We start from the raw sequence: 144,179 nt of genomic DNA, 5'->3' as shown, positions 1-144,179 counted from the left end.
AACTCCAAGTAATGACAAGGTTCAGAGTGGGAGTTGAAGGGGAGAGGTGAATCAGTAAGTTGGTTTTACTGTCCATGTGGGAAGTGAAATATCTCCAAGGGTGGAGATAGGAGTAGGAGTAAGAACAGTAGGAGCCACGTGCCAAAATCAGGAAGAAAATATACCCATAGCCACATTGTCCATGCCTCCTCCCATCTCTGGGAATGCAGCCCAGTTAGCCTATCCCTCTAGGAAACCCTCATCATTCCTCACCCCCACAGAACTAGGCTTTATCATAGAGACAGGGTTTTATGGACAGTGAAGGAGGACTTACAATGGCCTCTTCTTTCCTGCAGGGAGAAAGAGGAGCCTTTGTTGTATAGAGAAGAAGGATTAAGTAAGACAAAGCTCCAAAGTTAGACAGCCTTTTGCTGTGACTGAACAGCGACCTGGCTTGATTACTGAAGGTCTGTGCTGGAAGCAAGGCTCTCCCACTGAGAATGAAATTATGCCTAGACCACAACTTCCTTAAGAGTTTCGTGGTATCTGGGCATGAAGACAAGGGCATAGGCAAGAGCTTCTGGCATAGGAAATGAGCAAAGGCAAGTTGACCCATTGTAAAAAGCTCAGTAATGGGTAGAGAGAGTGTTCAGAGCTTTTTCAGGCTTTCAGATGATGTTTGAATTCTATAAAGGCCCTTGCTTAACAGAAATGAGGCAGAAGTCAGTGTATGACCCTAGTCCCTCCCCTGTCTCTTGTCTTCACTGCTAGACTCCCTTTTTTCAGCCAGGTCTAGGTCCTGATGCTCTTCTCTGAAAGGCTTGGGGGAATCAGCCTGAGGCCTTTTCAGCATGGAGTGTCATAGTCTTGCATCTGGTGACTCAGACTGTGCTGTGGTTCCTATATTTCTGGGGTTTTCTTCCTGGTGACATGAAGCAGCTGAAATCTGGGGTTGGGGCAGCCTTTCTGTGGGAGAGGGTGCTTTCACCACATGCTGTGTCCACAGCAGGCTTGAATGTGGAGTCCCCCACTTGCCTCAGGCTTCTCTCAGTGTGTTTTCATATCTTCCACATTCAGGTAGCCTCGGAAAAGAACAAACCATGTATCTGTAAGCCACCAAAGTGAGGACAAGTCTTTTCTGAAATGTCATTCCTATCCTCCTATCACCACCCATACCCCAGCTCCATACTGTGTGCAGATTGTATCTGCCTGTATAAAGGAGAATTAAGATGAGCTATGTATTATGTGGTAAGATGACAGGCTTAAGAGATGAGAGTAGAACATCCATTTCTGCCCTGAACTATCCAAGTTATCTGCACTCTCCTCTGTGGCCTCCCTCAACTTTTGTGGCCTATGAGGTGGTGTTTTAATCTATGCAAGACTGATGGAACTCTGTGGATCCTCCAAGCTATGCTAGGTACAGAAGAGGTAAAAGAGTCCTGGGTCACTGCTTTAGGTGATCAGATCCAGGAAAAGTTATTTAAGAGGACAAAACAGTTCAGCAAAACCAGAGGCATGTAAGACACTAGGGAGTTCTAGGGAAACTGAAAAAGGAGGAACATGCATCATTGCAACCAGGGGCTTGCAAAGGAGGCCTAATGCCTGTGGAAGACCCCTTAGATCCCTCTGTACTGCAACTTACTGCAGGCTTCAGCAGTAAAAGAGCAGGCTTCCACTCTGTTCATACCCCAGACTAGATTGATTCTGTTGCTCCCCTGTTCACAAAATTCTGTTGTGACTTGTACAATTGGCAAAATATGAATAAGGGCTTTAGATACCAATGTTGTGTCAATGTTAGTGGTCTTATTTTGATACACTGTTTTCTGTAAGAGAATGTCTTAGTAACTTTCAAAATATTTAAAACTCTATGTGTGTGTTTGTGTGGAGGGGAGAGGGAGGGATAGAGTGAAATAATGAAGAAAGATATTCCTTAGAATAGGGAAATCATCCTGGGTGGGCCTTTATAGTCAAGTGAGACTTTATAGGGGCTTCTAGTTTTCTTGGCAAGAGATGTTTGAAGAGTGAGATAGATTTTATGCATGGAATTTTTCCATTCCTGAATTTGGAGATGAAGGGATCTAGGTAGAATATGGGTAGAAGGCAAAGAATATGGGTAGCCTCTGTGGGTTAAGAGATGCCTCCAGTTGATAAGCAACAAAGAAACCAGGACCTCAGATCAAGTGAGACTTTATAGGGGCTTCTAGTTTTCTTGGCAAGAGATGTTTGAAGAGTGAGATAAGTTTTATGCACGGAATTTTTCCATTCCTGAATTTGGAGATGGAGGGAGCTAGATAGAAGGCAGAGAATAATGGGTAGCCTCTGTGACATAAGAGATGCCTCCAGTTGATAACCAACAAAGAAACCAGGACCTCAGATCTATAGCTGCAGGGACAGAAGTTACAACAATATTAGTTAGATTGGAAATAGATTCTTCTCCAAAGGCCCCAGAGAAGAATGCAGCCCTACCAACCCATTGATTTCAGTCTTGCCTGGAAAGAGAACCCAACCAAGCCATGCCTGACCTACACTAACTAGAAGGTAATAAATGGATGTTGTTTTAGCCACTCAGTTTGTGGTCATTTGTTATGCATTAATAGAAAGCCAATACTTAACCTTTGTGGGATGGCAAGCCCGGATGTTTGTCTACCCCTATTGAAACAGAGTAAATCAGATTATTCCCCCTGAAATTGCCAAAGGGCAGGCATGCAACCTACTCTTAGTCAATCACATGCTCTCTCCTTGGACTTTGAAACTTAAATGATTGACACAAGAGTAAAAAACAGGGTTTGTGATTTTGCCCCCAGGGCAGCATCCTGGTCAGACTGTTCCGGTCTGTGTTTTGTTCCTATTCAGTTCTCAAGTTACTTTCTTTGGTCTTTCTCCAATTCTAAGAGCTTCTGACATCTTTCTAATAAATTTGTTTTATTTACATTGGCAAGAAAAAGAGAGTCCTAGATTCCAATTCCACCTTTTTTTCAATGATGTGACATTAAGCAAGCATCTTCTCTCTGAATGCTAGTATTCATCCATAAATGTAAATGAGGAAATAAAATATTTTGTAAAAACTGAATTTCTATGCACTCTCCTATATGTCCCAGCCATCTCTGCTGCTGTGCTGGGGTCATATGACTATTTTTGGCCACTGTCTCTGTATTTTCAGGACAAGACACCTTATGAGTCCCTATATCTTCAAAATAATGTGTTCAGCAGAATCCTGGGAAGTTCCCTGAATGGTTAGTTGAATGTCCTAGTGGAGGTGAGGCAGTAGGATGAGAACAGGGAAGGACTTTGATGGCCTTTGAATTTGGGGCTTGGCTTCAACTTTATCTGTCTCTGCCATAGCACCAAGCTGCAAAAGACTCATATGCATAGGTAATTAAATAACTTTGGTTTTGTGTAGAGAGGGTCAAGTGAAGGATATGGACAGATTAAACTGGAGGACCAAAAGGGACCAGATGAACAAGTGTAGGTTGGGATCAGATTGAAGAAAAACCTCAAAGATGAGCCTAAAGAGCTTAGACTCTCTTCCTGCCACCCTAGCCATGCATATGATGCCAATTTTTTCACCCACTAGTTTTAGTATCCATTGATGATTCTTCCCCATTCAATGACTACCATGTGTGTTGTACAGAGATAACTTTTCTATTTCCATCATTTTTATGATATATGATCTAATTTATATAAACACATAAGCTTATAATTAGAAATCATTCTTTTCAAAATAAAAATAAAAATTTAGTTTCATCTAAAAAGATATTTTATCACTACTTTATAATTTGAGGATCAACTCATTCTTTTTATAAAAATGTTTTTTAAAATTTGATCAACATGTCTTAATTGCACAAACTAACGGGGTTTAGTTTGATATTTCCACACATGGATACAGCATGCATCTTTACGGTGTTATTACTTCCACTCCATGAGCATGGCCTGCTTCCTCATTTATTTAGGCCTCATATTTCTTCATCAGCATTTTTAGCATGCAACTATTGTATGTATTTTGTTAGTTTAGACCTTTTCTTTGAAATAACTGTAAATGGTATTATTTTTAATTCCCATTTCCACATACTTGTTAGTAAATAGACAAGTGATTGATTTTTGTGTATTGAATTTATATTTCATGAACTTGCTAAAGTTAATAAGTTATGGTGGTGCAGGCCTGTAATTCCAGTGGCTCAGGAGGCTGAAGTACGAGGATCACAAGTTCAAAGCCAGCCTCAGCAACTTAGTGAGGCCATAGGCAATGTTGTGAGACCCTGTCTCTAAATAAAACTAAATGGGCTCAGTGGTTAAGTGCCCCTGGGTTCAATCCCTGGTACCAAAATAAATAAATAAATAAATAAAAATGTAAGGATGAGCTTACTAAAGTCACTTATTAGTTCTATGTGACTTTCTTTTTTGCAGAATCCTATGATTTTTTTCCTCTGGACAATCAGATTATCTGCAAATAAGGTCAGTTTTGTTTCTTCATTTCCAATCTGAACTTTTTTTGGTATCTTTTTTTTTGGGGGGGGGAGGGTTCTTATTGCACTAGCTAGAATTTCCAGTACTGTGTTAAATGAGAATAATGAGAACAGATAACTTTGCATATTGTTAATAATGTGGAAATACTTCTGAATTTCCACATTTTAAGTATGACCTTAACTATAGGTGTTTTATGGATGCTCTTTATGAAGTTGAGGAAGTGTTGCTCTATTCCTAGTTTTCTGAGAGATTTACTATTAATTGTTGTTAAATTTTGTCACGCTTTATTTAACATCAGTAGATATAATTGTATGATTTTTCTTCTTTTAGCCTTTTTGTGTTTTTATTATAGCAAAATGCACATGACATAAATTTTAGCATCTTCACTATTTTTAACAGTTCAATGGTGCTAATATATCCACTTTATTGTGCAACCTGTCTACAGAACCTGTCCATTTTGCAAAACTGAAATTCTATATCCAATAAACAAATCTCCATTTTCCCCTTCTCTAGTCCATGGAAGCAATTTATTTTCTGTATCTATGAACTTTGACATTCTAGATACCTTGTATAAGTTGTATTTTACACTATTTATCTTCAAGGAACTGGATTTTTTCACTTAGCACAATGTCCTCCAGGTTCATCCATGTTATTGAATAATGTGATTTTCATCTTTTTAAAAGTTGAATAGTAGTTATTATTTTAAAAGCAGAATATCAATCCACCTTTTTTTTTAAAGAGAGAGCGAGAGAGAGAGAGAGAAGAGAGAAAGAGAGAATTTTTTAATATTTATTTTTCAGTTTTCGGTGGACACAACATCTTTATTTTATGTGGTGCTGAGGATCGAACCCAGCGCCCCACGCATGCCAGGTGAGCACGTTACCGCTTGAGCCACATCCCCAGCCCCAATCCGTCGTATTTTTAAGGCTGCACAATACTCTATTTTATGAATGTGCCATATTTTTATCCATTGATCTGTCACTCATATTTGAGTTTCTTCAACCTCTTAACTATTGCATATAGTGCTACAATGAACATGGATATGCAAATATCTTTTTGAGACCCCGATTTGAATTCTTTTGGATATATAACCAGGAGTGAGAATTCTGAATCACATGGTAATTTTATTTTTAATTTTTTGAGGAGCAGCCATACTGTTTTCCACAGTAGTTGTACCATTTTACAATCACACCAGCAGTGTACAAGAGTTCCAATTTTTCCTCATCTTCAACAGCACTTGTTATTTCCTTTTGTTATTGTTATTGTTTTGCATCGTAATGTAATTGAGGTAATATTACATTCTGGTTTTTATTTGCATTCCCAGATTGATTAATGATGTTGAGCATCTTTCAAAATGCTTGTTGGACATTTGTATAATATTTTTGTAGAAATGTCCTTTCCAGTCCTTTGCTCACTTTTTAAATTGGTATAATTGATTCTTTTTGTGTGTTGTCTGGTTTTCATGAGAGTGTGTGTGTGTGTATGTGTGTGTGCGTGCACAGGTTTCATATTTTCAGTCAGTTCTGTGAAGGATATCCTAAACACTATATAAGTCACAAAAGAACATTTTTTTTTCTTCCACTATTAAAATAATGACATTCACAAACAATTTTTTTACCTTTATTTGATTTATTTATTTATATGTGGTGCTGAGGATTGAACCCATGGCCTCGCATGTGCTAGGTGACCACTCTATTGCTGAGCCACAACCCCAGCCCCTTCACAAACATTTTTAAGAAGCTTGTCTGCATCATCAGGGTGGTGATCTTGAATTTTAAGCAAAAGTATCACATTCTTGACACAGATTGCTTATAGGTACATTTGGAAATTGCTTTCTAGTCATGATAAACATTGTATACAGGTTTTAAAAATATCCCCACTTTAGCTTTAAAAAATTAGTTGGGTCAAACATTTTTTTTCTAGGAGCAATGATATTGAGAACCCAAACTAAAAACCTAGTAAATGGAGAAATACCTGGTCTCAATAAATGTCCCAGAATTTGTCTTTAAATGAGAAAAAATTTATATGGAGCTTTTTAAATAATTTTGCAAATAGCTTCTTTTAACAAGCTACCTTGGGAGCTCAATTCAAAATAGAAGTTGATGTACTAAAACAGATGTTTCAGCGCAACTCCAAAAATCTTTATAAGTACAGTGATTTGGAAGGACAATCCTGGATCAGAAGTGTTATTCCTTGTGTATCTACTTTACGTGTGCATGCCTCAGCTTAGTTGTCATAATTGTTTCGGTAATTTCCTCCTGAGTAGCGGTCATAGACACCCTGGCTCCTGCCACAGTATTCTCGGGACCATCTGTATCCATATTCATAACCTCCAGGTCATCTGTCATACCTGCCATCCCCATACCCCTGGTCCCCACCACCTCTAGAATAGCTGCGACCATGATCTCTGGTGCCACGGGAAGATGTGCCTAGATGGTCCACATGGATCTGGCGACCATCCAGGGACTCTCCATTCATGGCTTTAATAGCATCTGAGGCATGTTCTGGGTTGGTGATGGTGATGAAGCCAAAAGCCTGGGATCACTGGGCCTCCCGGTCCTTGACAACAACCACCTCAGAAACAGGCCCAAAGGTCTTCAGGACCTGCTCATCATCAGTATTGAGGGTGAGCCCTCGCATGAAGAGCTTCCCTTCTTAAGAAGACATGGCAGTGAATCTGAGTCCTGAAAATTAAAAAGTAAGAAAAGACAAGCTCTGAAGAGCAGGGAGAATAGGGCAAGTTATGGGATTTATTTATTTTGTTTATAAACCCCTTATTAGATATGTGACTTGCAAATAGCTTCTTGCATTCTATGAATTTTCTTTTTTAAATTTTTTTTTACAGAGAATTTTTTTTAATATGTATTTTTTAGTTTTCGGTGGACACAACATCTTTGTTTGTATGTGGTGCTGAGGATCGAACCTGGGCCACACGCATGCCAGGTAAGCACACTACCGCTTGAGCCACATCCCCAGCCCTATGAGTTTTCTTTTCACTCTGTTTATTTTGTCCTTTGTTGCACGAAAGTGTTTACATTTGATGTAGTGCCATTTGTCTATCCTTGATTTTGTTACCTGTACTTTTAGTGTCATAACCAAAAATTCATTGCCGAACTCAATGCCGTGAAACTTTTCTACTTTATTTTCTTCTAGGAGTTTTATATTTGGGGTGCTACCCTTAAGTACATTTGAATTGATTTTCGTTCATGGTATATTATAAGGGTTCAATTTCACTTATTTGCATATGGATATCCAGTTTTCCCAACACCATTTATTGAAGAAACTATCTTTTTTCCAGTGAACAATCTTAGCATATTTGTTAAAGTTCATTTAGCCATGTATGTGAAGATTTGTCTCAGACTCTCTATTCTATTTCATTAGTTTCCATGTCTATCTTTATGCCACTACCACACCATTTTTTAAAAAAGTTATTGTAGTTTTTGAACCTTTATTTATTAATTTTTATGTGGTGCTGAGGATCAAACCCAATGCCTCACATATGCTAGTCAAGAGCTTTACCTCTGAACTATAACCATCGCCCCTACCACACTGTTTTGATTACTATAGCTTTGTAATAAATTTTGAAATCAGACAAGGTGAGTTTCCATCTTTGTTCTTCTTTTCCAAATTGTTTTGGCTATTCAGGATCCCTTGAAATTCTACATGTAATTTATATATATTTTTTCTATTTCTGGAAAAATGCTGTTGGGATTATATTGAACCTATAAATCACTTTGAGTAATATTAACATCCTATCAATAATTAGTATTGACTTTATTCCATGAACACAAAAATCTTTCCATTTGTTTGTCTTTTTTTAGCCATTTTTTTTTTTTTTTTAGTTTTCTTTCATCTCCTTGGTTAGGTCTGTTCCTAAGTATTTTACTTCTTTTTGATCATATTGTAAATGGAATTGTTTTCTTAATTTCTTTTTTGAATTGTCTATTGCTATTGTATAAAAATGCAGCTGATTTTTGTCAGTTGATTACATATCCTGCAACTTTGCTGAATTTATAGCAATCTGGCTAGAGCAGGCATTCTTGTCTTATCCCTGATCTTAAAGGGAAATAGTTGGCTCATAAAATTAGCTTGGAAGTGTTCCTATTCTTATGTTATCTGTAAGAGATTATATAACAGCAATATTAATTGTTTAAATATTTGCTTATATTTGCATGTGAAACCACATGGGCCTGTACTTTCTTTTTAGGGAGTCTTTAAGTTATAAATCATTTTCTTTAATCACTATAATACATATTTTTCTTGTTTTATCTCTTTTTTTTGGTATCTCATTCTTCCAAGATTTTGTCCAGGTCTAAATTATAGATTTTATGAGCACTTGGGTTATTTGTTGGATTTTCTGTAATCCTCTATACACTTGTAGTGTAAAAAGTGTAAAAAGGTGATGTTTCTTATTTCTTTTTTTTTTGGCTCATCCCATTCCTCCTCCCCACACAACTCTTATTTCATTCTTGATATCTAATTATTTATCTTTTTATTTTGTTAACTTTACTAACGCTTCATCATTTATTGATAATTTCTTTTTTTTTTAATTTTTTTTTTAGTTGTTAATGGATCTTTATTTTATTTATTTATATGTGGTCTGAGACTGGAACCCAGGGCCTCACACATGCTAGGCAAGTGCTCTACCACTGAGCCACAACCCAGCCCGATTTATTGATAATTTCAAAACACTAGCTTTTGATGCACTGATTTTCTAGATCATTTCCTTTGTGCGTGTGTGTGTGTGTTGCTGAGGATTGAGCCCAGGGCCTTGTGCATGTGAGGCAAGCACTCTACCAACTGAGCCCCCATTTCCTATTTTTAATATTATTGTTTTCTATTCTTATCTCTATTATTTTCTTCCTTCTCCTTGCTTTATGTTTATTTTCTTCTTTTTCTAGTTGTTTGAGATAAAAAAAAATAGGTCACTGATTTGAATTGTCCCTTTTTAAAAAAGTTTTAATTATTTTTAGAGGGGTACTGGGGATTGAACTCAGGGGCACTCGACCACTGAGCCACATCTCCAGCCCTATTTTGTATTTTATTTAGAGACAGGGTCTCACTGAGTTGCTTAGCACCTCACCATTGCTGAGGTTGGCTTTGAATTTGCGATCCTGCTGCCTCAGCCTCCTGAGCCACTGGGATTACAGGCATGCACCACTATGCCTGGCTAAAACTTTTATTTTATTATTTACTTTTATGTGATGCTGAGTTTCGAACCCAGTGCCTCACACCTGGTAAGCAAGTGCTCTACCATTGAGCTACAAACCTACCCCAATCTTTCATGTTTTTAATGTAAGCATTTAGAGTTAGAAACTTCCTGTTCTTCACTATTTTATTGTATTGCACATACATTGATTCTTTTGATTTCATTTTCATTCAGTTCTATGCATATGTGTGTGTGTGTGTGTTTTGTAGATGGACACAATACCTTTGTTTTATTTATTTATTTTTATATGATACTGAGGTTTGAACGCAGGGCCTCACACATGCGAAATGAGCACTCTACCACTGAGCCACAACCCCAGCCCTCTATGTATATTTTTAAATTTCCTTTGAGACTTCTTTGATCTACTGATTATGCAGAAGTATGTTGTTCAATTTCTAAGAACATACAGATTTTGTTACTGATTATTAGTTCTATTTTTATGGTTAGAGAACATACTCTGTATAATGTTTTAGTGTTATTGAGATTTATCTTTAAGGCATGATTTATTCTGTTGAATTTTCCATGTGTTCTTGTAAAAAACGTGTTTTCTGCTGTGTTTAGTGTAGTGTTCCCTCCCCCCACAGTTTATATATCAGTTATCTCATATTGGTATATTGTTCACTTATTTTACATCCTTGTAGATATTTTGCCTTGTAGTTGTATCTATTTTTTAATTGCTTTTATGTTTTGAATACATGACAGTGGAATGCATCACAATTCTTATGATACATATAGAACACAATTTTTCATATCTCTGTTGTAGTTGTATCTATTGCTGAGAGTGTACTTTTGAAGTCCCCTGGTACAATTTTGGATTTTTCTATTTCTCCTTTCTGCTCTATCAGTTTTTTGAGGCTTCATTTGTTTGATGCATATGTGTTTAGGACCATAATTTCTTCCTGGTAATGGATGCTTTATCATTACTTAGTGTTCCACCACATCTCTAGTATTTTCCTTTGCTTTTTTTTCTATTTTATCTGATAGTAACATCAACATGCCTGCTTTCTTTTTATTTATTTCTGCATTATATGTCACATTTCATACTTTCACTCAAAATATTCTTTGAATTTCCAGTGAATTTCCTTTTTTCCTTGTAAGTCATTTTATTTTATTTTTTACTTTTAAATAAATTGTATTTAATGTATACACCACGATATTATGGGATATATATAGATAGTAAAATGGCTACTATAATAAACAAATTAACATACTCATAATCTCAAATAGGTTCCCATTTTCCTGGGTCTTTGTAACAAGAATAGTTAAAATCTGTTCATTTAGCAAAGATTTCAAATGCAACATCTCTCATTGTATATTAAGTCTGTAGACATGTTCATTCCCCATATCTGGAACTTTGCATCCTGTGGCCTACACACATCTCCCCATTTTCCCATCCCTGCTCCTGCCTCTTTAATTATTTTTTTAAAAAATCCCCCCCCCTCTCTCTCTCTCTCTCTCTCTCTCTATATATATATATATATATATATATATATATATTTGATTTTGATAAAATTCCATATATCAGTAAGATAATGCATTATTTTTCTTCCTGTGCCTGGCTTATTTCACCTAGCAGAGGACCTTCCAGTTTTATCCACAGTGTATCAATGGCAGGATCTCTTTATTCAAGACTGAATAATACTCATACTTTATCCATTCATGTGTTGACAGTCACTAAGGTTGTTTTCACTTTTTTGCTATTATTAATAATGCTGCAAGGAACATAGGAGTACAAATATATTTCCAGGGTGGTAATTTCATTTCCTTTGGGTATACAACCAGAAGATGTTTTCCTGGGTCATAAAGTCATTCTATTTTTAATTTCTTTAGGAACCTGCATACTCTTTTCCATAAAGGCTGCACCAATCTAAATTCCTGCCAATAGTGTGCAAAGTTTACTTTTTCCACACTTTTTCCAACATTTGCTATCACTTGTCTTTTTGATAATAATCATTCTTACAGGTATGAGGTGATAGCTCATTGTGGGTTTGATGTGCGTATCCCTGGTAATTAGGGATGCTGAGCATTTCTTCATATGCCCGTTGCCCATTTCTGTGTCTTCCTTGGAGAAATGTCTATTCAGGTGCTTTGGCCAGTCTTTAATCAGTTTACTTGTTTTTCTGCTATTGCTTATATGGGCTCTTTATACATTTTGGATATGAATCCCTTTTCAGATATCTGGTTTACACATATTTTCAACAAATCCATATGTTACCTCTTCATTTTGTTTATTATACCAAAGATGAGCCAGTGCTGATTATGAAATCTGGACTTCAAATTATTGCCCTTTTTTTGTCACTGGAGATTTGGGGCTCTGTCATAACTGCCCAGTATGACTCAACTAATGGTAAAATGTAGAGTTAGAGAAATAAAGAGACCCTGCTTCATTTTTGTGCCTGCCTGGGCTTCTTCCCAGCTATACCCTGAGGGATCTTCATTGAGAGGCACTGGGAGCTGACCCAGTGAACAATAAACCAGTTCTGTGGGTCTGTGTCTCCTCAGGGAAAAGACATGGGAATGAACAGAATGACTACTGTATAGGGTAGGAGTGGGGCATTCTTGTGTCCTCTGGATAAATACTAGCCCTACACTGCTACATTCTCCCTCATAATGACACATATTCTGATGTCTCTCATTCTGTTGCAGATAGTGTACACACCCATCCAAATGTCATAACTCACCCTGAAATGCCATATGTATCCATTCAAATAGACCTACATTCAGTTGTTGAGCTGCCCCCATAGAGACAGCACTGAATATCTGCAGGCATGTTTAGTGCACTCTATTTATGAATAGGTAAGTTTCTGTAATTCTTAAAATTTCAACCATCTAAAAAGTCATCTTTTCCCTATTCTTCTTTCTGCTTTGTCTCCATTTGTTCCTTGAAATGTCTTTCTATTTGGTCTTTCTGGCATCTGCTCTCATTTTTTAGTTCATATAAGAATGTTACTGGTGGGGCTGGGGTTGTGACTCAGTGGTAGAGCGCTCGCCTAGCATGTGCCAGTCCCTGGGTTCGATCCTCAGCACAACATAAAAATAAATAAATAAATAAAGGTATTGTATCCAACTACAACTAAAAAATAAAGATTTTTTTTAAAGAATGTCACCAATGCCCTTCTGCCTTCCTAGGGCTTATGATGATGCAAAAACAAGTTTACCAGCAACCTGAATAAGAAGACTGATTGTAGTGATGGTGGGAGAAATTAATTGATAGGAAGTCTCCTGAATTACAGTAGTTTTTCAATTCTTTGTCCTCTCTGTGTTTCTTGAAGCATCCTTATGCTGTTAAACCAGTTCCTGGTTCTTAATCTATTATTTCAGTAAGCAAGTTGTTCTCATTTAGACAGCATTTTATCTCTTAGTAGTTTGACCTTGACATTTACACTGTCCAGACAGCAAACACCTAGCAGGCAAAACTGTTGGTTTCTGCTATTTCTCAATTGTCTTAGTTACAGTTAGAATTGGACACTTTAGTTCATCATTTATAACTATTCCCACATCTCTATTTATTGACTTTCTTCACATGCAATATCATTTTATGTACCTCACATTTTACAATTTTGTTTAAATAGAAAACACACTCTTAGTCCTTTTGAGAAATAACTCTCAGCTCTCAGTAAGTTATGTATTTGAGATTCTGTCCTGTAATTTTGCTACTATTGTTGCTTGCACAAAAGATTACATTCTTAAAGGCTCACATTCACTGTTAATATAAGCATAGTCAAATAGAATGAATAAATTATCTATCAGTGGCTAGTTTTCAAGAGGACATATTTGGGATGATTTGTCTACCTCTGGAAAATAAAGCCTCTGTTCCCTTTAGTAAAGTTGCATTCTTCTGCCATCACGAAATAAATCCACTACTCAGATCAAACCTATATCATATGGAACCATCACTCCAAATAAGCCTTAAAGTAAGTATTCTCTAATATGTGGTCAGAAAAGGAGAGTAGAAGAACCTCATGATAAAGATAAGATTGGTGCAATAAAGTGGTTTCAGGACAGGAGGCACTTTCCATTTTAGCTAATTTAAACACTCAAAGTCTTGCCTAAAATACTCCTTACCAGCCTTGTTAATAATCCTGGCTCACAGTGAATTATAACACAAGATATTACCTGAGAAACATATAAAAGCCATTTTGTACCTTTGCATTAAGATTACCTTGTCTGATTGTTAATAGCTGTTAATACTTATTTGTGGCAAGGGACTAATTTTATCATGACTCCTGAATTTATGTTCCCTATTTAGTCATTTCATTTTAATTTTTTAAATTGCAGCTGTACACAATACCTTTATTTTATTTATTTATTTTTATGGAGTGCTGAGGATTGAACCCAGTGCCTCATATGTGCTAGGTAAGCACTCTACCACTGAGCCACAACCCCAGCCCTAGTAAATTCATTTTTATCTAATGAATTAAAAATATCAGCAAGAATATCTTCCTAAGAGAGAGGATTAAATAACATCCCAGGGTCCTAGAAAACGGCATGGATACTTCATCATGAAATATTTGAAATATTCCCAACAGAAACATTTAAGCAATGACAAATGCAGTAGTTGATACTATGCACTAAGTGAGAAAAGAGGCGCCTACCACTTTTGTCCACTCCATAAAGTTCTGTCAGTATCAGTTTTGTAAAAGCATGCTCCTGCTAAAACTCTTTCAACATCTCCTGCAGGATAAACATAAAACTATGTCATGTGAGTTTTAAAGACTTGCTATGTTTTGATCAAACTATCTTAACAGCTCTATGTCTCTTCCTTCTAAGAGCCATCACTCCCCCTTAAAACACCCACATCAACACAGAACTCTCTGTCCTTTTCTAAGTCACAAATGTATTCTCCCCTAAAGTCTCGGACTGTGCCTATTCTTGGTGACTTTGCTCTATGTTGCAGCCAATTTGGTGATTGCTTGTCCTAAATTGTCAGTGTTTTTTGATTGTTCACCCTGGAACCTGGGTGGGGGGATGGTGCGGGAACCACAGTGCTATCCTTGGGTCAGGCAGAAAAGATCACCCTCTACGTAGCGCTGCTCCAGGCAGGGTTGGCAGCAGAACAATGGAACTTTCACTTATTTTTCCTGTGTGGGCCCTCTCTTTGGAAACATTATGTCTCTGGCTTCTAAATATTTCCAAATTGGGGAAATTGGACTCATCTCAACACCCCAAACATGGAAAACTTTATTAGGAACTTCCCATTGAAAGCCTCCCAGTCTGATTCTTTCTGTCTTAATATGAATTTCTCCTGGTCCCTGTTTTCGATGTTGTGTTTGTAATCTTCTATATTTCTTTAAGGCTTTTCAGTTCTATGTGGAAGGTGTTGGGGCAGAAAATTTAAGACAAGGTGCTAGGCAGGTAACATTACTTCCCTGCAGAACAGTTTGTATGATAGATGAGGGGCAAGTCCATTACCCCATTCCTTTCCCTCCCCTGCTCAGCTGCCCTGCTGGATAGTCTGAACCACTTTTTAATCTCCTAATTGGATGATAGGAGAGATGCCAAGGCCGCCTCAGAGATATGAGGTGCCCTTGTTTTGGGTGGCTTATTGTTCTGCCTCTGAAAACCACTAACACTGATTTTTAGTCCCAGCACTAGGGCAGAAAAACAGGAAAGAGGAAGAAGGAAGTTTAGATTTAACAATGAACTAGAACAAGAATTTTACATTACTTCCCAGAAAATGTTGTGCCTTAATTTTCTTCAATATATGTAAATTGAGAAATAGAAAAATAGGAAAAATAACTGATCGCACCAAAATTCTATATCATATGTTTGGTATATATATATGCACTTGAGAAATAAGTGTGAATTACAAGCTTTTTATGATGAATGAAGGCTGAGGAATCTAGTCATCAGCAGATCAGTACTATAAATAATGCTAATAAAGTACTTCAGACTGAAGCAAAATGAAATCCAAAGAAATTTTGATCTGCAATGAGGAATAAAGAGCACCAGAAATGCTAAGTATAATATATTATCTTTTATTTTTATTGAATTATAAAAGAGAACAGATTATTTAAAGCAAAAAGAAACATTATTTAGGTGTCTGTAACAAATACTATGAAAAAATATACAACTGCAACCACACAATTGAGAGAAATGAATGGATTTTGAGTATTGTAATTGTATTATTTTTATGTGGAACGACGTATGTTAACTCTACTACATTGTGATAAATTAATGATGCATGTGGTAACCCTTAAGCAACCACTAAAAATAACACAAAAATTATAGCTTTATAATACATTAAAGTGGAATACTAAAAATGTTTAACCCAAATAAGTTAGTAATATGAAACAGGGAAATAATAAATGTGAAAAAAGTGAATACAAATGATATACTTAATCTCAATCACATACATAATTGTATTCAATAGAAATAGACAACCATTTGAGGCAGACATTATTAGACAGCTTAAGAAAGCAATACCAAACTATTTGCTGACGAAAAGAGAAGCACTTAAATATAAAAACCCAAATAGCTTGAAAATAGAATAATCGGAAAGCAAAATGTAAATCTAAGAATAATGTTGGGGCTATATACATATCAACCTAACTGGCTTCAAGAAAAATAATATTGCAAGAGATAAAATGAGTAGCCATGAATAAAGTCTTCCTTGCTATGTTAAAAAACAGATAAATTGAGAAATTTCATAGTTAGCAGGTTAATAAATAATGACATTAAATATGTATGCACCTAAAATCAGTTCTCTGAAATTCAGGAATTTCAAATGCAGACAGTACTAAAGAGAGAAAGAGATACATTCACAATCACAATTGATGATGACCACCTCTCAGTAATTAATAGAAGAATGAAACAAAAAATCAGTAAGGAGTTAGAATATTTAGATAATGCTATCATCCAAATTAATATATCTGACATTTCATATAGCACTACATTTAACAACTGCAGAATTCATACTATTTTTAAGGGTACATGACATTCTCACAAAGGTTGATTTTATTATGGTCTGTGAATTGTGTCCAAAAATATAAAAAATTTGAAATCTTACACAATATATTCTCTACCCCCCAATTAAAAATCTTTAAATATGAAATATCTAGATATACCTACAACCTCAATAGTTAAAAATGAAATAATATGCTCCTAAACAAAATATTAATCAAAGATGAAATCACAAGGGAAATGGAATATATTTTAACTGAATCTTATGTAATCACAACATATCAAAATATATGGGATACGGTGAGGTCAGTGCATGAAGAAAAACTTAGTCTTAAATGCTTATATTGAAAAAGCATAAAGTCTTATCAGTTATTTAAATGTCCACCTTCAAAAGCTAGCAAAACCAGAACAAATTAAGTCCAAGTAGAAGGAATGAAATAATGACAAGAACAAAAACAATTAGACTAGAAAACAGATCAAGAATATAAAAAATTAAAAGTAAAAAGTTTGTTCTTTAAAAAGATTAATAAAATTTATAATTTTCTAGCAAGATTGACCAAGAAATAGAGAAAATCTCAAAATATCTAAAACAGGTATAAGAAAATATATGTCCCTATAGATTTTATAGATATTAAAAGTTAAACTGGGGCTGAGGCTGCAGCTCAGTGGCAGAGCGCTTACCTAGCATGAGTGAGGCAAAGGGTTCAATCTTCAGCACCACATTAAAAAAATAAATAAAATAAAGGCATTCTGTCCATCTACAACTACAAAGTTTCTTTAAAAAAAAGTTAAATCTATGTATGTTTTCTGGTCACAATGAAATTAAATTAGAAAGCAATATTATTATAATAATCAGTATTTCCTCTAAGAGTGGGAGATGCATTTCTTTCCTCCCTTTTGTGTCTTATTGGCCTTTGTACTAGTTGATCTGATTACTTATTACTTCAGTAGCAGAAAAGAGCATTGGGGAAAAGCATTGTGTGAATTGCCTGGCAGAAAGGGGTTAGGGACTGTCATAGAACTGGTAAACTGAGAGATGACATTGAGGACTATTATCTTTCTAGTACTGCAATGATATTTGCGTGCATAGCTAAAACATACACATAATAGTGGGAAAAGTTACCAACTGGAGGTTCCTGATCAAATCTTGCAAGGGACTTTCAACACTTAGGAAAGCTACAGTATGGCAAACCCCTCATCAATGAGATGTGGTTACAGCCTATTGTCATTAAGCTCTTGACTATGAGTTAAGAAATGAGTTAATTCAATAATAGAGTAGGACTGAAAAACTAAGTCAATTGAGTAAAATTTGCTTGTCCTTTTCTCTCCCTTTTTCTATATCCCATGACATATGCAGGAGAAAGCAAGTGGCTAAAAGGGACAACAAAGGGGAGAGAATGTGCAATCTCTGACTTCTTCACCTCCTCCTCCAAGTTATGAGATTGAAGTCACAGTCTGTTCTAGAATGACCTGAGTTAGGCAAGGAGATCTGAGATTCAGTGTGTTCAAAAATAAAATTGTAAAATGGTGAGACTGACTCATAAATATCAATATGAGATCATTCTAGTAACAATTTTACCAGCAAGTTATGGAATTTGGCCAAACCACACAAATGTGAAAGGAATATTTTCAACTTCACTAGATGGAGAGCGCCTACTGGAAAAAAAATAGAATCATTTCATGTTTGTATTCCAATGAGTTGAGAATCCTTAATATAACCACTTGTAGTGGAAATGTGACTATCTCAGCTATTATTATACTTCCTGTTACTTTCTGCTTGTTCCTCAATTTGCCCATTTATTTTGTCTGTGTTCTTAGTTGCCCATTTCACCTTCTCAATTTTTATTGTACTTCATAATCTCTTCTCTTCCTGATTTTTTTCACTCTTCCTTCTCTTGAGCTTTTATTCCATTTTCCCCTCATTCCCTTTCCTCTTGTCTTCTGCTTTATCCATACCCTTTCTTGGGGTATATTGAACCTCTTCTTAGAATTCACCACATAATTTATCAACAAGATTATGTCACCTTTGAGAGTAAATGAGGATACCAAATTGATAATTTGGCTAATCAGTAAACAGAAACTAGTACTGTCTAAGGCAAACTGGGATTTGTGGTCATACTTGCTGTAACAAAGCCATATTTTACACAGACAGGTCAGATAGGCAGGGAAGATCAGTAAGAGAAAATGACTAAACTAATTTCTGTAGGATGCGTAGGAGTTAGCTAGGTGAGGAACAGGGAGAGGTGAGTTACTGACCAAGCAAATGGGAATACAGACATTCTGAAGTGAGAATGAAGGATGTTTTAATTAACTGGAGAAGGGGAAGAGTTGGCATGGACTGAGGCTATAGATGCAGATAGTGAGAAGCCAGATTAGGGAAGGAATAGAATAAAAGTGTTTCCAGAATATCTGCATGTAGTGAAGGGGAGATAGAATGAGGTTCTCTGTGAGGAATGAGACCGAAGTGCTAGATGACCTGCAACAAAGTTATACTTTCATAGTAAGCATAGGAATTTTATTCAGAATTGCAAGTCACAGGTCAATAAAAATATCACCATTTCTGGAGGTGCTTATATTCACAAAATTGCATCACCAGAGAAATGTATGGGTTCTTACTGAAGAACACTGATATTCTCACTGAATGGAATGACAGCGAGGGACAGAGAAGAGGAAAACAGAAGGAAGTTAGAGCCCTGCTCAAGCCACAGCTTTGCCAGAGTGAAGACTCTAATTGTAATGGGAAGGGAATGGGACACTCAAGCAGCAAAGTGACAGGAGTTGATTTGCATCTTAAGAGGATTACTTTAGTTACCCTGTGGAGAACTGATTGTAGTAGAAAAAAAGATTTGAAGCACAGAGGCCATTTAAGAGACTCCATAAACCAAGATAGAGACAATAGTGGCCTAAACCAGGATTGCAGAAAGGGAAAGATAATGGTATAAAATTGAGGTAGCCAATTTAGGATTTGATGGTGGTTCAAATAGGGAAAGGGAATTAAGGAAAAGGAGTGGTGATGAGCAACATGAGACTCTGAGTGCATTTGGGTGGTATTTGCTGAGTTGGAGAAGTCATGTGAAGCAAAATATGATGTTTGTGAGAAAGATATACTATAAAATGTCAGTTTCAGACATGTTGATTTTCAGAGTACCGAGATATCCAATTGCAGAATGGAGGTAGGCAATTGGATTTGGTCTAAAACTTACAGGTTAAATCAGGACTGGAGATATAGAATTGAGAGCAGGAAACGTATAAAATGGTGTTTCAGATCTCCTTTCCTGAGTCTGATCACGTCTCACTGCAGACACTTTACAGAGGAAGTGCTGAGGAAAAACAGGCAGCTGACAGGGGAGGTTGCTATGCAACAGATGAGGAAAGTCATCCAGCTAGGCAGAATTGATGTTGGCCCTTGGGGACCAAATGCTGCAGTCCTTCCTAGCATTAGCTTCCTTTCGTATGCAGGCTCCTGGCAGGAGCTGATGCCAGAACAAATGGGAAGTGTACAAATATCTGCCTTGGATTCTGGCAAAGTATCAGTTCGGTTTGAGTCATCTCACATGTGTCTACGTTTTCTGGCTTTTTGAGCGGCTCCAGCCATCCTGGAAGCAGAGTAGCCTGTGTGTCCTTGAGCAGGACCCCATTTTCTGTGCTTCCCACTCTGCATACTGAGAAAGCAGGCTCAGAAGTCAAGTGACCCAAAGGGGTTCAGCTGCCAGGGACAGAGAAGCCAGGCACTCCATCTCTGGAATTCTGAAGCCCAGCCCAGCTTCTTTCTGCAAGACCACAGCTGTCTCAGGCCTCAGGCCTGGAAGGAAGCAGGAGGCCATTGACTCTGAAGCAGGGCTTGCCATGGCACAGACACACAAGTGCCTGACTTGTGTGTTCCGGGAAAACGTTGGGGGGCAGGGTGATGCTGTCACTCCTAGGAAAGAGTCTTGAGAGTGGGAGCAGAGAGAGGGCCCAGTGTAGGATCCAGTTCTACCACATAGAGCAGGCATGGTTCTGGGTCTTGAATGCAGAGCCTGAGTTTAGGCCTCCTGGAATGCAGCCCTTGCTTGTTTGGGGGCAGATGTAGGGGTGGGGGTGATCTGTTTCTCAAATGGAGGAGGGAAGCTTGCCTTGGTCCCCAGGCCAACACAAGCAGAACAGAGGCTTTGTATTCAGGAAGACCCATACCCAGATTTTGCATTTCTATTTACTGGCTCTGTGACCTTATGTGGCCCATGCACCCTGTGCCTCAGCTTCCCTGGTCTGTAAAATGGGGAGGCTCCCATCCACCTTCCAGGGCTGCACCAATCCTGCCGTGAGGTACAGCTGTGCCCTTCCCTCTTGCCTCTTTGAACTTGCAATCCTCCTGCCTCAGCCTCTTGGGTCGCTGGGATTACAGGCATGTGCCACATTGCCTGGCCAAAATAAAATAAAATAATGTTTTCATGATATTAGGAGAGGGTGAGGGAAAAAAATCAACATTTAAGGAATGAAATGAGACACCTTAGAGTCAAGCCAAGAGAGCAACTGTGGATGTAGAAAGGAAAAAGACAGTCACTCAACCAACACAGCAAAATGCGTCTATGGCTAGGTCCATACATAAAGCACTTCATAGGGTAAGGTGCGCGTATGGAAAGCCAGTTGGTGGTCACAGAAGTGTCACCCTCAAATCTTTGTTTTTTTTTTTTTGAGAGAGAGAGAGAGAGAATTTTTAATATTTTATTTTTTAGTTATCGGCGGACACAACATCTTTGTTTGTATGTTGTGCTGAGGATCGAACCCTGGCTGCACGCATGCCAGGCGAGCGCCCTACCGCTTGAGCCACATCCCCAGCCCCAAATCTTTGTTCTTCCTTTTCTTGACCCCAGGGATGAGGAGATGCACAGGAGGTGTTTGGTGTAGCACTTCGTCCAGACAGAAGCTCTCATAGAGGTCTCTTTAAGATATACAGCTGACTTTTAAACTAATCACCTTGTGGCAAGTCCTGTGATTACCATGTTTCAGGTTGTGGACATTGTGCAACTGTCCAGCCTCAGGAGGCTGATCCATGTCAATTGGACTCACATAATACTAACATATAAAACAGAAGCTAATTATTTTACATATGCTCATTTTGAGTGACTGGTGCTGATTTGTGTGCACCTTGTTTTCTTTTTTATGTTTAATATTTTCAAAAAAATTTAGATGTCGGCAGACCTTTATTTTACTCATTTATTTATATGTGGTGCTGAGAATCAAACCCAGTGCCCCACACATGCTAGGTAAGCACTCTACCACTGAACCACATCTCCAGCCCCATATTAAATATTGTTTAGCTGATAATTTTATTTCTTAATTTATCATATATATGACCCAGATTTTCAGAAATCCATGCATGTACATAGCAAAAAGTACTTCTTTGATAATCTTCCACACTTAAAAAAATGTTACCTTGAATACTTACCTAAGAAGCAACAGGCATTAACTAAATTAATGCATAGATATTTTTATGTTAAGGTCACTATTTGACTTCTTTCCCAGATTGAAATCAAGTGAAAGTTGTTACCATCTCTTTACTATTTGTTGGCCAATCTTCAGATGCACCTTTTTTTCTAATAAAGGAAAATAGCTACAGGCAGCTTGAAGGCCTCAGTATCAGGGTGAGGGGTGTGGATTGCTCATCACTGTGGCTGGAATTCTTGTGTTCTGATTCTCCATATACACAGTCTCACAGGGAATTTCTGGTTACGAATGCCAGTGTTACTCTCAGCAGCCAGACCACTGAGATCTCATAGGCAGACTGCCTCAAAAGGACACATTGTTTAGCTGGTTGGATGCCCCCTTACAGATTCCATGCTGGCCATTTCCTTTTGTTTTGGGAGGATATAGCAGGGATTGAACTCAGGGCACTCAACCACTGAGCCATATCCCCAGCCCTATTTTTTTTCTTTGTATTTTATTTAAAGACAGGGTCTTATTGAGTTGCTTAGGGCCTCACTTTTTCTGAGTCTGGCTTTGAAATCACGATCCTCCTGCCTCAGCCTCCCAAGCTGCTGAGATTTCAGGTGTGTACCACCATGCTCGGCCAACCATACCCTTTTGCCTGCACAGTCCTTTTTTAAACGGGATATAAAGTCACCTATTTGGTATTCATTTCAGTAGAGCCCGTCTTTCTCCACATGACAGTCTGGCCAGTTGGTGGACTGTCTTTTTCCTTTCCACATCCACAGTTGCTCTCTTGGCTTGACTCTAAGGTGTCTCATTTCATTCCTTAAATGTTGATTTTTTTCCCTCACCCTCTCCTAATATCATGAAAAGATTATTTTATTTTGGCCAGGCAATGTGGCACATGCCTGTAATCCCAGCGACCCAAGAGGCTGAGGCAGGAGGATTGCAAATTCAAAGCCAGCCTCGGCAACTTAGTGAGACCCTATCTCAAAATAATAATAAAATGTGCTGAGGATGTGGCTCAGTTGTTAAGTGCACCTTGGTTCAATCCCTAGTAGCAAAAAAATTTTTTTGTTTTGTTTTATGTCACAGCAGAAAAGTATTAAAGTATTCCAATTATGGATCCTCATTTTACAATTACATTATAAAAGAATCCCACATTTTGGATGTACAGATGTTTTCCAATTTTCACTATTGCATATGAAAAATCAATGTTTCTGTTCCTAAATATGAAAGTAAATCTCTGATTTTTCTTGCAGCTAATTCCTTAAAGTAGAATTATTGATATGCAATTATATGAACATTACTAAAAATCTGCATATATATTTCACTTCAGAATGGCTGTACTGATTTATAGTACTACAGTTTTGTGTGAATGCTAGATTTATATCATCATCAACACTAACAACTATACTCTTTAAAATATGCCAATTCTATATTTGAAAAATTGATTTAATATTATTATACTTTAAAAATACCTTTACTCTCTTCTAATTATAGAAACAATTTATGCTTAGCCTAGAAAATTGGAAAACACATAAGGAAATGAAAAACAAAATAAAAGTCTATAACCTCACACCAATTTAACCACAGTTTAATATTTCATTTGCATTTATTTATTTATTTCTCCTTGACTCCTTTCTTTTTATATCCACCATCCAACCAATCTGCCAAGAAAATATTTTGGTTCTATCTTCAAAATATATTTCCAGGGCTGGGGTTGTGGCTCAGTGGTAGAGCACTTGCCTAATTACATGTGAGGCAGTAGGTTTGATCCTTAGCACCACATAAAAATAAATAAATAAAATAAAGACATTGTGTCCATCTACAACTAAAAAAATATTTAAAAAATATATTTCCAATTTGACCACTTCTTACCAATTCTACAGTTATCACTCTTATTCTAGCTACTATCGTTGTTTATGTGGACCATGAATAAAATCCGCTCGCCCTGGGCTGCCCGCTTGTTTCTTGGCCAAGACAGTCTTCTCCTCACAGTGTTCATAGAAGATCCTGATAAAATCTCATGTCACTCTTCTGCTCACAACCCTTCCATATCTCTTATCAAACTCAGAGAAAAATACAGTCTTCAGAGTGGTCTATAAAGTCCAACAGGACTTTGGCATCACATCTCTGACCTCATTGCTTCACCCTCTTGTTCACTCCACTACAGCCACATTGGCTACCTTCCAGATCCTTAAATATACCAGGCTTGCTTCCACTTTAGGTGTTTGCTCAGCTGTTTCCATTGCCAGGAATACTTTTCTATAATATAGCTGCATGACTAATTCCCTCACAGTGAAGTATTTGCTCAAATAAGCACCCCATACTATTCTGATCCTCTTTGCTCTGCTCTATTTATCTTTCCCTTGTAACTCTTATTTTGTAATACACTATATATTTTAGTTCCTTTCCATGTTGGTTGTTTACAGAATGTTTCCCCTAGTAGAAAATGAGATGCAAAAAAGCAGAGATAATTGGGATTTTTTTTTTTTTTTGGTACTGGGGCTTGAACCCAGGGGAGTTTAACCACTATGCTATAACCCCAGCCATCTTTTTAATATATTATTTAAAGACAGGGTCTCAATGAGCTGCTTAGGGCCTTGCTAAGTTCTTGAGACTGGCTTTGAACTTGCAATCCTCATGCCCCAGCCTTCTAAGCAACAGGGATTACAGGCATATGATATGTCACCCAGTTGTTTTTGTGTTTTGTTTTAGGTTTCCAAAGAACATTGAACAAGGACTGGGCACTCAGAAGACACTCCATAAATATTTGTTCTATCATCTATCTATCTATCTATCTATCTATCTATAATCTATCACTCATTCTACATCTCTATCATCTGTTTGTATTAATAAATGCTTAAGAAAAGTAAAAAGTTCCTAGTGAGCCTGCCTGAGCATAATATAAGGGGAACTCTTATTTTGTTGTTCTTTAAAGGAACAGAGTGGTGAGGGTAAAAAGGATTACACTACAGGGCTGGGGCTGGGGCTCAGTGGTAGAGCGCTTGCCTAGCATGTGTGAGGCACTGGGTTCAATCCTCAGCACCACATAAAAATAAAAAAAGGTATTGTGTCCACCTACAACTAAAAAATAAATGTCTTTAAAAAAGGTGTTACACTAGAAGTCATGGAGATGGTAGAAAGCTGTCTATGTGTTTAATGCAACTCCTTCCATTAAACTCCAAGGTCTTTAGTAATTTCACACATTCTCAAGAACTCTTGGGAATGAGTAGCTATTTTAGAGACTGAGGTTGGCATATGGGAAAAGGAGGAGTTGTGAGTTCAAGAGACATGGACCAAAAGAGAAGTTGATTCAAAGTGACATCAACAAGATTGCAGATTAGGCACTTGTTCCTTCATAGAGCAATATATTTAACAATGTATTAACTTGAATAATTCTGTGAGAACCGTAGGGACAAATCAAAAAGATCCAGCACCCAGGCCAATGAAAAACTGAGGAGGGATTCCAGCAAAGGTCTTCAGAAAATTCCAGGATTTTGCATACCTATCTGTGCCCCTCCCCATACCTGGCACAGTGTGATATATCCAGGAGGAAACATGTCACAACAGAGCTCCTCTCTTAGGATGGAACAAAAGAGTGGACCATATGTCCAACATTCCTGTTTGTCTGGGGCATGACCAAGGGATAGATTTCTGTCTTGCATTACTTAGAGTACTGACAACTGGTGATAAAATTAGGAACCTCTGAAAACAGAGGCGAGAACTGAAGCATGTTAGAGCTTCAGTTCTGTAGGCAGACACCAAGGGGAGCAAGCAATAATGAGCTGAAATGAGGGACTGACATGTTGCTTAGGGAATCTGAAATACTTAAAAGCACTCGCAACAAGCCCAGAGAAGAATCCTCCCAATGGTTTCAGAAGTCCTAGAACCTCTTTTTTTTTAAAATCTTTATCATTTATTATTTTTATTTGGACAACATATAATCATTTATACAAAATGCCTACTATCCTAGAATACCCTTTTATAATTTTATTTGATTTAAAAAAGAAGACAGCAAAATAACTCAGGTCACTAATACTGTATAAAAATGAAATTGATTAAACAGTTTCAAAGACCAGCAACTTACAGTATTAAAGACCATCCATTGTGAAAGAACATCTCTGTCTACCCAGAGTGATAATTTGCTAAATCTATCTGCAAACTGACAAAACTAATTGGTTTCTATAATTATAACAACCAAAATTCTACCTGGGCTTATTGTTGAAGGACTTGGTCTGCATGAAGGCAATATGTAACAACTAGAGGAGGGAGAAGTAGTTGTTTATTCAAACAGCCAATTAAAAAAAAATTGTAAGGAATACAAAGAAATATTGGAATATGTTTTAATAAAAGGAACAAAATAAAGTTACAAAAACTGACCATAAAGAAATGGGGACAAAAAAATTAAAATAACTGTCTTAAAAATAAAGCTAAAAGAAAATGCAACTACGAAAGCTAAACAAAATCAGGAAAGTTATGCATGAACAAAGTGAAAATATCAACAAAATAGTAGGAACTATAAAAAAGAGCCATATGGAAATTACAGAGGTGAAAAATACAAAAACAGCTTAAAAATTCACTGAGGATTTAACAAAAGACTAAATCCAGCAGACGAAAAAAAAAAAAAAACCTCAGGAATTGAATATGGGTCATTTAAACCTATTGAGAAAGAGGAGCAAAAAAATTGAATGATGAAAAATGAACAGAGCCCAGGAGATTTTGGAATACTATTAAGCAGACCGATATATACATTATGGGAGCTAATGAAGGAGGGGGGGGAACGTGGAAAAGAGCTTATTTGAAGAAATAGTGGTCCTAAACTTCTTAAGTCTGAGAAAATAAGTGGACATGAAAATTCAGGAAGCTCAACAAATTTGAGAACAATTTCCCCCCTCAGTTTTTGTGTTCAAAATGCAGAGAAGAGACCATGAGTTACTAGGTTCTCTTGAAGTTCTAGAAATTTATCAAAAAATGTAGAAAATACATATCAATATCATCTAAATGTCTGAAGTTCTAACTTCAGATGAAGTAATGATGATGAAATATGGTTTACTTTTTCCAATTTAATAATGAGAATATTAAGATGATGAAATATGGTTTACTTTTTCCAATTTAATAATGAGAATATCTGAGGATGTGGGAGATTCTCTTGAGCCCAGAAATTCAAGGTCAGCCTGGAAAACCTAGTCATAAAATTTATGGATGATTTTTAAAGAATTCTTGACTTATTTATTATTGCTTTACATATCCAGAAAAAGTAATTACAGACACTTTTGATAAATGGATTGAAATTTTGACTAGTTCAAGTAGAACTTTTTAAACATCATATACATACATGTATATACATACATATATAGTTGAGATTTCTCCACTTTATTTATATATTTGGTGCTGCACAATATTAGTTGTATTTAATGTACATTTAGTACTGTGTGTATATGTGTAGGAAGTTAATACTGTGTGATATCATTTTACATGTAGGTTCATATATCCATTACCACAGTGAGGATACAGAAGAGTTCCATCAACATGTGTCTCCAATACATTGTCTTTTTATAACCATGCCCATTTTCTATCTCTCCACCTTAACCCCTAGCAATTGCATATATATATATATATATATATATATATATATATATATACATACACAGCCATGGCAAGGAGAGGTGAATGTAAGTGCAACAGTCTCAGAGTTCCTCAAAGAAAAATGGAGCAATTATTATGGCCTCAGCATGTGCTATTAACAGTGGTCTTAGTGCACACTCTGGTTGTCCAAGTTACTTTGGAGAAAAGGAGGTTGAAAGCAGGGAAAAGCACTGGAGAGTAAGGAAGGTACTGCATGCAGCTAAAAGGCAAGGCCTCTATCTGGGGAAGCAGAAAACAATTTCCTGGAGCCCTTGTCATCCCCACACCATGCACCCAGGATGAGACAATCACCAAGCTCCAGTTCCTACACCAGAACAAGAAAGAGGATATTCCATTACTGGAGATCAAACATTCCATTTCTGGCATGGATTTCTATGACTCCTGTACTTTCAATGCATATTTTTTAAAAACAATACTGCATAGAACAATCATAAGTCCTGGTAGATTGAAGACTGTGATTTTGACTGAGTGACCTATTCACCAATGCATTAATCAAATATTTCTGGACCTCATATTATATAGGTGCAAGGTGACTTCACACACATCTCATGGAGCTCATGGCCCAGTGTTCCAGGATGTTTGCTGCTTGGTTGTGGCACAGATTTGAATCATGTACCACCAGGACTGTGTCCAAGCACTGGGCTGGTTAAACACTATATTTGTAGATAATTATAGATTCTGATGCTGTTTAAAGTAATAATCCAGAGAGATTCTGTATACTATTTACCCATATTTTCCATTAATAATCAATTTGCAAATCTATGGTACAATATCACAACCAGGGTATCGACATTGATGCAATCCACAGACCTTGTTCAGATTTCTCCACTTTATTTGTATATGTGGTACTGTACAATATTAGTTGTATTTAATGTACACATAGTACTGTGTGTGCATATGTATGAATTTAGTACTGTGTGATATCATTTTACATGTAGGTTCATTTTATCTATTACCACAGTGAGGATATAGAAGAGTTCCATCAACATATGTCTCCAATACATGTCTTTTTATAACCATGCCCATTTTCTACCTCCCCACCTTAACCCCTAGCAATTGCTTATCTTTTGTACATTTCTACAGTTTTGTCATCTCAGGAAATTTATATACTTGCAATAACAGATTATGAAATCTTTGGAATGGGTTTTTAAAAATATTTATTTATAGATTTTAATTAATTATATATGAAAGTAGAATGCATTTTGATTCATTGTACACAATTTCAGCACAACTTTTCATTTCTCTGGTTGTATACAATGTAGTGTCTCACCATATGTGCAATCATACATGTACCTAGGGTAATGATTCCACCATCTTTCCTGCCCTATGTCCCCTCTATTACCCTCCCTCTCCTTTGACCAACCAAAGTTCCTCCATTTTTCCCATGCCCCCCCCATTATGGATCAGCATCCACTTATCAGAGAGAACATTTGGTCTTTAGGCTTTTGGGATTGGCTTACTTCACTTAGCATTATCTTCTCCAACTCTATCCATTTACCTGCAAATGCCAAAATTTTATTCTCTTTTAATGCTGAGTAATGTTGCATTGTGTATATATACCACAGTTTCTTTATCCATTCATCTATTGAAGGGCATCTAAGTTGGTTCCACAATTTAGCTATTGTGAATTGAGCTGCTATAAACATCGATGTGGCTGTATCACTATAATATGCTGATTTTAAGTCCTTTGGGTATAAACCAAGGAATGGGATAACTGGGTCAAATGGTGGTTCCATTCCAAGTTTTCTAAGAAATTTCCATACTGCTTTCCAGATTGGTTATACCATTTTTCATTCCCACCAGCAATGTTTGAGTGTGCCTTTTTCCCCACATCCTTGGCAACACTTATTGTTGCTTGTAATCTTGATGACTGTCATTCTGACTGGCATGAGATGAAATCTTAAGAGTAGTTTTGATTTGCATTTCTCTAATTATTAGAGATATTGAACATTTTTTTCATATATACTTTTCTTAGAAGTGTCTGTTCAGCTCCTTAGCCCATTTATTGATTGGGTTGTTGGTTTTTTAAAAATTTTTGGTGTTAAGTTTTTTGAGTTCTTTTATATCCTGGAGATTAGTGCTCTATCTGACATGTGTGTGGCAAAAATTTGCTCCCCAAAAGTAGGCTCTCTCTTCACCTCATTGATCGTTTCTTTTACTGAGAAGAAGCTTTTTAGTTTGAATCCATCCCATTTATTAATTCTTGATATCATTTCTTGTGCTTTAGGAATCTTGTTAAGGAAGTAGGGGCCTAATCCAACATGATGAAGATTTGGGCCTACTTTTTCCTCTATTAGGTGCAGGATCTGTGGTCTAATTTTTGGAATGGGCTTTTTCACTCACCAAAATGGTCTAGAGATTTATTTAAGTTATGTGTGTCAGTAGTTCATTTCATTATATTGCTGAACAGAATTATATTATAAGGATATACCACCATTTGTTTAACAATTTACCCAGCTTTAATTCCATGATTTGGCACTATAATTACTGCCTTGTAAATTTCTTTGCTTATCTCCTCCTTTATCAAATCACTTAATAAGACTGAAACCCTTCTTGAATTCAAATATTCTCAAGCTCCCTACTTGTACCTGAGCAGATGAATACTGCTTTTAATGAAATTGTGCAGTAATGCTAATGGTTCTTATTTAAAATTTATGACCATAGAGCTCCAATGGGAACTCAACACTTCTTCACAGTCCCACTTCAACTTCTAAGTAATTTCACATTGCCATTCCTGGAAAGGACAATTTAAAACCTTATCCTCTTTCCTCAAATTTCTAAACCCTCTCCTCTCACATTTAGAGGAAATAACTTCACAAAAACTTGAGAAAATAGATACAACTAAACCATTTATATAAAAATTATATAAACATTAAAAGAGTGCAAAGGTGATAAAAAGAAATATCTCATTTTCTTAATGCCAAATCTACCACCTCACCTGCATGAGTGCTTATGGATCTCACCTTTTTTGTTTTTTTAAAAAAATTATTAATTATTGACGGACCTTTATTCATTTATTTGTTTATATGTGGTGCTGAGAATCGAACCCAGTGGCTCATACATGCTAGGCAAGCGTGCTACCACTGAGCCACAAAACCCCAGCCCACCTTTCTGGATTTTAAAAATATTTTTAGTCGTAGATGGACACAACTTATTTATTTATTTATTTATTTTTATGTGGTGCTGAAGATCAAATCCAGTGCCTCACATGTGCTAGGCAAATGCTCCACCATTGAGCTACAATCCAACCCCACATTTCTGTTTTGAAGAAGAGTCACTCCTGTTGCCTATGGCCAACCCCTATCCCTGTGCTTTGTATTTCATCACATATTCCAGGTAGTATTACATTGTATTCATATTTTGTTTGTCCAGATGATACTTGGATAATTTCCAGTTTGGAGCCATGATGAGTAAAGCTTCTGTGAACACTTACATACAGGTGTTTGTATAGACTTACATTTTCATTTATGTTGGGTAAATACCTGAGAACTTCATTATAGTGGCACCCCCTCCTCCACAGAAAATCTTAATTAAGCTTCTCCATAAATCTTCAACATAATTGATCTTAGGACTATCAGCACAAGAATCTCTACAAAAGTGTTAAATGTAGTTAGATTTCTTATTTCCTGTTGCTCTGTCTTACTTGGCCTGTAAGAGATCAGCACTCCAGATGCTGGACATCCCGTTACTAGTTTTTCACAAATATTTATGGACTATCCAATATAAATGACAATATATATAATAGTTTGTAGAAGTGTGCTTGCAAATGCAGAGTATAATAAGAAAAACAGATTCTTTTATCTAGGCCTCTGGCTTTTGGCTGGAGCTTCACAGAGATATTTACATTTCTAAGAGAAGAAGTTACCAATTGGGCTCCATGGTAACAGCTGTCAGGAGGAGGAAAGAGAGGGGAGAAGAAGCTCTCCTCTTCTCAACCCTTCTTTAATGGGTTAACTTGCCTAGAACTGTGAAAGAAAAAGCTGCTTTTATGTGAACTTCTGCAGACTGTGAACTTCTGAGCCCCTCCCCTTACACACTGGGTATGAAGTTCTGAAACTACTTGAACTTGGGGTTCAGGGGGATTGATTGATTACAGCAAAAGCTTTGTCCTCTGAATCTGGCTATAGCCAAATAAACCTGCTTCCTGTTCCTATTTGGTGTCTTGCTTCGTCTGTCCCCTGCAACAGTATAGTTTTATGATAAATGCTTCACAATTTAAGGTACTACCATACTGTTTTCTAAAGTGATTGCAACATTTTGCTTTCCTACCAGTAATGCATGAATGTATGAATCTTCAACACTTCATCTTCAGTCTTTATAATTAGAATCATTTGAATGGGTACGTAGGAGTTTGCTATTATGGTTTCCATTTGCCTTTCTCTGATGACTAAAGATGCTGGATGTCTAATCACACACTTATTGACCATGATTTCATTTCTTTTGTTCAAATGTCATGCCTATTTATTGAAAAGAATTTTTTAAAATATTTGAATAGCTTTAGATCCACAAAAAAGTTGTCAAGACAGTACAGAGTTGTCATGTTCTTGTGGTTTCCACCACTTTTAATATCTCCAATTTTTATCCTGTATTTGTCACATTAGTAAGTGTTGAAATATTAACAAACTAAAATCAATATTTTGTTTGTATTTTACTAGTTTCTCTCTAATGACATTTTCTATCCTAGGATCCCATCTTGCACCCCATACTACATTCAGATTTTGTATATGCTCAGGGTACTCTGGACTATGGTAGTTTCTCAGACCTTCCATGAATTTGATGGCCATGACAATATTGAAGAGGATTCAATCTGGGTTTTTCTGATATTTTCTTCATGGTTAGTCTCTCCTCTTTAGTTACTTCTCACCCCTGCCAATCTTTTCACAAGAGCACTGTTAAGATGGTAGTAATGTGGAGGTAGGGAAGAGGGAGGTATTCTGAAGTGCTCTGATTAGGTCTCAGTGGGATTGTGCCCCCACAGACTGTGACCTTCACAAATTCTTCTCAGCTTTTTTCCTTTTATTTTTTATCGATGCATTAAAATTATATATAATAGTGGGATTCATTGAAAAATATTTGTGCATTCACATAACAATAATTTGGTCAATTTCATTCCTCAGTACCTCAGATTCTTAGCTTTTTTATCCCTTAAGTGAGACAGAAAAAATTAGTGGGAACTGGATATGGGTATTTCTTTTCCTCATAAAGATCAGTTATTTCCCTTAAGGGCAGATGAACAATAAAAAGCTCTGGGGATATTTCAACATGATTACTTTCCCCCTGGGCATATTTCAAAATGGTAACTTTTCTTGTATCACTGCTTGGAGCACTAGAGGATCTCTAATCTTCTCATGTGAAACTGGAAAGAATGCTGAGGTGGAACTCATCAAAGTGTGGAAATCCCTCTGCTCCTGGGCCCTGGAGAGTTTTTAACACACACATAAAAAAATAGTCCACACTTAACTTCCAGAAACTTGTCTTATAGTTGAAGTTTTCTTATTTATTCCTGGGTCCAGTGGCTTCTGTTCTTCAGATTTGTTGTTGGTGGTGTGTCTTATGACCTCTGTTAGCTGATGGGTCTAAAAAGAATTGTAAGTTTTATTAGGAGGGTAGTAAAGATGCCTTCCAAGTTCTTCACATAACAGAGTGAAGAAGGTTGACTTATTTTCCACCTTATTGAAGTGCACTTGAAGACAATTGACTTCTAAAATTTTATAATTGGATTAAGATCCACTACTTTGTAATATTTTTTGTTTACTTCATTTGTTTTCTGTTTGATTGCCTTCTTGTTCTACATTTTCTGGTTTTAATCAGGCATTTTATGTGATTCCATTTAGTTTTCTCACTTACCATATTATTTATACTTCTTTTGTTAAGATTTTAGTGGTTGCTCTAGGGCTTACAATATATGTTTTTAAATAATTGAAGTCTTCCTTCCAATAAAACTGAAGTACTTTGTAGTGCTAGGCCTTATAACAGAGTGCTATAAATTTATTCTCTTTGGGTCACTTGTGACATTGCTGTTATTTATTTCACTTTTCCATATGCTATAAGCCTTCCACATGTTTTTTACTATTATTGTTTTAAACATATAGTTATGTTTTAGAACAACAAAGATGAGAGATTAAATAATTTGTTTTACTTTTACTGCTTTTTAGACAGTTTTTCTTTTTAGATATAATTTTCTAAATATATTGTATTATTTCTGACTGAGGGACTTTATATAAAAATTTTCTTGCAGGGCCAGGCATAGTGGTGCACCCATGTAATCCCACCAGTTTTAGAGGCTGAGGCAGGAGGATTGAAATTTCAAGGTCAGCCTCAGGAATTTAGCAAGGCCCTAAGCAATTTAGTAAGAGCTTATCTCTAAATAACAAAAAATAAAAAGGGCTAGGGATGTGTGTGGCTTAGTGGGTTCAATCCTCAGTACCAATACCAAAAACCAAACAAACAAAAAATAAATAAAACAAAACAAAAACCTTGCAGATATTGAATTCCAAATTTATGCTTTAAATTTCAACATTAACAAGATTTAATTCAACTGTTTTCTTGTTGACATTTGCTATAGTTTGAATGCTTGTGTCATTCTTCCCAAATTCATGTTGGAACTTAATCTCCATTGCAATAATTTAAAAAGGTGTAACTTTTGGGAGATGAGTAGGTCATGAAGATTCTGCTCTCAGGAATGAATTAGTGCTCTTATAAAAGAGCTGTAGGAAGGCCCTTCTGCCCTTCTGCCATGGGAGGACACAGTGTTCCTTTTGCCTGGAGGATATAGCAACAAGGCACCACCATGGATGCTCTCATTAGACTCAGCACCTACAGGTGACCAGATCTTAAACTGTATGAAATAAATTTCTGTTCTTTATAAATCACCCACTATCATGTATTTTGTTATAGTAGCCCTAATAGACCAAGAAAACATTGTTTCTGAAAAAAGGTAACATATTATTCTTATTGGTCCTCTCTAGGTAAGGTATTTGTTAAATTTTGGCTTCCTTCAATATTTTCATTTTATGTTTATTTTTTCTGCTTTTTAAATATGAAATGTTTAGGTAAGAATATGTGTGTGTATATATATATATATGTGTGTGTGTGTGTGTGTGTGTGTGTGTGTGTATATAGAAAGAGAGAGAGAGAGAGAGAGAGAGAGAGAGAAAGTCCTTAAAATATATTTAAGTCTTTAAAAAGTAGGCAATATGCATAATTGGAAAGATGGAAATTATAAGGAAGAATCAAAAATAAATTTTCCAAATAAGAATTCAACAACAGAAATGAAGAATGCTTTTATCAAGTTCATAAGTTGAATCCACAGAGTCAAGAATAGAGCTTCGTGAATGGATTTTACATATATACTTTTGTCATGTCTTTTATGTTTTATTTTTTTTTTCTTATTATTAACGTTAAATACAGGGGCTGGGGTTGTGGCTCAGTGGTAGAGCACTTGCCTAGTATTTGTGAAGCACTGGGTTTGATCCTCAGCACCACATAAAAATAAATAAAATAAAGGTATTGTGTTCATCCACCACTTAAAAAAAAAGGTAAATAGATGGCTGGGGTTGTGGCTCAGTGGTAGAGCGCTCACCTAGCATGTCTGAGGCACTAGGTTCAATCCTCACCACCACATAAAAAATAACTATAATAAATAAAGGTATAAAAAAGTGGTAAAATCAATTTGTTAAAAAAATGTTAAATATAACTAAGTGCTGTGGCACTGCCTGTGATCCCAGCAACTCAGGAGGCTGAGGCAGGAGGATCATGAGTTCAAAGCCAGCCTCAGCAACTTAGTGAGGCCTTCAGCAACTCAGTGAGACCCTGTCTCTAAATAAAATACAAAATAGGGCTGGGGATATGGCTTAGTGGTTGAGGGCCCCTGAGTTCAATCCCCAGTACAAAAAAAAAAAAATAAGTTAAATATAGACTTCCGGTTTCCAGTTTTGCAGGTAAGGAGCATGGAAATCCATGCCCTCCTAACAAAATATAAAAAGCTGAATGGACTGAAAAATCAGCAGCTATTCTTAGATCTGTAATATAGAGGAGGACACAGGGAAGCCATTGCCCCAAAGGTTAGAGAAATAGGCAGATAAATACAGGGAGTCATGGCTTATAGGAACAGAGACTAATGAGGAGCAAAAATGGCCACAGGAATCAATGCTGGGATAACTGATAACTGAACATTTCTGGATGACAGATAATTGAACAATTGCTGGAGGTTCAGTGTTGACAAGACTTAGAATTGTAAACTTCAGGAGGACTGTGACAGGAGGCCATCATAGTATTGTGCAATTTATCCAGGAGCTCAACCATATTCCCACCCTGAATATTGGAGAAAAATACCCTCATGTGTCAAGCAAGTAGAGGACAAAAAGAACTGTTATGAAATATGCCAGAAGGGAAAAAATTGCCTTCAGGAGAAACTAGTTTACCAGTTTCTAACCTGCTGATGTTTTCAGAGACAAACTGACCCGGGGGAAGGGAAATACTCAACTCTATCCCACTCTACTCCAGCCATTCTGTCTTTTTTAAGGAGGCTGAATAACGGATAAACCCTTGTGAAATTCAAAGTCCAGAAGCATAGCCTTACTAAAGGACAGACCAAATCATATGTTTATTGACTGTTTCTCCCCTCTCCCACCTTACCACCACATTACTGAAGGCTTATTTATAGTGGCTTATTTATAGTTAAAACAACTATGATTAATATACTAAGAGTTGTAAAGGATAAATTAGACAGTGTTCAAGAACAGATGGGCTTACATTAACAGGGAGATGGAAATCCCAAGAAAGAATCTAAAAGAAATGTTATAGATAAACACTGTAACAGAAATGAAGAATGCCTCTGATGGGCTCATTAGTAGACAAGATGCAGCTGAGGGAAGAATTGCTGAGCTTGAGAAAATATCAATAAAAACTCCCAAAATGTAAAAGCAAAGAGAACAAAGACTGAAAACCAAAACAAAAAGAAATATCCGAGAACTGTAGGACAATTACATCACATGTAATATATGCATAATGGGAATACAAGAAGGAGAAGACCAAGAGAAAGGGAAAGATGAAATATTTGAAATAATAATGACTGAGAATTTATTGAAATTAATGCCAGATGCCAAACCACAGATCCAGGAAGCTCAGAGAACACAAAGCAGGATAAATGCCAAAAAAACTACACCTAAGCATATCATAGTCAAACTAAAAAATTACAGATAAATAAAAAATCCTGAGATAAGTCAAGGTTTTTTTAAACACTTTGCTTAAATAAGAATCAAGAAAAGTTATACCCCATTTCTCCTTGGAAACTATACAAGCAAGAAGAGAGTGCAATATTTAAAAAAAATATTTATTTTTTAGGTGTAGATGGACACAACACAATGCCTTTATTTTTATGTGGTGCTGAGGATCAAACCCAGGTCCCACCCGTGCTAGGTGAGTGCTCTATCACTGAGCCACAATCCCAGCCCTGAGAGTGAAATATTTAAAGTGTTAAGGGGAAGAAACTTACCAGCTTAGAATTCTATGCCCTGCAAACTTACCTCTCAAACATGAGGGGCAAATGAAGACTTTCTTAAATAAATAAAAATTTTCAGATTTTATTGTCAGTAGATCTGGCTTAAAAGCAATGTTAAAAGAAGTTTTTTAGAGAGAAGCAAAGTATATACCAGAAACTCATATCTACCTAAAGAAGTGAAGATCATCAACAAAGGAAAAGGTAGAGCTAAAAAAAAAAAAAAAAAAAAAAACTTTTATTTTTCTTATTCCTGATTGATCTAATACATAACAGTTTTTTTAAAAAGTTTAAAGCAACAATACATTAGATTATATGTTTATGTACATATCATATATATGCTTATATATGTAGATATAAGTTAAATTAATGGTATTATTCATAAAAGAAATGGGAGGGAAGTATTAAGAATATTTTGTTATTATGAGGTTCTCATGGTACCCATGGAAAGGGGACTTGGATTAGTTTTAGATGCATTCTAAAAAAGTCTAGGCCAATTATTTATTTCTTTACCATACATAATTAAGTATATCCAAAATAGTGAAAACAGGTATTTAAAAACACCAAATATTGTACAGCAGCATTCATAGCAATGCTGGTCATAATGACCAAATTATGGAATCAATGCAAACTCCCATCACCTGATGAATGTATAAACAAAATATGGTATAGCTATACAATAGAATATTATTTGGCCATAAGAAAGAATGTAGGTTTTCTTTCATATATAGAATCTAGGAAAAAAAACTAGAAGATGAGATTAAGTTAAAAGGAATACTATTGGAGAAGAGGAAAGGAATTAGGGGGCTGAAGGAAGGGTAAAGGGAGGTAATGGGGTGGAAATGATCAAAGTATATTATATGCATGTACAAATATGCCACAAGGGAATTCATTATGCTTAATTAATATACACTAATAAAAATAAAACTTATAACAGCAGTTCTTGAGCACAGGTAGATAAGTTTCCAACAAGATATAAAAATAAAGGATTGTAGTTCTAATGTATGATGTAGCATAGGCAAGCCTCAAAAACACATGCTAAATAAAAAAAAACAGACACAGATGCCACATATTGTGTAATTTCATTTGAAAGAAATATCCAGACTTGATAAATCTATAGGGACAGAGAGCAGAATAGTGGTTGCCAGGGACTAGGGGAGCAGAGAGGGGAGAAAGGAGAGTGATTGTTTAGTGGGTACATGGTTTTCTTTTGCTAAATGCCTCTGGATGGTATACTTTCAAAAGATTAATTGTATATTACGTGCATTTTTTTCAATAAAGTTTTTGATGAAAAATAATGAATTGTAAACAACATGTGACAAACCTAACTCCTGATTCTGCTATTACCAGATCTGCAGTTCTCATCTTTTACACTCTAGTTAATTGCAAATCCATCCTTCCATTTGCTCAGGCCAAAAATATTGCAGTCATCCTTGACTCTTACACTCCATATCTAATCCATAAGCAAATATCAAATTCCATTTCTAAATACAACCAGAATGTGACAAGGTCTCACCATTGCCAATTTAATGCTGTTGTCTAAACTACTTTAATCTTTTTGCTGGATTTTCACAATATCCTCCTAACTGACTTCAATCTTTCCATCTCTTCAGCCTTCAGTACAGCCACCATAGTGATCCTATTACAACATGTTACAGAGTAGAACTTTTCTCCTTAAATAATTTCCACATCTTCAATAATTTCCCACATCTTTCAGAGAAAAAGTCAATGTCCTTACAGTAGTAACCTGCAAGGCTCTACATGGTCTGAAATACCCACAAATATCTGGCCTCATCTCTCTTTTTTCCCCCTCCATTCACATTACTTCATCTACACCACCTTTCTTGCTGCTGGTAGAACTACCAGATAGAGTTTATCTTCATAGAAATTACAGTTGATTTCCCTTTACCTAAAATATCCACCACAACCACCACCATCATTGTCACCACCCTCTGATATTCAAATGACTTTCTACTTTACCTCTATCTGTGATTTACCCAGATATTACTTACACTGCCAGGCCATCTCTCACAACTGTATCTAACATTGTAACCCCCAGAACTTTCGCAGCCTGCTTCCATGACTTATGTTTCTCCTTGATGCATATCACCAGGAAAATATTATTTATTTAAAATTTTGTTTATCTTTTTCAAGCTCTACAAAGTCAGGTAGTTTTAATTATATCATTCATTACTATATTCCTGGCTTCTAAAACAGTTCTTGTTATACTATAGAAGGTCAGTAAACACTTGTTAAATGGGACTGGATAAATGATATCATATGTAGAATCTCCTAATGGTCATCTATCTGCACAATATGGTCCTATAATTCCTTATTTGCTGCAGGATCTCCTTGCAGGAAGCTCATCTGCCAATTCCTTGCTAAGTTTTATTCTTTCAACTGGGGAATAGTTGTGTTTTCACCTATCCTAGGAAACACAAGGACATCACCCCCACAAAAATCTCAATGATATTTATAATTCTATGATAAGTAATTCCAAACAAAAGGGGTTTTGCCCTACCATAAATGACTCAGGGAGACCCATAGGATCAAGATCAGTGGTTTAGAGAGAAAATATAATGAGGAACACTATCAGAGGAAAATCTAGGCCTGCTAGCAGGTAGATATCATCCAGTATGTGTGTGTGTGTGTCTGTGTGTGTGTGTGTCTTGAGAAATAAGTGCAAAAATAGACAATAAATAATTTCTATAGAAGAAGTGTGATCTACATTTACAGATAACTGACCAAATCTCTAACTACAAATATAACCACAATGACAAAATTCAGAGCAAAGACAGAATAGAGATCAAGAAACAGGACAAAAAGTCATGTTTGGACAGAGCAAGGAGTGACTGGAGAGGCAGGGATGTGTTTAATTTAAGTCTAATTCATTTGTGGTTTGGAAACAGCGGGAGACTAAGGCAATAGCCTAAGATATCTACATATCTTGAAACTGAGGGAAAATCTAAATAAGTCCTCTAGCTTCACTTTCTTTTAGTTACTTGCTTTTTGTTGACTTTAAAAATCACTAATTTTGAAGGTTTTGCAGCTAAGCAATATGTTATTGGTCTCCCACTAGCTTTGCTGTAGATAACACCTCTGCTGTGTGGGTTATGATGATAATAGTTGCCTAGGTTACTTTTCAAGGATTTAAAAGACATCTTTGTCAAAAGAATTGACTCTTCACTTGGGACTGGGAAAGTGTCTGATGGGTGACCTTTTGACACCAGGAAGTTGAAAACTCTAGCCTCAAATCATACTAATGCTATCATATTCTAAACTTATTTTCAATAAAGATCCATGAAGGTTTATTCTGCCTGTTCAGACCCCTTATTACTTCACCTTCAATAACCTTTCCCCATCTCATAAATCACCCTGCCTCTCAAACCCTATCCCTGGGGAGGTGGATTTGAGCCTGGAGGCTTCCCCTCCATGCTCAGCCACCTTGTGACCTCTTTTTCTTTTGCAAAACATGTTGTCTCAGTGATTGGCATGCTGTGTGACAGGAAAAACAGGGCGAGTTTTGGTAAAAAAAAAATCTTACCTCTTAGACTATCTTAAATAAGATGCAGTTGGTTTCACTGATCACTCTCTTTGAGATTCAGGATTTGTAAGTTTAGAATCTATTTCCCTGCAGAAGTTACCTCAAAACGTCAAAGATTCACTGATTTCAGAATTGCGCTTTCCCAATAAAAATAAAATTGGCTGCATCTTCTTTCAAATAAAGTTTCTTAGCAGGGGTAGGTCTAAATAAATTATAAACATGATTTAAAGTATAGTGAAAATGTAACATAATCATTGAAAGAAAAACTATGTGATGATTTTTAAATAATAAGGACCTTCACACCGTCACAATACTCTGTGATCTCAGTCCAAATTAAATCCCAGTCTCATAGAATTCTTTTTCCCCAAACCCACTATATCTACTCTGTTCCAGTCACACTGAGTCACTGTGCTAATCTGCTTAGGAAAAATGCTTGAGTATGCACACATGTACAAATATGTCATAACTCTTGTGATGAACATTTCTATTGGGAGTTAGAATTGTGTGTGAGATAGTTTCTATTCTAGCTTGTATCTTAAATTTCACTTACTGTGTTTCTGCCAGGAGTCAGATAAAGTTTCATTTTCCCTGGTAGCCTTTCACAGTTCTTTGCCTTGACCTGTCATCACAAGAAATAAAGATAATAGAGAAACATTTTTTTTCTCCCCTGTTCTTGGCCTCTACTCACCAAGTTTCCTGCCTAAGCTGAGTGACCCATTGGACATGAAAAAAAAAATGCTTATCAAATGTATATACAGAAACTTTTTGTAGTGGTGAGACCCTTTTCTCACCCTTTTGCCTACAGAGACTCAGGTAAGAAAACAGGAGTCCTGTGACAAAGGGGGCACTGAAATCAGAAAACAAGTGGAGTAGAGGAAGGGGATCAGGGAGAGGGTGGAGAACAAAAGGGGAGATAATGGGGAATTAAATTGACCTAATTTTGTTATATGCAGTATGAATATCACAATGAATTCCACTATTCTGTATAATTATAATCAAACAATGAAAATATTTTAAATGGCAAAATTTAATATTAATAATGGTAAATCTGTCAATACATTGAAATGCATTTATCAAAAGTAATTCTTGGGCTGGGGTTGTGGCTCAGCGGTAGATCACTCGCCTAGCATGTGTGAGGCCCTGGGTTTGATCCTCAGCACCACATAAAAATAAAATAAAGATATTGTGTCCATCTACAACTAAAAAATAAAATATTAAAAAGTAATTCTTGAAGAATTCAAAAACTGATGAAATTTTTAAAAGATCTAATAATAGCATGCTTGTTACAGTATTATATTGACAAAATCAATTCAGGAAAAAAAAGACAATGTGAATATATCAATAAGAGTGTGGGTAACTCTGCTGATCTGCTCCCCAGTGAAAATGGTGACAACTATATATTATTTTTAAATATTTATCGAACCCAGTGCCTCACACATGCTAGGTGAGTGCTCTACCTCTGAGCCACAACCCCAGCCTGACAATTATTTTTTTAAATCAAATATTTGAATCATCTGAAAATGTTTCTAAGGCAAACAAATGAAGAGAAATCTATTCAAGAAAATCTATAAAAATTCAGAAAGCAAATTGTGAGTCTCATGAAAATAGAAGGAAGAACAATGGAATTCAGGAAGGGGGATGAGAGGAAGCAAGAAAGGATGGGAAAGGTGGGGCAAAACAGCAGAATGAAATTAACCTAACTATGTCATGTACATGAACAAACATCTCACAATGAATTCCACTTTTAAGCATTATAATGTACGAATTAAAAATAGATCAATAAAAAACAAAGCTGAAACAAGACTGATCCATACATCCTTCTTTCCAGTTCTTCAAGATGGTGACTCAACTCTACCTCTGCAAAACAAAAGGTTCATCCTCCTTCTAGCTTCCAGTTGGAAGTGTTTCTTCCCAGGAAAACTTCAACATTCTCACCCTTTCCCACTCTGTTACTGAAGCTGACATCGCAGAAAATGTAATTGTCCAGTTGCAACTTGAGGAGTAGGGACTTTCTTCTTCCATATAATTCCTACTTGTGGATTGGAGGCTCTACCTGGGGACCAGATAGCTCTTCTCCCCATTCATGCAGTAGTGGTTCCATAGCAAGAAAGGCAAGCTGAGAGGATCCCAGACTTTTGACTCCTTACCTCTTCATTAAGAACTCTGACATAAAGCTGGGCATGGTGGCACATGCCTATAATTCCAATAGCTCAAGAGGCTGAAGCAGGAGGATTACGGGTTCAAAGCCAACCTCAGCAACTTAGGGAGGCCCTAAGTAACTTAGCAAGATCCTCTCTCAAAAACAAAAACAAAACAACAACAAACGGGCTGAGGATGTGCCTCAGTGGTAAAGTGCCCCTGGGTTTAATACCCAGTACCAAAAATTAAAAAAAAAAGAACTTCAACATAAAAAAATAACTCAACTCTTAGCTGGACATGGTGGAATACACTTGTAATTCTAGTTCCTCAGGACACTGAGGCAGGAGGATTGCCAAGTTTGAAGCAAGACTCAACAACTGAGTGAGACCCTGTTTCAAAATACAATTAGAAGGGCCAGGGATGTAGCTCATTGACAAAGTGCTCCTGGGTTAAATATCCCAGTACCAAAACAAACAAATAACAAAAACTACCCAGTTCTTAGAGTGGAAGTTCTCAATGGGAAGCTTGTATAGTTTCCACTGCCCAGCCCCAGAACCTGGCTCAGAAATTGAGCCTGGGGGGAGAAACGTGTTATAAAACAGATAATTCCTAAACTCTACCCAGAAAAACTGACTTTATTTGCAACAGAGTGTAGAGGTGGTTAAGCCTAAAGGTACATCCCTAGATCAGTAGAAATTGTGGTAGAAGGCAATAGGGAGGATAGTCGTGGTTCCAATGTAGTAACAGTTCAGAGGCCACCTGGTTCCCTGAAAAGAACAAGAAAAAAAAGAACAAGAAAAGCCGAGAGGAGCCTTTTTGGAGTCAGAAAAAATACAAGCACCAACTTCAGAAACTGTTCCATTGGATGAGTTACAACTTGATTGGCTCTGTTTATAGAGGCAATTTATGCCCTAGGGCATTATTGAAAACAATCTTGGAAATGCTGGCAATTATTCAAGTTTAAAAGTTTGAGTTTGCTCAGGGAAAAGAGAAGAGTCCTACTTGACTTACTGTTGTCCAATTTATTATAGACGTAATCAAAGATTTGCCTCTCTCTCTCCCAGAGGAACAACATCAGAGGCTAAATACTGTGTACCTGAGGGAACCAGACTTCACTAAAATAATCCAGCTAGTTACTCAATGTACCTCAAAAGTTCCCAAATAATTTGAACCTAAAGAAACATACATCCTGGCCAATTTTAATGAAAACTGGCAAAAGTCAAAGGCAAATAGAATTTAAAAAGCAACAATAAAAAAGCGATTCATCAACTACAAGGAAATCTCCTTAATACTATTAGATAATTTCTTGGAAGAAAAATTTAAAGCTAGGAGAAAGTGAGACGATGTGTTGAAAGTGCTGAAAGAAAAAAAAAAACCTGCCGACCAAGTATACTGTGCCTGGAAATTCTATAAATATGAATGCATGGTAACCTTCCTAGACAAAAACTGAGGAAGTTCATTAACACTACACGTGCCTTACAAAAAGTGCAAACAGGAGATTTTCTTAGTTGAAATGAAAAGATGCTAAACAGCAGCATAAGAGTACATAAAAGTATAAAACTCAAGTGGTAAAGGTAAATATGCAGATAATAGAAAATAACTAATACTAGAATGGTGGTGTATATATCACTTTTAACCCTAGTGTAAAAAAGACAAAAGTATTAGCAATAACTATAGCAACAGAATTTGATTAATAGATACATAATATATTAAGAAGCAAATTGTGATGTAAATAACAAAATTTGTGGGGCAGAAGTAAAACTAAAATTGGTTAATGGATACACAATATGAAGTATAATGTGCAGAGTTTTTATTTTGCATTGAAGTTAAGTATTTATGGGTCCAAAACAGACTGTTGTAACTAACAGAAGTTTTAAGCAAGCCTCATGGTAATCACAAAAATGTAACATACAGCAGATACAAAAAAGATAAAAAGAATGTGAGTACATCATTACAAAATATCATCAAAAACAAAGGTGAGAGAAAGAGAGAGAAAACAAAAAGGAATACAACATAGACATAAAAAATTAAAAATGGCAACAATTAGTCAATTCCTAACACTAATCACTTTAAACATAAGTGTAGTAAACCATTAGCCAAAAAAAATAGAGTCAGATAGAGCGAGATGGCAGTTTAATAAGATCTTCTGGTGATCATATCTCCATAGACACAATAATTTGAATAGCTGTTCCTGCACCAAACTGTGAAGGAAGCCTGATACTCTTCTAGTTCACATTGAACTAGTGAATTTGGGACAATCCTGGGCTTGGATTGCCCTCTAGTGCTGAAATAGTAGCAGCACACCAACAGTAGACTCAGGGCAAACCATGACTTAGTGTGCCTTCTACTGCTGAAATAATGGAAGTGACTAAAGGGAATAAGCAACTTGCTTAGAATTTCTAAAAGGCAAAAGCAAAGGCAGATTAGGAAAACTGGAATAAATACTTAATATTTCAATGTCCACAAAGTATCACATATCAATAAGAATTAAAAACTTTCAGTAAAAGATTATCTTACCTAACTGTGAAAAATTAAATGTCAGAAACTGAACAGATAGTAACCAGTATGGGAGAACTCTGAGAGAGGAAATTTAAAACAGGAATTTTAAGGAAACTCAGTGAACTTGAAGAAAACACAGAGAAACAATTCAATACTCTAAAGAGAAGCTTAACAGAGAAATGTAAGCAGTTTTAAAAAATCAAACAGATATTCCTGATCTGAAAATTACACTACATGAAAGTAAAAAGCTGATAGAAGGCATCAAGAATTGGATAGATCATGGGGCTGGGGTTGTGGCTCAGTGGTAGAGCACTTGCCTTGCACATGTGAGGCACTGGGTTCCATCCTCAGCACCACATACAATAAATAAATTAGTAAAACAAAGGTAATGTGTTCATGTTCAATTTTTTAAAAAATAAAAAAAGAATTGGATAGATCAAAGACAATATAGAATTACTGAGTTTGAAGAAAGGCTTATGAAAGTAAACAGCTGGAGGAGAAAAAGAGTAAAGGATGAAAAGGAGGGGCTTGGGTCATGGCTCAGTGGTAGAACGCTCGCCTGGCACATGCGAGACCCTGGGTTCAATCCTCAGCACCACATCAAAATAAATAAATAAAATGAAAGATAGTGTGTGCATCTAAAACTGAAAAACTTTTAAAAAAAGAATGAAAAGGAATAAATAAAATTTACAAGAAATTTGAGACAGCATTAAAAGAACAAATATCTGGGCTGGGGTTGTAGCTCAGTGGTAGAGCGCTTGCCTAGCATATGTGAGGCACTGGGTTGGATCCTCAGCACCACATAAAAATAAATAATAAGATAAAGGCATGCTATCCATCTATGACTACAAAATAAAATTTTTAAGAGAAGACAAATATCCAGATTATTGGAGTTCATAAGGGACTTGAGGATGCCTAAAAGGAAGAAAGCTTACTCAAAGAAATAATAACAGAAATTTCTCAAAGGTGAAAGAAAAAAAGGAAGATTCTCAAGGCTACAAGAGAAAAGAAACAAACAATACACAAAGACTTCCTAAGTTCTGAGACAGAGGCTTTTCAGCAGAAACCTTAAAGGCCAGGAGAAAGCAGCATGAAATTTTCACTGGAAAAAAATGTTAACCAAGAGTATTGTATCCATAGGACTGGGGTTGTGGCTCAGTGGTAGAGCACTTGCATAACACATGTGAGGCACTGAGTTTGATTCACATAAAATTAAATAAATGAAATGAAGATATTGTGTCCATCTACAACTAAAAATATAAAAAGGTATTGTATCCACCAAAGTTTTATTTTAGAAATGAAGGAGATAAAAATACATTACTAGATGAACAAAAGCTGAAATAATATATCCTCACCAGATCTTTCCTACAAGAAATATTAAAGGGATTTTTTTTTCAAATGGACACAAAGGGATTTTGGTAAGTAAAAAGAAAACATCAGAATGTATAAAAATCACTGGTTAGAGTAACCATACAGACTCATTCAAGATGTTCTAGTATTGTAAACATTGAGCATAAACAATTCATGTTTTAGGTGTGAAGACTATAAAGCAAAACAAATTAGTAACTACAGTGCTTTATTAAGAAGCAGTCTAGGGCTGGGGCTGGGGCTCAGTGGTAGAGTGCTTGCCTAGCATGTGTGAGGCCCTGGGTTCGATCCTCAGCACCACATGAAAATAAATAAAATAAAGATACTGTGTCCAACTACAACTAAAGAATAAATATTAAAAAAGAAGCAGTTAATACAGAAAGAAGTAAAATGGAATATCAAAGATTCAAAATGTTGGGAAGAATGCAAGTGGAAAGTATTCCCTTTTTTTGGTTGAAAGAGGTAGCAGGGATTAAATTCAGGGGCACTCAACCACTGAGCCACACCCCCAGCCTTCTTTTGTATTTTATTAGAAACAGAGTCTCACTGAGTTGCTTAGTGCCTCACTTTTGCTGAGGCTGGCTTTGAACTTGCGATCCTCCTGTCTCAGCCTCATGAGCCACTGGGATTATAGGTGTGTGCCACCTTACTGGACACAGGCCCCGCATCTTAATGGTTTTACCACTTCCCAATGGCCCTAGAGGTTAGTCACCAAGCCTTTAGGGATACAGGCCTTCTAGGGATATTCAAGATCCCAACTATAGCCATGTCTGTACTGAATAATACTGTATTGTACACTTAAAAATTGTTAAGATGGGGGCTGGGATTGTGGCTCAGTGGCAGAGCGCTTGCCACACACATATGAGGCACTGGGTTTGATCCTCAGTACCATGTAAAAATAAGTAAATAAAATAAAGGTATTGTGTCCATCTACAATTAAGTGTTATTCCCATAGAAAAGGAGGGGATGAAAGAAAACTTTGGGAAGTGATAGATATGTTTATATGTTTACTTTGATTATAATGATGGTTTCATGGTGTAAGCATATGTTCAAATGTATCAAATTGTATGTTAAATATTTGTGGGTTTTTTGTATATTAAAAAATTATCACACAACCACAGTAATCAAGATAGTGTAGTATTGCTGTAATTACTGACATACAGAACAATGGAACAGAATTAAGCTTCTTCATGAACAAAATAATTTTATTATTGCATTTCTAGTCATTTAAACCACAATTCTTATTTATATTCTTGATGACTGTCATTCTAATGGAGTGAGATGGGATCTCAATGTAGTTTTCATTTGCATTTCCTTGATTGCTAGGGATATTGAACGTTTTATGTATATTTGTTGGCCATTTGTGTTTCTTCTTTTGAGAAACATTTGTTAAGTTCTTTTGACATATACTGATTGGGTTGTTTTTATGGTGTTAAGTTTTTTGAACGCCTTATATATTCTGGATATAAAGAAAGCAGTACGGAGTTTTCTCAAAAGGCTAGGAATGAAACCATCAGATGACCCAGATATCCCCCTCCTTGGTATTTATACAAAAGAACTAAAATCAGCAATCTTTATAGTGATACAGACACATAAATGTCTATAGTGACACAATTCACAGTATTTCAAGTTACAGAACCAGCCCAAGTGCCCATTAACAGATTAATGAATAAAGACAATGACAGACACACAAATAAGCCATAAAGAAGTATGAAATTATGGCATCAGCTGGTAAATGAACAGATATGGAGAAATCATGGTAAGAGAAATAAGCCAGATTCAGAAAGTAAAGAGTTGAATGAATGTTTTCCTGTCATAGGCAGAAGCTAGAGAAAGCTAGGAAAAAAAGGAGAGTGGGGAATTCCATGAAAATAGAAGAGAGATTAGTGGAGCAGAGGATGGGGATTGAGGGGAGGGAGGAGGGACAGGAAAAGGGAGGAACTGCATAGTGAAATTGACCAAATAATGCTATGTATATATGTGAATATACCAAAGTGAATTATATACACACACACACACACACACACACACACACACACAACTATAAAGCACCAATTATAAAAAAATAAATAAAAAGGAGGAAGACCAATAGGGTAGAGAAAGGAGAACAAGAGGAAGGAGGAGGGGAGGAAAAGGGGAAGTATTGGGAATTGAATGGAGCAAATTATATTAATTACAATTATGATTATGCCAAATTGAACCCCAATATATAACTATAATGCACTAATAATGCCACATACAAACAATCCTAAGAAATCAAAAATATGATCTGCAAACTTTATTCCTTTATATCTAAAAACTGGAAACAGAAATATTTGCCAATGGAAATCTTTTATATGGATTCTTATAGAAGAAATATTCACAGCAGTTACAAAGTAGAAATGTCCAAATGTCCATCAACTAATGAATGGATAAAACACATTCCTCAAAATCTGGATTTGTTAGTCTAGAATAAACTTCATTACTCAGTCTGGATCTCATGAACTTCAAACCTGATTCTGTCATCCTTTGGACATTTCTGCTTTGGCAATCATTCATGCTCAATTTGACCATCCATAGTGGTGTATGCTATCAGTGTATCATTCATGAAGATTATGAAGCAAGACACTGTGGATCGTAATTTAACAAAGGTGCTGTCTCCAGTTCATTGGATCTTAATCTCTTACCGTTTAAATTTTTAATTTCTACAGACAACCACTGTAATCTCTAACATCTTTAAATTCTCTTGCTCATCATTTCCATCAGCATGCAATTATGTCTCACTATTTTCCATTTTATTTTATTTTTAATATTTTTTAGTTGTAATACCTTTATTTTATTTATTTATTTTTATGTGGTGCTGATGATCAAACCCAGTGCCTCATAGCATGCTAGGCAAGCACTCTACCACTGAGCTACAACTCCAGCCCACTATTGTCTGTTTTAACAATTACTTTCCCTTAAAGACACTTCCCTGCCAGATATTGTTCCATGTATCTGCCTCCTTTGTTGTGAAACTTTTCTAATAAGTTGTCTAATGTACATCTTCACCTCCCCATTCCATTCACTCTTGTATCTCCTTCTGTCTTCTAAACATGCTGTTTTTTTATGGTCTCCAATAATTCTCATGATGTCAGATCAAATGGGCATCTCTCTGATATTGTTGAACTGAATGTTGCTTACTTCTTCCTCTTAAAATCCTGTCTTCTCCTGTATTCTATGAAAATTCATCTCAGCCTATGCAAACTCTTTTCTTTTATTTGAATATTAGATCATCTTCCACTAAACATCCTGTAGATGTTGATGTGTTCCAAGTTGTAGTCCTGAACTCTCTTCTACATTTTTCTCTTTATGAAATATCTTTTTCACTTTATGATTGTTCATAACACATCTTACAACTCCTGTATCAGTCAGGGTTATTGGAAACAACAATAAAATATTCTAGGTCACTCAAATAAAATAGAATTTGATGCAAAGATACCAAATTGTTCACAAAGTCATCAGCGACCCCAAATTAAAAAGCAAGCAGGATCCATGCAAGGATGTGAGGTAAGATTCACACCTGAGGAACAGTCTAGTTTATAACAGTGTTACTCTGGCTAGCTGGTGATACTGACATTTGATCTATAATTCTGTTGTTGAATCCTTTGGGTTCCAAATATATACAATTTCTAAATTTTACCTAGGTTTTCAAAATCCTTAGCAAGTATATTCAGTGTGACAATCTATACTAGCTTCCAAAGACTGAGAGTGAGAATGCCTGGTTTAAGTGGGTTTCTGTTGTGGGAGATGAGGGTAATGTCTCTCACTATGATTTAGACAAAAGGTGAAACACTGTAAATGTTTCAGATGCTTAGAGCACTGAAAATAAAAGAATAAATGGAAATGGCCACAGCATTTGGAAATTTGTGTCTCTAACCCTGATCACTCCTTTGGGTTCAGACTTAGCATCTCAAAGTTAGCATAACTAAAGTTGAACTCATAATGCCATGATTGTTCACATAGTCAACATAAATTAGGAGATAATCAACCTCCTAACTGAATTCCCTTGCTCTATTTTTTCCTCACTGCTTTTCATACTACAAAGTGACAATTTAAATCCAGGGTCATATGATAACTCAGTTGCATAAGTTCCACAATTGGCTTCCTATTTTAATTAGAACACAATCTAAATTCCTTGACATGGATAACAAGACCATAAATGATCTGTCTCCTATCCAGTCTCTGATCTTATGTCATGGTTCTTCCATCTCCCCAATTGACCCTACTACCACCCACCGATTATTTTAACTATTGTCCAGTAACTCTGGCATTCTTTTAGGTCCCTGGAATTAGGCAAACCTTTTATCATTTTTTTTCTATTGAATGCTTATCAATTTCATACCATTGTAAAGTCAAAAAATCATAAATGAAACAACCAAAAGTCAGAGATTATTAATAGTGTGTAAGATAAGTGTATAGTTTCATTCTTTGGCATGCAGATGTCTAGTTACCTCAAAAACATTTATTGAAGGGACTACATCATGGTGTTTTCTTGGTTGCCTTGTCAAATAGTTGACCATGTTTTGGGGCTTATTTCTAGATCCTCCGTTCTGTTAAATTTGACTCTTTTTGTTCTTGTTTCAGTACTGTTTTGACTACTATACTTTTGTAAAATAATTTTAAATCAGGAAGTGTGATGCTGGCAACTTTGTTTTTTTTCTTTTTAAAGATCACATTGTCTGTTTAAAGTCATTGTGATTCAATAAGAATTTTAGAATTTTATTCTATTTTTGTGAAATGTATGATTGGAATTTTGATAGAGATGGCATTGAATCTGTAGATTGCTTTGGATAATATGGAAACTTAAAATTTAAATCTTCTAATCTATGATCACAGATCATTTTTACATTTATTTGTGTGCTCTTCAATTTCTTTCATTGATATTTTGTATTTTTGGGGTACAGATTTTTACTTACTTCGTTAAATTCATTCGTAAGTTTTTTATTATTTGATGCTATTTTTAATAGGATGGCTTACTTGATTTCTGTTTTGGAGATATTTCTATTGGTATAAAGAAATGAAACTGATATTTGTATGTTGATTTTTCATTCTGATTCCTTACTTTGTTTACTAGTTCTTTTTTATTTATTTATTTATTTTATTTATTTTTTTTAAAGAGAGAGTGAGAGAGAGAGGGGGACAGAGAGAGAGAATTTTAACATTTATTTATTTTTTCTTAGTTCTCGGCGGACACAACATCTTTGTTGGTATGTGGTGCTGCTGAGGATCGAACCCGGGCCGCACGCATGCTAGGTGAGCGCGCTACCACTTGAGCCACATCCCCAGCCCCAACTAGTTCTTTTTTAATTGACATTTTATTTGCTCTTTGACCCAGTACTTATTCAAGAGTGTCTTATTTAGTTTCCATACATATGTGAATTTTCCTATTTTCTTACTGTTTTAAATTTTTAATGTCATTCCATTGTGGTCAGAACAAATACTTGGCATGATTTTTAAAAATGTCTTTTTAAAATATTTTTTTAGTTGTAGTTAGACACAATACCTTTATTTATTTATTTTTATGTGGTGCTGAGGATTGAACTCAGTGCCTCACATGTGAGAGGCAAGCGCTCTACCACTGAGTCACAACCCCAGCCCCTTGGCATGATTTTTGTGTGAGTGTGCTAAGGACTGAACCCAGGAATTATCTACCACTGAGCTCTTTTTGTAAAAAATGTTTTTATTAGTGCACTATAATTATAGCAGGGTTCATTTTGACATAATCATGAATGCATGGAATTTAATTCACTTCATTTCAGTCCCCAATGCGTCCTCTTTCCCACCCCTCTTGCCTCCCTCTGTTACCCTTCCTCTACTCTACTGGTCTTACTTCTATTTATTGATTATTTTTTATTTTGTTTTGAGACAGGGCCTCACTAAGTTGCAGATACTGGTATCAAATTTATGATCCTCTTATCTCAGCCTCCAATGTATCTACTATTACAAGCATGTGCCTCTCTCACCCAGCTTAAATTTGATCTTAAATTCATTAATGTTCATTTTGCAACCTAACATGTAATCTCTTATGGGAAATATTCCATGTGCACTTGAGAAGAACATGCATTCTGCTGTCAGAAAAAAGTTATATATCTATATTAGATATTATATGTATAGAAATATAGCTTATATAATATACATTATATATATGATCTATCTAACTCTACATGTTTGTTTACTTCATATAGTTATTTAATACCATTACTTATTATTATCTTTGAATTAGATTCAATGTTTTCTTCTTTTTATTGTCTTTTCTCATTCTACTTCTCCCCCCTCCCGCCCTTTTCTTTCTTTTTTTCTTTCTTTCTTTTTTTTTTTTTTTTGGTACTGGGGATTGAACCCGGAACACTTAATCACTGAGTCACATTCCTGGCCCCTTTATTTTGAGACAGATTCTCCCTAAGATGCTGAGGCTGATCTTGAGTTTGTGATCCTTCTGACTCAGCCTCATGAGTCATAGGGACTATAGGCATGCACTACCATGCCCAGCTTTTTATTGTTTTTTGAAGTATAACATTATGTTGTTTATTTGAGATCCTTTCTTTGTAATGTAGGTATTTATCATTGTAAGCACCCTTCTTAGAACCGCTTTTACTGCATTTCATAGGTTTTATTTATTTGTCTGTTTTTGGTACCAAGGATTAAACTCAGGGGTGCTGAACCACTGAGCCACATCCACAGGCCCTTTTTTTCATTTTGTAAAACAAGTTCTCACTAAGTTGCTCATAGCTTCATTAATTTGCTGAGGCTGGCTTTGAACTTGGGATAGTCCTGCTTCAGCCTTCCCAACTGCTGGGATTACAGGCATGTGCCACTGCAACTTGCTTGTATTTTGTAAATTTTGATATGTTGCATTTTCATTTTCATTTATGTGAAGATATTTTTAATCTCCTTTGTTATTTCTTCTTTTATACATTGATTATTAAGAAGCATGTATTTGTGAATTTCACGATTTTTTCCTGTTATGATTTCTGGTTTTGTACCAGTGTGGTTGGAAATGATATCTGATATGATTTCAATCTATTAAGATATGTTTTGTGCCACAACCTATGATTGCTCCTGTAGAATGCTCCATGTGTGAATGAGAAGAATATGTATTCTGCTGTAGTAGAATGGAATGCCCTGTGTGTGTCTTTTGGGTCCATTTAGCCTATAGTGTAGTTCAAGTTTAATGTTTCCTAATTGATTCTCGGGATGGACAACCTATCTATTATTACATGTCAGGTATTTAAGTCCTCTACTATTATTTATTACCATCTACTTTTCACTTTAGTTTTGTTGATTTGCCTATACCTTTAGATATCCCATTTTTTGGTGCATGTATACTTACAATTGTTATACCTTCTTGATGTGTTGACCCTGTTATCATTATGTAGTAATAGTATTTCTTTCCTTTTGACAGAAAGCCTGTTCTGACTGTTATCAGATAGCTACTCTTACTCTCTTTTGGGTTTGATTTGCCTGGAATATTTTTTCTATACCTTCACTTAGGTCTACACATATTCTTAAAGCTGAATTGAGGCTCTTATAGGATATTGTTGGGTCTTTTAAAAAGTCTATTTAGCCACTTTATGTCTTTTTTTTTTCCCAGAATTGAATCCACTCATATTCCAGGTAACTATCAATGGGTGGGGACTTGTGATTGCCATTTGGTTCATTATTTACAGCTTTTTGGGGATTCATTGTTCCTTTCTTCCCCTGTGGCTTTCTTCCTTCATGATTAGATGAATTTTCTTACTGTAATGCTTTGATTCATTTCTCTTTGTCTTTTTTAAAATATATATTATAGATTTTCATTTTTGGTTTTCATGAGACTCATATAAAACATTCTGTTATACCTGTCTATTTTATTTTTAGTTGGAAATGTCAAAGCTCTTTTAAAATTACAAATATTAACTCATGTTAATCATACAAATTAATGGCTTTCACTATAATATTTCCATACATTTGTATATTATATTTTAATTGTATCCATCCTCTCTACAAGCCAATTTTGCCCTTCCTTCTGTTGCCCCTCCTCTGAACCCTGACCCTCTTCTCTTTCCCTAATAGTTCTTCTACTTTCAGGCCATCTTTTTTCTTCTATCTTTACTTTTCTTTATTTTTAATCTCTTAGTTTCCACATATGAGAGAAAACATGACAGACTTGTTTTTCTGTGTCTGGCTTATGTTTCTGAACACAGTGATTTCCAGTTTAATTCATTTTTCTGCCAATGAGAGGAGTCTATACTTCCTTATGGCAGAATAAAATTCCATTGTGCACACATGCCACATTTTCTTTATTCATTCATCCATTGATGGGCACCTAGATGATCCATAACTTTGCTATTATAAACAGTGGCACAATGAAGATAAGTATACAGATATATTTTTTGTATATTGACTTCAGTTTCATTGCGTACACAGTAAAGAAAACTATAGGTGGTAGTTCTATTGTTAGTTTTTTTAGGAACCTCCAAACTATTTTCCTAGAGGTTATACTAATTCACATTCCCACCAAAGTGTGTAAGGGTTCCTTTTTCTCCATATTTCCAGGATTTTTAAATAATAGTGATTCTGACTGGGTAAGGAGGAATCTCAAGATACTTTTGATTTGCATTTCCCTGATGTCCAAAGATATTGAGCACTTTTTTCATATATTTATTAGACACTTTTATTTCTTCTTTGGGGAAAGGTCTGTTTGGGTCATTTTCTTTTTTGGGGGGTGGTGGTTCAGGGGATTGAACTCAGGGGCACTCAACCACTAAGCCACATCCCCAGCCCTATTTTATATTTTATTTAGAGATAGGGTCTCACTGAGTTGCTTAGTGACTCACTGTTGCTGTGGCTGGCATTTAAATTTTAATCCTCCTGCCTCAGCCTCCATTTATCTATTTTTGATGAGATTATTTTTTGTTGTTCTCTGAGGATTTTTAAAATATATTATAGATATTAATCCTCTGCCAAATGAGAAGCTATCCAAGATTCTTTCACATTCTGTAGGATGTGTCTTTATCTGTTGATTGTTTTCTTTGCTGTGCACAATATTTAAAATTTAATGTAATCCAATTTGTCAATTCTCATTTTTGTTTCCTGAGCTATTGGAGTTCTATTCAGGGAATTATTCCCTGTTCCTACACCAAATCTTCAAGTGTTTGTTCTCTGTTTTTACTCTAAGGCTTTCAAAGTTTCAGGCCTTACATTAAGCTATTTGATACATTTTCACTTGATTTTCTACAGGGCAAGAGATAAGGATCTGGGTTCAATTTTTATATAGGCAGATGTCCAGTTTTCCCATAATTTTTTTTGTGGAAGAGATTGTCTTTTCTCTCATACTTATTTTTGTCACAATTGTGGAGAATCTGATGGTTATATGTACATGGATTTATTTCTAGGTCCTCTATTGTATTTCATTGGCCTACTTATCTGTTTTGTGCCATACTCTTTAATGCCATGCTATTTTTGTTATTAAGGCCTGTAGCATATTTTGAAATCCGATATTGTGATGCCTCTGACATTGATCTTTTGCTCAAGATTGTTTTGCTTATTCAGGTCTTTCATGGTTCCAAATAAATTTAAAGATTTTTTTTTTAAAATTCTGTGAAAAAAGAACATTAGTATTTTGATGGGGACTTCATTGAATCTATGGATTGCTTTTGGAATGTAGCCATTTTAACATTAATTCTCCCAATTCATGAACAAGGGCATTCTTTTCAAATTCTATTTTTAAAATATTTTTTTTACTTGTAGATGGACACAATACATTTATTTTATTTATTTATTTTTATGTGGAACTGAGATTTGAACCCAGTGCTTCACATGTGCTAGGCAAGTGCTCTACCACTGAGCTACAACTCCAGCTCTTTTTAAATTCTAGTGTTTTTCCCTTTGATTTCTTTATTCAGTTATTTATAAGTTTCATTGTAGATATATTTCACCTCCTGGGTGTTTATGTATTTTCTGAGACTAATATGAATGGGACATAATAGTATATTTTAAGCTGATAATAATTTCAATAACATTCAAAACCTGCACTTTTACTCTCCCTCACAGTTTGTATGTTTTTTTTAAGACTTATGCTCTTATTTACAGGGGAAAATATTTACACTATTTCTTATATTCTACATTGAAGCTGACTCAGATTATCTGTTTACCAATTGTTTTCAATTCTGATACTTTTCTCTTTTTAAAATTTGTACATTTTGTGTGTTTATGTTGCAATTTGAGTCTTTTTTAATATTATGTTTTAGTTGTCAATAGATCTTTATTTTATTTATTCGTATGTGATGTTCAGAATAGAACCCAGGGCCTCACACATGCTTGTCAAGCACTCTTCCACTGAGTCACAACCCAGCCTTGCATCTTATTTTTATTTTTTATTGAGGGGACTGAACTCAGGGATATCTTAACCACCAAGACACAACCCCAGCCCTTTTTATTTCTTATTTAGAGAGAGGGTATTGCTAAGTGGTTGAGGGTCTCACTAAATTACTGAGGCTGGCTTTGAACCTGCAATCCTTCTGCCTCAGACTCCTAAGCAGCTGGGATTACAGATGTGTGCCACTGAGCCCAGTAATTTACACTTTTAACAATGTGTATTCCTTACCAAGTAATAGTAGCCACAATTATTTTAATACTTTTGTGTATTAATTTTTATACTAGAGATGTAGCAATTTACATACTTCCATTATTGTATTAGAATATTCCTGAATTTGAGCATAGATTTACTATAACCAGCACATGGAACATTCTCCAATATAGATCACATGTTAGGTCAAAAAAGAAGTATCAAAAAAGTTACAAACATTGAAGTCATTTAAAGTATCTTTTTCAGTCACCATGGAAACTAGAATCAATAACTGCATGAAAACTGGAAAATTCACATAGTGAAAACTAGACAACAGTCTTGAAAAACCATTAGATCAAAGATGAAATAAAAAAATTTAAATCTCAGTACAAAAAAACCCAGGGTATTCCAAAACATTTGAGATGCAGTAGAGGCAGTATATTAAAGGAAATTTATACCAAGAAATGCTTATGTAAGAAAAGAAAAAAAAAACTCAAAAAGTATAACTTTCCAACTCAAGGAGATAGAGAAATAACAACAAACTGAGCCCAAAGTTACAAGAAAGGAAATACTAAAGATGATAACAGCCATAAATAGAGAATTTCAAAATAGAAAAACACAACAACAACAACAAAAACTAGGTGGTTTAAAATCTACAAACCCTTTGCAAGACAGATGAGATGAGAATTAAATCCTTAAATTTCAGAAATTAAACAGGAGGCATCACAAATGATGCCTCATGCTATGGTTTGAATATTTATATCTCATCCAATTCATGTTGAAAACTTAAACGCCATGGCAATAGTATTAAGGTGGGGCCCCCTTTGTGCAATATTGATGAGAATGCATCAATTACCAATACAGTATTGATGAGAATTGGTAAGTTGTCACTATCCGCATGACTCAGTTTTCCTGAACCAGATGATGAGGAGATTGGAAAGAAAACACAAAACTAGAGATAGCGGCCCACAGGGTTCAGGCCAACTCCAGAGGGGAGAAGATTGACCACAAGCAGGAGTGGGAAGGTTATTAGACAGGCTTTTCACATAAAAGGGATTCCATGTGAGAAAGTTACCTGAACACAGAACCGAGGTCAAAAGTTTGAATGGCCCAATTAGAGTCATCAGCTGGAGAACTCAATTCTCCACCCGGGGGTGGCTGGCCTCTGAACCCTGGGTCATGAACTCCAGGGGCAGCCGCGGAATTTCCCCTTGAACAGGGCAGACTTCTTGGCACCTTTGCACCGAGAAATTAACAGGCGAGGTATATTCACCACTCAATAGTAAGTAAGTCACTATGGGAAAGACCATGAAGATTCCTCAAAAAGTTCTAAATGAAAAAAAGTTATATGCAGCCTTCCAACTCCTGTGTATAGATCAAAAGGAATTTAAATTAGTATCTCAAAGAGACCAGCGCCTTCATGTTCACTGCAGCATAATTCACAATAGTCAAGACATGGAAAAAAAAACCTGTTTATCAACAGATGAATGAATAAAGAAAATGTGGTAAATGTTATAAAATGGAGTATTATTCAGCCTTTAAAAAGTAGGCAATCTGGGACTGGGGTTGTGGCTCAGGGGTAGAGTGCTTGCCTTGCATGTGCGAGGCACTGAGTTCCATCTTCAGCACCACATAAAAATAAATGAATAAAATAAACGTATTGTGTCCAACTAAAACTAATAAAACTCTTTTAATAAATATAGGCAACCTGCCATTTGCAAAAACACTGACAAATTTGGAGGATATTATGACACATGAAATGAGTCAAATACAGAAAGAAAAATTTGCATGATCTCATTTACATGTGGAAGTTTTTAAGAAGTTCAACACCTAGTAACAGAGTATAAGAGTGGTTAACAGGGTCTGTGGAGTAGGATAAAAGGGAGTTGGCCAAAGGGTACCAAAGTTCATTATTAAAAGAGAAAATACTAGAGACCTAATGTACAGCATGATTAGTAAAAATGCTAGTAAAAAATGTTGGAAGAATTGAAGTGTGCAAAGAGAGTAGAACTCAAGTGTTGTCAGCACAGAAAAGGCAACTATGTGATGTGATATTCTAATTAGCTTGACAGTGGCAAGCAATAAATCCATATGTCAGAACATGTACTTTCTGTTTCTGTTTATGTTTACATATGTATATATTATATATAATGTATCAATAACACCAACATAAACATAACAACACTAGGAAAAAGCAAAATCAATTTTTATTCTTGGCCTAATTGGTCTACAGTCAGATCAGTCGGTATGCAGGCATTAGTACTCTTGGCCAGTGGGAGGGGAAGAGGTCTGTGCTTCCACTGACTGTATACTCCAGGGAGGGCTCCTTTTCAAAGCTCTTTCCTCACTCCTCCCTTGGAGGAAAGAAGACTGATATAACGGGTCAGAATCAAAAGTACTCTCTTCACATTCTTGATTGTTTCTTTGCTGTGAAGAATCTTTTTAGCTTCATACCATCCCATGTATTGATTCTTGATTTTATTTCTTGCATCTCAGCAGTCTTGTTGAGGATGTCCATTCCTAAGCTGACATGATGGAGAGTTGGGCCTACATTTTCTTCAAGGAAGTGTAGGTTCTCTGGTGTAAGGCCTAGGTCCTTAACCCACTTTGTGTTGAGTCTTGTGTGGGGAAAGAGGGGTTTAATTTCATTTTGCTACATATAGATTTCCAGTTTTCCCAGCACCATTTGTTGAAGAGGCTATCTTTTTTTCCAATGTACGTTTATGTCACGTTTCTCTAGTGTGAGGTAACTGTACGTATGTGGGTTTGTCTCCGTGTCTTCTATTATGTATCCATGCTCTACGTGTCTGCTTTGGTGCCAATATCATGCTATTTCTGTTAATATCACTCAGTAATATAATTTACCTCTGATATTGACATGCCAACTGCTTCACTTTTCTCACTAATGATTGCTTTGGCTATTCTTGGCTGCTTATTCTTCCCAAAGAATTTGCCTTTTCTATTTCTATGCAAAACTCATTGGAATTTTAACAGGAACTGCATTCAATCTGTATAAAAGTTTTGTTACTAGGGCCATTTGGACAGTATTAATTCTGCCTATCCAAGGACATGGGTGATCTTTTCATCTTCTAAGGTCTTCTTCAATTTCTTTCTTTAGTTCCCATTGCAGAGGGCTTTCACCTCTGTTGTTGAATGGATTCCCAAGTGTTTTATTTTTTGAGGCTATTGGGAGTGGGCAGTCCTCCTAATTGGTGTTTCAGCTGATTCATCATTGGTATGTAGGAAGGCAATTGATTTATGGAGGTAAATTTTATATCCTGCTACTATGCTGAAGCTGTTTATGAGTTCTGGAATTCTTCTGGTCCCTTTTTCTGTGGCTTCTAAATATAGGATCCTGTCATTGGCAAATAGAGATAGTTCAAGCTCTTCTTTTCCTATTTGAATCCCCTTAATTTCTTTCTTTTGCCTAATTGCTCTGGCTTGGCTTTCAAGGATTATGTTGAACAAAAGCGTTGAAACAAGACACCCCTGTCTTGTTCCAGGCTTTGGAGGGAATACTTTCAGTTTTCCTCCATTTAGAATGATGCTGATCTTGGGATTAATATGTATAGCTTTTACAATATTGTGGTATGTTTCTACTATCCCTAGTTTTGAACATGGATGGATGCTCTATGTGGTCAAGTGCTTTTTCTGTATCTATTGAGGTAATCTTGTGATGATTCTCTTTACCTCTATTGATATGGGGAATATATTGATGGACTTCTTTTGTGGAACCAACCTTACATCTCAGCAATGAACCCCACTTGATCATGGTGCAGTGTATTTTTAATGTGCTTTTGTAGGCAAAGGGAGAAAATCTTTGCCTCTTGTACCTCAGACAGAGCATTAATCTCCAGGATATATATACAAAACTCAAAAACCTTAACACTCCTCCAAAAATTTAGTAACTCAATCAATAAATGGGCAAAGGAACTGAACAGATGCTTCACAGAAGAGGAAATGCGAATGATCAACAAATGCAACAAAAAACAATTCAACATCTCTAGCAAGTAGAGAAATGCAAATTAAAACTACCCTGAGACTGCATCTCACTCTATTCAGAATGGCGAAGAATATGTTTTATCTTCTTGTTACAGTGATTTTGAAAAGAAAAAAATAAATGAATACAAGCAACAAGAAATGTTAGAATGTGGAGAAAAAAACGCACTTATACATTGCTGGTGGGACTGTAAATTGGTGCAACCACTCTGGTAAACAGTATGTAGATTCCTCAATGCACTAGAAATGGAACCATCATTTGACCCGGTTACACCTCTCCTAGGTATAGGGTATAGGGAGTTCAAATCAGCATCCTACAGTGACCCAGCCACATCAATGTTTATAGCAGCTCAGGTAACAACAGCTAAATTATGGAAACAACCTAGGTGCCATTCAACAGACAAATGGATAAAGAAAATGGGACACACACACACACACATATGCCAACACTGGAATATTATCCAACCATCAAAAATGACTTTATGGTGTTTGCTGATAAATGGATGGATCTGGAGACTATCATTGCTATGTGAAATAGGCCAATTTCCCCAAACCCAAGATCGAAATGTTCTCTCTGATATGTGGATGCTAACAAACAACAAGGTGGCAAGGGGAAGAACAGAATTTCAGTAGATTAGACAAAGGGGAATGAAGGGAAGGGAGGGGAACAGGAATAGGAAAGTCAGTGGAATGAATTTACATTCATGTACATATAAAGAATAAGCCACAATGAAGGTCAACATCATTTACACACAAGACTGGGATCCTATTAGAATAAGACATACTCCATGTTTGTATACATATGTCAAAATACACTCTGCTGTCATGCATAACTAAAAGAAACAACAAAAAGTGCACTATGAGAAGTACCACCTTTCGTTCTAATATGACACCCATGCACGTAGAATACTTCCATGCTCTTCTCTATCACAACTTCAAAGCCCTAAGTGGAGCCACTGCCTACCTGTGAAACCTGGGTTCTTCTCACTGGAGCCTTTTGGGCTCTGTTGCTCTTGAACACTGTGGGTCAGCTAGTGGCAAGTTGTAGAATTAGAAATTGGAAGAGATTCTGCTTCCTTCTTGGGGCATTCTCATAATCTCTTAACAAATAATAGTTTTATACTGTCAGATTATTACCACTGACCCCACATATTTAAAAGTCTCTCAGTTATGGATTCCAAACATGAACACATAAGGCATATTAACAATATTCAAGACATAGCCTCTACCTTACCTTTCGTACACAGATCAACCAAACATGCCTGAATACACCAGATGTTGATTTGCACAAGGGCTACCAATTGATGAATGATAAGAAGAGGTGCATAGGGGCTGGGGTTGTGGCTCAGTGGGAGAGCGCTTGCCTCCCAAGTGTGAGGCATTGGTTCAATCAGCAGCACATAAAAAATAAATAAATAAAATAACGGTATTGGGATGGGGTTGTGGCTCAAGAGGTAGAGTGCCCACCTAGCATGCATGTGGCACTGGGTTCGATCCTCAGCATAACCTAAAAATACAATGAAGATATTGTATCCACCTATAACTAAAAGATAAATATTTAAAATTTAAAATAGATGAATGCATTAATTTTTTAAATGAAGTGGCCCATATACACAACAGAATACTGCTCAGCATAAAAAGGTAGATCTTGGCTTCTGTGACAACATGGATGAACCTGGAGATTATTAAGTTAAGTGGAATAAACCATGCACAGGAAGACAAGTTCCACATAATCTCTCACTCATATCAGCCTGAAGGAGCTGATCTCACAGAAGGACAGAGTACAAGGGTGGTTCCCAAAAGTGTGGATGATTAGAGGGGGAGAAAGGGGATTTGGAGATGTCAGTCAAAGGATATAAAATTTCAATTGGATAAGAGGAAGAAGTAAAAACTGGCAAACTTAGAGACAAAAAATGAGAGAAGTAATGCCCTGGTGCCAGGAGGCAGAGGAGAGGGTGGGTGGATTGTGGTAAGGAATTGGAAAAGACTAGTAATGTTTATGGAGTTCTTTCTTAAATGAAGAAATGCTCTAAAATTGTTTTTGGGCATGTTTACAGAACTCTGGGAAGATATTAAAAACCATTGGACTGTAGATTTGAAATGCATGGATTGTATGGTATATGAATTATCTCCCCAAAAAGGTATTGATATATAAAAATATGAGGCAGATGTCTGTTAATGGGGAAATGCCAAATGCTTGAATCAAATACTTCCTGAATCCCTGTGGTTTAACTACAACTGTCTTTTTCTTTAGGGTCCTCATGTACAAAACTGAGGCAATATGAAACCAGTGTTCTGATTCTGGAACTGGTTTCCCAGAAATCAGTTGTCCTCATTTAGGCCTCCTGTTACCTCTCAGAAGTTTGTCCTTTAGATTTAGATGGGGAAACATCTACAGTTATCTCACTGGTTTTTGCTATTTCTCATTTAAAATCAGAAATTGCTGGTCATCTTTAGTCACAATTCTCCCATGTCCAACTGATGATTACATTTTTGTATCCAATGTTTTTTTAATTTAAATTTTATTTATTCAATGTAGTTATATATAACAGCAGAATGCAATTCACTCATGTTACACAAATAGAGCACAAGTTTTCATATCTCAGGTTGAACCCAACCTGAGACCCTACATAGACTTAGGGTAATAATGTCCATTTCATTCCACCATCTTTCCTATCTCCTTGCCCCTTCTCTTCCCCTCGCTCCCCATAGCCCTTATGAAGTTCATCTATTCCTCCTATGCTACCTCCTATCCCCATTATGCATCAGCATTCTTATATCAGAGAAGACTTTCAGCATTTGGCTTTTTAAGTTTGCTTACTTCACTTAGCATTATATTCTACAACTCCACCCATTTCCCTGAAAATTCCATGATTTTATTCTCTTTTCATGCTGAATAATATTCCAGTGTGTATAGATACTGCATTTTCTTTATCCATTCATCAACTGAAGGGTATATGTTGGTTCCACAATTTAGATATTGTGAATTGTGCTGCTATAAAACTTAATGTGGCTGTGTCCCTGTAGTATGCTGTTTTTAAGTTCTTTTTAAGACCGAGGAGTGAGATAGCTAGATCAAATGGTGGTGCCATTCCAAGTTTTCTAAGGAATCTGCATACTTCTCAAAAGTGATAGCACCATTTTGAAATCCCACCAGCAATAAATCAGCATACCTTTTCCCCACATCCTTGCCAGCACTTATTTTCCTTGAATTCTTGACTGAAGTAAGATGAAATCTTAGAGTGCTTTTGATTTGCATTTCTCCAATTGCTAGAGATGCTGACATTTTTTCATATATTTGTTGACTGATTGTGTATGCTCTTCTGTGAAGTGTCTGTTCAGTTCCTTGGCTCATTTATTGATTGGATTATTTGTTTTATTGATGTTAAGATTTTTTACTACTTTATATATGCTAGAGATCTGTGCTATATTTGATGTGTGTGTGCTAAAAATTTGCTCCCATTCTGTAAGCTCTCTATTCACCTCACAGAGGAATGTCATTGGAATTTTGATTGGAATGGCATTAAATCTGTAAAATGCTTTTGGTAGTATGATCATCTTGACAATATTAATTCTGCCTATCCCCGAACAAGATAGACTTTCTAAGGTCTTCTTTAATTTCTTTCTTTAGGGTTCTGTAGTTTTCTCTGTACATGTTTTCACTTCTTTTGATAAGTTCATTCCCAAGTATGTTTTTTTTTTTTGAGGCTATTGTAAATAGGGTAGTTTTTCTCATTTCACTCTCACAGAATTTGTCGCTGATATACAGAAATGCCTTTGATTTATGGGTCTTTGCACACAATGTTAATTTTTCATTGCACATTTTACATTTACCTTGAAAGAGACAACATATGACCACTATCCTTTAAGAAATGCTTTTCAGCTATCATTAACCTGTATATTTCTACTTGTCTCCCTTCTTAGAGGTAGTCCAGATGTCCTAGAGAATCACTATCACTTGTCAGTATATAACAATGCCCTTGTACAAAAGTATCACATGTACAGAGCCATGTCAATTATTAATTATTTTCACAACATTCCCCCAAACGTTTATGGATATATTCCTTAAAATACCATCTATTGTTACTTATTTAGAATCAAAATCAGTTTCCAAAGATGCCCCCACATAAACAGGTGGCATCTTCCCTACAGTCTGTATAAAATGTCCTGTTGTGCTGATTCTGAAACTTTTACTCCACCACTGGAAAGACAGTCCTTTGTTCTGAGAGGCTCTGGTCAATCCTACAATCCTCTGCCATCCTACAGTAAATCCACTTCTGAGATCACACCCATGTCACATGGTGCCGTCACTCAAATTCAGCCCTACTGGAATAGTCACAAACTCAGTATTCCCTATTAGAATCTCAGGGAAGAAGAAAGGATGATCTCATTGCAAAACATAGATGGATGAAGTAAAGTTGTTCCAGAATAAGAAACACTTTTCTAAGTTTATCTGACTAATGATAATCTTGGCTAAATAGTTGTCTTCCCCTATTAGAGATACCTGTTGCTATGAATTATAATACAGCGTAACTTGAGAAACCCTTAGCTTAGTGATTACTGGTCATAGTTAGTGTTTATGTGTGCCAGGGAATAACGTTTCCAAGGCTACCAAAATGTCTCCCTATTTAGCAAATTAATTTTTATCTAGTAAATTAAAATACAAACGTAAGTATTTTGGTAAGAGAGGGAATTGGCCAGCATCCCGGTGTCTCAGAAAGGGGCATGGATACTTCATGATGAAATATTCAGAGAATTCCCAACAGAAATTCTTAAGCAATGACAAATGCAGCTACTTACTACCTAAGAGAGTAAGCCTCTGTCACTTCTCTGTTCCTAATTCAGCTTCCATTATGAATTTGCAAAACACAAAAAAACCCACCTTTGTTAAAATAATTTCAATCATGAAGGTAAGTTTAAAGTCCTTTGCCATGTGACTTTTTTCATTGGTCCTGGGGATTGAACCCAGAGCTGCCTTACCACTGAGGGAAATCCCCAGCTTGCTTGCTTGCTTTCTTTCTTTCTTTCTTTCTTTCTTTCTTTCTTTCTTTCTTTCTTTCTTCTTTCTTTCTTTTTCTTTCTATACCAGGTTTGAATGCAGAAGTCCTTTGCCTCAGTGCTACATTCCTAGCCTTTTTCATTTTTCATTTTAAGTCAGGATCTTAATAAATTGCTTAGGTCCTTGGTAACTTGCTTTGTTGCTGAGGCTGGCTTTGAACTTGTGATCCTCCTGCCAGTCTCCTGAGTTGCTGAAATTACAGTCATGTGACACCAAGCCCAGCTGACATATGACTTTAAAAAAGACTTTCTAGGGAAATTACCCAGGGGAATAGGAGAGATGGCAGATTAATTGGACTTAACTTTCCTAGCCTTGTATTTGTATACCTGAGCAGGGTAATTCCACATCATGCATGCCCACAAAAGTGGGAACCAAAATACACTAAGTGATACTTTATGTATGTATATTCTGCCAAAGTAAATTCTATTATCATGAATAACTAAAAATAAAAAAATGAAAGTATTAAAAATACTTCTATATTTGCATCCAATACTTTAGCAGGCCCATGCCTCACCCTGTACAGAGCCACTTTACGTGACACCCACATTGACCCAGAACTGCCTGTCTTTTTGGAAATCACTGATATATTCTCCCTTAGGGGTCCTAGTGCCTTATTTATGGTGAGTCTGCTCCATGTTCTTATAGTGGCTTTAGCTTGGAGCTCGTCTGTCCTAAACTGTCATTGCTTTCCTATTGCTAACCCTAGAATCTGTGGGGAATGATGGTGTCAGGATGCAAAAGCAGACTTTGATTCAATGACACTGGGCTGGGCAGAGCTGGGGCCTATGCAAAAAACTTTTCCAAATGTCCATATGTTGCTTTCTCTTGAGAAAACATTGGATCTCTGTTCTCTAAGTATTCCACATTGGGGAACACTGGGGAAACTAGAAGCACTTTAATCTTGGAGGAGTTTATCAAGAACTCGCCAACTTAAACGTCTCCCATGCTTATCTTTCTGTGCTAATGTGAATTTCTCCTGGTCCCGGGATTTGATGCTGTGTTTCTAATCTTCCGTGTTTCCTTAGAGTCCCTCAATCATCTGTGAAAGTTATTGGGGCACAAAGTTGAAGTCCAGGTGCCAGGCAAGTGACATCAGTTCCCTGCAGAATGGTCTGTGTGATGGATGAGGAGCAATTCCACTGCCCCAGTCCTGTCCCTCCCCCCTCCCAACCAGCCTCTGAGATAGTCTAAGCCACTTTCTTAATTTCTAAGTGGATGAGAGGAGAGGTGCCAGGGTTGCTTCTGGAGTACTAGATGCCCTTACTTTGGATAGGCAGCCTATTGTTCTGCATCTAGAAATCGCTAATGCTTTGTTTTTAGTCCCAACATCAGGGCAGAAAATTATGCATGGAAGAAGGAAGGTTTGAGCTTGGCCATCGAGAGGTAAAAGAGGATTTTACATTATTCCCAAAACACTTCCACTGCAGTGATTTTCTTTTTGAACTGATTTCAGAGGAGAAATGATTGACCTGCATTGAACTCGGTTTCTCAGATCCACAAGAACAATGTGACTACCCAAATAAACCAAAGGAGGACATAACACTTCCGATGCCCATGTGGGGTGCACACAAGCAACTTCATCTAAGTTGGTGATCAGCTGATGACTGAAACTTGTAGGTAGTCCCACCATCTCCATTCCATGTCACTTAGAGGAGCAGCTTGCCTTTGCCATTGCCAAGGTCAGAAGCCTTTGGTGAAAACAGGGTCTTATCAATGTCTGGTAGGCCCTTCTATATGTTTAATTTTCACGGTTTCTATTTACTGGGCGTGCTCTGGGACAGAGAGCTACATGTCTACCTTCAGTTGATGAATTGTGCTAAGATGCAGGGAATTTCAAAACTTGGGCAGGGCAGTATTTATCAACATTGACCAGCTTTTCCTTCCATAATTCCTTTTTCTGCTCCTCATTTGCACTGTGAAGTCAGTTTTTCAGTCAGCCAGGCATTCAGTTCCTTGGGGAAAGCAGAAAAGAGAGGTAACCCCCCAGTCCCTCACATGTGGAGGTTGTTTATGAGCCAGTGAAGGCTCCATGTGGCCCCTTCCTTCCCCAGATTCATTTAATGGACTCATAGACTGTTTCTCTGACAGGCCATGTTCAATAACCTTTTCCTGGAAATGAGTCAGAGTTGATAGGTTCCACATTTTCTCTGAATTAATATGTGTTCTGCAAAAAAGAACACAAACTATCAAACACAGTTGGAGATGAAATTTCTGCCTCTCCTAGAATGGTGCCTGAGATTTGGAAAACAAGTTATATTAGCTGAGCTGAGCTATGACAGAGTGACTGGCCCCCCGATATGCACTTCCAGTACAAACAACTTTAAAACGACAGAATTCATTAAGAGACTGTTTGGGGGCATTGGACAACAAGCAACTCAAAATTGTGATCTTTCAGAGAAATAAAACCCATGAAATAAAACCAATGTTTTCCATGCATACTGCCTGGGGGCATATTCCCAATGTTCCCTTCTTCTGCCATTTTCAAAACAACTATCACTACTAATCCCTCAGAATCAAAGACAACTTTGTGAAATGTTCCTCAAGGTCAGACAGCCAGTGGTGGAGCTGGAAGTCAAACCCAGAATACCACTACACTGGTATTTGTAATTTTTTTCTTCCAATGCTTTGCATCAATTCTCAGGCCTCATGCCTGCCAAGCGAACACCCTACTACTGAGCCACATCATAGTCCTTGTAATCATTTTTTAAAGTATTTTATTGTAGATGGACACAATACCTTTATTTTATTTATCTACTTTTTTTTTTTTTTGGTGGTAGGTTCGAACCCATTGCCTCACACCTGCTAGGCATATGCTCTGCCACTTAGCTATAGCCCCAGCCACTCGTGATCGATTTTTTTACTTGTAGGTGTACACAATACCTTTATTTTATTTTTGTGTGGTGCTCAGGATCAAACCCAGTGCCTCACGTGTGCCAGGTGAGTGCTCTATCACTGAGCCCCAGACCCAGCCCTTGTAATTATTTTTTAATTATATTTTTAGTTGTAGTTGGACAGAATGCGTTTGTTTTTATTTATTTAATTTTATGTGGTGCTGAGGATCAAACCCAGTGCTTCATGTGTGCCAGGCGAATGCTCTATCAATGATACCCAGCCCAGCACTTGTAATCATTTTTGATGCACAAATTTCTTTCACACTTAGGAATTTTGAAAATAGCTTCCTCTGTTTTGTATAGTGTACAATGCAATAATAAATCAGATATTTTAGATATTTTCTAATTTCATTTTAAAGCATAGAGAGGGAGAGGGAATATGATCCTGTGTTTTAAGGGAAAGGAGAATGGGGCCCTCCCCACTCCCGGTGTTGTTCCTCTTTCCCCGCTGCCTCTAATATTTTTTCTTTGGGGCCTGGAATTGAGTTCCAAATTCAAAGTCTTTCCTGGTAAGGGGGCTCTTCTTTCATACTAGGAATTTTGAAAATAGCTTCCTCTGTTTTGTATCATGTAAAATGCAATAATAGACTGAAATTATACTAAATCAGATATTTTAGATATTTTCTAATTTCATTTTAAAGGAGAGAGAGAGAGAGAGAGAGAGAGAGAGAGAGAGAGAGAGAGGAGAGAGAGAGAGAGAGAGAGAGAGAGAGAGAGAAAGAATATGATCCAGCGTGTTGAGGGGAAGAATGGAGCCCTCCCCACTCCCTGTGTTGTTCCTCTTTCCCCTCTGCCTCTATTATTTTTATTTCTGTTGGGCCTGGGATTGAGTTGCCAAATTCAAACTCTTTCCTGGTAAGGGGGCTCTTAGGTTTTCTCACATGCAGAACAACAGCCTCACATTGTTAGCCTGGGCTGGAACAGGTCCAAACATCCAAACATCTCTTTGTGGATTGAGAGGATCTGTTTTATACGTGTTATGGGGAAGAAGCCCCGGAATGTAGAGGGGACAAGATGGAGCCTGAACAGCTGGCCCACTGTAGCGTGTGACACAGTCTACACCAGGCTCATTCATCCCGACACATGCCACTTTCATTGCCAACAGAATGCTGCTCTCCTTGGCAACAGGCAAGTGCTCTATCAATGATTCCCAGTAACTTGGCTGTACTGAGATGCCATACCACAGTGAAACCTGAGAAATGTAGAGACTTTACAAAATATCTAAGTGCAACATCAACACTTTAGATCTTTTCAGAATCTAAAGTGAACCATGATCCTTCAGAGGAAATTCGGAAAGCTGAGCACCTCCTTAAAAATCCTAACAGGAAACAGAGGGAAACGTGGCAAGAAAAACCAAGAGAATTACTAGGCTAGTCCTTGTGACATAGTCAATTCACCCTTCTTAATAACAGACTTGGAATGCAAGATTCTTCCTGGGACCTAGGTTAACTATGACAAAGGAAGGAGCATTGACCTGAGAAATGTTGGTCACAAGTTACATTAACAATGACAATTATGATAGCTATATTTATTGACCGCTTGGTGTGTTCAAGATATCTTACTAAGTACTTTACAGGGATGCTCTCCTTTAATTATGTCAACTGCCTTTTGAGTTTGGCAACTATACAAATTTCATAGAGGAAGCTTTTGGATTTAAGAAAATAAAAGCAATTATTTTAAGGTCAAGTGGCCAGAAGTGATGGACAAAAGATTAGGGCAAAGGGTCTCCAGCATTCTCACTGTTAAAGACAACATGGTTAAAAACCAACAAACAAAAAACAAACAAAACAACAACAAACTATGGTAATAGCACTCCTTCAAATTTACAAAAATATCTCATTTGCATTGGTATACTTTTGCTCATCTATCTCACATTGACATCCTCCTTATTGAGTTTGGAAGGCCTAATATTTCTCCATTTAACTAATTAATATAAAATACATGAAAAACATATTTTCAAAAGAAACATTATATTATCATCATAAGTGGAAATCCATCCCTTGACCATGAAAACAAATTTAAATAAGATATACCATTTTTAAAACTGACTAAAGAAGCCCTAACATTTATGAAGTTTCACTCAATGTACCACCTGAACTCATTTTGTGTACCATATGGATATAATTTTGCTTGATTTTATTAATCTTTCACAGTCCTTTGTAGCCCAATTTCTTCTGGTTGTATAGAGGAAAAAAATCCAATTTCCGAACCTACAAAGCGAGGAATCATGGTGATTATACTATTGTACTGACTGTCCCTGAAGGGGAACTGAGGATGTAGCAAGATGGACTTCCTCATGCATCCTCTGGTAATTATGCCTTTTGAAAGTATGAGAACTGGTTTGTGAAAGTTTTCCTTACCAGTTGAGGGCACATGAATTCATTAGTGAACAGAGGCCATGTTAATTTCATCTGAACCTTTTACAGTATTTGAAGGACAAAATGTTCTCAGTAAATATTTGTCAATCAAGTTCCCTTGAGTTTTTGAGAATTCTATTTCTTCTTCCTGGAATGTCGTTCCCCCATGTTAGACAGCTGAGAAGCTACAAATAATTCCTTAAACTTTGTGCAAGTGTTCCAGGCTCCCTTAGGAAGCCATTTGTTCCCTCCTGTCTATTCTCATCAAATATTACCCCTACCTCTATTGTAAGCATTGTTTTGAGGTCTGTACTCACAACCAGACTCTGAAACCTTCAATAGTAGTGACTATATCTAGTGTAGCTTGTTAAAACTTCTTCAATTTCTATAGCACCTTTTATTACATTAAATAGCGTCATGTGTTGGGTATTTTTCAAAACATATTGGGAGTTCCTGTGGTATAAGAGAGTCTGACTATTCCTTATGTGTGTGATGTAATTTCTTAGCTATAATCCTTGATCCTAGAGCCCCACCAAAGATTTTCTTCATCACTAAATTCAAGAGCTTGACAAAATACTGAAACCTCAGGTAAGTCTCAATTCCTTCTTCCATGTTTCAATCTTTGCATTCAAGGATTTAGTTGTCTACTTGGAAGACTAAATATGCTTTCTACTGGGTGGAAGAAAGAATAGAACCTTCAAAATAACATTTATCTATTAGTTAAACCATGTCATCTGAAAAACATTTGGGTACCAAAATCATCTTCTGGACCTCTTGTAAAATTTACTGTTGGAGAACTTTGATCTAAAGCTTTCTCAAACATTTTTGAGTTTCTTATGGTAGACGTCAATGAGAAAGGAGACAATTATATACAGGAAGGTTTCTGAAAGATGGACCAAGTAGATAAAACATGTGCAAGGTGGTATACAAGCCTCACTGTCAGTCCAGTCTTCATTACACCTTTTGTAGGTGACTGTACCCCACCAAAAGGACACAATGTAGAAAAATGAAAACCTGGAAAACGTAGCTCATTAACGTGTACATTAGGCTCTGAGGTTTAGAAAAGTTATACAACTTGCTCAAGCTCATGGAGTTCATTCTGTACGACCAGTATTTCCCAGAAACCAAAGTCAGAAAATGACACCACGAGGAAAGCATACTAGAGAATAATACAATTTATGGATATACTTGGGAACTTTTTCAACAAAATCAAAATCAGAGAATAGATTTTTTAAATGTTTCACTTATATGCATGTGGAAGAGGTACACTTCACTGTCAAAAACACAAGGAGCTTGAAAACAAAATGATGAGGAATTTAACTATACAAACAATAATGAAAAGAGAACTATAATGGCTCTACTAGTATGCATTGAAGCAAAGTACACTTCAAAAAACAGATCCTAAGACAAAATTATATTTAGATACAAGCAAGGGTACTGTATCATGATAAAATGCTCAATGTACCAAGAAGACACATTAATTAAAATGAGTATGCATAGATAATAATAGTGCAAGATGATACATGAAGCAAAACCTGACACAATTTGAGGGAGAAAAAGAAGATTCATGAATAATAGAGCATCCAGGGTTGGGGTCGTGGCTGAGTGGTAGAGTGCTTGCCTGGCATGTGTGAGGCACTGGGTTCAATTCTCAGCACCGCATACAAATAAATCAATTAAATAAATATTTATGTACAACTAAATATATTAAACAAAGAATAATAAAGAATTCAATATCTCATTTTCAATAACATTGAATGTATAGGCCAAAGATATCAGGAAAGTAGACTACATTAACAAAAGTCTATATTAGACCTGAGTACTTTATTTTCTGCTCTGGAGATGAAAGCTAGGGCCTCATGGATGCTAGGCCAGTACTCTAGCACTGTGTTACACCACCAGACAAAAGAAAACACTAGACCTAAGGATGGGGTTGTGGCTCAGTGGTACAGAGCTTGCCTCACATGTGTGGAGGTACTGGGCTTGATCCTCAGCACCACATAAAGATAAATAAATAATAAAAATCAAGGTATTGTGTCTATACACACACACACACACACACACACACACACACCTTCAGGTCACACATCATTTGATTTATATATATACATAGATATAAAAACAACCAGACATCTGTGGAATATTTCACCTGTAGTCAGCAGGATACACATTCACCTCAACCAAGCATGCATGATCTATCCTCCAGAACAGATCATATGGTAGGTCATTACATATACTTGAACCAATTTTGAAAAAATTGAAATCATACAAGTTAGATTTTTCAAAAACATTGAAATGAAATTATAAATTAATAACAAAAGGAAATCAGACAATTCAAAAGGATGTGAAAATTAAACAACCGACCTCTAAATAAGAAGTTACTGGGCTGGATATGTGGCTCAAGTGGTAGCACACTTGCCTGACATGCATGAGGCACTGGGTTCTATCCTCAGCCCCACATAAAAAAAATAAAATAAACATAAAAATTTTAAAGAATGAAATTGCTGAAAGAAGAAATTCCAAAGGAAACTAGATATATATTTTTTTAAAAAGGTATTGGGGATTAAATCCAGGGATTTGTGTGTGTTTGCCAAGTGCTTTACTACTGAGCAACAGTCCAAATTCCTAATTTTGTGTGTGTGTGTGTGGTGCTGGGGAAAGTACACAGGGCTTCGTATGTGGTAGGCTAATGCTCTACCACTGAGCTGCATCCTCAGTGTCCCTTTTTATAATTTCATTGGCAAACCTCACTAAATTACTCAGACTAGCCTCAAATTGTGTTCCTCCTGCCTGAAAGTCCCAGGTAGCTAAGACTCAGGTTTGCACAAGCATGATTACCTAGAAAATATTTTACACGAGTGGAATAAGCACAAGACCTCACACTTTAAAGAATGCGGTTAAAGCAGTTCTTAGTAGCAAATGTATAGTTGCAAATGCTCATATTCATTAGAAAGCAATTTCTTAATCATCCTAATTTTCATGTGGCGACTTTGGAAAAAGAAGGATAAACTAAGCCAAAACAAAAAGAAGGAAGGAAATAAGAGGGGTTAAAATGACTGTAAAGGGAAAGTAAATAAAAATAATAGACAAAATTGGGGCTGGGGTTGTGGCTCAGAGGTAGAGCACTTCCTTAGCATACATGAGGCACTGGGTTCAATACTCAGCACCATATAAACACACAATAAAGATATTGTGTCCACCTATAACCAAAAAATAAATATTTAAAAAAGTAATAGAGAATATCAACAATAACAACAACAACAAAAAGAGTTGGTTCTTTGAAAAAAATCAGAAACATTGACTAACCTTTGGTTAGATCAGGGAAAAATCTAGAAAATATAAAAATAATTTTTAAAATACCTCAGAAATGAAAGATAGAACATTATCACAACCTTAAATAAATACACAGATTAAGAGAAAATGAACAATTTCATGTCATCCGAATAGATAGCCTTGTTGAAATGGGCAAATGTTCAGAAAGACACAAACTAGTGTAGCTGCCTCAAGGAGACACAAACAATCTGAAAAAAGACATTGAATAATACATAAGAAAACAACACAGGGAATGCCACCATGATGTACATCCACAAGAATGGGATCCGGACTGCAATAAGATATATTCCATGCTTATAGAGTTATGTCAAAATGGATTCTGCTGTCATGCATAACAAAAAAGAACCAATAAATTAAAAAATAACATCCAAGTCGTGATTATTAATACAGTGGACAGCATAGCAGACACCTGCTGTTAAACACCTCATGTAGTTCTGGTGTTTTATTGTTGCTGCTATTGTACAATGCTGACTGCACCATTTATGTATAAGTGGCAATTATTGTTATATATGTCAAAGTAGACATCGGGCATTTACCTTCAGGTTGTACATCTGTTGCTGACATTAGCAAACGTATTACCACAAAGAGAGACTCAGGCATAACTGGTAAACTGTACTAGATACTCAAAGAAGATTTAGCACCCAAACTTCACAAGATTGCCCACAAATAGAAGACAGGGAGACACTTCCTAATGTTATGAGCCTAAATTTAACCACATTCCAAAACCAGAAAAGTCATCAAGAGAAAAAGTAAAAAAAAATCATAGATCATATCCCTCATGAATACAGACACAAAAAAATGCCCCACACATTACACATGTATTAAATCCAACACCACCACCAACACATGCAACACATTATACAGAAAGATCAAGCAGATTTACTCTGGAAATATCAATATAAGGTTTATATGGTTCAACATATAAATATCCATCGATGTAATACAGTACATTAACTCATATTATTACTTCAAAGAGATGAGAAACACATCTGAGTAATAAAAAGTTCATGATTCAAAAATAATGGAGGAACTAGGAAAAGAAGGACACTTCCTTCTTTAATGAAGAGACTTCCAAAAATGCACATCCGCCTTTACTCTTATCAGTGAAAGGCTGAAAAACCTCACACTCCACAAGCAACCAAGCAACAATGTATACTCTCACCATTTCTATTCAAAATTGTACTGGAGCATCTACCTTTACATTTAGACAAGGAAGAGACCTCCAAATCAGGAAGAAAGCAGAACTGTCTCTATTCACAGCTGACATGATCTTGTACATAGAGAACTGTATGAATGCCAGGAGAGAAAAAAAAATATTATCATTGAGTTTAGCTTGGTCGAAACACATAAAATGCAATGGGGTTTCTGAACACTAGAAATGAATAATCCCAACACAAAATTTATGAAACAATTTCATCTAAGGAAAGAAAAAAACTTGTAAACACCTGTTAATTACTGTATTGAAAGTACAATACATTTAGGCTCCAACTACAAAACACTGTTGAAAGGAGTTAGACATCTCAAAAACTGTAAAGGCATCCATTACTCATGCATGGGAAGACTGTCTGAAGTTAAAATGTTATTACTCCACAAATAGATCCACAGTGCAATGTCATCTTTATTAAAAATCCAACAGTCGTTTTTTGCTAAAATTGACAAGGTGGTTCTAAAATTCCTATGATAATGCAAGAAAAGCCACCTTCAAGGTGAACAAAGATGGAGTATGTAACATTTCCTGATTTCAAAATTTACTGCTACACTACAATATACAAGGTGTTGTACTACTGTAATGAATATAGGTATATGTGTCAATGTAATAAAAATTGAAATTCCAGAAATAAATCTTTGCATTGAAATTCAGATGGATTTTGCCAATCACATCAAGACAACTCAAATGCATCTATAGTAATGTTTTCAATTAACTCTGCTAAGACAACTGGCTGTGTGTGTGTGTGCAAAAGAACAAAGTTGGACCCTCACCATCCCTCACTGTGCCTAAAAATGAACACACAATCCATGATAGATATCAATCTAAGAGGAAAGTCTATCAAGTATGTAGGAGAAAACATTGGGATAAATCTTAAGGTCCTCGAAATTGTCAACAATTTCTTAGATGTGGCACTCAAATCACAAGTGAACATAAAACACAGCAAATTGTACTTCATTAAAATGAAAAACTATTTTGGAAGCCCACCTTTAATTGCAAAGAAGCATGGGATGGGAAAATATTAACAAATCATATATCTGATAGGGTTTTATTCACAATATGTAGAGAGCACTTATAACTGAATAATAAATAGACAAATAGTCCAAATGAAAATGGGCAAGGTATTTTAATAGACATTTAGCCAAAGATGATTTTCAAGCAACCAATAAGTACAAGAAAAGAGACTCAATATCGTTAGTCATTAGGGAAATGCAAATAAAAAGCCAAGATACCACTTTCCTCTCACTAGGTTGGTTGAAATAAGAGATGTACCAAAACAAATGTTGGAATGGATGTGGAAAAATTGGAATTCGAATACATTTCTTGTGTGATGGTACAATAGATCAGTCACCATCGGGAATAGTTTAGCAGTTCCTAAACAAGTTAAACGGAAAGCTTATGATGTAACAATTCTATTCTAGATATATCTATGCAAAGTGAATGAAAAATTATGTCACAAAAGCCCGTTTAATACTGGCCAAAACAGCCGTATTCTAAATGATAAAACATGGAAACAGTCCAAATGTCTATCAACTGATGAATGGGTAGACAAAACGTGGTATTTCCTTACAATGTAATATCATTCACCAGTTAAAGGAATGATAGACTGAATGATATGATATGTTGTTAAAGGATTCAAGTTACAAAAGTAACTAATTTGGAAAAGACACTTAGTGAAAGAAGCCAATTGAAAAACAGCCACCGATTATACAAGCTGATTTCTTTATATGCAAATCCCACAGGGAACAAGGGGATAGATTGGAGTTTCTGGGGGCCAGAGGAAAGGAATGGATTTGAAGTCACTTAAATTATACAAACATTGTGGTGAGTAAGAGTCATACAACTCTTAATTTATTTTATTCCGGTAAGAACACCTAGCATGAGATTTACCCTCTTAACAAAGTTTTACATGCAAAACACAATTTTGCTAATGACAAGCTAATCATAGATCTCTAGAACTTATTCATTTTGAACAACTGAGAGTTTATACTCATTGAACAGCAACTCACTATTTCCTTCTCACTGCAGACCTACAGCTGACATTCTGTTTCTACAAGTTTTGACTATTTTAGAAAACTCAAATAAGTGGAATCACGTAGTATTTATGATCCTGAAATTGGCTTATTTCAGTTAGCATAGTGTCTCTGGGTTCCTCTCTGTAATCTCACATGACAGGATATCCTTCCTTTTCAAGACTAAAAATATCCCAGTGCATGTATATGCTACAGTATTCATCTGGTGAGGGGCATTAGGATGGTTGCATACAGTTTCTATACCTTGGCTGTTAGGAATAATCTCCAAGGAAGATGGGAGCACACACATCTCTTTGATGTCCTTATTTCTATTCTTTTGGAAATATACCCCACATGGGATTGCTAGACGATATGGCACTGCTCTTTTTAGTTGTTTGAGAAATCATCACACTATATCCCATAGTGTCTATGCCATTAATGTTGCCACCAACAGTGTACCAGAGTTCCAATTTCTCCAAAACTTGTTATGTTTACTTAGTTTTCATGATGCTCATCTTCTTTCCAATGAGCAGCTATCTTGTTGTGGTTTCCATTTGCACTTCCCTGACGATTATACACAATGGTGAGGTTCCTTGTGACATTCATATATGCACTTAATATAATTCGCATAAGGAGCAGCTGCTAATACACCTTCTTTTAACATGTCTTCTTTGGAGTAATGTTTAATCATAATGAGTATCATTTCCTTTTATTATTATTGCTAATATATATTAATTCTACAAATGAATGGGTTTCAGTGTGACATTATCATACATGCATATATCATGCTTCCATATAATCCACCCTACATGCTAACCTCATTTGCCATCATTTGCCCTTCTTCTCTACCCCTAATTCTTATCCACTTTCCCTTCCCTGAAAGTCCCACTTTTTCTAACAGGTCATCTTTTTTTTTTTTTAAGTTTCCACAAATGAAAGAAAACATGACACTTGTCTTTCTGTGTCTGGATTATTTCCTTAAGATCATTTCCTCTAGTCCCAGGAATATTCCTGAAACTGACATGACTAGGTTCTTCTTTATGACCAAATAATAGTTCATTGTGTCTATATACCATATTTTTATTCATTTATATGTGGATGCGCACCTGGGCTGATTCCACATCTTGATTATTATGAATAATGCCTTGAAACATGGGTATGTGAGTTTTTTCTTTAGTGTTTATGATCATTTCCTTTGGATTATACCCCCCAATATATAGCTGGGTCCTATAGTATTTCTACTTTTGTTTCCTTAAAAGTTTTTATTAGTGCACTATAATTACACATAATTATGGGTTTCATGGTGACATTCATATATGCATATAACATAATTTAAATAACTAGCACCTGTTAATGTATTTTCTTCTTTTAATATGTCTTCTTTGGTTAAATGTTTATTCGTGTCCTTTACCCATTTGTAAATCATTTTTTTTGCTATTTAATTGCAGTAGTTCTCATTTATTATGGATAGTAATCTCTTATTACATAAATCGTTTGAAAATATTTCCTTCCGAAAAAACTCCTAGAAGAAAACAGGTGAAAAGTTTCACAACATCGGACTTGGCAACGAATTCTTGGATATGACGGAGAAGCACAAATAAGAAAAACAAAATTAGACAAGTGGGAAATATGTTAAATTGAAAAGCTCTGTGATGGAGCTGAGAGGTAGAGTCCTTCCCTGGCATGTTTGAAGCCCTAGGTTCAACCTGCATCCCAGGATACAAACGTTTCCACAAAACAAATGAAATAATCAACATAGTATAAAGGTGACATACACAATGGGACTTGTATAACTCTTTGATGAGCCTAAAACCACTGCGCTGTACACAAAAGGTCAGTTTTCTGATACATGAATTATATGTCACTAAAGCTATTTATTTTAAAGAAGGAGAAAAACTCTAAAGGATTCCAAATTGATCATAATTCATCCCTAAATTGGCGTACAAATATACAGGCAAACATACCAGCCTGCAAGTTACAGAATATCTATGAAAACCTAATCTTGTAAGATAAATATGGAGAATTCTATTGGGAAATTAATTGTGGTAGGAGAAAATAAAAACCACTTCTGCCAGAGAAGAAATATTGAAAAACAATGATGTCATATTTCTCAGGCATGATCTTCATGATTGTTTTCAGATCTCAAACTTCCAGGAACCCTGCTAGTCACATAGCCCTTTTTGGATGGCATGTGCAATGTGACACTCTTGCATATGATTTATTTGAGGCTGGGAATCCTGAGTCTTTTTCTGTATTTTTTTTTAAAACCAAAGATTTGATTGATGTAGGAGGTGGTAGAGGCAGGTAGATGCAGGAATTTCTTAGAAAAAAAAGGTAGAAAAGGAGGAAATGAGAGCTCAAAGCCACAACAGGGAGCAAATGCACATGTGGAGGAGTTGGAGCAAGAAAAGCAGCAGATGACGTACTCTTGGGATACAGAACATTCCAAGGCAGAGATGGGGCAAACATATCCAATGCTACTGGGAGGCCAAGCAGGAAAGAGAAACGACATCTTGACTCTGCAAAGATGAACGTTATCAGAGAACATGGAGACCGCAGATCTAGACAACAGAAGGTGATGCGCAACATTGGAGATATAGAAAGAGATGAGGCAGTCCTGATTACTCCTTAAGAAACTCATCAGAAAACTTTTGCAATGAAGGGCAGCAGATATACGGAACAATAGCTAATACTGCCATGCAGATCAGGGGAAGGTATTAATAAAAATGGAGGCTAGCAGAGCATAATTGTATGTTGCTGGAAATCACCAACACAGCAGGAGAATTTGGTGATTCAAGGGAGACAGCGCATATCAATTGAAGCGAACATTTTACACAGTGAGAGCTAAACATTACATCGCATTGAGACACAGATTTGTTAAAAATTATGATCCATCAAAATCTTGCTTCATACTCTTGGTTCGTAGTGAAAGATATGCTGATAATCTACATCTTCATGGATGGCCTGATTGATAATGAGGTATTGATATTGCGAAGATGTCCAGAAGATGAGAGAATGAGGTTTGAGGACTAGGACATCCGGACTGAGTAATGCACATGGATGGAGATGGTGGACAAATTGAGATTTGATAAATGTATTGGGGAGGGAATATTCTGTGCCACTCATACTTTATGGAATTTGGGGCAAATCCAATTTTCAGAATGAGATAGCAATGTGGATACCCACAAATGTTAAGGAAAAAAAGATTAATGGAGGGGTCTTTCTCCTTTGCAGAGAGATATAGGGGCAGTCCTTAAGGCAGAGGAGAAAGCTGTGAACAGGGATCAATTCAAAGTACAATCTCCCAGAAAGGTCTAAAGTTTCCTGTGGCAGGCAAGAGATGGGAAGTGTGGTAACAATCATTTATAGCCATGTGCTTCCAAATAGATTTGTTCCACACTCTAATTCCCACTGGTCCCTTTTCACTGTTCCTTAAAGTCTCTTGCTCACATGAAGTCTACTGTCATGGGAGGGGTGTTTGGTGGGATTGGAGGAGCAGAGCCACCCACGTAAGCACTGCATTCCTTACATTGACCTTCCATTTTGGTACTTCTCCAAGGGGAACACCCTTGGCACCTGGAGACAGAAGAGTGGCCATGTGGATCTTGGTTCCCCTCCGAGGGGTGGAAAGCATAGAGGAGTCCATAAGAGGTAGAGAACCAAGAGTGGATATGTGGCAAACCCCTTTCCAAACACAGACTGGACGACCCAGAGACACCCTGGTGGTCAGGAAGGTAACAAACCTCTGTGTGGGACCTTGGACTTTAGGTCATGGCTATATGTGAGTGTTGATAAGCTAGAGAGAAGGTGCAGTTGTTAGCGATGTTGGAGCATAGGGATCCAGGTGAAGGGAAGTGGGAGATGGCTACATCTCAGTCAATAAGAGTGTGGCAGCACAAATGGACTTCCAGAGACACACTGCAGTAATGAGAGAGAAGGGAGGAGAAGTCATTGACGTATGCCCAGCTAGGGTGTTTCCATCAGTGACAACTTTAAGCCGTGGGACCCCTCATTTCCTCCCTGGAACTGTGTGTGTCCAGCCTTACAAACATGGAGCAAACACACAGGAGGTAGTTCTCTACTCAGGAAGGAGAAGGGAGCAGGGAACAGGCCCTGGATCAGTTGGTCTGTTTGCAGAAAGCAGAAAGCTACTCCCCCCAGGTTCCCAAAAGTCTGGGTGGAAAGGGCAGTGTGGAAGAGAGAGCCTTGCACACTGGTCCCAGGGTCTGGGCAGAAGTCTCGCAGGCTCCGGAGGAGAGGAGGAAGTGGACTTTCCTGTGTGACTCTGCTAGTGAAAGATCTGGAACTGTTCTGCACACAGCACTTTGAAATTGGTCTGGAACTCACTTTCATGTCATGAAATTGAAGATGCTGAAAACCTCTATCATATGCAGAAGAAAGAGGGTTTGGAGAAGGGGAAGTAGAGTTGGGGGAGCAGGAATGCTCTGGTAGGACATGCCTTACTAAGCACTGCATGGGTCAGAGGATGACTGAACTGAGGTGAGGAAACTAGCCACAGAGAAATTCGTTACCAGAGAGGTGAGTCCTGGGAAGAAGAAAGTGAACTTCACTAGGGGCTAGCAGCCTAGGAAGGAGGGAAATTAATGGTTCCCGTTCGTTCCCTGGTCTGAGTCTTCAGGGAGATAGGGGATATTTCTGAGGGGCTACAGAAATCAGCATTTCCCCGGAACGTGATCGAGATGGTCTGGGGTTTTGACACCCAAGGGGCCCTGGTGGAGGGGACAGTATCCTCCAGGTGGGCTATTCTTATCCTGAGGACAAGGTGCTCCAGCATGCAGGCTGAGGCCGTAGCCTGGGAATGAGAAAGGGAAAGGGAAAAGGCCAATGGAGACCCTGCTCGCAGCACCCTGTTACAGGGGTGAAACAAGTTGGTGGTAAGCAGGTGGCTAAAGGACAAGGAAGCCTCGGTCTGGAAACCACGCCAGTGCAGTGTGGGGGTGCAAAACACATCTTGGATCCCTGTACCTTTCTAGCCTCCTCCAACATTGTGAAGGGAGGGCAGGGTAGAACTAAATAGAATGTCCTGTTTCATCTGTGAATAGGGGCTTGTGCACCTCAGAGGAACACAGAGCAAGCACATTTCTCTGCATTTCCCTTTGTCTCATCCTTAGTCCCTAGACCATTAGCCCGGTTGCCATGGGAACGGAGGCTGAGTGTCTGATGCATTCATTGGGCTGTGGGAGGAAAGCAGAGCTGGTCCTTGAAATGAAGGCCCTTGGGGGCAGAGATTTTAGCAAAGTGCGCCATTGAAAGAATTTGCAATTTCCACAGATATATTGATCCCGGAGACTATTATTACATGCACCCCCCGCCCGCCCCACCCCAGCTTCCTCCTGAGCAGATCGAAATGGTGAATCACTCTGGCTGGCCCATAGCTTTCTTGTGAGTGAAGCTGAGACATGACCACGCAAAGGGTGGGACTTTACACAAAATGGATGTGGCTGGGAGCCCAGGAAGGGGAGTTGTTCAGGGAGGGTTGCTGGCTGGCACCATATCGCACAGAGGAAGGAAGGATTGGGTGCTGAGCTTGGCCTGGGCAGACGTAGTCTGGAGGTAAGGAAGGTGGACCTGTTGTCATGGAAGGCCCTGATATGTCACATGCAGCAGGGAAGAGGCACTGTGTGTGCCTCCCAATCTGGACTTCTGCATCTCTTCCCTCTGAGAGGGTGGCTAGGAGGAGCCCCAGGCAGAGCTGAAATGTAGCCTCCTGTTTTTGGAGGCAGGGAAGGATACCCAGACCTGGGAGATGGCTTCTCCTCGTTCTGTAAACATCACAGCTCCCTTTACCTGACTCTACTCTTTCTCTGTGCGCATTTATGATCCCTTGGAAGGGACCCCTCAGACTGTCTTTCCCCTTTGCTCCCCATTCAATTCCTCTCAAGCCCTTTCCACCGTCTTCTCTTCCTGCCTGACCTCTCCACCCATCATGGCCCCTCCTCTTTCCTCTCTACCCACTCCCTCTCTCCTCCCTACAAGGTCCTTCAGTTTGTCCTCCCTGTTTCCCCCGTCCCTCCCCGCCCTTTGGCTTTCTTTCTCATTATTGTGCTCAATTGTACCCCAGTTTCCCCTCCCCCTTCAGGCTAGGCCTTTTGTTCTCATCAGCCCCCTCCCACTCTTGGTACCCTGCCCCTTATGAAGTGAATGATAATTCATTCATTTGGATACGATGGGCATAATATGGGCCACGAATGTGCAGCCCACTGGGGCAGTGCTTCATCAAATCAATCACGGACATAATTGTTCCCTTACACATTACCATAAGTGATATGGTGCAACATGACAGGGAGCCGTGAGGGTGAATAATGGGAGAAGTAATTTCCACAGCGGGGTGGGCTCAGTGAAGACAATGACATGCACATTCATCCTTATGCCTCCCTTTTACCTTGGTCAACTGTCCTCTTGCATTGTGGCAGGGTGGTGGACTCTAGTTCACAGAGTCCTGGCTTTCACTAGTTGGGGTGTGACCATAAAGTCCACCCATTGTCCACTTCCTACAATCTGGTTTACCAGTGGACCGAAACGGGGTGAGGAGCTGTTCCCACATTTCCTTGGGGCCTTATTCCTGTTACCAGGTCCCCAGAGGCACCTCTGAGCATGGACTCACTCACCCATGCTCTTTCCCAACTCACTTCATCTCTCTTCCTCTACTCCCCCTCAATTGCCTGCATCTTTTTTTGAGGCTCAGCCCCACAAAGACAAAGGGGCTAGGCAACAGACAGTAACAGTAGAAATCAAATGCCAGGGGGTGGAAGAGAGAGAGCGATGAGAGACATGTGCTTAGCTCATAAAAGGGAGCTGGGACTCCAACTAGCAGTAAGGAAAGCCCATCAGGACTGAAACCTGTCTCCAGGTGTGGAGGGCTGCATTGCCCTATTTGAGTAGTGGTGGGGGCTGTAATTGCAAGAGTGCTCTAGAGTGAAATTCTGAGCAGATTCCATGCATACCAGGATCTCCTCTCAACTCCTCAGCTTGGGAAATGTCTCTCCCTCAGCTCTGGAGATGGAAGAAATATTTGCCCTCTGCAGAGGATGACTTGGCAGAATTATAGACTTTGTCACTTCAGGTTCAGTTCAAAGCGTACCCATACAACCAAACCCACCTCAGGGTATACGTTGACGTCCACAGAGTTCTTCAGCCTCAGGACGCATCAGGATCTTGGTGTCCAGATTGCCAGCGACTTGTCTGGTCCCACAGATGGAGGAGACCCTTCCCTGAGTAAAGGAGCCTTCGCAAGACAGGAGACTTAGTAATAATGGTAGACAAAGGCCTCTCAAATGGTCATCGTCACTGAGTTTAAAACATTTCTCAGCTCCTTGAAACTGGGAGGAGAACACCTCCCCAAGTAAAAATCTATGGGGGATCTTCTATACTGACCTTTGTTACTGATTGCTAAATACATGGCACTGTGGTCAGAGAGTATGCCCTTTGACACTCCTGGGTTTCTATTCGCTTACTATCTTTCTGTAGATTTTAATGGAATGTGACCCCCAACAGATTTGCACCAAACACAAAGGCACCATGTGATAAATTGTGACATGGCAACATCACAGTCATGTCCCTCAGCATCAAGAAACCCAGTGTTTCCTGCAATGGAAAGGCGGGCTCCTGCCTCCCCTGGGTCACCACCAGCCAACACCTCAGCAAGTGGGATCACTCCTTTGACTTCTAACACTTCCGTGGGTTCTGCCTCTCTGAAATTCATTGCTCCAAATCGCTCCAATCCTGATGGTACCTCTGTTTGTAATCTGCCTTCATTGTGGAAATATCATGTTCCTATTTACCACTGTGCATTTGTGCCGTCATGGGGAGTCGTACTCCATTTGTTTTCATTACTGAGGAGAGAGTTTCAACGTCATAGACGCTGCACAGTGGAGTGAATAGTTCTATTTCTGAGTGGCATCTCAGTATTTCCCAGTGCTGGAGCTTAAGGGCTGTTGCTGTGGTGACGCACATCCTCCGCTTGAGTCAGTGGGTGTTGAAGTCTGACTCCCAGGGTCACTTACATGGCTGTCTGCCCTGATGGCATGGTGTGTGTTGAAGGTGGAAATATCCAGATGTTTTTCTGATGTCACAGGGAAGGCTTGCAACGTCTCACTGTTCAGTGTGAAGGATTTGCGGGTTCTGGGACACTCTGATTGGATTAAGAGACTTAGTTTGCTGAGAGGTTTTATCCTGAACGGATGTTCACTTTTCAAAAGGCAATTCCTTGCTGTTCCTATAGGCTCTTCTGCTTTCTTCTGCTTCATACATGACTTTTGTGAGATACATTGATTTTTCAAGGGCTGAACCGCCTCATTGGCGGCATGTACTGGATTTCCTGGTGGCATTTTTTTCTTTAAAGGTGTAGTGCTGGCTTTGCATTGGCAAAATTTCATTCAAGACTCTTCCCCGGGTGCTTCTGTAAAAGATAGGATGTGTGTATCATGTGACGTGTACTTATGAGGTTGGGGTCTCATCAAAGGAGGAGGGACGTGGCCGGGCTTGTGGCTCAGCGGTAGAGTGCTTGCCTAGCACCTGGGAGGCCCTGGGTTCAATCCTCAGCACCACTTTAAAAAATAGGAATAAAATAAAGCTATCGTGTCCAACTACAACTAAAAAATAAATATAAAAAAAGGAGAGGGGAAATGTCTCCTCTCTTTGATATGTTCTGGCAAGTTGTACAGTTCACATTCCTTCTTCCTGAAGTCTGTGGTGGGATAATGTTTGGAGCCATCCACGTCTGGAGGTGATTTGGGTTGTTGTTCTGCCTGTGGCTCTCATCATCCTTCACACATTCAGTGCTTTTTGGACAATTGCAATGTTCTGTTTGCTTGTGTTTTGTCACTTTGGTGTATTTTCTTGAAATCTGAATCTCCTCTCCACATTGAAATCCCGAGCATTGGACTGGGGTTGTGGATCAGTGGCAGGATGCGTGCCTACCACGAGCGAGGCACTGCGTTCGATTCTCAGCACCACATATTAATAAATCAATTAAATAAATGGCCATGAACAACTAGAAAAGTATTTGAAAAGAAAAGAAAAAAAAAGATTTGGACTAATGATCTTCTTTTTAAAAAATGTTTTTCTAGTTGTCAATGGACTTTATTTATCTGTGGTGTTGGGAATCAAACCCAGTGTCTGACACATGCTGGGCAAGTGCTCTGCCACTGAGCCGCACCTCAGCCCAGGACTCAGGATATTCTTAACGTGCTATTGGTGAGAGCCACATCTCCCAGTTCATTCGTGATTTCTCTCTTTTGTGGAGGTCCCCAGGAGGAGGCCAGTGTCCGTGGAGTCACTGAGAACTGATTTGGGTTATTGTACTTTATCTGAACTGTTATTACTTTCATCCTTACTCAATTTCTTCTGATCCCTTTAGGTGATATCTGTTTTTATACTCAGTTATGACAAGGATGTCTGGCTCTTTCATGCTTTCTTTTTTCATGCAATACAGACATTTATTCAGTATCTTTCTTATTCATATTCAGTTGGAAACATTTTGTCAGTTAACCCACGAAACTTCTGAGACCTATGGACCAGGTTGAAGGGTATTTCCTTTCTCATGAACACGTTGAGGGTAACATTTCTGTCTTTTATTTTGGGGATTGCTCTTTTTGAAAGGTCCAATAAACACCGTGTGAAGAAGTGGCAAAAGCAGGCACTCGTGCCTTGTCCCTGGCCTAAACGGAAGAACTTTTCCTCTTTCCCTCTTGGGTCTGATGTACACAGTGGGGATTTTATCAATGGATTTCTACTGTTTGGAGGGACCTTCCTTTATGTTCCCTTACGTTGAGTGTTTTTATCCTGAAAGGGGGCTGATTTTGTTAGGTGCTCTCACTGCCTAGGTTGAGGTGATTAGCAGGTTGTCGTCCTACATTTTGTTGATTCTGTGTATGACATTGGTTTCCACTGGTTCAATCTTCCATGTGCTTTCCAAGGAAATCCCACTTGTTTGTGGGCTCTAAATGTGCTGCTAGTTTTTGTTTAATATTTCTGTATCAATGTTCTTGCAGGGTATTTGCTTCTTGTTTTCTTCCCTTGTGGTCTCTTTGTCTGGCTGGGTATCAGGGTGATGCTGGCCCCTTGAAATGAATCTCAAGCATTCCCGCCTTCCCTATTAGTGGAAGAGACCGGCATTCATAATTGCCAATTTGTTACATGTTTTGTCGAATTCTTCAGGGGAGCCATCTGGTCCCGGGTTTTTCTCCATAGGTGGCTTTGTGATTAGGATTTGTTCTCCTCGGTGGGTTAGGTCCCTTCTGATTTCTCTTTTCTTCACGAATCACTCTTGGTAGTTTGTATGTTTCTCAGAATTCATTTTCTCCATTCCCTCCCTGTCCTCTGAGTTCGTGGGTGTAATTTGATGGCGGAGTGTCTTGTCATCTCTTTTATTTGGGCAGCGTCCGTCCGCTGTAACTCCGTGATTCTCATTCGGAATTTAGTTAATTGAGTCTGGTTTATTTTTTTCCTAGTTAATCTACTAAAGAGTCGGCCCATTGTGTTGTTGGTTTTTGTTCCGAAGAGCAGCTCTTTATTTCACTGATTTCTGCTACTGTTTTTCTGTTCTCGCCTTCATTTCTTCCTGCTCGAATCTTCACTCCCTTCTTCCCTGGGCCACCTCGGGTTTAAGGTTTTCATCCTTATGTAGTTCTTGACACACAAAGTGAGCTTGTTGAGCTGAGATCATTTTTCTTTGCAAATGTAAGCATTTACTGCTCTCAGCTGCCCCCTTAGTGCCGCATTCCTTGTACCTCGTAAAGTGTGGTCTGTTGGGCTTTTGCTTTCATCTGTCTGGAGATATTTTCTAAGTTCCCTTGTGGTTTCTTCCTTGACCCGGGGGTGATTTGACAGGGTCCTGTTCAATTTCCACAATTTTCTCAATTTTCCAATTACCCTTCTGGAATGGGTTTCTGGTTTCTTTCCACGGAGGTCAGAAATGAGACCTCGCGTGGTTTCAGACTCATTAAATTTGTTGAGACTCTCAATGTAAACAAAGAAGTTAAAATCAAAAACGTCTGGAAGGAATGTAGGATTAGGTCTTGGCGCACGTGGTGTGGGCCAAAGACTCACTTCCAACGCACACAAAGTCACAGAGGCCACACACACGAGAGAGGTTGCCTAGATTTCACCAAACTCGGCAACTGTGCCCTTTGCCCTTAGCAGAATGGAAAGGCAAGCTGTAGACTGTGAGAAAATGTGTGCGAAAGGGACACCAGTCAAGGACAAAGCCTGCAGCATGTATAAGGCCCTCGCCAACCATTGCTGAAGGAGAAAACCCAATAGTCAAGGGCCAAGCATTCGAATAAAGGTGACTTGGCACACACACGTACGTGGGAAAGGATATGGAAAGGGCCAGGAGAAGAGACTGGGCCAAAGACAGTCACTGAGGCAGTGTCTGAGCTGGGTCTGAGCACTCAGGCAAGTCACCTCCCTTCCATGGTTCTACTTTTCTCATGTGGACAGTGAGGGTGGACAGCTGCCCAGAGCATCAGTGAGGGTGCAGTGGGATTGGGTGTGTGTGTGGCTGGATGAGTCCGAGGCTGGGTGGTGATGAGACAGTGCAGAGCAGGGGGACGTGTTGCCCAGGGACATAGGAGCCCCTTAGGGTCAGGAGCAATGGACTGCAAAGAGCAGAGCTGGTGACTTGTTATGGATTGCATTTTCAAATGGCTCCCGTTTAAAACCGGGAACCAGTGGCACAGGCCGGTACTCCCAAGGACTCAGGAGGCTGAGACAGGAGGATTGCAACTTTGAGGCCAGCCTGAACAAAGTGGCGAGACCCTCAGGAATACAGAAAGATCCTGCCTCAACATAAACCATTACAAAAAGATTGGGTACATAGAATCCCTAGGTTGAGTCTCCAGCACCCTCAAAATGTCCCCCGAGTGCTCATGTGTTAGGCAACGACGCAGTGTTTGAAAGTGAAAAGATTGGATGATGAAAGCTGTAGCCTCTTCAGTGGATTCACCCACTTGATGGATTAATAATTTGAATGGACCACTGGGTGCTACATGTAGGCAAGTGAGGCATGGCTGGGGGGAGTAGGTCACTGGCGGCATGACCCTGTTACTCTATTGCACCTGGCTCCTCTCCTTCTCCCTCTCCTTCCTGGGTGCTGAGACCTGAACTGCTTTTCTCCACCATGCCCTTCCACCATGTTGTTATTCCTCACCTCAGGCCCAGAGCAATGCAGTAATCTGACCATGGGCTGAGCCTCTGAAGCCCAAAGTCAACATTTCTTCCTTTCACTTCTTCTTCTCAGCTGTTCTGTTCACAACAACAAAGAGCTGACTGACACACACACTGTCCTCAGTGGGTCTAGGGTTTGAGTCCCTGTGCTGTCACTTGCTGGTACTATGACTCTGCCACCCTGTCTTCCCTCTCAGAGCCTCACATTTCTCACCCTTTCACTGGGCCTAATAAGCCCCTCCTTTTGGGGCTGCCTGATGGATGGAAACATGGGCTCCCAAAAGAGATCATAGGTGAACATTCAGAGCAGCATTCCACATAACCATGGATACCTGGAAACCAGCAGAGCACTACTAGTGTGTGAACAACTGCAGAAGGACTCCAGAGTCCTCAGATGAGGAGAAGGCTGTAGGTAGGTTCAGGTGCCTTGTGTACCACAGCCACAGACCTGCCACATCAGAGGGTCTCTGAAAACTCTTTCCCAAGAGAAAAACGTTAACCTCTGTGGTGAGGGTCCTGTGGAAGGTCACAGGCTGGGGATGGAGGAAGGTCTGACTTGGTCTTCTCTGGACACAGACAGTGAGAAGGCGTGGTCTCCACATGGGCCTAGCCAACCCTCCAGTGGGACCCACATTTGCCAGCCATTTGTGAGGCCATCTTCTGCTCTGCTTCCAGACAATCCGTCTACTGCCATTCTCCCTTCCTCCCATGCTCTTAGCACAGCACCACAGAGAGTGTGGAGCCTTGGACCCTGGTGTGGCCCATTCGGGGAAAGGGAGGCGGTAGGGGGAGCACCCTGCAAGGCTGGAAGGCGGGGAGGTGGAGGCAGGCCAACCATCACGTCCCTGAAGGCTCCTCACTCCTCTCCCAGGGAGCTGCCATTTCAAGTACCCTGTGCACTACAGTGCTCCAACTCACACCTGTGGCTTATGGTAATTGCCCCCCCCACCCCGATCCTGGAAAAGGCATAATGTCTAGAGCATGTGGGAAGCGGCCTGGACGGTTCTGGTCGCATTGGGTACCACTCATCACACCAGGAGCCTACAATCCCACACACCTCTTATCCCTCCCTCCATCGCAACCATGGACCCACACAGAGAAAGGGAAGAACACTCCATTACTCTGTGTGTTTGTGTGTGTGTGTGTGTGTGGCGCATGCGTGAATGTTCAAATTAATCACTGAGGCTCGGTGAAGGTCAGAATCCCAGAAGGTCAGTCACTGCGGCCCAGAGTGGGCCCTTACTTCACACAGAAGCAATCAGGCCCCCAACTGGTACACGCACCCGACTGACCTGTGTGAAAAACAGGGCCAAGTCCTGGATATGTGACCTATGCAGCCCCACCCAACCTCAGAAGAGCTCCAATGTGGAATCACCTTCTGCTATCACTCTCTTGAAATTCTTAATCATTTTCAAGGTATCAGACCTTGGTTTTCCTTTTCCACTGAGCCTCCAAATAATGTGGGCAGCCTGGGTCTAGATCTGGGTCAGGCTCTGGGAACTCACTGGGACAAAAGAGGCTAGGGGGCGGCAGGGACACTGACACCACTGCGTGCCTCCTAGTCCTCTGGGCTGTGTTCTACCTGGCGATGGCCATTACTGGAGAACCCCAGGAAGCCCAGGGCACCATCTCTGCCAGGGATGGAGCTCCTCCCAGGGAACCAGCCTGTCTCTTCCCTCCGCATCTTGCTGGAAACGGACTGGCCTGCTTCAGGATGAGAAGAGGGGCAGTGAAGCCCCTATCCCTCGCTGGCCATGGGCTGACTAAGCTTTTCTCAATTTGTCCTCCTTGGTCAGCAATTTTCACTCTTACCCACGACTGCAGGGCTGAGGCCATCAACCCAGGGCCCTCCTCACTGGGCTCAAGACTCCGTCCCGGGGTGAGGGTCCTGAATTGCCTCATGTTGAGCAAAGGGTTATGGGAGCCAGGTCTCCACAAAAGTGGGGGCTCCGGAGAGAGAACCCTGTGGTTGCCCATGGGCACAATCATTCTGTGGTACGGTGGCACTAACCTCCAGGCCCTCCATTCTCCTGCCGCCTCTTGCCTACTAGCTGGTGCTACTTGAGCTGCCCTCGTGGGGCATCACAAAAGCACTTAAATTGGGGCCTCCTCCAACTCACTGTCCCCCCTCTCACCCGGAACTGCCACACCTCCCTGCATTCCACCTGTAACTGTAGCCCTGAGCTTCATCTGCAGAGGCGAGGGCCACAGATCCAGGACAACCAGAAGCGACCTCCTTACCGGACTAGCCAAAGGCCCATCATAGCCACACGTGCACAGGTCAAGCAGGAGACAACCCAATTCATTTTGCAACTTTAATGTAACACTGATACCAAAACATGAACACACACACAAAAAAGCACACAACGAAAGCAGGAGCAGCAAGGGGAGCTTCGCGTTGCATGGCCCCTCCGACCCACAGGGAGAAGCGCCTGGAGTGCTGCTTAAGAGGGACTCTGCAGAGGCAGTCTGGCTGGATGAGGAACATCACGGCACGTCCTCAACGCTGTCTGGAACACGAGGAATAAAACAGAAACGGATGGATGGAGGCCCACAGCAACCAGCCAGGGGTAATACACAGGGCAACGGGGGTCATTCCGTGTTTCCACAGGCTCGCCACCGCCCTGCCCCTAGCCCTCCCCTTAGCCCTCCTGGGGCCTCCCCCCGGCCTCCCCCATAGCCCTCTCGCAGGTCTCACAGCCCTGGGAAAATCTTACTGGATCCAGGAGAAGAAGCTGGCGCCAACTCGGGCGGCATTTCTGGTCCGGATGGTGGAGCTGGTGCTGGGGCCATCGAGGATGCTGGTGCTGGCCCCGCCGTTGGTGCCGCTGCTGACACCAGCTCTCCATGTGGCTCTCCTGTTGGCACGGTTGCTATTCAGAATGTACTGATGGTACCTGGCCCAGAATGCAAAGGGGATCCTGGCCCAGGCGTCGCCGAAATCCCCGTCCTCATCCCAGGTCAGCAGCTCAGACTGTATGTCGTCCCAGCTCCACCGCCCAATCAGGGCTTCGTCCCCGATATTCATCTGCGCCCTCATCTGGGCCCTGGCATGTTCCTCGGCCATCTCCACATCCATCGTCTTGAAAGCATCATCCACAGCCTCCAAGAAGTGAGCCTTCCATTCCCGGGGGTCCCGGTTCTGGTTCTGAGGTGGGAAACAGCAGCCTCAGTGTCAGGGCTATCCCACAATTTGGGCAGCACCTGCTGCCGGCCACACCCTCCTAGGCGCTTCAGGAAAGGACCACAAAGAGAAAGACCCCTGGAATCGGGCCACATCCGGCACAATCACGACCCCTGTGAACTTGTCTTCATCGCTTAGGAACCGCTCACCATCCACATGAGGAGGCCGTGACCAAGAAACGAACAAGGCATGCAAAGTGCCACCCCCCGAGGCCTGGCACTCCACACAGGTTCCCAGGTACCTGGGCAATGAATCTCAGGACCCTCATCTTGCTGGTCTCGTGGCGGGCTCGCAGGCCCCACAGAAACTCATACTCAGGCGGGCTGCTGTTGGGGATCTTCTTGTACTCCAGGTACCTGAGCGAGAGAGGAAAATGTCCTTGGCTTCTTTCCCAGGAGACCCGTTGTGGAACCCGTGGGTCCCATCGGGCCCCTTCTCTACCCCACAGCTGCAGCTCGGCTGGCAGAGGAGGGCTGCCCCGCCTGCCCCCAGTCTCACCCCCAGGACCTCCGCCCCCAACAGCGTGGCCCTCACAGCTTCACAGCAGTGGGCCACGTACAGGTCAAGAGCGGACATGTGTAGGGCTATGCTCACGGGGAGGCCACAAGTGTTGTGCCTCTCATCATCATAGCTCCAGAATTCCTGTTGGGTGTGTTGTAAACAGAGGAGCCATTCTTCGGGCCCCCTGCTCTGAGCACACCCCGTCACTAGTGGCCCAAATCAAAGAAAGACTGCCGAGCCCCGAAAGATGTACCATTGACAATGGCGGGAAATAAAGGAAAAAAAAAAAAAAAAGAGTCAGCCAAGAGGATCTCCATGGGTTAGTCTAAATTCCCGACCCTTTTATGTGTGTGTGTGCATGTGTGCCTGTCCACACACCTGCCCACCTGCCTGTGCACATGCCTGCCTGTGTCCCTGCTTGCGTGTCCTCCAAGAACCAAGGGCAGGTTGGGTCTAGGCCTGGAACCCAGGAGAGCTGGGCTCCCAGCCTTGGGCCATACTTGGAGACCTCCCTTCTCCAAGCCCCTGGCTCCTCAGGTGTACAAAGAGCAGGGAAAATTCCTGTGGCGGTCCACAGGGCAGGTGTTCAGTGACACGGTGGCCCTAACACACACGGCCTCAGCACACTCCCAGTCAACACAGGCTCCCTGTTCCAGAGACAGCCCCAGAATTCTCCCCCTGACCTCACCCGGGCTGGGCCCTGCTCCTGCTGGATTACAAAATGGGATGTGGATGTCTTCTGCACCCGACTGGAACCGTGGAGTACCCCAGAGTGACATGAGGTCAGCTCAGCAATACTTACTTCTGCTTCACGAAGTCATCTGTGATCAGCTTCCTCAGATCACCAAGGAAAGGGTGCCTCACCCTGAAGGCAAGCAAAGACACCCGTGACCAGTGAGGGTTGCAGGGGCGGACACGGGCGGCAGCATTTCCGGGCACCTTCACTGGCTTCCCAGCCCGTGGGGACTGCCTTCCCAGGACAGGGCACACAGCAGAGGCCAGGTGACCCGGTAGATCCCCTAACTCTGTCTCCCTGAGGTGTCCTCTGTGGACAGAGCTCTGAGGGGGCTGAGAGATTGGCATCATTACCGCATCCATCCCTAGGGAGACCCTCTGTTCTCTAGCTAGCCCGGGCGCCCCACTCCTTTCTAATCCCGGGACCTCCTCTGCCACAGAACAGCACCCAAGGGCAGGGGCCGAGGAGCCAGTCATACCCAGGGCGCAGTCCCATCTTGCGGAGTGCCTCCCAGAGGATAGCTGCGAGGGGAGGAGGGGGACGAGAGATTGGCACCCAAAGATGAGACCGTGGCCAAATCCCCAGGTGCAGAGCCAGCACTCACCCTCGCTGGCACGGTTGCCATTCATGAAGATGACACCCAGAATCACCAAGAGGAGACTCAGCCGAGGAGTGTCCTTGGTCCTACAGGTGGAGAAAGAGGGAAGGGATGCTGTGCAGAGGCCACTGCCCTCAACGATACATCCAGCGCACCATCCACCCTGTCCCAGGTTGCCCATGGGGAGGGGAAATTCTTGGCAGGGATACATAGCCTGCTGCCCCATGGATCACAGACAATTGGCACCCGGAGGAAAGAGACCTAACTGCCTCGCCCATAACCGGGGCATCTGATACCCCTCCCCCCAGGGTTCTGCAGAGCATGGGGTGAGTCAGGGAACACGAGCTGGGCAAGTGGCCATGGGGTGTCCAGAGGCGCCTTCAGGTGGGCCATGCCCACCTCAGGATCTGCACTCTACAGGAAGCTCTCCCTGGAGGGCCACCCTGCTGCACCCATGCCAGCAGGGATGCAATGAACCACCCTCCTCCCACCCAGGGGCAAAAATCCCGACAGCAACAAATTCTCGCCCCCCAGGACACTGCTCATTTTATACAGCGGTCCCCGGGCACTGTGACCTCCCAGGGTGGGCCCTGCCAGGGGGCCCTCCAGCCCTGTGTTCCTGGACCCTCAGAGGATGCAGACAGGGACAAGGCATCCCCAAGGAGGTCACGACATTCTTTCCCCTCCTTACTTCCCCAGAAGACGAGCTGAAGAATCCCGGGTGCAGATGAGAATGTACAGGTGCTCCTCCTTGTCGATTTCCTTCAGGTGGATCCCAAACTTCTACATGGTGAGAAAACAGAGTGAGATCTACCCCCAAGCTGGGCACCGTGTAGCCAGCCAGTCAAGCCCCATGAGACCTGTCCTCCTCCCCTAATCCAAACCTGTGTGTGAGGGCGGGGGGGGGGGGGGCGGGGGAGGACAGGAGACCCACCACAGAGACAGACTCTCAGAGCAGGGCCTGGGAAGGGGCAGGTGTCGCCCTGCGGGGGCAGTGGAAACTCACAGGTGGAGGGCTAGCGGAGGTCCCCAGAGCAGGCAGGGTGGGAACTGGGCCTCCAGGGGCCACAGGCCATCCCACTGCTCCACAGCTCTAATCTCCAGTCGCGTGGAGCAGCTTCTGTCCCCGCACCCACCTTTTCCAGAGTGTAGGTGGCTCGTTCAATGATCTCAGGGAAATGTTCGTCATATTCCCGGATGACGTCCTTCATCATGTCTGTGGGAGGGGGGCAGTTAGGGGAGGCACCTGGGCTGAGCAGGGTCCTCATAGCTGAGCTCCCTCAGCCAGTCATGCTGAAGGCAGCGGGTCGGGGGGCCCCGCTCTGCCGCCTACCTGAGCGCTTGATGGGGATCTTCTTGTAGTCCTTAATCATTAGGTATTTCACCAGCTTATTTGCCTGGAGGAGGAGGAACGCGGGGGTACATCGAGGCACGGGTGGCCAAACAGTGCTGGCCCGTGGGGTAGGAGGGCATGGTGACGCAGAGTGTGGACTTCTTATCTTACCCTCTCTTGCAGAAGGGTCACATTGCGAGGGGGCAAGCACAGGACATGCCTCGAAGGTATCTGGGACCTTGGGGCCACCGGGGGCCGAGGGGCCGACTGAGCCTGTGCCAAAGAGGGGGGCTGCGATGCTCTCCAGGTCGGTGGCACGGCGGGGGGCTCTCTCTCCTCCTCGCTGCTCTCATAGTCCTCGACAAGGTGCTTGGACTGTATCATGAGAGAGAGAGAGAGAGAGGAGACAAGCGGAACTAGCAGAATTCCCGTGCCAAAGCACCCGCCACACACCTTCCCCCCAACAGGCGCTTGGAGGCGAGAGTAGTATGAGCAGTGGCTGGCACGTGCTGAGAGCTTGCTCAGTGCCAGGCTCTGAGCCAGCCTCTTCTCCCACCAGCCCCGAGGGCTGGAACTACGTGGAGTCAAAACACACTCAGCAAGCAGCCTTGTGCTGCGGAAGCCTGGACTAAGCTGGGATGAGAGTAGGGGGAGGGTGGGGAGGAGAGGAGAGGAGAGGAGAGGTGAGGTGGGGAGAGGAGAAGGGGGAGAGAAGGGGCAAGGCAGGGGAGCAAGGGGCTGTGTCGATGGCACAGGAGTCCATACCTTCTTTGTCCTCTTGCCTCCCATTCTGGTCCAGGGCTCAGCACTGTGCTGGGCAGCGGCAGCTGCCCCCTCCTGCTCGGGGATGCTTGTGGCCGCCTTGGCCTTGGCCACAGCAGCTGCCACCACATTCTGAGGCTCCACCCACCGAGTCTTGGCCAGCGCCTTCCCAGACTTGGTGGTCTTGGGCCGGGTGGCTGACCCCTCCCTGGCAGGTGCTGCCTGGGGCACACAAGAGGCAGCACTGGGACCCTCTGCGGGGGCCTCTTGGGCCGGGGCAGGTCTCTTGGGACGAGGGAAGGCCATGCCACTGACACCTGCCGGCTGAGTGAAATCAAAGACATCGTTCTGGCCCAGGAAGGCTGTCTGGGGCTGGGTGGCATCCCTCTCGCTGGCACTTGGAGCCTGAGTGAAAGCACAGGCGGTGCTAGGGCCCTCTGCAGCAGCTTCCTGCGCCAGGAAGGCTGTCTGGGGCTGTGTGCAGGTTGCTGGAGCCCCAGGGGCAGCCCCCTCACTGGCGACTAGCGTCTGAGAGGTCTGCTGAGAGGCATGGCTGGTCTCAGGGGTGGCCCCCTGAGCCTGGGCATATGTCATTGGCTGGGCGTCCTCTACTAGGGCCTGCTGTGCGGCCCTCATCTGGTTAGAGATGGCCTGGTTGAGGGACCTGCGGGCAGCAGAGGCAGCAGCCCGATTGGCTCGGTTGGAGGCGGCAGAGCGGGCTACGTTGGCAGCGCGGGCCTCCGTCTCATTGGCAAGGGTGTCGGGATCCAGCTGCAATGCCTCCACCAGGGTCTGGGCCAGCGCAGGGTTTTCCAGTTCCCAGGGCTCATTCTGCAAGGCCAGAGGAGCGGGGCGCGAGAGGGGAGGGCACACACAACTCTACACACTGCCATGGTGCTTCCCTGGTGGCCCCGCCTCCTCCCACCAGCTGGCCCTGGCCACCCCTCAGCAAGACAGGGAAGGTTCGGGAAAGCTGGCCATGCCTTGCCCACTCGGCCCTCCCCCTTCCTTCACCCACCCCGCTGGACAGGGGTCAAGGCTCAGGGCAAGCAGGTGCCCAAGAAGGGGCCTCACCGCTAAGAAGCGAAAGCCTGAACCCAAGCTCCCAAAGGCTCTCAGGAGATGGATGTCAAGGCTGGTGAGGGTGCCATAGCCACCGAAAGCACCAAATTCTTCATAGTCGTTGCCTCCAGCCATCTCTTCCTCCCTGGCTCGCTGGCTCCCCTCATCCATGTCTCCAGAGTTGGAGTTTCCCGACCGCCCGCTGCGGCTTCTCTCAGCCATGCCGCGGGTCCCAAGGAGGAGACAGCTCAGCCTGAGAGGGAGGGTGAGGCAGCTTCAGGGGAAGGGTGCGGGATTCAGTGAGGCGGGATCTCTCGCGAGCTGAGGGGCCGCAATCATCAGGTTACTAAGCAGTACAAGGCAGCACAAGGAGGTGGTGGTGGCGCAGCGGCGGCGGTGGCAGCGAGGGGGTGGGGTGTGGGGGGGTCTGACCGGGTAGCTGCGGTCAGGGGCAGAGCCCCACCACAGGGATAGAGGAGGAGGCCCCGTCCCCAAAGGGCTGTTGAGCACCGGCAGGCTCCCCATCCGGAGGCTAGGTTACAGCGTTTGAACTGGGGGTGCACCTGAGAGCTCAGGTCCCAAGAGTCCCGAAGGGATGCGTTGAGAGAGGGAGAAACAAAGGGCTTGGGCTTGAGGGCCACAGCTGGGGACCACGACCAAGGGGGAGCAGATGCCAGGGCTCAGACGACAGCGACAGCCCCAAGCTCTGGGAAACCGAATCCCGGGGACCTTGGGGCCAGGTCCCCGCCAGGGCGGGGGTGGACGGGGGATTCAGCTGATTCCGGTCTAGGCTGGGCTCGGAAAGGATGGCTAGGGCTGGATGGTGCATAGGATGAGGGCCTTGGACCGAGGAGGCGAGGTTCCAACTGGAGCCCTGGTGAGCTCAGGTCCAAGGGGCCGGGACTCCGGGAAGGGGGCAAGCGGTCAGCTCCTCCGGAGTCATCTAGGAGCCTCGGGGTGGGGGTGGGGCCTCGGACCCAAGGAAGCTCAGCTCTGAGCACAGGGGTCTGCCCCACGGGTGGGGAGCATGGGCTCTGGGGCCGGTAGGCTGGGGTCTGGGCGCGCGGGCGGGATGGTCATAGCGGGGGTGCTCCTATCTCCACCTCGGGTCTAATGGGGTTCCGGTTCCGAGCGCTCCGGCTTTGTTCAGATCCGGAGGGCGGGGGCAGGGCGCAGCGTGTCGGGTTGCACTCGCCCTCGCCAGGTCCTGTCTGGGGCTGGATCCTTACCTTCCCTGGGGCTCCAATGGCGTCCGTCCTCGGCACCAGGAACCCCGCAGCCGCGCCCTCGCCTACTGCTGCCAGCACAGCAGCTCGGACCACCCCGCCCCTTTTCTCCGCGCACCCCCGGCGGCTGGGGAGCCTGCGCATGCGCGGACCCCTCCAGCCCTCCCGCTTTCCCAACAAAAGCCCTTTCCTCCAGGTCCCCAGTGCGCATGCGATTCCGCGGGTGGGTGGGCAGGGGGGCGGCGGGGTGGGGGTCTTCTTCCCGCCAGATGCCCCTTCACCCCTCCTCCTCCCACCGCAGGCGAGCTCACTGTACCCCGCAGTACAGCTCCACGCACCCAAGTTTCTGTTCTCAACCCACACCCCTCACTGTTGCTCAATGCTTCTAGCTCCTGACCTTTCACCCAAGCTCCTCCAGCCTGGTCCTGGATACTTTATGCCCCATTTCCCCGACACGTCCCCATTGGCCATGTTAAAGAGGTCTCTGGCAGCGTCTGGAACCGCAACAAGTGGGAAACCCTCGACTTGTGACCTGTGGGGCCAGGAAACTGTTGGTGGCCAGGGGATGGAAGCGCCCCTCGCGCTGCCCTCCACCATCCATCTCTAGGGCCCCCAGACACTCTGGCTACATCTGCCACCTCCACTGCCTTCCTTGCAGCTTGGCAGGCCACAGCGGGATCCGTTGCCAGGCCTGTGTTCCTCTCTCAGCAGCTCTGGCAGGTGCATGGAGCCTCCCCATTTGACAGACCAGGAAACAGAGGCACAGACAGACACAGGGCAAGGGCCAGACGAGTCCCCGGAGCCAGTGAACAGAATGTGCACCATTTGGGCCGGTTCTTTCTGAGAGCAAAGTCCCTTGCTGTGCTCCTGCAGGCCTGGGGACCAAGGCACCCTCCTCTCCTCCATTGGAGCCATAGACCTCCCCCACCACCGCATCTGCCCCAGAGGAGCGAGGGTTGTGCTCTGGGAGGCCTAAGCTCATGCCCTGAGCTCTGTGTGAGCCCATCCATATGTGGCCCTTGTTCCTTGCAGGGGGTGTGGGGGGTCTGGTCTGCTCTCTGCTGCCATTGCAGAGCCTCTTGCCTGTGACGCCCTCAGGCTGCCTTCAGAGACCTTCCAGGTGCCCTGAGGGAGCTGCCAAGACAAGTGGGTGTTTCTTGACAGTCTGTGCCATGGCAAGCCCTGGTTCAGAACCAACGCTTGCCTGCCCCCTTCCACGTCAGGGGTGGTCTTGCAGAAAAAAAAGCTACCTCCCGCCCCCGGCTGTGGGAGCCTGCTGGGGTCGCTAGAGCCCCCTGAACCTGGCTCTCCAATGTGAAAACATGGGAAGCACAGTAAGGGGGTCCTGCCCAAGGACATCCAGGCTGCTGTGCTTCTAGGATGACCAGGAGAGACTGCTTTTGAGGCAGAGAATGCAAAAGCCCCATCTCAAATCGGAATGCAACTCTTCTTTTCGCAAGAAGAAAACATGTGAATTTATTTCCGCTCTGTGTGACACGCAGCCTTCAGAATGAAGACCCAGAAGAACAGGGAGACCTGTGTATGTGGGGGAACAATCTTGCAGAAGTAGGGTTGTGGGACCAAATGGTATAACACAATGCTAATAAAAGGAGGGGAGCTTCAGAAGCCCTGCACCTTGGGATTCGTTTCTGTGTCCCTGCATGACATCCACTTATTCTGGGTATGGGAAGGACCCCTCTGGAATGATGTTCTTAGGGTCCAAGTTAGGGGAGCTTTGGAGCATTCTTTGACAGCCGGCTTCAGGGGAGAAGGGTGGGAAAAAGTCAGAGAGCCTTCCCTCCTTCTGCTCTTTTCTCCGAGGCCACGGCACCGTATCCTGGGGCACAGTGTCCTGAACCCCATCGTTCATCCTCCCCAAGAAGTTGCCACCATTCAACTGGGTGGGTGCGTTGTCTCCCAAGCCATTGGACCAGTCTCCCCCGGTCAGGCCAGTCCAGTTAAACAGCCAACAGTGTGTCTAGGTACAAAGAGGTGGCTTCGCAGGTGGGCTTCCACCCCAGTGGGCCTCCCCGTGGTGGGATCCAACAGGTAGGTCTAGTGACGGGCACTGCTAAATGGAAGCAGAGGAGGAGCCGAGGTTAGTGGTCAGAACCACTTCCATCTCTCAGTCCAGAGGGCCTTCGGTCAGGAAGATTTCCAGGTTGGAGTGTGAAGCATCTTCAAGTGAAGAGAGGACTGGCGATGGCAGCCCAAAAGAATTCCCTGGTCTGCGGTGTGGGTCAGGTGTTGCAGTGAACTTTCTGTGTGGCTTGTTCAGAAACAGGTACAAAGGTTGTCCGTCCGTGCATAAGCTGCTGTGGTGATTTCTCTGGCTTCTGTAATGAGAATGTGTTGGACGCTTATTCTGTCACAAGCACCATAACAAACACTTGATATCTTAATATTTACGTGTAATAGCTCATGGAGTCCTCACAGACATGTCATGTGATGAGACAAATATTTGCCCATCCTCGTTTTATAGATGAGAAGGCCAAAGAACACAGTAACTTGCCCAAGGTCCGGGGTAGCAAGACTTGGAGACCTTGTCCGTATAGACTGAGAGCTGGTGGAAGAAGAATTGAGGAGTCCTCAAGGGTATTAAGTAGGTCTAATTTGGGGAGCCAGTGATTTTCATTTGCAATTAAGCTTGTTTTTCACGGACACTCTGGAACATTAAAAAAAAATGCATCTTATTGGGACACCATGTGATGTTCTGACAGACCTGCATATTGTATAATGATTACTTTCCCTTAATTCATTTTATCCTATACATAAATCCTAGGAATGGTACATATGTTACTATGTAATGTTTCTATGGCCTTGTACGCTATGTAATGTTTAAATCAGCTCAAAAACGTCTATCTCCTCCAATGCTTTTCATTCCTTTATGTCCACAACTTTCAAATTCCTTTCTTTTAGCTCTGTGAAATGTTCAGTACATTGTTACCGTCTACAATCACCCTACTCTGCAGTGCCACACCAGGGCTTCTTACTCCTCCCTAACTGTGTCTCATCACCCATTGACCAACCTATCCCAGTCCCTCCTTCTCCCCTTCTCTCCCCAACCTCTGGGAACCACCACTCTACTCTCAACTTCTGTCAGATCACACTTTTTACATTCCACATGTTGTTTCCATTTCACTTGTTTTATAAGCTTTATTCATATATAGTCAAGGGACTCCAACAAACAAAACAAAAACTTGAAAATAATGAAAACTTGGAGAATCATTTTTTTATTTCAAAATGTATTTGTGAAACTACCACAACCAAAACAGTATAATACTAGAAAAAAAACAGAAATATGAACCAATGGAATAAAATAGAGACCCCAGAAATAGACCTTCATATCTATGGACAATTTATTTTAGAAAAGTGTAGCAAGACTATTCAATAGGGGAAGGAAGAGTCTTTAAAGCAAATGGTATTGTGAAAATTGGGTATCTACATGAAGATAACTGAAGTAGTACTCTTACCTTTCACCAAATTTAAAAGTAACTCATAGTGAATAAAGTAACTAAATGTAAGCAGATAAGTATAAACCTTGTAGAGGAAAACTTAAAGGATAAGTTCCATACCATTGTGTTGGCAATGATTTCTTAGGCATAATACCAGAAACACATGCATCAAAAAAAGTTGGACTTAATCACAATTGATTTTTTGCCTCCAAAGACACCATCAATAGGTAGTGAAGTCAATGCACACAGTGGAAGAAAATATTTAAAATTACTCTGCAATGCCACACCAGGGCTTCTTACTCCTCCCTAACTGTGTCTCATCACCCATTGACCAACCTATATAATCAGTCCCTCCTTCTCCCCTTCTCTCCCCAACCTCTGGGAACCACCACTCTACTCTCAACTTCTGTCAGATTACACTTTTCACATTCCACAAATGAGTGGGATCATAGGGTACTTTTCTTTGTTGCCTGGCTGCTTTCACTGAACATAGCAATGTCACACTGCAAATGACAGGATTTCATTGTTTTATGTCTGCATAGTATCCCTTATTTATATGTACTATCTTTTCTTTATCCATTTCATCCTTTGGTGAACACTGGGGTTTTTTCCATTTCACTTCTTCTATAAGAATTATTTATCCATTTGTTGCATGTTGATAAACAAAATCATGTTGTATTTATTGTGTATGACATGAGATTTTGAATGTTCTTAAACATTGAGGTATGCCAGGCTAGCAGTTTTTGGAATTACGGAATCAGAACTTGACCTGATTAGTTTCCATCTCTCAGAAATCCCTTTCCTGTGTGGTAGGCTTGTCATATAAATTTTCAGTTTATAAATACTTAGGTGGTAAGCAAAATCTTATTGCTGTTATTTCATCCTGGTTGTAAGCATAAGGATCTGTCCTATTTCTTTGTTTTTTTTTTTCTCACTGAACCTTGTGCTTTTAAGATGTTTCAATGTTGCTATGCAAACATGGAAGATGTCTCTAAGCTGTTATGCACTGCAATGAGGTAGTGTGTATTTGTAACATTTTACCTCTGAATTCCCCTAAGGGTGGATAAACATTTTCCCATTTATGGTAATAACAATGCATTTATATTTTCTAAGTAATTAGTGTATGATTTTTTGTATAATCATTTAACAAATGTCTCTGGGATAAATATCTGGAGGATGGCATAGGAATAAATTCTAAAGGACCAAAAATACTGCTGGATTTTCAGTGTCATACTGTTAAGAAATTATGGCACAAAGGCTATCAGGGAGATGGAGCTGTTTCTTCCCCTTTCATTCCTTGGGGGAAGTTCTGTCTTACTTGATCTTTATGGCATCGCCTTTCCTTTTCTGCATTCATAACTGAATGTCACCAGTGTTAATTTCAATTTATAGGTGCATGGTGATGTGAAAATACAACCCTTAGCCTGGAAGATTTGTTTTGGGGAGGACAGAGAAGTCCTCTTCAACCCAGTGTTTCCCCTACAGCTATCTTTTCCCTTAGGGGCTCATGCAACAAACTTGTTTACCAGTAAGTCAGTGTTCTGGCTCTTAAACTGGTCTCACAGTATTCAGATTGTCATAATTTAGGGTTCTTTAATTCTTTATAGTTTGACCTTATCATTTAGATAGTACAAATTGTAAACACTTCTCATAGGCAATTCAATGACTCTTTGTATTCCTGATCACTTTGGAATGAATCTGACCTAACTTTCCTAAGTACATATATGGATATACTACAGTGACTCTCACCATTATGTATATCCACAAGACACTAATTTAAAAATGTTAAGAAAATAGCAGAAAGATCTGTACAGTAGACGAAAGGGATTAGGGAAGAGGGAGGAGGTGGAGGGTAAGTGTAAGTACTGGAGACTGAATTGAACAAATCAGATTCCATGTATTTATAATTATGTCAAAATGAATCCTAATGTTACATATAGCTAATGTGAATCAATAAAATAAAATACAAGGAAAGAATGTTTAATATTTAAAAGAATTGGCTACTTCAGATTATCTTTAACTAGTAATCACATATATCTAACTTATTGCTGTCTTTCCTTGCATAGAATATTATTTTATGTACATCCATCCACCACTTAAATCTGTCAATTCATCCATCTTTTCTGTTTGTTTTTTAAATTTATTTATCCATTGCTCTAATAAACATGATTTTGAATCTAATACATAATGGGTTCTGAGTTAGGCCCTCAGGGTATACAATGGAGAACAAAATAGATAGTGGAACCTTTCACTTTGGGGCTTGTACTGGAATCTGAAGACATGTTGGTATGAGGTAGGAGAATTGCAAGACCAAGGCCAGCCTCAACAATTTAGAAACTTTGCAAGATTCCATCTCAAAAGAAAAAAAAGGGGGGGGGGCTGGGGATGTGGCTTAGTGGTTAAGTACCCCTGGATTCAATCCCTGGTACAAATGAATAAATAAATAAATGTCCGTATGAAAGTTTGTTGTAGCTGTGATTAACTCTATAATCACTTGTCTTTAAGCAAATGATATTATTCTTGATAATCTGAGTGGGTCTCAGTCAATTAAAAGGCTTTAAGAGCAAAACTGAGACTTCCCTGGGGAAAAAAATCCCAGATGTAGACTGTTAACATCACCTCCTTCCTGAGAATTTGAGCCTGCCCTTTCTTATCACCCCATCCTATGGATTTCAGACTTGCCTGGCCAGGTCACACAATTGTGTGAGCCAATTCCTTGCAATAAATCATCTTGTATATATTTAATATTTACCACATTAATGAAATTAACATATATTTATGCATGTATATATCCATATATGTATACAAACAGTAACAATATAATATATACACATACATTCTATACATCATATTCAATTATTCTATATATATTCTGCATTTTAACACTATATACACACATATGTGTGTGTGTGTGTGTTTACTTTTAGTTCTATCTTTCAGGTATAGCTTTGTTGATACAAAAGCCATTCCAACCAACAGTAGCCTTTGTGTGCATGTAAACATCCACCCTTCACCCCCATCACAAGGCAACCAGTGATTTTCTGGTAGAGAAAGGTTCCTGATATTCATATGATAGTAATCATCCTTTCTATATACTTTCCCAGACACATGTATTCAGATTCGTTCATATTATTTTTATCATACACATGAATAATTCAATCATTTCTAATGCTAAGTGGTATTATATTCTATACCTCAAACACAATTCAATTACCCATACCTTTGTTGATGGACTTTAGTTTGTCACCAGGAGTTTGGTTTTTATCCATAAATATTCATATGCAAGTCTTGTACTCTGGAGTCCTTGGAGTATATTCGTGTGCATTGTGCACATATATGAGAAGAAAATACTATAGGCCAGTGAACCACAACAAAAGACACAATAAAACAATTACCAGAGTTCCCACAAATCTGAATTGAAAAATATGTTAATAAATGGGGTATTGAGCAGAGTACTCAGAAGAGTACTACAAGGTAGTGAGACCAAATGAACTCTAGAATAAATTTTGCTATTGTTCAACCTAATAAAGTTTAAAGTTTGAAAGAATCAGACTCTTTCTAAGTAATCAAACTATATTATGAAGCAAAGATGAAATACATTTGTAGGAATGTGAATATATGGAACAGCCAAAAAATTAAATTCATAGTGTTTGCCAAGCAAACAGGGAACTAAGATGTATATGAAAGAGAAAAAAGCAAACAATGGAAAACAAGCCCAGATATCACACAGATGACAGATTTAGTATACAAAGATATAAACAGAGGCATGATAACTATATTCCAAGCATGAATGTGACATACATATGAGTTATAATATATAATATATAATATAATAAAGGCCTAAATCAAACTTCTAGAGATTAAAAATGTGATATCTGTTATGATATTAGACATATTAGACATTCCAAAAGAAGAGTCACCAACATAAATTCATTACAATAAAATCTATCCAAAATGAAACACAGGGAAAATTTAGACACAATGGGCAAATTCCAACAAAGACACAAATTACCAAAGTTCACTCAAGAATAGATAATGTCATCCTGCTCCATTCCTTTTCCTGCCAATGACAGTATTTCATTCTTCTTTATGACTGAATAATATTCTATTGTGTATATGATGTTAAATGAAAAAAACCAGGGTGGAAATACAAATACTGCAAGTTTTCTTTCATACATAAAAGCAAAACAAATGAACTACTACAACAACAAAATCTTTGACCTGAAAGTAGAGTAGTGGGCCATTAGGGACCATTATTCCATTCTTTTCTTCCATAAGTTCAGCTTGTTGTTTTCCACAAATGAATGAGAACACATGGTTTTTGTCTTTCTGTGTCTGGCTTGTTTCAATTAACATAATGATCTTCATTTCTATCCATGTTGCCATAAATGACAGAATTTCATTCTTTTTATGGTTGAATTGTATTCCATTGTGTAAATATACCACATTTTCTTTATGCAGATATCTACTGAAGAGCATCTAATTTGGATCCATATTTTGGCTATTGTGAATAGTGCTGCAATAAACATGGAAGTGCAAGTGTTTTTGGTATGATTTCATCTCCTTTGGATATATTCCTAGTAGTGGAATTGCTGTATCGTATGGTTGTTCTATTTTTAGTTTTTTGAGGAATCTCCCTAGTGTTTTCCATAATGCCTGTACTAATTTATATTCCTGCCAACAATGTGTTAGAGTTCCCTTTTCTCTGCATCCTCGCCAGGCATTTGTTATTTCTTGTCTTTTGATGATAGGCATTTTAACTGGGGTGAGATGATATATCACTGTGATTTTCATTTGCATTTTTTCTGATGATTAGTGAAATTCAGCATTTGTTTCACTGGGAAGAGGAGGAAGGAAGAAAGAAATTCAATGAAATAGAATCAAAAACAGAGTAGAGGAATCATTCTTGGTTTTCTTTAGCACAGAAGGGTAAATAATGGGCAAAATAATCCATGATAAAATTCAAAATGAATATGAAATTCCCAACACATAAAAACGAATGAATATCTCACACTGAACCCCACTGATATATGCAATTACTATGGGTTAATAAAAGTTATTAGAGAAAAAGTAGATAAAGAAATGTCAGTTACTTTATCAAGAAAATTAAATAAGCAGTTAAAATCATCCCACAAAGAAAACTCCAGGCCAAAATTACTTCAATGGTATATTCCTCCAAATATTTAATGAAGTACTAATAATAATTCTTCCAGGAAATTGAATAAGAGGCAATACTTCATATCTGTTTCCATTAAGTCAGAAGTTATATTGTATCAAAAATTAAAAGGTATCACAATAAAAGACAGCAATACACCAATATCTCTCAAGAATATAGGTGTAGGGCTGAGGTTGCAACTCAGTGGTAGAGCGCTTGCCTACAATGTATGAAGCTCTGGGTTTGATCTTCAGCATCACATAAAGATAAATAAATAAAATAAAGGTATTGTGTCCATCTACAACTGAAAAAATAAGTTAAAAAAGAACATAGGTGCAAAATTCTTAATATAAGTTTTGCAAACAGAATAAAAATACATAGGAATGGAATATAGTCTAGGTTACATTTATCCCAGGAAAATAGTGTGTTTTCTCAAAAATTAATTTAATTAACCATGATAATTGTCTAAAATGTATAATAATCCCATAGATGAAGAAAATTTTCACAAAATATAACATGCATTTCTAACTTTTAAACTGATCTCTCAGCAAAATGTGAATAGAAGATAACTCCTTCAACCTGATAAAGGGCATATATCTACAACTAATATCATATTAAATGAAAGACTGAGTGATTTTCACTGAATATCAGAAATAAAGCAGAGTCAATGACTCTTTGTACTTGCTATTCAATATTGTAATACTGTTTCTAGAAAGTGCAATAAGAAATGAAGATCAAAACCAGAATAAAGTTATCCTTATAGGAAAGGAAGAAATAACAATGTTCTTATTAGAAGATGATATGACCATGTAGAAAAATTGGAGTAAAGTAGGAAATTTGCAGGTTATCAAATCATTATATAATAATAAATTGGATTTCTCTATAATAGTAATGATTTCTTTTTAAAAATACTTTCATTTTATTTATTTGTTTTTTATGTGGTGCTGAGGATCAAACCCAGGGCGTTGCACATGCTAGGTGAGCACGCTACCACTGAGCCACAACCCCAGCCCCAAAGCAATGATTTTTATATATTAACTAAATTAATGAACTAGCAGTGAACCAAACATTGAGTTAAGGAAATAATGCATTAATAAATTAACAAATTATTGGCAAGACCTCCACATTTCTATTGCTCACTGAAGTGTATACATCATTTAATGAAAGTAAAGAAACTGTAAATAAATTAACATATTTGCTATATTCATGTATTTGTAGATTTAATGTTTTTAAGGTGTGAATTTTCTCCAAACTCGTCTATTCACTTAACACGACTGCAATTAAAATTTCAGGATTTTCTGTAGAAATTGACAATGTCATTGTAGAATTTACTTGGTAATGCAAATGACTTACAATACACAAAGTGATTTGACAAAGAAAAGCAAAGTAGAGAACTTTCATTACCTGACTTTGACTTATTACTAAGTTGTAGTAATTAAGAGCATAAAATATTGAGGCAAAAATAGAAATATCAATGTAATAGAATAAAATCCATAGAGATTCACACATAGAAGTTCAATTGGTTTTGGGGAAAATTGACAAAGCAATTCAATAAATAATGGATAATGTTTTCAATAAATAATATGAATATTATATTGTTACTGTAAATAACAGTCAATTTCAATTTTTACTTTATATGTATTTTTTGCAGTGCTAAGATTGAACGCAAGGACACTCTTATCACTAAACTATATCCCCAGTGCCCCCACACCCACTTTGTTTTTTGAGACAGGGTCTTACTAAGTTGACCAGAATGATCTCTAACTTGTGATCCTCCTACTTCAATATCTCCAGTGGGTAGAATTGCAGTCATAACAACCCCACCCAGAAGCAATGATTTCTTAAATAGGACACAAAATAACAAATTATGTAAGAACAGCATCAATAAGTTAAACATAACAAAAATAAAATCAATTGATTTTTAAAATACAATGTTAAGAAAATGAAAATGCAACCTAAAGACAATTAGAAAATATTTGCAGAACATATAGTAGACACAATATTTATATCTAGAATATATAAAAACCTTTTACAACTCAAAGATAAGAATACAAAACAGAGCCGGTCATGATAGCACACACCTTGTAATCCCAGTGGTTTGGGAAGTTGAGGCAGGAGGATCAAAAATTCAAAGTCAGCCTTAACAATTTAGCAAGGCTCTAAACAGCTCAGCAAGACCCCATCTCTAAGTAAAATATTATAAAGGGCTGGGTATGTGTGGATCAGTATTTAAACACCCCTGGGTTCGATCCCCAGTACCAGTATATATATATATGCATGTGTATATATATATGCATGTATATATATGCATGTGTATATATATATGCATGTATATATATATGCATGTATATATATATGCATGTGTATATGTATATACACATACACATATATATGTCATATATACATATACATGACAGAAATTCACTATGGCAGATTAAAGGAAGGCTACATTTCTAGTTGTGTGGTTCTTGGAATTCAAGCAGCAGGTGTTCTGCTTCTCAGCCAGGTGAGTGAAAGAGGAAATTCAGTGAAATTCTATAGCAGACAGTCATAGTCTCTTAGAGACTCAGAAACTGTGGTACACTGAACAAAAACAAGAAAACATTAAGCCAAACTGGTGCAATATTGGCAGCAGTACTAGTTCACTATAGATAGGAGGGATAATGCAAACAGAGAGAGAATACAATGGACAAATTTGGCACAAGAAATCCTGTAGATCAGGAAAAATTCCTTAACTTAGCTGATCCCAAAACAAACAAGTCTTTGAAAAGTGATTTGTGTTTCCCTATTTTTTTTTTTTTTTTTGGTACTGGGATTGAACCAAGGGTCATAAGCACTGAGCTGCACTCCAGCACTTTTTGTATATGTTTTTTTAGAGAGTGAGTCTTGCTGAGTTGCTTAGTGCCTTGCTACATTGCTGAGGCTGGATTTGAACTAATTATCCTCCTTATTCAGCCTCCCAAGCCACTGGGATTACAGGCATGCACCACCATATCAGACTGTTTCCCAACTTTTAAGTAGAGAGCTAAGGCCAAGAGCCATCTTGAGAAGGCCACATTGTAGCTTGCTGATGCTTAAACCGTGAAATGTTCCAGCAAGGGCTTACCATGTGGCCTAGGGCACAACTAGCCTAATAAGTGAAATGGGCTCAGAGAAGATTGTACCCAGGGGGATCAGAGTCAGAAAATTGGAGGGGAATACAACTTGATTTCTCTTTGAGTTTTGTAGCTCACATAACCAACTGAAGAGGGTCGTACAGGTATGAACTCACTCAGGGACCAAGCCTGAGAAGGCTGTATTCATGGGCAGCAGACTATGTGAGACCCCAGCCCCATGAGTAGAAATCTTGGGAGACTCCTGACCTTCAGACTCCCAGCAGAAATTGGTATTGGTTTGCCCCTAAGGGTGTGTTGATCTAATCTTTCCAGAGCAGATATCACTCAACAAAGTTACTAAGCCCCAGCCCAGAGGAGTACAGTGATCTGGTCGGTCCATACAAAACTCCAATTGACACTACCTTATACTGGTGAGAAGGGAAGCTGAGGGATGTTTCTATAAACTTCAGTTTCAAGCCATTCCAGCTGGCAGCTCAGTGGGCAACAAAAAAAAAAGGAAGAGATCAACAATCCCAGCTAGTACTTGTACTCTCTCTCTCTCTCTTTCTCCACACCCCCCCCAAAAAAAAATGGAAAGAAGCACAGTTAGACATAAGCAGTGGCCATCCATCCTTGTTGACAGTTTTGACCACTTCAGTGGTGACAATTCTTTCATTTTTCATTAAGAACTTTCAAAAAAAATCTTGCTTTCTTTGTGTATATTTGTGTGTGTGTGTGTATACACCACACTTTGTTTTCTTTTTTATTTTTAATGATAATTATTTTTCCTTGTCTTTTGAAAGTTAGGGATTTTGATTGTTTATTTTGTTTTTTTAAAATATTCTTTTTAGTTGTAGTTGGATACAATACCATTATTTTATTTACTTATTTTTATGTGGTGCTGAGGATCAAACCCAGCACTTCGCATTTGCTAGGCGAGCACTCTACCACTGAGCCACAACCCCAGCCCCTGTTTATTTTGTTATTGTTTGTTTCTCTTTTTCTCATTCTTTTTCCCACCAGCAGCCAAATTTTATTGTTCTCTATTTCTACCTTCTCTTTGGTTTTTTTTTTTGTTTTTTTCTCCACTTTCTTTATAATCATCTCTTGCTACATCTCTTCTGCCTTCTCTCTATTCACATTTTAAACATCCTAAACATTATTTCACCTTTCTATCACATTTCTTTTCTCATAATGAACTGTGTGGTTACCATATGTTGTTTTTTATATAAATTTTTTAAGTTGTTGATGGACCTTTATTTTATTCATCGAACCCAGTGCCTCACACATGTGAGGCAAACACTCTACCACTGTGCCACAACCCAGCCCCTGGTTGCCATATTTTAGAACCATTTGATTTATATAACTTCTAGTCCCACCATTCATGTTGTTTCAGTTATTAATACTGTGGATTGCATACTCAATGCTGCCTGTTAACTTTAACATCAGATCTAGTTCATGGCTACTTATTGTTTATTATGATGGCAATTGCTGGCCCCATCGTTTTTGTTTTGTGGTAATTAGTGTTGAAGATATCATGGTAGGCACCAGGTATTTATTTTAATGCCATATATTGTTTGTTTTCATTGTTGATATTATTTGTTTCTCCCTTTTTTATGAGGTTCTATTAATCTACAGGGACTCTACAAGTTCACAGGGTAGAGATTCTGCTGCTGAATTAAACTCAGCCAAGAAAGAACACACTTTGCTTCACACACAAATCAACCACACACAATCCTCAGAGTTTAAATAGAAGAGACTTTTGTATAAGAATTAAAAAGACAAAATAGAAGAAATTTTGTATAAAAATAGAAGACACAAACTTCTATTTTCTTCACAAGTATTCTCTTCCCTTTTTGTATTCTCTTTAATACAAAGAATAAAAGAGACAAAAATCCCAAACTAATAAACAATTCCCACTTAGGAATGACTGGGTAGGGGAGGATTGGGTCCCACTCATGGACATCCTCTCCTACAGCAAAAACAGAAAGAACACAAAGGCTGTGGATACCACATATACGGGGGACCTCAATCAAGATCATTCTAGGACACATTGGTAAGATGTGCATGTAAAAGTAGAAGATAAATCAATCCAAGCAGATGAATAAAATGCAACATCAGAATATAACATATATATATATAATAACATGAAACCTCCAAAATTCACCAGCAACTGACTTGATATTGAAGATATTGAAGTAGAGGAAATATCAGATAAGAAATTCAAAAGAATGATCAATGAACTAAGAGAACATAAAGAACAACTGAATGCATTAAGAAGTTAGTACAGGAGATAGAGATATTCAAAAATAACAAAACATAAATCTTGAAAATGAAACAAAATAAATCAACTAGAATGTTCAGTTGAAAGTCTCTTTAATAGAGTATACCATGCTGAGACACAAGCTCAGAGCTGTAAGACAAAGTGATTTGCCTTGAACATTCAGATGGTATTTAAAAAAAGAAAATAAGTAACGATAACCAAACTATAAAGGAAGTCTGGGGCAACATTAAGATACCAGATTAAAGAATCAGTGAAATCAAAGAATGTTTTTGGGATGCAGGCTAATGACATGCATAACATTTTTAGGGAAATAGTAACAGAAAAATTTCCAAACCTTAAGAATGAGATGGAAATACAGACACAGGAGGCATTCAGAATCCCCAATGGACAAGATTAAAAAAAAAACCTCTCTATGACACATTATAATTAAAATACCAAACATACGGAATAAAGATAGAACATTTAAAGCCTCAAAAGAAAAACATCAGATTATATTTAGAGGCAAGCCAATGAGAATTATTTATGATTTCTCAGCAAAATCTCTAAAATTTAGGAGGACTTGGAATGGTGTGGCCCAAGCCCTAAAAGAAAGTAACCTGAAGGAAAGTCAAAGCGATAGACATCATTATCCAACGTACATGTATGAAGACATGAATTGGTGTCAACATACTTTATATACAACCAGAGATATGAAAAATTGTGCTGTATACGTGTAATAAGAATTGTAATGCATTCTGCTGTCATTTATTTTTAAAAAATCAATTAAAATTTATATCACAAAAGGATTGCTATATCCAACAAGCACATCCTTCAGAATCAAAGAAATAAAAACCTTCCAAAATAAGGAGAAACCAAAAAAGAAAATCATGGCTGCTAAACTGATGCTATAGCAAATACATTTTTTAAAGTTGTAGATGGGCACAATAACTTTATTTTATTTATTTATGTGGTACTGAAGATGGAACCTAGTGCCTCACACATGCGAGACAAGCACTCTACCACTGAGCCACAACCCCAATCCATAGCAAGTATTTAAAGAAATGATTCACATAGAAGAAATAAAAAACAAATCCCAGAGCTCACAAATGGACAAATCTCATTTGGAGAGTAGCTAGGCAAATGAGAAACAGGACCAATTTAAACATTAGAAAAAAATCAAAATGGCAAGACTTAACAAACATTTCTCTATACTAACTAACTGAATTTAAGTGGTGTCAAATCTCCTACTGAAAGACACAGGCTGGCAAAGGGATTTAAAAATAAGATCCAACTATGTTGTTTGCAAGAGACTCACCTTACAGGTAAAGACAGCAACAGGCCAAAAGTGAAAGGATGGAAATTGATATATCATGCCAGTGGAGCCTGAGAAAAAGAAGAAGTAGCTACTCTCATAGCCAACAAAGAAAGCTTAAAGCCAAAATTAATCAGAAGACTCAAAGAAGGTTACTTCACCCTGGTAAAACAAACAAACCAACAAGAAGATAACAAAAATAAATATTTATGCCCCAAATGTTGGTGAACCAAATTACATGAAACAGATCCTTCTCAAATTAAAGATTCAAATAGAGCCCAGAACAATAATAGTGAGTTATTTCAATGCATGTCTCTGAGCCATGGAGATATACATTCAGTAAAGACTCTTCAGAACTAAAAAAAAATATTATAAAGTCTCTTCAGAACTAAAAACATTATAAATCATCTATAGAATATTTCATCCAATGACAGTTGAATTCATTTTCTTCTTAGCTACTCATGGAACCTTCTCTAAAATAGACTTATTTTAGGCCGTAAAGCAACTCTTAGCAAATACAAAAAATTGATATAATTCCTTGCATCTTAATAGATTATAATGGAATGAAATTAGAAATCAACACCAAAAACACTACAGAAAATATATAACATAGAGATTGAACAATATACTTCCAACAAACAAAAATTCAGGACCAAATAGATTTTCAGCTTAATACTAGGAGACCTTTAATAAAGAACCAATGTCCATGCTCCTCAAATTATTCCATGAAAAATAAAGGGAGCCAGGCATAGTGGTGCACACCTTTAATCCCAGCGGCTTAGGAGGCTGAGTCAGAAGGATCGCAAGTTCAAAGCCAGCCTCAGGAAAAATGAGGTGCTAAGCAACTCAGTGAGACCCTGTCTCTAAATAAAATACAAAATAGGGCTGGGGATGTGGTCAAGTGCCCCTGAGTTTGGTTCCCAGTACTCAAAAATAAAATAAAAAAATAAAGGGATGGAATACTTACAAATTCATTCTATGAACCCAGTATCACTCTCATACCAAAACTAGATAAGAACAAACACATCAAGGAAAGAAAACTATAGATCAAGACTCCTGATTAACTAAGATGTTTAATAAAACATTTCTAAATTATATTCAACAACATAGTAACATTGTATATCAGGACCAAGATGGTTTTATCCCAAGGATGCAAGGATGGTTTAATACATGCAAATCAATAATTATAATTTACCATATAAATAGAACTAAAGAAAAACATCACAATCGTATTAATAGTTTCAGAGAAAGCCTTTAACAAAATGTAGCACATAGTCATGATAAAAACACTGAAGAAACTAGGGATAGAAGGAAAGTACTTCAACATCATAAAGGCTATGCTATGGTTTAGATATCAGGTGGCCCCCAAAAGCTCATATGTGAGATACTATTCAAGAAAGTTTAGAGATGAAATGATTAGGTTATGGGAGTCTTAACCTAATCAGTGCATTATTCTTGTAGGGATTCACTGGGAAGTAACCATAAGCAGGCAGGTTAGGGTACACATTTTGTCCCTGGAGAGTAGAGTGTGCGTGTGTGTTTTCTCTCTCTCTCTCTCTCTCTCTCTCTCTCTCTCTCTATATATATATATATATATATATATATATATATATATATATATATCCCTCCCTCCCTCTCTCCCTCTCTCCTTCCCTCTGTCTATCTATCTTTATCTTTATCTCTATCTCTATCTCTGCTTCCAGGTTCCATATCTTTCTTGAGCACTTTCCTCCACAAACTCTTCAGTGATGAGATTCTGCCTCACTGCAAGACCAGAACAATGGAGTGGCTGTATATGGATTGAGACCTCTAAAACTGTGAGCCCCAAATAAACCTCTCCTTTTCTAAATTTTTTTGGGGTCTTTTGTTCACAGCAACACAAAACTTACTAAAACAGGCTATAAAAAACGAACCCAAAGCTAACATAATAGTGAATGGGGAAAAACTGAAAGCATGTTATTTGTAATCCAGAACAAGACAAGTGTCTTAACTTTCCTATGTTTAAATATGAATACACCACCAGTGAAATTCCACTTCATCTCCAACAAGAATGACATTCTAATTAGAATAAGTTATACTCCATGTATGTGTAATATAGCAAAATATACTCTACTGTCATGTATATCTAAAAAGAACAAGTAAAAAGTCAAAGGGAGATCAGTGGAGGAAAAGGACTAGGGGCAAGAGGTGGGAAGGGAGAGGAGAAGTTCTAGAGAGGGATATTAGCCAAATTATATTGTTATGCTCTATGTGCATGTGCAAATATGTAATAATAAATTCTACTATTATGTGCCATTTTTTTTAAAAAAAATAAATGCTCACAAAAAATAAAATTACAATTTCCCTTTAAAAAGGATGTCCACTCTCACCACTATTACTCCATATAATATAAAAAAAAACAATTCTAGCCAGAGCAATCAGCCAAAGCTGGAAATAAAGGGGTAAAACTGGAAAGAAAGAAGTCAAAGTATCACTGTTTGCAGATAATATGATCCTATTCTTAGAAGATCCAGAAAGCTCCACCAGAAAACTGCTAAAAGCAAAATATCAGGTTACACGATCAATATTCAAAAATCAAATAAATAGTTTTCTTATGCATCCATAATAAATCTTCTGAGAAAGAAATCAGAAACCTAATTTCTTTCACAATTGCTTTTAAAAAACTATCTAGGAATAAATCTAACCAAGGATATGAAAGACCTGTACATTGAAAACTATAATCACTGAAAAAAGATATTGAAGAAGACACAAGAAGATGGAAAGACTTCTCATGTTCATGGATAGGCAGAATTGTTAAAATGGCCATACTATGAAAAGCAATATATGGATTCAATGCAACCCCCATCAAAATTCCAATGACATTCTTCACAGAACTAGAAAAAATGGTCCTAAAATTCATTTGGAAGAATAAAAGACCCAGAGTAGACAAAGTGATTCTCAGTCAAAAAAAGGAGGCATCACATTACCTGATCTCAAATTATACTGCAAAGGGATAGTAACAAAAACTGCATGGTACTGGCATAAAAACAGACACAAAGACAAATAGTACAGAATAGAAGACACATGCACACCCACACAGATACAGCCATCTGATCTTTGACAAAGATGCCAAAAACACACACTGGAAAAGGGAGTTTTCTTAACAAATTGTGCTGTGAAAACTGGTTATCCACAGAAAAGAATGGATTTAGATCTCTCTCACCCTGCACAAAAGTCAACCCCAAATGAATCAATGATCTAGGATTTAGAGCAGAAACTATTCAAATCCTGGAAGAAAATATAGGGTCAACACTCCAACACATAGGTTCAAGCAACTATTTTATCAATAGACCCCTAAATCTCAGAAAAGAATTTCCTGAGTTAATAAATCAATTTTAAAAGCTTTTGCACAACAAAGGAAACAACTACAAATATGAAGAGAGAACTTAAAAAATGGGAGAAAAATATTTGCTAGACACTCTTCAGAGTATTAATATCCAGAATATGTAATAAACTAAAAAAAACTTAAAACACACACATGCACACAAATACACGCAGTTAATAAATGCATAAATGAACTAAAGAGATACATCAAAATAAGTACAAATGGCCAATAAATACATGAAAAAATGTTCAACATCATTAGTAATTAGGAAAATGCAAATCAAAACTCAATTGAAATTTTATCTCACTCCAGTTACAATGGTAGCCATCAGAAATACAAACAATAATAAATGCTGAAGAAGATATGGAGATAAAGGAACACTTTCACACTATTGGTAGGATTGTACAATAGTAAAAACACTATGGAAATAAGTATGAATCTTCTTCAAAAGAATAAGAATATACCATATAACCCAGCTATACAACTCTTTGGTATTTATGCTACAGAATGAAAGTCATCATATTGCACTGATACATATATATCCATGTTTGTGGCAGCACAATTTACAATATTCAAACTATGGGATTAACCTAGGTGTCCAGCAATGGATGAATGATTAAAGAAATGCAGTATATATACACAATGGCATTTTATTTAGCCATAAAGAAAAGTGAAATTATGTCCTTTGTGAGAAAAATGGGTGAAACTTCAGAACATTATGTTAAGTAAAATAAGCCAAACTAAAAAAAAAAAAAATAAAAGTCAAGAGTCATGTTTTCTCTCTTATGTAAAAGCTAGAGAGAAAAGGAAAAGAAAAGTGGGCAGGCCACTCATGAAAACTGAAGGGAGATCAGTAGAGTAGAGGAAAGGGACTCGGGGAAAGAGGAAGGGATGAAACAAAGAAATACTGGGGACTATTATTGGTCAAATTAATATTGTTATATTGATGCATGTATAAATATGTAACAACAAGTTCCACCATTATGTACAACTATAATGCACCAATTTAAAAATATGGCAAAAACATCCTAATGCATGCAATAAGAAAATGGGAAGATTTGAAGAGACAGTTCACAAAACAAATAAGTGGATGGGAAATAGGACATGAAAAGGTGTTTAACACCTTTAGTTATTAGGGAAATACGAATTATAAACAAAATAAGCTTCCCCTACATAACCATAAAATGGCTAAACTTAAAATGCTGATTGACCTTATTAAGTGTTGTTGAGAATGTTAAATCAATTGGAACTCTTATACATTGTTGGTAGTAAGGTATAATAATATAGCGATTTTGGAAAACAGTTTTCTTGGTTTTCAAAAACTTAATATTCACCTACCATATGACGTTGACATTCCACTTTTAGGCATTTATCCAAGGAAAATGAAAAGATATGTTGTGATGATTAATTTTATATGTCAATGTGGCTGGGCTAATTGGTACTGTTTTAGTCAGCTTTTTCACTGCTGTGATCAAAAGATCTGATAAGAACAATTAGAGGAGGAAAAGTTTATTTTGGGGCTCATGGTTTCAGAGGTCATAGTACATAGATGGCTGATTCTATTCCTCTGAGCTTGTGATGAGGCCGAACATCATGGCAGAAGAGTGTAGTGGAGGAAAGCGGCTCAGGACATGATCAAGAAGCAGAGAGAGTTTTCCTCACAGCAGAAAAAAGTATGGATCCCCAAGGCAACCCCCCAATGAGCCACCTCGCCCAGCCACACTCTACCTGCTTTCAGTTAGAACTCAGTTAATCCCTATCAGGGGATTAATTCACTAACTGGGTGAAGGCTTTCATAACCTAATAGTTTCACCTCTAAACTTTGCATTGTTGCATACCTGAGCTTTTGGGGAATATTTAATATCTAATCATAACAGGTACCCAGATAGTTGGTAAAACATTGTCTCTGGGGATGTCTGTGAAGATGTTTATGGAAGAGATTAGCATTTGAATCAGTGGACCAAGTAAAGAAGATAGCTTTCTCCAATGTGGGTGGGAATCACCCAATAAATTAAGTACCTGTACAGGAAAAAAAAGGTTTATGGTGGAAATTTAGGCAGAGCAATATCTATTCCATAATGACAAAATGGTGCTTCTTTCATGAGGCAAGTGATGCAATATAATCAGCCTTCCATCAGGTTGCTGGATGACAATCCCACTGGGTTTTGTGTTCTTGTTTCCTGCTGAAAATTTAGGCACCCAGAAATAGTCATAGCTAGATCAGCATTGGTGAGTGAAAGTCAATTTTGTTAAACCTATATATAATCTCCACTCCTGCCACCATGATTGCTTTATGAATGAACCTATTGAACAATGACAGATGGCTGGGGAAAGTCTGACTAGCATCCACAGAATGTGTCATCCTATCGACTTGATTAATAAATCTTTCTCTGTTGAGGTCATGCTTTGGTGAGTGTTCACTTGGACCACGAATATCTTCACATTTTTGTCCATTAAAAGGTCTGTCTATGTATCTCTTCCCTCATAATCTCTATCACCAATTTTCTTAACACTTTCCTTCCATATTCATGACTATCAAGCCAAACCACTGGTTATATCCCATTAATCAGTACATAACTGCATACTGGGCTATTTTTCTTTCCAAGTAAAATATATAACTAGGTGCACAACCAGAAATTCTGCATACTGACAGGATTTCCCTTTACCACTTCCTTCTGGGATGTCCCAGAATGGAACTGTATAGACATTCACTTTTGGGTAGTAACTGCATATCATGCAGAACCATTTATAACCTGGGCCAGAGTCTTCTCTTCTTCAGTCAACTAATTGTAGGGACTCCCTAGTGAGACCATAGGTGCAGGTTAAGATAGAAGAGATAGTACTGCAGGAGTGGAGGCCATGGGCATTTGTGACCACTTCTGCATGTAAATTACTTGTGCCTTCATAGTCTGCTTGGGCCCAATCATGTACATGCCACTTCATTTGATGATGAAGTGCTGCTGTGTACAACCATTTTACAATGAGCATCTTAGCTTGCATAGAAACTTTGGTGACCCGTGTTCAAATATTTAGTTTCTACTAAGGCCCAGTAGCAGGTCAAGAACTCTTCTCTTTTCGTTTTTATTTTAGTTTAAGATGGACACAATATCTTTATTTATTTTTTTTATGTTTATGTGGTGTTGAGGATCAAACCCAGTGCCTCACTTGGGCAAGGCAAGCACTTTACCACTGAGCTATATAACCCCAGCCCCCTCATTTTATTTTTTATTAGAGCTTTATGGTTATATCTAATAGTTAGATTCATCCTGACATACTCACACATGCATAGAAATCTATTTCAGTTCACAATCCCCCTTTTCCTCCCCGCTCCCCTTCTCCTTCCTCTAGTCTATTAGCCTTCCTTTCGCTCGTCTATTTGTATTTAATTGGTACTTTATGCTCTAGCTTCCACATATGAGGGAAAACATTTGACTTTTGAGTTTCTGAGTTTGGCTAATTTCACTTAGCATCATATTCTCCATTTCCATCCACTTACCAGCAAATGAGAATCTTAGCTTGCATAGAAACTTTGGTGACCTGTGGTCACCAAATGCCATAATTTCATTCTTTTTAATGGCTGAGTAGAACTCCAGTGTGTGTGTGTGTGTGTGTGTGTGTGTGTGTTTCTTAATCCATTCATCTATTGATGGACATCTGGGTTGATTCCATATTTTAGCTATTGTGAATTGTGCTTCTATAAACAGTGATGTGGCTGTATAGCTGTAGTATGCTGATTTTAGACCTTTGGGGAAAATACCAAGGAGTGTTGTTAGCTGGGTCGTGTAGTGGTTCCATTACCAGTTTTTCGAGGAATCACTATACTGCTTTCGAGAGTGGTTGTACTAGTCTGCAGTCCCATCAACAATGTACAAGTGTTCATTCTCCCCACAACCTCGCCAAAATTTATTGCTGCTCATATTCTTGATAATTGTCTTTCTGTCTGGAGTAAGATGAAATTTTAGTGTAGTTTTGATTTGCATTTTCCTGATTGCTAGAGATGTTGAACATTTTTTCATATTTATGAGCCTTTTTTTTCTTTCTTCTATTGAGAAATTTCTGTTTAATTCTTTTGCCTATTTATTGATTAAGTAATTTTTAATTTTTTTTAGTTGTTAATAGAACTCTATTTTAAAATTTATTTATATGCGGCGCTGAGACTCAAACCCAGTGCCTCACACATGCCAGGCAAGTACACTACTACTGAGCCTCAGCTTCAGCCTGGGAAATTTGTTTTTATGCTACTAAGTTTTTTTTTTAGTTTTTGTATCTTTTCTGGATATTAATCCCAGAGAATAGTTGCTCAAAAGTTTCTCCCGTTCTGTAGATTCTCTCTTCATGTTCCATGAGCTGTTTCTTAAAAGAAGAGTAGTATTTGAGGATTATGGCAGGGCCTTGGTTCAAGGTACTAAAATATTACACTGTAATTCAACTAGACTCTTCAAAAGATTTCAAACAGCATATCAGTGAAGCAACATTGGATATACTGTATTATATGGCCCAAGTGGTAGAGAACTTTGCACAGCAGTTTGGATCTATTTTGAAGTCTTGTGCTGGGTGCAAAACAACTGGAATTCTAGAAATTTCACTGAGATAGAAGGCTACTGAACTTCAGTTTGATTTATTTCTCACCCTCTGATATTAAAGTGCCTTACAAATTAGTCCATAAAGTCTATTGATCATCTGACCTCCACAAGCCCTGAGTTTGACTGGAGGGTCACAGTGACATTTGAATCTCCTGTAATTAGTGTCAGTCCAGAGTCAATGTCTAGCTGTCCCCAGTTATTTCCTTTACCCCAAAGCATACGTACCTTGGCAAAAGGCTGTGGGCCCCTTTGGGGATAGCCGTGCAAAAAAATTAGCAGTGTTAATTATCTGTAGTATTCTGGAGTCCTTCCTTAAGGAGGCTCAGCCTCCCCTTCATTCCGGGGGAATAAATTTGTAAACTGGCTCTAGTCTGAGAATTAATTGAAGGGCAATGATTGCCTGCTTTTATGATTTCACTTTCTGTTCGCTTGACCTAGAACATTTTTTCTTATAGAGACCAGGTAATAATTTAGTAGGATTTCTATCTATTTTACTTCTATAAAACCATGATTCACTTCTCAATGCCATAGGTCGGTGTGACTCAGATTATTCAGATTGCTGCTTCAACTCTTAGTCCATTATGGTAACTCTGACCATCTTGCCTTCGGTGGTTAAATAATGCTACTTATCTGTGATACTCAGGGATGCAATTACATTTAATGCATTTAGATTTTCCAATTGAGCAGCTGTGGTTCCTACTGTGAGATCTGGCATGCAGAGAAGAGGGATAAGGAGCTCTTCAAGGATGTTGGGACTCCCCTCAAATTTATTTCTCAAGGTATTGATCTAAGATGTGTCTTCCGAATATTGACAGCATGGATGAGTAGGTCCTAAATGACAAAAGTACTCTAATATTCCAATCTCCCTAAGCCTTTGATTCTCTTTCTCTACAGGAAGTTGAACATATCCAATTGACTCAAAGTGGGCAATCTTTTGATTCATGTTTTCTGTCCATTATCTAAGCTGTTGGAGCCCTTTATAATTCCCCAAGCCACAACATTAAATTCAGAATCTTTAAGTGAGCCCTCATTAATATATTTGGTATGATCCAACTCTATGCTTCTTTTGCCATTATCTCCTATCTATTCCCTCACATATTCTCTGGATTTCTACCTATATGAATTAGAAAACTCGAGTAGTTCTTTTGGAGTGTGGCACATCTTTTCAGGCATAAGACTTTATACCTATTTTTTTTTATGAGTTTGCTGTTGCTTGAGTCTAGTCTTAGATATAGAAGATGGGTGGTAATGATGAGTCCCTAAGAGAATCCTCATTGGCTTACATGGAAGGTCATTACTGTTTCCTCAAGCAATACAATGGCTTTACTTATTTTTTCTCCCTTTCTAAGATTTATTGAGGTATAACTGGCAAGGAAAATTGAATGTAAGGTATTCAATGTGATATTGTGATATATGCATAAATTATTAATTTATTTTCACAATCTAGTAGATTAAAATATCCATCACTTCATAAAGTTATTTGGTACTGAAAACTCTTAATTCCTACCCTCTTGGTAAATAATCATACAATATATTGTTATTAAGTATTTTCATCATGTGTACATTAGGTCCCCCAAATTTGTTCCACATATAAATGGAGATGCCACATATAAATGAGATAATTCAGTATTTATTTTTATGTGTCTGGATGATTTCCACCTAGCATAATATCCTTCAGTTTGACTCATATTATTGCAAATGGCACACTTTCCTTCTTTTTAAAGGCTGAATAATATTCCATTACATATCATTTTTTTAATCCATTCATCCATTGATGAACACTTAGGTTGTTTCCATGATCATAACTATTGTGAATAATGCTGCAATGAACATGGAAGTGTTGACATTTCTTTAAGATCCTGGTTTCAATTCTATGGATATATATACCCAGAAGTCGAATTTGCTGGATCATAATAATAGTTCTAGTTTTAGCTTTTTGAGGAATGTCTATACTGTTTTCCCTAGTGGCTGTACCACCATATGATCCAACCATAGTGCATAAGCATTCCCTTTTGCTACATCCTCACCAATACTTGTTATCATTTGACATTTTGATGTTATCTATCTTAACAGGTATGAGGGTACCATTTCAATTATAGTTTTGATTTGCATTTGCTTCATGATTAGTGATGTTGAGACCTTTTAAATATACCTGGAAGACCCTGAATATCCAAGGCAATCATGAAAAAGAAGGCCCACACTACTTGATGGCAAAGTATATTATAAATATATAATAATCCAAAGAATATTGTACTGGAATAAAAACAGACACATAAGCTAATAGAAGACAACTGCGTCCATAAAATAAACATACACATAACAGTCAACCAGTTTTCAATAAAAGTGATCAGAATACACAATATGGAAATGATAGTCATTTCAATAAATGTTGTGAAATCTGGATATCCACGTGCAAAAGATTGAAATTAGATATTTGTCTTCTACTGTATGCAAAAATTATTCAAAATCAATTAAATAACTAAATATAAGACCCAAACCCATAAAATTCCTAGAATAAAACGGGGAAAATTCCTTGGTATTCATTTTCACAATGATCCTATGAATATGACACCAAACACAAAAACAAAAAAAGTGAGACTATATCAAACTAAAAAGTTTTTTTTTCCCAGAAAAAGATAGTCTACAAAAGGAAAGACAATCAATGATATGGGAGAGAATATTTGCAATCTATATACCCAATAGGGAGTTTACAAATGAATGCATAAGAAACTCATACAACTCAATAGCAAAATAAATAAATCATTGAAATTTGATTAACAAATGAGCTATCTGCAAGAACACATTTGTAATGTGTAACAATAGTTTGTTCTTTTGATTGATGAATAATATTCCATTGTATAAAGAAACCATATATTCTTTATTTATTCAACAGTTGATGGGTATTTGCATTGCTTCTGGTTTGGGCAATTGTGAATAAACCTGCAAAACATGCAAATATATATCAAATATATATTATGATGTGGATATAGGTTTTCATTTCTGTTTCATACTAATGTGGGAAATGAGTTGGGCATGTGACAGTATTTATGTTTAATATTTTCATAGTGTTATTTTGTATGTAACATAAATGTGGCATCATGTATATCTAATACTTTGGTGCAACCATCACTACAACCCATCTCTAGATCCTTTTCATCATTTCAAATTGAAATTTTATATACCTTAAAAATAATTCTACATTCCCCTCTTCTCAACCCCCTGCAATCAACATTTTATTTGTCTATGAATTTGACTCCTCAGAATAACTCATCTAAGTGACATCATACATTTTTCCTATTGTGTCTGGATTATTTCATTTAGTTTAATGTCCTCAGATTCATTCATTTTATGAAGTGTACCAAAATGTTATTCTTTCAGAAGGCTGAATAGTATTCCACTGTGTATATAATTATTCTTGGTTTACCCAGTTATCTACTTTTGATTATTGACAAATAATGCTGCTTTGAGCATGGGAATAGAAATATATGTTTGAGTCCTTGCTTTCGTGTTTTGGTTATATAATCAGAAGTAAAATTGCAATATTATGTCCTAATTTCACATTTAATTTTTTGAATGACCACTATAAAAAAGCCCCACTATTTTCTATAGTGACTGCACCATTTATGTTTTCACCAGGAATGTAATTTTTTCACATTCTTGTCAACACTTGTCATTTTCTGGTTTGTGTGTTTTTCTACATTTTATTTTTTAATTGACAAAATATATAGATTTTTGTGTATACCATGTTGTTTTGAAATATGCATACATTATGGAATGGCTAAATTGAAGCTAATTAACATATGCATTACTTTACATACTGATTTTTTTTGTGGTAAGAACACTTAATCACTAGCAATTTTCAAGAACACAACATACTGCTATCATAGTCATCCATCATATTGTATAACAGATCTGTGATGCTTCTAACTGAAATTTTGTATCCATGGATAATCACCTCCCAAACTCTCTCCTCTACCTCCTGATGACAACCATTCTACTGTATTTCTATGAGTTTGAGTTCTTAAAATCCTAGTCTTTTTGTGCCTGGCTTATTCCACTTAACACAAAGTTCTCCAGGTCTTTCTATGTTGTCACAAATGATAGAATATCCTTCTCTTTAAAGGCTGAATAGTAAGTACTCCACTATGTATATGCATCACATTTTCTTTGTCAGATCTTCTATTGATGGATACTCAGGTTGATTCCATATCATTATGGCTATTGTAAATAATGTGACAATTGATATGGGGATGCAGATATCTCTTTCGCATACTGATTTAACTTCTTTTGGATAGAAGAACTAGAATTTCTAGGTCACTTGGCAATTCTATTTTTAAGTTTTGAGGAAACTCCATACCATTTTCCAGAATGGCTGAACTAATTTACATCACCATCAAGTGATTTACATCACCATCCTTTGTCTCCAGGTTCGTCAACACTTGCAACCTTTTATATTTCTAAAATAGCAAGTCTAACACATATGAAGGGATATTGTTGTTATTGTGGTTTTAATTTGCATTTGGGGGATTATGTGTGTATGTAGGAGTGTGTATTTTTAACATAGTAGCTATTTGAAATGGTGCATAAGGGTATCTAATTGTGATTTTTATTTGCATTTCGTTAAAGATTAGTGATGTTGAGCATCTTCTCAAGTGCTTATTGGCCATCTGTATCTCTTTGGAGATATGTCTATTGAAGTTCTTTCCCCATTTCTGAATCAGATTAACTGTATATTTGTCATTGAGTTATAGAATCTCATTTTATATTATGGAATATCCATAATAAATTAATATATTTATTATAAGATATTAATTTTAAATATTTTCTTCCACTGTGTGCATTGACTTCACTACCTATTGATGGTGTCTTTGGAGGCAAAAAATCAATTGTGATTAAGTCCAACTTTTTTTGATGCATGTGTTTCTGGTATTATGCCTAAGAAATCATTGCCAACACAATGGTATGGAACTTATCCTTTAAGTTTTCCTCTACAAGGTTTATACTTATCTGCTTACATTTAGTTACTTTATTCACTATGAGTTACTTTTAAATTTGGTGAAAGGTAAGAGTACTACTTCAGTTATCTTCATGTAGATACCCAATTTTCACAATACCATTTGCTTTAAAGACTCTTCCTTCCCCTATTGAATAGTCTTGCTACACTTTTCTAAAATAAATTGTCCATAGATATGAAGGTCTATTTCTGGGGTCTCTATTTTATTCCATTGGTTCATATTTCTGTTTTTTTTTCTAGTATTATACTGTTTTGGTTGTGGTAGTTTCACAAATACATTTTGAAATAAAAAAATGATTCTCCAAGTTTTCATTATTTTCAAGTTTTTGTTTTGTTTGTTGGAGTCCCTTGACTATATATGAATAAAGCTTATAAAACAAGTGAAATGGAAACAACATGTGGAATGTAAAAAGTGTGATCTGACAGAAGTTGAGAGTAGAGTGGTGGTTCCCAGAGGTTGGGGAGAGAAGGGGAGAAGGAGGGACTGGGATAGGTTGGTCAATGGGTGATGAGACACAGTTAGGGAGGAGTAAGAAGCCCTGGTGTGGCACTGCAGAGTAGGGTGATTGTAGACGGTAACAATGTACTGAACATTTCACAGAGCTAAAAGAAAGGATTTTGAAAGTTGTGGACATAAAGGAATGAAAAGCATTGGAGGAGATAGACGTTTTTGAGCTGATTTAAACATTACATAGCGTACAAGGCCATAGAAACATTACATAGTAACATATGTACCATTCCTAGGATTTATGTATAGGATAAAATGAATTAAGGGAAAGTAATCATTATACAATATGCAGGTCTGTCAGAACATCACATGGTGTCCCAATAAGATGCATTTTTTTTAATGTTCCAGAGTATCCGTGAAAAACAAGCTTAATTGCAAATGAAAATCACTGGCTCCCCAAATTAGACCTACTTAATACCCTTGAGGACTCCTCAATTCTTCTTCCACCAGCTCTCAGTCTATACGGACAAGGTCTCCAAGTCTTGCTACCCCGGACCTTGGGCAAGTTACTGTGTTCTTTGGCCTTCTCATCTATAAAACGAGGATGGGCAAATATTTGTCTCATCACATGACATGTCTGTGAGGACTCCATGAGCTATTACACGTAAATATTAAGATATCAAGTGTTTGTTATGGTGCTTGTGACAGAATAAGCGTCCAACACATTCTCATTACAGAAGCCAGAGAAATCACCACAGCAGCTTATGCACGGACGGACAACCTTTGTACCTGTTTCTGAACAAGCCACACAGAAAGTTCACTGCAACACCTGACCCACACCGCAGACCAGGGAACTCTTTTGGGCTGCCATCGCCAGTCCTCTCTTCACTTGAAGATGCTTCACACTCCAACCTGGAAATCTTCCTGACCGAAGGCCCTCTGGACTGAGAGATGGAAGTGGTTCTGACCACTAACCTCGGCTCCTCCTCTGCTTCCATTTAGCAGTGCCCGTCACTAGACCTACCTGTTGGATCCCACCACGGGGAGGCCCACTGGGGTGGAAGCCCACCTGCGAAGCCACCTCTTTGTACCTAGACACACTGTTGGCTGTTTAACTGGACTGGCCTGACCGGGGGAGACTGGTCCAATGGCTTGGGAGACAACGCACCCACCCAGTTGAATGGTGGCAACTTCTTGGGGAGGATGAACGATGGGGTTCAGGACACTGTGCCCCAGGATACGGTGCCGTGGCCTCGGAGAAAAGAGCAGAAGGAGGGAAGGCTCTCTGACTTTTTCCCACCCTTCTCCCCTGAAGCCGGCTGTCAAAGAATGCTCCAAAGCTCCCCTAACTTGGACCCTAAGAACATCATTCCAGAGGGGTCCTTCCCATACCCAGAATAAGTGGATGTCATGCAGGGACACAGAAACGAATCCCAAGGTGCAGGGCTTCTGAAGCTCCCCTCCTTTTATTAGCATTGTGTTATACCATTTGGTCCCACAACCCTACTTCTGCAAGATTGTTCCCCCACATACACAGGTCTCCCTGTTCTTCTGGGTCTTCATTCTGAAGGCTGCGTGTCACACAGAGCGGAAATAAATTCACATGTTTTCTTCTTGCGAAAAGAAGAGTTGCATTCCGATTTGAGATGGGGCTTTTGCATTCTCTGCCTCAAAAGCAGTCTCTCCTGGTCATCCTAGAAGCACAGCAGCCTGGATGTCCTTGGGCAGGACCCCCTTACTGTGCTTCCCATGTTTTCACATTGGAGAGCCAGGTTCAGGGGGCTCTAGCGACCCCAGCAGGCTCCCACAGCCGGGGGCGGGAGGTAGCTTTTTTTTCTGCAAGACCACCCCTGACGTGGAAGGGGGCAGGCAAGCGTTGGTTCTGAACCAGGGCTTGCCATGGCACAGACTGTCAAGAAACACCCACTTGTCTTGGCAGCTCCCTCAGGGCACCTGGAAGGTCTCTGAAGGCAGCCTGAGGGCGTCACAGGCAAGAGGCTCTGCAATGGCAGCAGAGAGCAGACCAGACCCCCCACACCCCCTGCAAGGAACAAGGGCCACATATGGATGGGCTCACACAGAGCTCAGGGCATGAGCTTAGGCCTCCCAGAGCACAACCCTCGCTCCTCTGGGGCAGATGCGGTGGTGGGGGAGGTCTATGGCTCCAATGGAGGAGAGGAGGGTGCCTTGGTCCCCAGGCCTGCAGGAGCACAGCAAGGGACTTTGCTCTCAGAAAGAACCGGGCCCAAATGGTGCACATTCTGTTCACTGGCTCCGGGGACTCGTCTGGCCCTTGCCCTGTGTCTGTCTGTGCCTCTGTTTCCTGGTCTGTCAAATGGGGAGGCTCCATGCACCTGCCAGAGCTGCTGAGAGAGGAACACAGGCCTGGCAACGGATCCCGCTGTGGCCTGCCAAGCTGCAAGGAAGGCAGTGGAGGTGGCAGATGTAGCCAGAGTGTCTGGGGGCCCTAGAGATGGATGGTGGAGGGCAGCGCGAGGGGCGCTTCCATCCCCTGGCCACCAACAGTTTCCTGGCCCCACAGGTCACAAGTCGAGGGTTTCCCACTTGTTGCGGTTCCAGACGCTGCCAGAGACCTCTTTAACATGGCCAATGGGGACGTGTCGGGGAAATGGGGCATAAAGTATCCAGGACCAGGCTGGAGGAGCTTGGGTGAAAGGTCAGGAGCTAGAAGCATTGAGCAACAGTGAGGGGTGTGGGTTGAGAACAGAAACTTGGGTGCGTGGAGCTGTACTGCGGGGTACAGTGAGCTCGCCTGCGGTGGGAGGAGGAGGGGTGAAGGGGCATCTGGCGGGAAGAAGACCCCCACCCCGCCGCCCCCCTGCCCACCCACCCGCGGAATCGCATGCGCACTGGGGACCTGGAGGAAAGGGCTTTTGTTGGGAAAGCGGGAGGGCTGGAGGGGTCCGCGCATGCGCAGGCTCCCCAGCCGCCGGGGGTGCGCGGAGAAAAGGGGCGGGGTGGTCCGAGCTGCTGTGCTGGCAGCAGTAGGCGAGGGCGCGGCTGCGGGGTTCCTGGTGCCGAGGACGGACGCCATTGGAGCCCCAGGGAAGGTAAGGATCCAGCCCCAGACAGGACCTGGCGAGGGCGAGTGCAACCCGACACGCTGCGCCCTGCCCCCGCCCTCCGGATCTGAACAAAGCCGGAGCGCTCGGAACCGGAACCCCATTAGACCCGAGGTGGAGATAGGAGCACCCCCGCTATGACCATCCCGCCCGCGCGCCCAGACCCCAGCCTACCGGCCCCAGAGCCCATGCTCCCCACCCGTGGGGCAGACCCCTGTGCTCAGAGCTGAGCTTCCTTGGGTCCGAGGCCCCACCCCCACCCCGAGGCTCCTAGATGACTCCGGAGGAGCTGACCGCTTGCCCCCTTCCCGGAGTCCCGGCCCCTTGGACCTGAGCTCACCAGGGCTCCAGTTGGAACCTCGCCTCCTCGGTCCAAGGCCCTCATCCTATGCACCATCCAGCCCTAGCCATCCTTTCCGAGCCCAGCCTAGACCGGAATCAGCTGAATCCCCCGTCCACCCCCGCCCTGGCGGGGACCTGGCCCCAAGGTCCCCGGGATTCGGTTTCCCAGAGCTTGGGGCTGTCGCTGTCGTCTGAGCCCTGGCATCTGCTCCCCCTTGGTCGTGGTCCCCAGCTGTGGCCCTCAAGCCCAAGCCCTTTGTTTCTCCCTCTCTCAACGCATCCCTTCGGGACTCTTGGGACCTGAGCTCTCAGGTGCACCCCCAGTTCAAACGCTGTAACCTAGCCTCCGGATGGGGAGCCTGCCGGTGCTCAACAGCCCTTTGGGGACGGGGCCTCCTCCTCTATCCCTGTGGTGGGGCTCTGCCCCTGACCGCAGCTACCCGGTCAGACCCCCCCACACCCCACCCCCTCGCTGCCACCGCCGCCGCTGCGCCACCACCACCTCCTTGTGCTGCCTTGTACTGCTTAGTAACCTGATGATTGCGGCCCCTCAGCTCGCGAGAGATCCCGCCTCACTGAATCCCGCACCCTTCCCCTGAAGCTGCCTCACCCTCCCTCTCAGGCTGAGCTGTCTCCTCCTTGGGACCCGCGGCATGGCTGAGAGAAGCCGCAGCGGGCGGTCGGGAAACTCCAACTCTGGAGACATGGATGAGGGGAGCCAGCGAGCCAGGGAGGAAGAGATGGCTGGAGGCAACGACTATGAAGAATTTGGTGCTTTCGGTGGCTATGGCACCCTCACCAGCCTTGACATCCATCTCCTGAGAGCCTTTGGGAGCTTGGGTTCAGGCTTTCGCTTCTTAGCGGTGAGGCCCCTTCTTGGGCACCTGCTTGCCCTGAGCCTTGACCCCTGTCCAGCGGGGTGGGTGAAGGAAGGGGGAGGGCCGAGTGGGCAAGGCATGGCCAGCTTTCCCGAACCTTCCCTGTCTTGCTGAGGGGTGGCCAGGGCCAGCTGGTGGGAGGAGGCGGGGCCACCAGGGAAGCACCATGGCAGTGTGTAGAGTTGTGTGTGCCCTCCCCTCTCGCGCCCCGCTCCTCTGGCCTTGCAGAATGAGCCCTGGGAACTGGAAAACCCTGCGCTGGCCCAGACCCTGGTGGAGGCATTGCAGCTGGATCCCGACACCCTTGCCAATGAGACGGAGGCCCGCGCTGCCAACGTAGCCCGCTCTGCCGCCTCCAACCGAGCCAATCGGGCTGCTGCCTCTGCTGCCCGCAGGTCCCTCAACCAGGCCATCTCTAACCAGATGAGGGCCGCACAGCAGGCCCTAGTAGAGGACGCCCAGCCAATGACATATGCCCAGGCTCAGGGGGCCACCCCTGAGACCAGCCATGCCTCTCAGCAGACCTCTCAGACGCTAGTCGCCAGTGAGGGGGCTGCCCCTGGGGCTCCAGCAACCTGCACACAGCCCCAGACAGCCTTCCTGGCGCAGGAAGCTGCTGCAGAGGGCCCTAGCACCGCCTGTGCTTTCACTCAGGCTCCAAGTGCCAGCGAGAGGGATGCCACCCAGCCCCAGACAGCCTTCCTGGGCCAGAACGATGTCTTTGATTTCACTCAGCCGGCAGGTGTCAGTGGCATGGCCTTCCCTCGTCCCAAGAGACCTGCCCCGGCCCAAGAGGCCCCCGCAGAGGGTCCCAGTGCTGCCTCTTGTGTGCCCCAGGCAGCACCTGCCAGGGAGGGGTCAGCCACCCGGCCCAAGACCACCAAGTCTGGGAAGGCGCTGGCCAAGACTCGGTGGGTGGAGCCTCAGAATGTGGTGGCAGCTGCTGTGGCCAAGGCCAAGGCGGCCACAAGCATCCCCGAGCAGGAGGGGGCAGCTGCCGCTGCCCAGCACAGTGCTGAGCCCTGGACCAGAATGGGAGGCAAGAGGACAAAGAAGGTATGGACTCCTGTGCCATCGACACAGCCCCTTGCTCCCCTGCCTTGCCCCTTCTCTCCCCCTTCTCCTCTCCCCACCTCACCTCTCCTCTCCTCTCCTCTCCTCCCCACCCTCCCCCTACTCTCATCCCAGCTTAGTCCAGGCTTCCGCAGCACAAGGCTGCTTGCTGAGTGTGTTTTGACTCCACGTAGTTCCAGCCCTCGGGGCTGGTGGGAGAAGAGGCTGGCTCAGAGCCTGGCACTGAGCAAGCTCTCAGCACGTGCCAGCCACTGCTCATACTACTCTCGCCTCCAAGCGCCTGTTGGGGGGAAGGTGTGTGGCGGGTGCTTTGGCACGGGAATTCTGCTAGTTCCGCTTGTCTCCTCTCTCTCTCTCTCTCTCATGATACAGTCCAAGCACCTTGTCGAGGACTATGAGAGCAGCGAGGAGGAGAGAGAGCCCCCCGCCGTGCCACCGACCTGGAGAGCATCGCAGCCCCCCTCTTTGGCACAGGCTCAGTCGGCCCCTCGGCCCCCGGTGGCCCCAAGGTCCCAGATACCTTCGAGGCATGTCCTGTGCTTGCCCCCTCGCAATGTGACCCTTCTGCAAGAGAGGGTAAGATAAGAAGTCCACACTCTGCGTCACCATGCCCTCCTACCCCACGGGCCAGCACTGTTTGGCCACCCGTGCCTCGATGTACCCCCGCGTTCCTCCTCCTCCAGGCAAATAAGCTGGTGAAATACCTAATGATTAAGGACTACAAGAAGATCCCCATCAAGCGCTCAGGTAGGCGGCAGAGCGGGGCCCCCCGACCCGCTGCCTTCAGCATGACTGGCTGAGGGAGCTCAGCTATGAGGACCCTGCTCAGCCCAGGTGCCTCCCCTAACTGCCCCCCTCCCACAGACATGATGAAGGACGTCATCCGGGAATATGACGAACATTTCCCTGAGATCATTGAACGAGCCACCTACACTCTGGAAAAGGTGGGTGCGGGGACAGAAGCTGCTCCACGCGACTGGAGATTAGAGCTGTGGAGCAGTGGGATGGCCTGTGGCCCCTGGAGGCCCAGTTCCCACCCTGCCTGCTCTGGGGACCTCCGCTAGCCCTCCACCTGTGAGTTTCCACTGCCCCCGCAGGGCGACACCTGCCCCTTCCCAGGCCCTGCTCTGAGAGTCTGTCTCTGTGGTGGGTCTCCTGTCCTCCCCCGCCCCCCCCCCCCCCCGCCCTCACACACAGGTTTGGATTAGGGGAGGAGGACAGGTCTCATGGGGCTTGACTGGCTGGCTACACGGTGCCCAGCTTGGGGGTAGATCTCACTCTGTTTTCTCACCATGTAGAAGTTTGGGATCCACCTGAAGGAAATCGACAAGGAGGAGCACCTGTACATTCTCATCTGCACCCGGGATTCTTCAGCTCGTCTTCTGGGGAAGTAAGGAGGGGAAAGAATGTCGTGACCTCCTTGGGGATGCCTTGTCCCTGTCTGCATCCTCTGAGGGTCCAGGAACACAGGGCTGGAGGGCCCCCTGGCAGGGCCCACCCTGGGAGGTCACAGTGCCCGGGGACCGCTGTATAAAATGAGCAGTGTCCTGGGGGGCGAGAATTTGTTGCTGTCGGGATTTTTGCCCCTGGGTGGGAGGAGGGTGGTTCATTGCATCCCTGCTGGCATGGGTGCAGCAGGGTGGCCCTCCAGGGAGAGCTTCCTGTAGAGTGCAGATCCTGAGGTGGGCATGGCCCACCTGAAGGCGCCTCTGGACACCCCATGGCCACTTGCCCAGCTCGTGTTCCCTGACTCACCCCATGCTCTGCAGAACCCTGGGGGGAGGGGTATCAGATGCCCCGGTTATGGGCGAGGCAGTTAGGTCTCTTTCCTCCGGGTGCCAATTGTCTGTGATCCATGGGGCAGCAGGCTATGTATCCCTGCCAAGAATTTCCCCTCCCCATGGGCAACCTGGGACAGGGTGGATGGTGCGCTGGATGTATCGTTGAGGGCAGTGGCCTCTGCACAGCATCCCTTCCCTCTTTCTCCACCTGTAGGACCAAGGACACTCCTCGGCTGAGTCTCCTCTTGGTGATTCTGGGTGTCATCTTCATGAATGGCAACCGTGCCAGCGAGGGTGAGTGCTGGCTCTGCACCTGGGGATTTGGCCACGGTCTCATCTTTGGGTGCCAATCTCTCGTCCCCCTCCTCCCCTCGCAGCTATCCTCTGGGAGGCACTCCGCAAGATGGGACTGCGCCCTGGGTATGACTGGCTCCTCGGCCCCTGCCCTTGGGTGCTGTTCTGTGGCAGAGGAGGTCCCGGGATTAGAAAGGAGTGGGGCGCCCGGGCTAGCTAGAGAACAGAGGGTCTCCCTAGGGATGGATGCGGTAATGATGCCAATCTCTCAGCCCCCTCAGAGCTCTGTCCACAGAGGACACCTCAGGGAGACAGAGTTAGGGGATCTACCGGGTCACCTGGCCTCTGCTGTGTGCCCTGTCCTGGGAAGGCAGTCCCCACGGGCTGGGAAGCCAGTGAAGGTGCCCGGAAATGCTGCCGCCCGTGTCCGCCCCTGCAACCCTCACTGGTCACGGGTGTCTTTGCTTGCCTTCAGGGTGAGGCACCCTTTCCTTGGTGATCTGAGGAAGCTGATCACAGATGACTTCGTGAAGCAGAAGTAAGTATTGCTGAGCTGACCTCATGTCACTCTGGGGTACTCCACGGTTCCAGTCGGGTGCAGAAGACATCCACATCCCATTTTGTAATCCAGCAGGAGCAGGGCCCAGCCCGGGTGAGGTCAGGGGGAGAATTCTGGGGCTGTCTCTGGAACAGGGAGCCTGTGTTGACTGGGAGTGTGCTGAGGCCGTGTGTGTTAGGGCCACCGTGTCACTGAACACCTGCCCTGTGGACCGCCACAGGAATTTTCCCTGCTCTTTGTACACCTGAGGAGCCAGGGGCTTGGAGAAGGGAGGTCTCCAAGTATGGCCCAAGGCTGGGAGCCCAGCTCTCCTGGGTTCCAGGCCTAGACCCAACCTGCCCTTGGTTCTTGGAGGACACGCAAGCAGGGACACAGGCAGGCATGTGCACAGGCAGGTGGGCAGGTGTGTGGACAGGCACACATGCACACACACACATAAAAGGGTCGGGAATTTAGACTAACCCATGGAGATCCTCTTGGCTGACTCTTTTTTTTTTTTTTTTCCTTTATTTCCCGCCATTGTCAATGGTACATCTTTCGGGGCTCGGCAGTCTTTCTTTGATTTGGGCCACTAGTGACGGGGTGTGCTCAGAGCAGGGGGCCCGAAGAATGGCTCCTCTGTTTACAACACACCCAACAGGAATTCTGGAGCTATGATGATGAGAGGCACAACACTTGTGGCCTCCCCGTGAGCATAGCCCTACACATGTCCGCTCTTGACCTGTACGTGGCCCACTGCTGTGAAGCTGTGAGGGCCACGCTGTTGGGGGCGGAGGTCCTGGGGGTGAGACTGGGGGCAGGCGGGGCAGCCCTCCTCTGCCAGCCGAGCTGCAGCTGTGGGGTAGAGAAGGGGCCCGATGGGACCCACGGGTTCCACAACGGGTCTCCTGGGAAAGAAGCCAAGGACATTTTCCTCTCTCGCTCAGGTACCTGGAGTACAAGAAGATCCCCAACAGCAGCCCGCCTGAGTATGAGTTTCTGTGGGGCCTGCGAGCCCGCCACGAGACCAGCAAGATGAGGGTCCTGAGATTCATTGCCCAGGTACCTGGGAACCTGTGTGGAGTGCCAGGCCTCGGGGGGTGGCACTTTGCATGCCTTGTTCGTTTCTTGGTCACGGCCTCCTCATGTGGATGGTGAGCGGTTCCTAAGCGATGAAGACAAGTTCACAGGGGTCGTGATTGTGCCGGATGTGGCCCGATTCCAGGGGTCTTTCTCTTTGTGGTCCTTTCCTGAAGCGCCTAGGAGGGTGTGGCCGGCAGCAGGTGCTGCCCAAATTGTGGGATAGCCCTGACACTGAGGCTGCTGTTTCCCACCTCAGAACCAGAACCGGGACCCCCGGGAATGGAAGGCTCACTTCTTGGAGGCTGTGGATGATGCTTTCAAGACGATGGATGTGGAGATGGCCGAGGAACATGCCAGGGCCCAGATGAGGGCGCAGATGAATATCGGGGACGAAGCCCTGATTGGGCGGTGGAGCTGGGACGACATACAGTCTGAGCTGCTGACCTGGGATGAGGACGGGGATTTCGGCGACGCCTGGGCCAGGATCCCCTTTGCATTCTGGGCCAGGTACCATCAGTACATTCTGAATAGCAACCGTGCCAACAGGAGAGCCACATGGAGAGCTGGTGTCAGCAGCGGCACCAACGGCGGGGCCAGCACCAGCATCCTCGATGGCCCCAGCACCAGCTCCACCATCCGGACCAGAAATGCCGCCCGAGTTGGCGCCAGCTTCTTCTCCTGGATCCAGTAAGATTTTCCCAGGGCTGTGAGACCTGCGAGAGGGCTATGGGGGTGGCCGGGGGGAGGCCCCAGGAGGGCTAAGGGGAGGGCTAGGGGCAGGGCGGTGGCGAGCCTGTGGAAACACGGAATGACCCCCGTTGCCCTGTGTATTACCCCTGGCTGGTTGCTGTGGGCCTCCATCCATCCGTTTCTGTTTTATTCCTCGTGTTCCAGACAGCGTTGAGGACGTGCCGTGATGTTCCTCATCCAGCCAGACTGCCTCTGCAGAGTCCCTCTTAAGCAGCACTCCAGGCGCTTCTCCCTGTGGGTCGGAGGGGCCATGCAACGCGAAGCTCCCCTTGCTGCTCCTGCTTTCGTTGTGTGCTTTTTTGTGTGTGTGTTCATGTTTTGGTATCAGTGTTACATTAAAGTTGCAAAATGAATTGGGTTGTCTCCTGCTTGACCTGTGCACGTGTGGCTATGATGGGCCTTTGGCTAGTCCGGTAAGGAGGTCGCTTCTGGTTGTCCTGGATCTGTGGCCCTCGCCTCTGCAGATGAAGCTCAGGGCTACAGTTACAGGTGGAATGCAGGGAGGTGTGGCAGTTCCGGGTGAGAGGGGGGACAGTGAGTTGGAGGAGGCCCCAATTTAAGTGCTTTTGTGATGCCCCACGAGGGCAGCTCAAGTAGCACCAGCTAGTAGGCAAGAGGCGGCAGGAGAATGGAGGGCCCGGAGGTTAGTGCCACCGTACCACAGAATGATTGTGCCCATGGGCAACCACAGGGTTCTCTCTCCGGAGCCCCCACTTTTGTGGAGACCTGGCTCCCATAACCCTTTGCTCAACATGAGGCAATTCAGGACCCTCACCCCGGGACGGAGTCTTGAGCCCAGTGAGGAGGGCCCTGGGTTGATGGCCTCAGCCCTGCAGTCGTGGGTAAGAGTGAAAATTGCTGACCAAGGAGGACAAATTGAGAAAAGCTTAGTCAGCCCATGGCCAGCGAGGGATAGGGGCTTCACTGCCCCTCTTCTCATCCTGAAGCAGGCCAGTCCGTTTCCAGCAAGATGCGGAGGGAAGAGACAGGCTGGTTCCCTGGGAGGAGCTCCATCCCTGGCAGAGATGGTGCCCTGGGCTTCCTGGGGTTCTCCAGTAATGGCCATCGCCAGGTAGAACACAGCCCAGAGGACTAGGAGGCACGCAGTGGTGTCAGTGTCCCTGCCGCCCCCTAGCCTCTTTTGTCCCAGTGAGTTCCCAGAGCCTGACCCAGATCTAGACCCAGGCTGCCCACATTATTTGGAGGCTCAGTGGAAAAGGAAAACCAAGGTCTGATACCTTGAAAATGATTAAGAATTTCAAGAGAGTGATAGCAGAAGGTGATTCCACATTGGAGCTCTTCTGAGGTTGGGTGGGGCTGCATAGGTCACATATCCAGGACTTGGCCCTGTTTTTCACACAGGTCAGTCGGGTGCGTGTACCAGTTGGGGGCCTGATTGCTTCTGTGTGAAGTAAGGGCCCACTCTGGGCCGCAGTGACTGACCTTCTGGGATTCTGACCTTCACTGAGCCTCAGTGATTAATTTGAACATTCACGCATGCGCCACACACACACACACACACACACACACAAACACACAGAGTAATGGAGTGTTCTTCCCTTTCTCTGTGTGGGTCCATGGTTGCGATGGAGGGAGGGATAAGAGGTGTGTGGGATTGTAGGCTCCTGGTGTGATGAGTGGTACCCAATGCGACCAGAACCGTCCAGGCCGCTTCCCACATGCTCTAGACATTATGCCTTTTCCAGGATCGGGGTGGGGGGGGGGGCAATTACCATAAGCCACAGGTGTGAGTTGGAGCACTGTAGTGCACAGGGTACTTGAAATGGCAGCTCCCTGGGAGAGGAGTGAGGAGCCTTCAGGGACGTGATGGTTGGCCTGCCTCCACCTCCCCGCCTTCCAGCCTTGCAGGGTGCTCCCCCTACCGCCTCCCTTTCCCCGAATGGGCCACACCAGGGTCCAAGGCTCCACACTCTCTGTGGTGCTGTGCTAAGAGCATGGGAGGAAGGGAGAATGGCAGTAGACGGATTGTCTGGAAGCAGAGCAGAAGATGGCCTCACAAATGGCTGGCAAATGTGGGTCCCACTGGAGGGTTGGCTAGGCCCATGTGGAGACCACGCCTTCTCACTGTCTGTGTCCAGAGAAGACCAAGTCAGACCTTCCTCCATCCCCAGCCTGTGACCTTCCACAGGACCCTCACCACAGAGGTTAACGTTTTCTCTTGGGAAAGAGTTTTCAGAGACCCTCTGATGTGGCAGGTCTGTGGCTGTGGTACACAAGGCACCTGAACCTACCTACAGCCTTCTCCTCATCTGAGGACTCTGGAGTCCTTCTGCAGTTGTTCACACACTAGTAGTGCTCTGCTGGTTTCCAGGTATCCATGGTTATGTGGAATGCTGCTCTGAATGTTCACCTATGATCTCTTTTGGGAGCCCATGTTTCCATCCATCAGGCAGCCCCAAAAGGAGGGGCTTATTAGGCCCAGTGAAAGGGTGAGAAATGTGAGGCTCTGAGAGGGAAGACAGGGTGGCAGAGTCATAGTACCAGCAAGTGACAGCACAGGGACTCAAACCCTAGACCCACTGAGGACAGTGTGTGTGTCAGTCAGCTCTTTGTTGTTGTGAACAGAACAGCTGAGAAGAAGAAGTGAAAGGAAGAAATGTTGACTTTGGGCTTCAGAGGCTCAGCCCATGGTCAGATTACTGCATTGCTCTGGGCCTGAGGTGAGGAATAACAACATGGTGGAAGGGCATGGTGGAGAAAAGCAGTTCAGGTCTCAGCACCCAGGAAGGAGAGGGAGAAGGAGAGGAGCCAGGTGCAATAGAGTAACAGGGTCATGCCGCCAGTGACCTACTCCCCCCAGCCATGCCTCACTTGCCTACATGTAGCACCCAGTGGTCCATTCAAATTATTAATCCATCAAGTGGGTGAATCCACTGAAGAGGCTACAGCTTTCATCATCCAATCTTTTCACTTTCAAACACTGCGTCGTTGCCTAACACATGAGCACTCGGGGGACATTTTGAGGGTGCTGGAGACTCAACCTAGGGATTCTATGTACCCAATCTTTTTGTAATGGTTTATGTTGAGGCAGGATCTTTCTGTATTCCTGAGGGTCTCGCCACTTTGTTCAGGCTGGCCTCAAAGTTGCAATCCTCCTGTCTCAGCCTCCTGAGTCCTTGGGAGTACCGGCCTGTGCCACTGGTTCCCGGTTTTAAACGGGAGCCATTTGAAAATGCAATCCATAACAAGTCACCAGCTCTGCTCTTTGCAGTCCATTGCTCCTGACCCTAAGGGGCTCCTATGTCCCTGGGCAACACGTCCCCCTGCTCTGCACTGTCTCATCACCACCCAGCCTCGGACTCATCCAGCCACACACACACCCAATCCCACTGCACCCTCACTGATGCTCTGGGCAGCTGTCCACCCTCACTGTCCACATGAGAAAAGTAGAACCATGGAAGGGAGGTGACTTGCCTGAGTGCTCAGACCCAGCTCAGACACTGCCTCAGTGACTGTCTTTGGCCCAGTCTCTTCTCCTGGCCCTTTCCATATCCTTTCCCACGTACGTGTGTGTGCCAAGTCACCTTTATTCGAATGCTTGGCCCTTGACTATTGGGTTTTCTCCTTCAGCAATGGTTGGCGAGGGCCTTATACATGCTGCAGGCTTTGTCCTTGACTGGTGTCCCTTTCGCACACATTTTCTCACAGTCTACAGCTTGCCTTTCCATTCTGCTAAGGGCAAAGGGCACAGTTGCCGAGTTTGGTGAAATCTAGGCAACCTCTCTCGTGTGTGTGGCCTCTGTGACTTTGTGTGCGTTGGAAGTGAGTCTTTGGCCCACACCACGTGCGCCAAGACCTAATCCTACATTCCTTCCAGACGTTTTTGATTTTAACTTCTTTGTTTACATTGAGAGTCTCAACAAATTTAATGAGTCTGAAACCACGCGAGGTCTCATTTCTGACCTCCGTGGAAAGAAACCAGAAACCCATTCCAGAAGGGTAATTGGAAAATTGAGAAAATTGTGGAAATTGAACAGGACCCTGTCAAATCACCCCCGGGTCAAGGAAGAAACCACAAGGGAACTTAGAAAATATCTCCAGACAGATGAAAGCAAAAGCCCAACAGACCACACTTTACGAGGTACAAGGAATGCGGCACTAAGGGGGCAGCTGAGAGCAGTAAATGCTTACATTTGCAAAGAAAAATGATCTCAGCTCAACAAGCTCACTTTGTGTGTCAAGAACTACATAAGGATGAAAACCTTAAACCCGAGGTGGCCCAGGGAAGAAGGGAGTGAAGATTCGAGCAGGAAGAAATGAAGGCGAGAACAGAAAAACAGTAGCAGAAATCAGTGAAATAAAGAGCTGCTCTTCGGAACAAAAACCAACAACACAATGGGCCGACTCTTTAGTAGATTAACTAGGAAAAAAATAAACCAGACTCAATTAACTAAATTCCGAATGAGAATCACGGAGTTACAGCGGACGGACGCTGCCCAAATAAAAGAGATGACAAGACACTCCGCCATCAAATTACACCCACGAACTCAGAGGACAGGGAGGGAATGGAGAAAATGAATTCTGAGAAACATACAAACTACCAAGAGTGATTCGTGAAGAAAAGAGAAATCAGAAGGGACCTAACCCACCGAGGAGAACAAATCCTAATCACAAAGCCACCTATGGAGAAAAACCCGGGACCAGATGGCTCCCCTGAAGAATTCGACAAAACATGTAACAAATTGGCAATTATGAATGCCGGTCTCTTCCACTAATAGGGAAGGCGGGAATGCTTGAGATTCATTTCAAGGGGCCAGCATCACCCTGATACCCAGCCAGACAAAGAGACCACAAGGGAAGAAAACAAGAAGCAAATACCCTGCAAGAACATTGATACAGAAATATTAAACAAAAACTAGCAGCACATTTAGAGCCCACAAACAAGTGGGATTTCCTTGGAAAGCACATGGAAGATTGAACCAGTGGAAACCAATGTCATACACAGAATCAACAAAATGTAGGACGACAACCTGCTAATCACCTCAACCTAGGCAGTGAGAGCACCTAACAAAATCAGCCCCCTTTCAGGATAAAAACACTCAACGTAAGGGAACATAAAGGAAGGTCCCTCCAAACAGTAGAAATCCATTGATAAAATCCCCACTGTGTACATCAGACCCAAGAGGGAAAGAGGAAAAGTTCTTCCGTTTAGGCCAGGGACAAGGCACGAGTGCCTGCTTTTGCCACTTCTTCACACGGTGTTTATTGGACCTTTCAAAAAGAGCAATCCCCAAAATAAAAGACAGAAATGTTACCCTCAACGTGTTCATGAGAAAGGAAATACCCTTCAACCTGGTCCATAGGTCTCAGAAGTTTCGTGGGTTAACTGACAAAATGTTTCCAACTGAATATGAATAAGAAAGATACTGAATAAATGTCTGTATTGCATGAAAAAAGAAAGCATGAAAGAGCCAGACATCCTTGTCATAACTGAGTATAAAAACAGATATCACCTAAAGGGATCAGAAGAAATTGAGTAAGGATGAAAGTAATAACAGTTCAGATAAAGTACAATAACCCAAATCAGTTCTCAGTGACTCCACGGACACTGGCCTCCTCCTGGGGACCTCCACAAAAGAGAGAAATCACGAATGAACTGGGAGATGTGGCTCTCACCAATAGCACGTTAAGAATATCCTGAGTCCTGGGCTGAGGTGCGGCTCAGTGGCAGAGCACTTGCCCAGCATGTGTCAGACACTGGGTTTGATTCCCAACACCACAGATAAATAAAGTCCATTGACAACTAGAAAAACATTTTTTAAAAAGAAGATCATTAGTCCAAATCTTTTTTTTTCTTTTCTTTTCAAATACTTTTCTAGTTGTTCATGGCCATTTATTTAATTGATTTATTAATATGTGGTGCTGAGAATCGAACGCAGTGCCTCGCTCGTGGTAGGCACGCATCCTGCCACTGATCCACAACCCCAGTCCAATGCTCGGGATTTCAATGTGGAGAGGAGATTCA

The 144,179-nt window shown here is 40.7% G+C and overlaps 2 protein-coding genes, 2 non-coding genes and 1 pseudogene across 6 annotated transcripts; 2 read left to right on the top strand and 3 right to left on the bottom strand.

The window, feature by feature from the left end:
• Positions 1–6,669: 6,669 nt before the first annotated feature.
• On the bottom strand, positions 6,670–7,110 carry LOC113177072 (RNA-binding protein 3 pseudogene; annotated as a pseudogene).
• Positions 7,111–92,631: 85,521 nt separating this feature from the next.
• Positions 92,632–99,771, bottom strand: LOC144250791 (melanoma-associated antigen D4-like). 2 transcript variants are annotated; one of them, XM_077793899.1, is made up of 13 exons: positions 99,685–99,771; positions 98,468–98,708; positions 97,397–98,224; positions 96,803–97,006; positions 96,632–96,695; positions 96,435–96,514; positions 95,990–96,081; positions 95,305–95,384; positions 95,179–95,221; positions 94,767–94,829; positions 93,705–93,819; positions 92,997–93,427; positions 92,632–92,789 (listed from the first exon to the last, which is right to left on the bottom strand). In XM_077793899.1, exons 2-13 carry the CDS (start codon positions 98,675–98,677, stop codon positions 92,780–92,782), a joined length of 2,220 nt encoding a protein of 739 aa, XP_077650025.1. In that variant the 5' UTR covers positions 98,678–98,708; positions 99,685–99,771; the 3' UTR covers positions 92,632–92,779. The 2 variants fall into 2 exon arrangements, with proteins under 2 accessions (XP_077650025.1, XP_077650026.1); XM_077793900.1 differs by lacking the exon at positions 92,632–92,789 and having other exon boundaries at positions 92,993–93,427.
• LOC144250864 (small nucleolar RNA SNORA11) lies at positions 94,038–94,166 on the bottom strand. Its single transcript, XR_013342603.1, has one exon. It is a non-coding gene; the product is annotated as a small nucleolar RNA SNORA11 (small nucleolar RNA).
• Positions 99,772–131,354: 31,583 nt separating the features above from the next.
• On the top strand, positions 131,355–138,495 carry LOC113177586 (melanoma-associated antigen D4-like). Of its 2 annotated transcripts, XM_026382140.2 has the most exons (13): positions 131,355–131,441; positions 132,418–132,658; positions 132,902–133,729; positions 134,120–134,323; positions 134,431–134,494; positions 134,612–134,691; positions 135,046–135,137; positions 135,743–135,822; positions 135,906–135,948; positions 136,298–136,360; positions 137,308–137,422; positions 137,700–138,130; positions 138,338–138,495. In XM_026382140.2, the coding sequence occupies exons 2-13, from the start codon at positions 132,449–132,451 to the stop codon at positions 138,345–138,347; spliced, it is 2,220 nt and encodes a 739-aa protein (XP_026237925.1). In that variant the 5' UTR covers positions 131,355–131,441; positions 132,418–132,448; the 3' UTR covers positions 138,348–138,495. The 2 variants fall into 2 exon arrangements, with proteins under 2 accessions (XP_026237925.1, XP_077650024.1); XM_077793898.1 differs by lacking the exon at positions 138,338–138,495 and having other exon boundaries at positions 137,700–138,134.
• On the top strand, positions 136,961–137,089 carry LOC113177587 (small nucleolar RNA SNORA11). Its single transcript, XR_003300139.1, has one exon. It is a non-coding gene; the product is annotated as a small nucleolar RNA SNORA11 (small nucleolar RNA).
• Positions 138,496–144,179: the final 5,684 nt, after the last annotated feature.

The sequence above is a fragment of the Urocitellus parryii genome, chromosome X (genome assembly GCF_045843805.1).
Source record: "Urocitellus parryii isolate mUroPar1 chromosome X, mUroPar1.hap1, whole genome shotgun sequence".
NCBI lineage: Eukaryota > Metazoa > Chordata > Mammalia > Rodentia > Sciuridae > Urocitellus > Urocitellus parryii.
This window is presented reverse-complemented; position numbering and strand designations above follow the sequence as displayed.

Coding starts and splice junctions, on each gene's coding strand:
- LOC144250791 (XM_077793899.1), bottom strand. CDS start 98,677: ATGGCTGAGAGAAGCCGCAGCGGGCGGTCGGGAAACTCCAACTCTGGA. Junction 98,225..98,467: donor CAGGCTTTCGCTTCTTAGCG/GTGAGGCCCCTT, acceptor CTGGCCTTGCAG/AATGAGCCCTGGGAACTGGA. Junction 94,830..95,178: donor AAGATGGGACTGCGCCCTGG/GTATGACTGGCT, acceptor GCTTGCCTTCAG/GGTGAGGCACCCTTTCCTTG.
- LOC113177586 (XM_026382140.2), top strand. CDS start 132,449: ATGGCTGAGAGAAGCCGCAGCGGGCGGTCGGGAAACTCCAACTCTGGA. Junction 135,138..135,742: donor TCAGCTCGTCTTCTGGGGAA/GTAAGGAGGGGA, acceptor CTCCACCTGTAG/GACCAAGGACACTCCTCGGC. Junction 135,949..136,297: donor AAGATGGGACTGCGCCCTGG/GTATGACTGGCT, acceptor GCTTGCCTTCAG/GGTGAGGCACCCTTTCCTTG.